General features: G+C 39.9%; 3 protein-coding genes and 2 long non-coding RNA genes across 10 annotated transcripts in view; 1 reads left to right on the top strand and 4 right to left on the bottom strand.

Annotated features, from left to right (window-relative positions):
- LOC114149017 (uncharacterized) overlaps positions 1-2,763 on the top strand; it is a 15,563-nt gene extending 12,800 nt beyond the window's left edge. The window contains exon 3 of the long non-coding RNA XR_003596414.1: positions 364-2,763. This is a non-coding gene — a long non-coding RNA (uncharacterized LOC114149017). The remainder of the gene's footprint in view (positions 1-363) is intronic.
- tcf4 (transcription factor 4) overlaps positions 1-45,043 on the bottom strand; it is a 176,311-nt gene extending 131,268 nt beyond the window's left edge. For 2 of the 6 annotated variants that reach the window (XM_028024561.1, XM_028024557.1), the window contains exons 1-5: positions 44,633-45,043; positions 44,378-44,416; positions 40,352-40,424; positions 4,857-4,912; positions 4,019-4,094 (exon numbers count right to left, since the gene is read on the bottom strand). In XM_028024561.1, the coding sequence (XP_027880362.1) occupies positions 4,019-4,094; positions 4,857-4,912; positions 40,352-40,424; positions 44,378-44,416; positions 44,633-44,731 (343 nt within the window). In that variant the 5' untranslated portion in view covers positions 44,732-45,043. The remainder of the gene's footprint in view (positions 1-4,018; positions 4,095-4,856; positions 4,913-40,351; positions 40,425-44,377; positions 44,417-44,632) is intronic. The other 4 variants (XM_028024558.1, XM_028024563.1, XM_028024560.1 and 1 more) reach the window with 4 other exon arrangements.
- Positions 45,044-61,632: 16,589 nt separating this feature from the next.
- Positions 61,633-88,335, bottom strand: LOC114149369 (uncharacterized). Its single transcript, XR_003596490.1, has 3 exons — positions 88,230-88,335; positions 85,885-85,932; positions 61,633-62,215 (listed from the first exon to the last, which is right to left on the bottom strand). It is a non-coding gene; the product is annotated as an uncharacterized LOC114149369 (long non-coding RNA).
- Positions 88,336-92,588: 4,253 nt separating this feature from the next.
- On the bottom strand, positions 92,589-94,229 carry LOC114149368 (nuclear factor 7, ovary-like). Its single transcript, XM_028025171.1, has 2 exons — positions 94,091-94,229; positions 92,589-94,019 (listed from the first exon to the last, which is right to left on the bottom strand). The coding sequence occupies exon 2, from the start codon at positions 94,000-94,002 to the stop codon at positions 92,614-92,616; it is 1,389 nt and encodes a 462-aa protein (XP_027880972.1). The 5' UTR covers positions 94,003-94,019; positions 94,091-94,229; the 3' UTR covers positions 92,589-92,613.
- A 1,332-nt stretch (positions 94,230-95,561) lies between these two features.
- On the bottom strand, positions 95,562-123,261 carry atp8b1 (ATPase phospholipid transporting 8B1). The gene is made up of 30 exons (XM_028025170.1): positions 123,108-123,261; positions 110,722-110,922; positions 110,237-110,334; positions 109,208-109,321; positions 109,036-109,134; positions 108,851-108,912; positions 108,703-108,775; positions 108,384-108,454; positions 107,878-107,960; positions 106,799-106,957; positions 106,619-106,707; positions 106,019-106,209; positions 105,809-105,893; positions 105,582-105,705; positions 105,115-105,158; positions 104,678-104,834; positions 104,381-104,569; positions 103,785-103,897; positions 103,545-103,709; positions 103,356-103,467; positions 103,186-103,261; positions 102,642-102,777; positions 102,240-102,362; positions 101,978-102,134; positions 101,688-101,911; positions 100,895-100,978; positions 99,444-99,689; positions 98,628-98,766; positions 98,412-98,542; positions 95,562-97,344 (listed from the first exon to the last, which is right to left on the bottom strand). The coding sequence occupies exons 2-30, from the start codon at positions 110,900-110,902 to the stop codon at positions 97,117-97,119; spliced, it is 3,753 nt and encodes a 1,250-aa protein (XP_027880971.1). The 5' UTR covers positions 110,903-110,922; positions 123,108-123,261; the 3' UTR covers positions 95,562-97,116.
- Positions 123,262-144,179: the final 20,918 nt, after the last annotated feature.

Here is a 144,179-nt window from a genome sequence, read left to right as displayed (position 1 = left end):
ATGAAAATAAATCTGTTTAATGGAAATGCCAATTTAATAAAAAACACATTTTGATAGGTCAAAGTTAGTATATTTTGAAAAACTGCAATGGAAACACTTCTTCCCATCACACGAGTCACATGATCAACAACTGGATGTTACTACTGGCGGAAATGACAACGAAGACAAACAGGAAGTAGTAGAAAGATGGTTTTAACAACCTATCGCATAACCAAACTTATTTTAATTGAATTTCTTATTTATTGGATACACCGCAATTGGGAAATTGTGTTATTTGGACATTAGTGGAATATCAACAAGTTTTGCGTACTTTTGTTCATGTTTTTGGTTCAGGTTATTTATTGTCTTTGTTTAAACATTCAGAGCAGAAGCAGCTGAAAGCAGCACATTGAGACAGCGTGGTGCCAAAGGGGAAAACCGAGGCACGACACCCAGCCGCGGTGATGAGCTACTGGGATGGAGAAGGACACCGAGAGGAGGATACGGAAATCAGAAGAGGACAGAAACACTCAACGTTAACGACTCAAAAACACAAGAAATGGAGGAAAGTGACGACTCAGGTTGGAAATGAAGAAAACAAGATGGAAGAGAAAAACAGAAATGTTTCAGAGTAAGAGCGATGAAAAGAGAGACAGATATATGTAGCTCTAAATAAAGTGTCCAGATGTGACCTCCTCAGAGGGGGTCCGGCCTCATGGCTCAACACTCATTAATAAGGTCGCACAGAGGTCAGACAGACGGCGTTTCAGCACCAACAGCAGGAGGAGAGCCACATCGTCAGGTACATACGCAGCTTCTCCTTTTGTTTCCTGCCTTCGCTTTCTACTTTAAAATATGAAATAAGAGTCAGAACAAATGAGAACGTAGGTTTCAATCAGCCTGTAGCCAGCAAAAGAAACAAAGCTGGAATTACGGAACATCATTGATATCAACAATCCACAAACTATTTTATTGACCAATTTTTTCTCAACAAAAATTGATGACAAACTGTGTAACGCTCTGACTGTTGGACGAACAAATCAGATTTCTTCTGAAACCAAACAGAGTCAAACTAGCAGCTTTTCAGACTAAAGCTAACAGGAAAACTAACAAGCTTTAAGGATGACTCAAAGTCCACCTTAAATCTGCACAGTCAAGCTAGCAGCTTCCTGACTCAAACTAACAATATCTGAGAGCTAAGCTAACAGCTACCATGACCTTAAACAGTAGCTCATTATGCTAAAACCCATAGACAACTAAGCTAACATCCACTTGAAATGGGTAACAACTACTGAGAGTTACGCTAACAATAATCGTTAGTTGTTAAAGACAGCCAACCATTAAACACACGCTAACAGCTACTCAGAATAATTTAACAGCTAACACCTACTGTGAGCTAAGCTATAAACGATTCAGAATCATGCTAACAGCTAATCAGAATCAAGCTAATAGCTTATTAGAGTAAAAAATACAGAGAAACAAGACAAGTTGAGCAAACATTTGATATATTTAACCATTATTTTGTGAGCTGAAACCACTGAACCTCTGTTTTGTTTTGTGACAGTTAGTGTGCGTGTTGGTGTTTATATGGGGTCATGGTCATGATGCTGGCGTTAAACACCCTAAAGTATAAGAAATGTCAACCACTTCACTGAAAACTGACAGATTTAAACCACAGAGACACCGCTGACTCAATGCCCGGCGTGGCTGAACAGAAACATCACTTCACTCACACACATCCTCTCATTGCTAGATCACCGAACGTGTGTGTGTAGCTGCAGATTAATCTAGTGGGGTCGCTCAGATGACACTAATCCCTCCGCTGATTATCTAGAGCATAACATCACTCTAATCTGCACGGGGGGTCGGTTTAAAGACGACACACAAGGTTACAAAGGAGGGAGGGGGCAGAAAGACAGCTTCACACTTAACATGTTCAGGTTGGGTTTATTTAACTCTGAACTGTGGCTTCCTTTTAGGGTTTACTCTGCGTATAATCCAAACAGACAACTGTCATTTACAACTAAATGAAAGGGATTATTAAAGGCAATAGTTCAAACACAGAAATAACTCCAGAGCGATGTTCACAATAGACGATAAAACTGCAAAACCCTTGGTTTAGTTTTACCAGAGAGCTTTCAGAGCTGTGGAACAAATCATTCATTTTATCCGCCGCAAAATTCACCAAACGATAAACTGTAAATGAGGTCAGAAATGTGTGAAATAAAAAATCAAAAACACAAACATAAATTGACCCCAATGGACTTAGGGATAATTTGTTTAGCTTTCTTAGTATTTATAGCGATTTTTAGCTAGTTTACAGTAGTTCTTTACATTTAGCATGCTACAAACAACATGTCTGTTAAGCCAGGGCTCCTAATCCAGGTTATTTGGTAGCAAAACAATAACTAACTTACAGTATTTCTTTTTTTATTATTATCTTAGTGTTTATATTGACCGGCTTCTCTCTGCCTGTGACTTTCAAGTCGCTCTTCTCGTTCACGTGAGGCGCTAAAAACAAACCCAACAAGCTAGCAAAATGAGTAAAAACAAAGTTTTTCTTTACAATAGAGAAGGAGACAGAAGAGCAGCACATTTAACAGACAAAACAAGGAGGTAACCATAGCAACCAGAGAGCGTTCGAGGGCAGAGTGGACAATACTCATGTTGCATTGCTAGCATAATGCTACAGGATGATGCTAATAAGGTTGATAATCACTATGGGTTGGCATTTATGTATCGTTTTATCTTGTTTTAATATTAATAAAGGAAAGTCTGTGGAAATATTGTCTCATTTTGAACCTTTACGTTGGGAATCGCTGCATTAAGCGGGCTAGCAATGAGCGCTAACATTTTCTACATATACAGTAGTTTCCATAGCAACAGGAAGTGGTATTACCATCATTTAGTGATCTGGTTGTGTGAACCCAAACATCCAGAGGTAGAAGGTGAAAATGTTTCTGTGTGCCGCATTTCGCCGGCTGCCTCCGTCTCTTAGCGTTAGCATCATAAAAGTAAATTTGCGGCTCCTCGGCTGCAGATGAAGAATCTGATATTTCCCTTTCTGAGTCACAAACCGTAATCACAACGCTGTCACAACACATCCAGCTCACAATGGATCACTCCTGCTGCTCCACCAGCAGCCTTTACTGGATTAGGATTAAATTTCACAAAATAAACTAAAGAAAATATCATCTACTGTTCTCTTTGTTTAGCCAATTTACTTACAAACATTTAAATATTCACCAATTTATAGTCACAAAGGCAATTATATACCTAGAAATAGGTATGAATGACCCTGAGACCAGGTTGTTTTTAACAACTACTTTAGTTTATCATGATCATGAAAGCAGATATTGGTACTTTTGGCAGCGTTTGCAGGCTTCACATCTTGCTGGAGAATAAAAATAAGAATAAAACACAAAGTGGAACAACAGCAGCAGATGACATAGTGCCCTGAGTCACCTCAACCAAACTCTTCTTCCACTAAACTTTCCATTAAAGTGCTTAGATACAGCAGAACTTAACAGAAATAAGTCCTCAAAATGTGACTTCTTAGTGGATCTATATTTGGTTTCACTTTCTGTATTGAAAATAATTATTTATAGATAACACAATTAAGATCAACAATATTCATCAATTCAATAATTAATAAAATTCCAAATAAGCATGTGAATTTTTTCCCGCAACACACTTTTTCCTTCCACTAAACTTTCCATCAGAACATGTAAAATAAAAATGTTTGTTTGTTCGATATGAATCAAAGCAGCGAAAAGCAGAAAGGCGGCAGGTAGAGTCAGAGAGAGTCTTCCATATTTGATGCATCCAGTCAAAGGTAATTAGGCTCTGCTGTGTGTGAGGCAGATTATCTGTGTCAGTGGCCATTTGCTCACAACTGGCGCCAGAGGCAGAGAGCATCATGGGTAAACGAGCAGACGCCGGCTGGCGTTTCTCCACTCGCAGACACAAGCAGCCAAAACAAAGCAGCCGTTCCGCAGCTGTCGGACGACAAACCAAGAGACGAAGGAAGTTAGCCGACCTGTTAGCCTGGAGTTTGAGTACGGAGGCGAGAGGCTGTCATGTGACGCCATGAACTGCGATCCGTCGGCGTAACTCTGCAGAAAGAACAGGAAGTTAGCTGATCGGGACATTAGCTGAACAGGAAGTTAGCTGAACAGGAAGTTAGCTGAATGGGAGTATTTAGCTCCAAGCTAATAATTTTATTAAACTACATGTTTAGTTTATGTACAAACAAAATACTTTGTTAGCAACATAAATATTTAGTTTGAACTAACTAATTAATAAGCCAACTAATCACCTAGCTTCAAACTAAGTGTTTAGGTTTTAACTAAATATTTAGTTTGTTAGCTCTGAACTTGCTCCAAACTGGTTAGTTAGCCAGCTAAATAATTAGCTTCAAACTTAATATTTTGCTCCAAGCTAACCATTCATTAGAAAACTAAATGTTAGCAAGATCAATATTTAACTATTTGTTAGCTAACTGATTACCTAGTTACCAAACTAAATATATAGTTAGTTAAATATTTAATTAAATGTTTAGCTAAATAATTAGCTTCAAACTAATTATTAAGTTTGTAGCCATATTTACTACATATAACTACATATGTAGTTTCAAACTATGACATTTATAAATGTATAACATGGTCAAAATATAACACTGAAAAATGGATCCCTGATCTTTCTGTTATGAAATAAACCAAAATATTCCTGTTAATTTTTGACAGTGTAACTTTACAAACACACCCAATCATTTCTACATGAAAACAGTTGTTTTGTTATTAAAACCAAATCAAATGCTTCTGATTAAAAGTATTTCTGATTGATAATAAAACTGGAAGAAAAGCAACAAAACAAACCTTAGAGGAGCGACTTCCACTCGCCCATGAAGCTGCATTTGTTCTTTCCTCCATACCTGGACGGAAACAAGAAAAACGTTAGCTCAAAATACAGTTCAGTACAGGAAATTATTTAATTCCTACTGAATACAGAAACCATCGGGTCTGGGAAGCTGCAACTGGAACTGATCTCTGGAAAACCAGAAACTTGATGGTCCAGATGTTCCCATCCATCCAGGCTCAGTATATCTGATATTATTCATTTATCATATCTGCAAACCCTCCTATTATTCCCGGCTGCATGTGTTCAGTAACCATGGAAACGCCATGGACGCTCCCGTTTCCCCACAGACTCCAGTTTTTACGTCCAGATGTTTTATTAAACATCTGAACCTGCAGCAGAATCGACTCTCTAACATCAACCCAAACGTCTCCAGTCCGGCTGCAGAAACGTTTTCACAAAACAAAACAGAAGTTTGACAAGTTTTGAAGACATCAGGAGAGAACGAGCAGCAATTATAAAAAAGCATCGCTGGGTAATAAAAAGTGAGGATTGGGGGATGGATGAGAGGAAAATGAGAGAGAAGTCCAAGTTGGAGTTAAAGGATGGGAGGAGGAGGAGAGAAGGAGGCGTCCATGTGTCCTGCACCTGATAAGGCGTCCAATTGAGGGCTATAAATTACACTAGAGACCCACAAACAGGGAGGCACAGTCCGAAAACCACACACACACACTCTGCAGGTTATCTATCATCAGTTAATGAACTTAGACTGACAGACAGCCCCATGTCTCTCACAATGATCCTATTAAGATCTGCCTGACACAAAACAGACTCCTATTAATACAGTTAGCCCATGTGTGCATGTGTGGGGATCAGAGTGGACAAAAACACCAGTGTCCAAAAACTACCACTCACACACCCAGCCTGTTGTCTGAAAATCTGCATGTATCATACATTCATGTCATAAAGTAGCTTAAATTAAAGTCATGTTTTTCTATGGCGATGTTATGGAAAAATATCAACTTATAGATAAAATATTCAGTTCTAAAATAAATCAGTTCTTCTTATATTCAACAAGTCAGTTCTACACCCTGAGCTGTTTGTGTCATAAAGGTAACATCCTGTATGGAGAACTGAAACTGACAAAATTAGGGAATATTTACATAACTAATCAGTTATCAGCGGTGAGCGAAGCTAACTAAAAGGTTACCTGCTAATCCTACAGCAAAAATAATAAAAAAAAGTTCTGCTAATGCTAAAGCAATAGACCAATATAGTATTTAGCAGAAGCTAATGCTAGAGCCCTAATCAAAAACAGCTGTGCTGGGGCGTGCTGTGGTGGCGCAGGGGTTAGCACGCCCCACGTTTGGAGGTTCGCGGGTTCGACTCCCGGTCCCGACGACCTTTGCCGTATGTCTTCCCCCTCTCCTCACCCTCCTTCCTGTCTGCCTACTGTAGAAAAAAATACGAGCCACTAGCGCCGCAAAAACTCTTCGGAGAAAAAAATGGAAAAAAAACCCCAAAAAACAGCTGTGCTACATTTAAGCGCTATAAAAACATGGTATTTACTGGACGCTAATGCTAAACCGCTAATCATAAACATTAGTTCCTCCATTGCTAAAGTGCTACAAAAACATGATATTCAGTGGAGGCTAATGCTAAGCTGCTTATCATTAGCAACGGAAATGCTAATTTGCTAGGCTAACATAATATTTGACGAAAGCTAATGCTAAAGTGCTAATCATAAACAGTTCTGCTAAACTTAGGCACTATACCAACACAGTATTTAGTGGAAGCTAATATAAACCGCTAATCATTAACATTACTTCTACTAAGACCAACATGTTTACCATAATCTAAAGCGCTAAATTCAACCATGTTGGTACACATATGTTCTATACCATTAGATTTATTTTTTTATTTTGTTCCTACATGTTTGTTTTAAATAAAGTTATTAGGGAAGGAGAGGAAACAGTAAACGGCCTCACCACTTCACAATAAGAGCATGAATGTAAATGGTTACCTACTACTAAACCAAAACTTCAACAGACTGTGAACTTTGTCTAACTGAAAGTTTACACAAAACCCAAGAAAATAAGAGTTTTGCAATTTATTCAAACAAACTGAGTTAAGGGAAGTTAAATTTTCATTCCTCTGTACTTTTATATACATATTTTCTTTAGTAACAGCCCGAAAAAAGTGATGATCACACTAAACCGTATAAAAAAAAGAAAGTGTAAATTCAAACTGATGTTTGAATGTTTGTAAAAACAGTTTTAGACGTTAAAACCTCAAATGAACCTGAATTCTTGTAGGTCATTAATGAAACAAACCTGTTTTAGTGATTACTGTTTTATTATTTGACATATTTTTCTGGACTCATGAATCCACGATGTGTCCGTTTGACCCACTAACCCAGAGAATCAAACTTTCCAACCTGCCGTGTCCAAACGGTGTCAGTGGGTTGGAAAGCCGCAGCCGGGGAACGCGTGATGTAAACATGGTGACGTTTGTAATAAAAGGTTTCTGACAGACAGAAATGAGGCCAGCGGTGACGATGTGGGCCAGCAATGCTGCACCTGTTTGGAGCTCCGTAGGAACAATTAAACTGACACATGTCAGTTTGTTTAATTTAATCCTGAAACCTCTGAGATCATCACATCACCTCGACACAAACCAAAGAAACAAAACCCATCAGACTTCAAAAACAGAGAAATTAAACTACAGCAAAAGCTAAATATTTTGTTTAACTAAATAATTAGTATATTTAGCTTAGTAATAGACTAGGAGCTAATAGGGAATCAACTAAATATTTACTTTATTCCCTAAATATTTATCATCTTAATTAAATATTTAAAACCAAACTGCCAATGTAAGTAAGACAAAACTCGTCTTTGGTTTCTGACATAGATTTGGATGATTTTTCTCAGTAAACCTTTTCATCTATAAACAGTATTATGTTTTTATTTGTGTCGTTTTTGGCAAATATTTAAACTGGTTTGATATTCTGAAACACTGAAGTGAGACACAAAATAAAACATGTCCCGAATGTCGTGCATGAGGCTCAAAGCTCAAACTGCAGGAACTTTAAGGGGTTAATATTTTAGAGCAGAAAAATAAATAAAGAAACAAAGAAATGAGAAGAGAAGCTGATGGACGTTAAACCAGACGGAGAAACAAACATTTAATTCAGCCGTCTTATTTAAGGCGGAGGAGGAAAAGCTTCTTGTACCTTTACTGAACTACAATCATGTTTAATCCAGAACACACACACACACACACGCCCACCCCACACACACACACACGCCCACACGCTGAAATAAGACAGTAAGAATTAAGAATCAGATTACATCTCTATTAAAGCTGCTTAAAATGTCTAAAACCTACAATCCCTCAGTGTGAGTGGCTGAGCAAGCAGGAAGTGATGTCATCATCCAGTACAGGAAGTCCACCTCCTTTAGTTTTATTTCCTCTTTTCTCTCTTCATTTATCTTCCTTTTCGCTTATTCTTCACTTAAATTACTGCTAATTTGTTGCTAAAAGAAAAAAAATAAAAATAAAAATCAAAAATAGATTTAAAAATAAAATTTTAACTAGTTCCACACTAAAACTATTTTTAGTTTGGAGCTAAATATTTTATTTACAAACAAAATATTAAGCCCCAAAATAAATAAAGCATTTAGCTTCAAACTAACTAGCTATCAAACTGAAAACATAGATATTTAATGTATAAACTAAAAGTTCATTTAGAAAACTAAATGTTTAACCAGGTTCAATATTTAGTTTAACTATTCACAGTATTTTTAAACTAACATTGAATGAATAATATTGTGAAAATATGACTTTGAAAAACGAACCCCCGTGTTTTTCTGTTATGACAGTCTAAACAACCCAAATTATTGCTGTTAATTTTTACAATTTCACAAACCGCGCCCCACAGATTATGGGCACTAATCCTCTTCCGTACAAATTGTATCGCTCTGCTAAAGTCGCTTTTTTTAGTGTTGCTTGTGTCTTCACCTCCAAACATTTTCTCCAAGAGACAAACAGATTTCAGCCAAACGGACCAGAACCACGCCCAGATTCCCGAGCCGCGCCTCTAACAGCTGGAGGAACGAAAATAGAGCGCTTCGAATGTTTTCCTCCCCCAGCCCTCCGTATCCAGCAGGACAACATCGAAAACGGAAATCCGATTTCCAGCCTTGAGGTGGAGCTCGACGGTTTCATTCATGTTTCTGTGCTGAAACACCTCGCCCGGCGTTTCCTGTCATTAAGCAGCAGAGCCGTTCTATAATTAGAACATCTGGACTCTAATAGGTTTCTGCGGCGGCATCCACAGCAAACCGCCGCGCTGCATGGCACACAGACACTAAAACCGAGCACGCTTCATGTTTCAGGCCCTTTCTCTCTGCCGTTTTGTTCATAGAGGAACATTAAAGCGGGAAAACAAACAACAGCTTGGAGAGCTAATGGCAAGTTGAATGAAGAGGGAGAATAGTTTGTGTAGACAGAGAGAGAGGGAAAACATTAGCAAGTTCAAACATGGCTTTCTTGAATGCGCCGTTTTTAAAAGCCTACAGATGCCTTTCCAAAAAGAGAGATTAATATTGATAATAAGAAGGCCGATCCTTTTTGTTTTGTGTTTTTTCGTCTTCGTCGCTGTGATGGAGGAAGAATAAGCGGAGCGGCAATTCCTTTGACAACCCCCCCCACGCCGGCCCATGTGAAGCCCAGCCAACTGTGGCTTAGATCTCTGCACACCATCACAACCAGGAGAACAAAAGCAAAAAAACACCGGCGGAAAAAAGGAAACCAAAACAAAGATCTGGGAGCAAACTGGTCACAAGCTAGAAAGTTAGCTCAACTTTTCTGAAGCGCAAACTGGGATGGAGGCTAAATTAATGACTGAAAAATGGAAATAAATCAGATTTTTGAGGCATGAAAACTGCTTCAGAAACTCTTCATACATCCACCACTAAGCTAGTCTGTCAATATAACCTAAAATGAGTCAAATTTATTTAATTTTTCCATAAACCTAGCTTACCACTACAACGCTAGTAGGGCTAGCTCAGGCTAATAGCCTCCAACTTGTTTTTTGCCCAAATATTTCAACAAACATGGGTAGTTTGTAAATATTTAAGTACTTTTTGGGATTATTTACTTTTTAAGCAATCTAAGTGCTTAAGGCAGAACTAGCTTAGCATAGCTCAAACAGGTTCAGTCATATTATTAAGCTGAACGATCTAAAACTCTGAAGTTGAATTCATAAATAAAAACATCTCAATACAGTTTTCATATGACATAATTGTTTTGAGATTGTTTTTGCTGCTAGCAGAAACTATGAAGTCAGTAAAGCTAGCTGAGACTTAAAGCGCTACTATTTATTTTTTGTTGTTGTGCCAAATATTAACATAAAGCTTTGTGATGGATAATAACAGTGAACTGCAACTATCCTAACATCCATCCAAAAATGTGCCATATTTTCTGTAATTTTACCAGATATTCTATGGCCTTCATAAACCTAGCTAAGATGTAACATTAGAGCTAGCTAACCTGGGCTAATAGTTTATAGAATAGAATAGAAGTACTTTATTCATCCCAGCAGGGAAATTATTTCGCAGTTACAGCATAGAGACAAGAGACACAACAACCACCACTGAGTAGCAATTGTAGACAAGATAAAATAAAAATAAATAAATAAAATAAAATAATATGAGCGAAATATCTGAATAAATATGGACATTTTGTAAATGTTACAATAAATGTGGGTAGTTTATAAATATTAACTATGAACCACTTTTTAATTTTTTTTTCTTGCAAACTGTGTTTAGAACAGAACTAGATATGAAGTAGTTTAGCCTAGCCTAGCTAAACAACAGGTGCAGCTATTTCATTAACCAAATAAAAAATGAAATGAAAAATAAGAAACTAAATCTGAAAGATAAACATTTAGGATTCATAAATGAAAACACGTCAACACAGCTTCATCTTCTCATTTCATTATGTTAGCTTTTTTTAGCAGCAAAAAACAACAAGAATCTGAAGTTACTGAAGCTACATGGGACTTCAAGGTCTAATAGTTTGTTATGCCAACGAATATTAACATACAAGGCTTTGTGATTAATAATTACAACAAGCTGCAAAAACTAATTACTTTGTATTAGTTCAACAATCCATCAATTTGTTCATCTATCCATCCAAAAATGTGTCAGTTTCTGTAATATCACCGGATTTATGGCACTCAGACTCAAAGCTATAATGTTAGCAGGAATACCTCGGGCTAAATGCCTCTGACTACCGTTTACATGTCAAATATTGAAATAAATATGGACAGTTCATAAATATGCTTTTTTATTGGTTGGTTGTAAATGTTTATATAACTACGGAAAGATTTTGACCGTTTATAAGCAAATTGTTTAGAACAAAACTAGGTTACGTTAGCTCCGCTTAGCCTAGGCTAACTGAGCAACAGGTTCCGCCATTTCATTAACCTTCAAACAATTTTAAAACTCTAAAGCTGAATACTTCACATCTTAGATTCATAAATAAACACATATCAATACATCTTCATCTTAGTATTTAATCTATATGTTATTATTTTATGCTAAAACAAAGCTAACTCTGAATTCTGTAAAGCTAGCTAGCTAGCTAGCCGGACTTACAGTTCTAGAAGTTTCCTCTGAGCGCCGCTGCGGCCTTAAGGTGAGTCAAGATCCCCGGGACTTTAAAGGTAAACTGAAATACCTGCCTGTCCGTATCACTGCAGCCGCTCTAATCCATCCAATAACTGCTCAGTTAGAGAAAACTTGCTCACAGTGAAGCAACAACACTTATTTTAATCTGAAGTCGATAAATTACCCAAAAACTGTACTCAAGTAAAAGTAAAAAGTTGTCACGCAAAAAAATACTCAAGTAAGAAAGTACGTAATTTTTAAAAAGGCGACTGAATTACTGAGCAACTAATCAAAACATCATAAATTACATCATCAGATGGAAAATTTTGGGTTTTATGAAACAAAGTAAAAATAATTCATGTAAATAACAATTGCAGGCAAAAGAAAAATAATTCCAGATCAGTCTTTCAAAATAAACTTTAACCAGAATTGCAGATGTGTATCTGGTGAATTTGTGGTTAAAACATATTTGTTGTTCATTCAATCGAGTTACTCACAGTAGGTAAAGGAGCAATTTTACTCAAATAAGAGTAGTACTTACTAAAGTAAAAGTAAAAAGTACAGCGTAGTAACTAGTTCCAGTATGGAGAATTAAAATATAGATATTATCTAGAAGCATTTTGGTTTCAGAAATCAGCATTAAAAATCAAACTTCCTTCAATTTGATGTTGGCATCCAAATCTTTCAGAAACATCCGTCTTTCATCTGCTTGATTCCTTATTTCCATTAAGTGTCACCTGGATTTCCCAGACTTAATGAACAGAACCGGAGCCCAGCAGAAAGGCAGACAGGTTGGCGCACAATGAAGCAGTGAGACGCTGTGATATTGAAACAGACAAGGTTTGTTTTGGATGAGTTTTTGTCAGACCGAGTCTCTGGGTAGATCCGTGTTTGACAATTCAATTAAGCCTCCTTCCTCTCAGCGGAGGTTTTTGTGTTTGGCTTTGTAAAACTCTATCATATAGACACCTGCCAGCTTACAGCTCACGCAATCACAGATATGAGTGAGTTTAATCACACAGGAAGAGGGGAGCGGAGAGCTTTCTGAAAGCTGGAGAAAGTCCAGTGGGCTGGATGAGGAGGAGCCGCGTGGTTTCTCAACAAGTGGAAAGATGGCCGACAGTAAATCAGGAAACAGCGGTGCTGTGTTAAACATGCTCAGAGAATTGTGCCGGGACATCTGTGTTTAATTAGCAGAGAAAATAAAAAACAGCTTTCGCTTTTTCTCCATTTTCCCCTTTTTAAATCAACAGTAGCGAAGTAGTTATTCCTGCACCAGAAAGCCGCTCCGGAGCCACAAAAGCAGGTGGATAATTCAGGTTTCTTGGCTCATGTTTTGGAAAGCCGCCTGCGGAGGAGAAACGCTTAAACTTTCAGATGTTGAGGAATATTTCTTTCAAATTTGCCCTGCTGGAAGAATACTGTGGAAAATTGAAGCTTAATTCAAGTAAATAAAGATGCAGTATGTGCGTTAGCCTACCCTAGCTTAGCCTAACAACAACTTTACCTTCAAAAATTAAAAATATGAAATACTTTATTCTAGCATTTACAGATTATCATTTTATATCAAATGAGTCACAATTTCCATAATTTTACCTGATATTAGCTTAGCGCTTTAAAGTTTGTACAGCTATCTCAGGCTAATATCCTCCGACTTGTTTAAGTGGCAAATATTTCAATAAATATGGTCAGTTTGTAAAATGAAAACAGGTACTTTATAAATATTTTAACAACTATGAGCTATTTTGGGCCTTTTTTAAATTTTTTTTTTTAACAAACTAGATATGGAGTAGCGTAGCTTAGCATAACCTAGCTCATCAACTGATTCAGCCATCTAATTAAAGTGAAAAATCCCATAAAAATCTAATTAAAGTCTTAGATTCATAAATAAAAACATGTCAAATATTTCACCTTGTCATGATTTTTGTTGTTGCCGTTGCTCACAAAACAAAACAAATTATTTACATTTTTTAGCCTAGCTTAGCTTGACCAAAGAGTTTTGGAAATTTCAAAAGTACAATAATAATGAGATTTATTTAACAAGTTTCATTAGAAATCCACTTTCAGTTCTCCACTCTGATGCTGATATGAAGAAACAAAACTATTTTAGCATATTGAAACAAGCTAGGCTAGCTGTGGCTAGACGCCTTCAAACGTGTGTTAGCTAAGTAAAAATACTGGTTTGCACTTGAGTTCTTCTGAAGTATGTTTTTGTCCTTGCATACAATAAATATGTGATATTTACTTAATGTATAAATAAAATGAATAACATAGCAGCATTAGCTCCACAGAGGGCGCTACACACTGAACCAGGTGAGTTTCTCATTCAAGTTCAAACCTTCAAATGAAGCTAACGGCTAACTCTGCTCTAAATGAGAGGCTTGGAGAAAACAAAAATCCACTGTTTGTGTTGTTTCAGCCGTTTAGGCCCAAAGAAAGCGTTGATCTGCTAGCCTCTCAGCAGAGCTGAAGTGCAGACATGAACCTCCAGGCAGGGGGTTTACCCACACAGACATGCGTCGCTGCACACCTTGCAGTCAACCGTGTTGCATCATTCACGCTCTCTGTGGAGATTACTGGAAACTTGCGCTCAAGTCTGCAGTCTTTACCTCCCACTTTGAGCTATCGTATGTAATGCTAACAGCCAAACACGCATCAATTACTCCAGGTTAACTCTGGTAGAAATACCAAACATTTCAGTTTTTAAAGATCCATATTCAGCCTTCATGTTTGTTGCTGTTATAAACATATAAAAACGGAGGCTAGCCTCTATTGATTAGGACAAATCTACCAATAATCACCTTATTATAGCTGCATTTCTTGACGTTTTAGTTTAGACGCCTTCATAAATCAAAATGATGTAAACTGTGATTTTCTGATTTTGTTTTTAATAAATTCCCAAATTTAAACTGTAGCATTTAGCTTAAAAAGGTCACAGCTGCAGTTTCCACCCAACATTACACCTTTATCTGACTTTCTTACCACTAGAAACAACCTTTCCCTCCTTTTTCCTCTTCTTTCCTTTCTTCTCCTCACCCTCCTGCCTCCTCCCTTCATCTCTCCCTCCCTCTCTACTTCCTTTCTTCTTCCCTTTTATCTCGCGCCTCTCCTCGCTCTTTCATGGCGTCCTGTCGTCAAGTGTAAACATGGCTGAGCGCCAAGCCGGAGGGGTTCGAATCCTATCAGCTCTTCCTCTGCTCGTGTCCTCCAGTCACGCTCTTCCCGCTGATTCCTGTGAGGAAGCGACCAGGTTTTCCTACAGAATCAGAACTCGGCTGCTGGGAAATGTGACAAACATCTTTATGAACCAAACTGGGGAAATGAGGAACAAGGGAAATTTAGAAACATAAAACAGCAATTTTGAGTTTTGAAAAGAAAATCTTAGGAATCAAAATCAGCAACAAGCTGCAGGAAATGTTGCTAAAAATAATCAAAAGTCGTGGATAAATGTTGGCTAAAGTTCAGTCAGTTAGCAAGATAAATATCAGTAGTGAGCACGCTAAAATGCTAGCTGCGCTAACCCTACAGCGCTGCTCATACACATTAGTTCTGCTAATGCTAAAGTGCTACACCAACATGGTGTTTACTGAAAGCTAATGCTAAAGCACTTATCAATATTATTTTTAGTGGGAGCTAGTGCTAAATCTAGACACTCGCGTGGCGTTTAGCAGAAGCTAATGCTAAGGCACTATAATAACAGAATGCTTAGCAGAAGCTAATTTTAATGCACTATACCAACATTGTAATTAGCAGAAGCTAATGCTATTACGGTATACCAACTTTGTATAAGCTAATGCTAAAGCACTGTACCAACACAATATTTAGCAGAAATTAATGCTAACGTGTTATAATAACAGAAGGCTTAGCAGAAGCTAATTCTATTGCACTGTACCAACATGGTGCTTAGCAGAAGTTAATACTAAAGAGCTATACAACATTATTATTAGAGTAAGCTAATGCTAAAGCTCTAAACCACCAACCCAATATTTAGCTAACATTAATGCTAAGCCACTATAATAACATAGTAATTAGCAAAAGCTAATGCTAATTCAGTACACCAACATTATTCCTAGCGATAGAGCGCTAAACCAACATGGTGTTTGGTAGAAGTTATGGCTAAAGTTCCATATTAGCTGAAAACAATCAAAAACTGCAGAGTTTCACTTTCTGGGGGTTTTTCTCTGTCAGAAACGCAAACATTTGTTGATTATAATTGATTTGCAACATCCAAAGGGTGAATAAATGTTTAAGTATCACAATAATCGTCTCATATGTTTTATAGTTCAGGTAACAGTTCTTGAAGTAAAACCATTAAATCTGTGGTATGTTTTTAATCTGAAGCTTTATGACCAGTAGATGAGAGAAACTTGATTCCTTTGCGATAGTCACATCTAAATTTATGCGTCCTGCGTCTCTGCGGTCGGAACGGCGTATAAATAAAAGCTGCAGACTCACAGGCCGACCAGCTGCACCTGCACAGGAAAAGCCCTGCACATCTCTTATGAGCGAGTCGGCTTGCAGCGCTGCTGGGGAAGTGAAAATGGGGCTCAGGTGAATTGTGCCGGCGCCGGTCCAAAGTGCTAATAATAGCTGACCACTGAAACCATTTACTGGGAAAATCAGTGGCACTCACAGAGCCGACGAAACGACCTCAAACCTCCAGCCTGACAGCGGCTGATTTTAAACGTTTTCTCCGATTCAGTTCACCAAAAATACCAGCTGAGTCAGAATATCCAGCATCAGAGTTTATTTAGTTCATATTCAGGTGAACTCAAATTTAAAATTTAATACTCAAAAGGTTTTTAAACATCGCTAATGGTTTAAAATCACTTTCTGACTTTATTAAATGGCAAAAGCTGCAGATATGTTCAGTTTTCTAAACCAGCATAATTTTTAATTTCTTACAAGTGAATCAAATGTTAAAGTTTCCAACAAGAAAAGTCATTTTTATTTATGATTTTAAAAGAATCTAATAATTAATTTCCATTTTATGACGGCGTGTTAGGGCCACTAAGAAAATAAAATTCTGAGAATAAAATCAAAATGAATTAAGAATAAAGTCGTAGTTTTAGTAAAATTAAAACTTTATTTTTGTATTCCTTCGACTATTTTGTACGAGTTTATTCTCGTAAAATTCTCCTAATTAATCCCTTTATTTTATGTTTTATTTTTCTTAGCCACCCATACAGAGTTCAATATTAATTTAAAATGACTAAAATATAAGTAGAGATGCTAACATGCTAATATTTAGCAGAATAGCATGCTAATCATTAAAATACGTATTGGACCAAAAACAAGGAATAATATTACTATATAGTCATACTGAATACATTATAATATTATTGAAAGGTTGATTTATTTCAGTAATTTAATAAAACATAATGTATAATATAATATACAGATCAGTTCTACTCAGGCCGATAGTTTCATTTTTATGATTTTCTGCTTCCAAACATTTAAAACCTTTAACGTTACAATATTACATGAGACAAAAAACAAAATAATTTCCAAAGCAGAAATCTTTGCTACTAGTAATTTTTATAGAACAATTGTTCATTGTACAGTCGCTCCCATTTGTTTTTTTTTACTTTTGTGTTCAGGCGTTTTATTTTTGGACATTTTTTCCCTCCGGTTCTGGATGATGAGCAGCTACATCAGTTTTAGCTCCTATTGTTTAACCTTCATGCGATTGTTATGTGTTACCGTGGCAACAAGGTGTTACTGCTGGGAGAGGCTAATTAGCATCTTAAGGAAGCTCTGCTAACACCTGACAGGAGAGAAGGAGGAAGTTCAAACGTCTCTTCCATTCATTTCATAAAAAAAACACAGGAAGGAAGGCGGCAAAAGCAAAGGAAGTGGATTAGCATGGCTAGCTAGCAGCTGATGATGTCATCCAGGACATTTTACTGTGAAATATCGTCTCTGGTGCCCAGATACTGGGCTGTTAGCATGTTAGCATGAAACCGTCATTCTTCAGTCAGAGGCTTCTACATATTGGCTGCGATACTGACTGCTACAGGAGATCCTTCCTGCCCACAGCGCCACCTTCCACAATGACTCTGAACACACTTCAGTGATTTGATATTTAAATGAAGGAAAACTTGTTTGTTTGTTTTTACCTGACAAATAAACTTCATTAAGAGACATTCTGATTTATTAAAATGAATATTGGTGGATAATAAACCGGAAATGAGCACAGATACAGAATCTGGACCATCTAAAATAAGTAAATAGTTTTATTTTTAATGATAAAATGAGAGTTTTTCTTAATAATTGATGATGAAAGTGACAAGTGTCAGTGATCTGAGCTCAGAAAGGAAAACTTTCGGTCTGGTTAATTTACAAACGTTTCACACAGGCTGAGTGATTATAAGCGAGAGTGAAACTAATGTGTTTGTTTCTCTTTCCCAGTAATTATTTAACAGAGAGGAAGGAACCGTCACTTCGTCTGGTCTTCTCTCCTCTCAGATCCAAATCAAAAGATAATTAATGTGACGACATTAAACATTGATTTTAACTCATAACTTTCAGTTATTGTTCTGCAGTCTGAGCATCGACATGAACAAAAACCGGAATATGAGGGAGAAAGAATGCTTCAAATAAAGAGCTAAACATTTATTTAACCAACTAAAACAGCTAAAACTTTCTGAACATCAGTCAGAACCTCTGATTAAAGGCTGGAGCAAATTTTACAACAGTTTTCATTAAGATGAAGGATGCAGTACCACAAAACTCCACAGAGCATAGGGGGCGCTGTTCGCAAAGTTAGTCAAAAATAATTAGCATTATTCAGCCTGTCACAAGAGAAAAAAAGGAATATTTAGTTAGAATCTGAATATTTAGCTTCAAATTAAATATTTAATTAAACTAAACTAATTTAACTAAACGTTTAGTTAGCAAGCTAATATTTATTTTGAAGCTAAATATTTAGCTTGTTAAAAAATCTTTAGTTGTTACAAAATTTATACCTAAGTAAATATTTAGTTTAGAGCAAAATACTTAAAGAAAACTGTCTGCTAGTAAAAATAAATATTTGGCGCTAAATATTTTAGTTATCAAGCTAAATATTTAGTTCCCTTTTCTCTTCCAATCAGTTGGTTCTCGGGTTTAGTTTCCTGGTTGCTTCCAGAAAAGGATCATCAGTTAAATAGTTTCAGATAATATCACATTTAGTCACATTTGCTACAGAAATAATTTCATGTTTATGGTTTCCTCCTTATGTTTGTTATTTATATTTTTCATGTGTTTCCTAAAATTGGAACGGAGGTTTTTGTGCTTTAAATAATTTGTGTATTTTTTTAAAATTAAAATTTAGGAAAACACTTAAACTGCTGCAGGTTTGAATTTAAAATTAGGCCACAGAAAAACATCAATTGGAAAATGTCAACAAAGTCGTCAGAATTTAGGCCATTAGCTCGAAGCGAATCAATATTTCATAATAAAATGCGACTAAGACGGTAAGCTCTGAGAGCTATTTGTGGCCTGAAGACTCCCTGCTGTGTCTCTTTTCTCATGACGAGGTTGTTACCAACGGCGACCGTAAACGGCGACCGGGGAGAGGTGGATCGTGAGCTGCCACCTGGATGCCACCTCCCTTTCTGGAAACAAGGAGTGAGAAGCTGCTAACAAGTTAGCATGTCTGCATGGGTGCAAAGCTGCAGGGACACACACGTAGAAAACCAACACACACACACACAGAGAGAGAGAGAGTGTGTGTGCAGACAGTCTCTCTTTCTCTCTTAGCACTTGTTGTCGAGCGTTTGATGAGATCAGAAGGACGATGCGTTCAGAAACTGTCCGTCTGATTCGGTTTGTGTGTTGAAAAGTAAAAATGTTGGTTTTTGTGGAGTTCAGCTGCTGGGAGCTTCAGGATTCAGGTCCTGACAGGCTCAACAAGAACCGGGGCGAGCCTCCGCCTGTTACACGCTGTTCCTAAACACACCGCCCCGCGCAGCCATCAGCCAGTCCAAAGCATTTCTGACATTTTTTCACCCATCTCTGGTTCTGAAGGACTCTGTTCAGCCTGGAGACGAGACATTTTGATTAAAATGTTTGCTGAACTTTTTAAAATCACTTCTGATCTGATGCTTCAAATCAAATCATTGAGTCTTTCTTGTAATCTGTCAATTCTTCAGACTTTGAGTTTCTAAAGCTAAAGATTTTCACTTTCTTGTTTAGTAACTTATTTCTGACTCATAAATCATTCAGGAATTTAAAAAATCATCTTATCACAAGCATTATGTCTAAACACAACAAATTACTTCATATCAAGATAAAAACAAACATCAAAGCAGCGGACGGTAAACTTCTGCTTATCCGCTAATACGCTAACAGCGGAGCTAATTCTTTGTTTAGCAGTCTTGCTAACTTAGCTTCGCCTAACTAGTTTTTACAGATCAATTCTAAAACGCTACTCTAGTTGTTCCTCCCTTGCCATCAGTGTTTGTCTCTCTCTTTAGCATAAACCTCCAAGTTTATGTTTTATGTTAGTTGAAATGTTTCCAAGTCCAATATGTCTCGTACACGACTTGGACTTGCAGCTTTTAGCTTTCCAGCTCCCAGACTGTGGCCTTTCTAACAGCTAATGTTCATCTGAAAGTCCCCTGACCTAAAAAAAGAAAAACACCATACAGTTCTCTCCAGGAATGTGGTAAATTTATCATATTTATTTAACGACCTGCTCAGCAGGTGGTCGTTATTTTCCCAAAGCGACATCTTGCAGCTTTCATTTAAAATAGGCCACATAATGGGAGAAAAAAACTAAACATAAGTTATTTCTGTTGGTAAGTGAGGCTTTATTTCAGAGCAGCACGTTTAAAAGTAACCTGTGAAAAATTATATTGGCTTGGTGTTAAAAAATCTCTCTCACATTCTTCATTTGTCCTTCCAAACCTCCCACTCACCTCAACCTCCCCTCGTTCCTCGTCAAGGTCTCCCCCCCCGAACGCCGGACCACGACGACAGAACTGGAGAAAAACCCGTCAGTAAGACCGAACTGCACGCGTTTCTGCATTACAGAGCAATTACAGCTTAATGGCTGCAAAGATTCATTATGAACATTCATCCAACCTTTAAATATTTTAGGAGAATACCACTTTAATGAGGAAGCACTTTTCATGTTTCATTCCCACCTGAAAGCCTCATAATATCTCAGTTCCTCTTTTCTCTCTGGGATCTGCCTCCCTTTTCCTTCCTCTGTTTTTAATTCCTTCACATTGATTCTCGTTTAACTTTAACAGTTTGAAATGATCATAAAGCAGAGAGAAGAGAAACTGAAAATTAGGTGAAAATGACGAAAAATAGTCCATATCTATTCACTGTGCATAGAGAGATTTTAAATAAGAACATATTTAATATTTTCATTTGTCTGTGTTAGCTTGCAAGAGTCAAGCTAAGAGCTAACTATACTGAAACTAAGAGTTTACCTACTCAAAGATAGCTTACAGCTAATCAAAGCAAATCTGAAGCTACAGCTACTCAATGTTAGCTTGACAGCTAAACAAAGTAAAACTAACAGCTACTCAGCGTCAAACTGACAGGTAAACTAGCTTAAGTTAACAGATAATCAGATTTAACATAACGAGTCAAAGTAATGCTAACAGTTACCAAATGTTAACTTGACAGCTAGCAAAAATCAAGCTACCATCTAAACAAAGTTAGCTCAACAACTAGTGACAGCTACCCAAAGGTAAGCAGACCCAACAGCTCTGAATGGCAGGCTGGGCTACTCAAATAGCTACTGTGAGTCAGACTAAGAGCTACTCAATGCCTAGCCAACAGCTAATGTGATCCAGGCTAACTGCTATTCAGAGCTAATACAATAGCTATTCACCAATCAACCTAAGAGATGAACTAGGTCAAGCTATCCATAGTTAGATCAACAGCTATAGAGGTAACAGCTACTGTGATAAAAGGTGAAGCTAACAGCTGTACAGAGTTAGCTCAACTGCTAGCAAAAGGTAAGTAAACAACTATTCAGAGCAAAAACAAACAACAACTCAAAGCCCAGCCAGCAACTAATCATGGCTCTGTAGAACAATAACTACAGAAAGTCCAGCCACTGTTGAGAATATCAGAGTCAACCTGAGAGGTAAACTAGCTCAAGCTAACCACTGTCTGGATTTAGATCAATAACTACAGAAAGTCAAGCTAACAGCTAATCAGAGTCAAGCTAACAGCATGAAGCTAATATTCATTTAAAGCAGTGACCATAAATCTTCAACTGAATACAGTGTTGGTATAGCGCTTTAGCATTAGCTAAAGAGATTCTAACTTCCTGTAGCAGCTAGCTGTGCTCCAGTGCTAATGCTAACCTGTATTTATCTGCTTTTACTGAATTTCTAAATGTAAAATTTCAGTTTAGTTCCCCACAAACTGTATGGCAAACCTACCAACCATCCTGCATTGTTGAAATATTAGTTCATGGTGAAGTGATGCAATGTTTAGCTATTACAAAACAGAATTTATAAAACGTTGTAAACACTCTTTGGAGTTTGAGGAATGCTTGGTTCGTACAGGAAACGGCCCGATGATTTAAAGGTCGGTGTTTTTAAACAAATAATGTCACCGCGGAGCAGCAAGCAGGCTACGCTGGCTTGGTTTACAATACGTACAAGTGTATTGGCAGAGTCTGTCACACAGACAAGGAATGGTTGGTTAAATTAAACACAGACACACACACACACACACACACACACACACACACACACACACACACACACACACACACACAGGAGATTCAGGGACCAGATGTCAGGAGGGCAAAGTGTGACACTTGACTGAGAACAGGCCTCGCTGGAGTTTGTGTGTATCTCTGTGTGTGCAGCACTCCATAACTGCATTGATTTTCAGAGAGAACCTACTAACAGGCTGAAACACACACACACACACACACACACACACACACACACACAGTAAAGTGAAGTGAAGGCTTCCCCTTTGAAAACCACATAAGACATGTCTGGACACGCAGGCCGGAGAGCCCTGCAGCTCGCTCTAAACGCATTAAAGGACGCCCATGTGTGCGTCTGCGTTTGTGTTGGAGCCACAGCAGCAATCATCCAAACAAAAATGATTTAAGTTACAAACAGGCGGCTCGTTTTCATTAAGTTTCTCTTTTAAGTAAAAATAGTTTTATGGCCTTTCATGGTCCAAGTCAGTTCAGAAATGTCATAAATATGATCTGGACCAAGTTAGAAAATTACATAAATCAAATCACAAATGTCACAAACCATAATGTTTTTTTTCTTAAAACCCAAAAAGCTGTATGAAAAATAAGTACACCTTTGTTTCTTCCACAGGATTAAATATGGAAAAGATCAGCAAGAGGCAAGCTAAGAGTTTAACTAAGAGCTAATCAGAGTCAACAATTGGACTTATACAAATGGATAATCAAAGACAAGCTAACAGCTAATCAGTCAAGCTAGTAGCTAGTCAAAGACAGGCTAACAGCTACCAAAAGTGAAGCTAACAGCCTATTAGAACTATGCCTACAGCTAATCAGAGTCAACATAACCTAGTTAAAGTTATGCCATCACCTAACCAGTCTCGCTAAAAGCTATGAGGAGTAATGCTAACTGCTAATCATCCACACTAACAGCTCATCAGAGTTATGCTTCTACCTATCAAGTAGCATAATAGCTAATCACTGAAGCTAATAGTTTATAACAGTCAAATTAGCCCGTTTATAACCAGCTGCTGCTGTTCAATTGCTTTTAAATGATTCAATATAATAATAATAATAATAATAATAATAAGTTAATTTTAGCATATTAATAAGATGGAAAGACATCAGACCTTAAAACAACCAACTGGGAAAGTTAAAAATCATCTGGGTTTGTCCCAGTTCATTCTTAAATGTCCAGGAGGCATCAAATATTTTATCAAACGTAAATTTAGCCAATGGTAATGCTTCATTGAGCCACTAGAGGGCACTCCAGCACCTCAGGGGTAAAAAGTAGAAAATAATTAAATAAATAAAAAAGCTTAAAAAATGTCACCAGTTTTTTTGGTTTTATTCTCAATATTAGTAAATTAATTAGCAACTTTTAGGCGATTTATAGCAGAGAGTTTGTGATCCAGTGGTTTTATGCCTAAGGTGTGAGTTTGAGTGTGACCACAGAGTGTGTGTGTGTGTGTGTGTGTGTGTGTGTGTGTGTCTGTCGGACCTGATTACCAGACTCATTACGCCAACAGAGACCAGAACCTGCTGTTTCACATTTCACATCATTATTATTAAGAGAAAGGCCGTCTGGTGCTCACCGCCAAAACGGCAAACAGGAACCGCATTCATGCGCCGCGCTGCACCGCTGCAGCCACCGCAGAGCCTGCAGGTACATGACCTTTGACCCACACACTGATGCGAAAAATGCCCGTGACAATCCTAGAGCCAAGAGCAACTTCCTGTTTTTATCCAAGCTAATGCGGCGCGTTAATTAGAAATTAGCGAACAGAGTCAAAGCAGACCAATCCGGCGGCAGCATCCAGCGCCGACTTAAATGAAACGTTCCTATTGGACGACTTGCTGTCTGTTATGAACATATTTATGGCCAAATTAGATTTTCATTTAATGAATTTAAGACTTTTTAAGGCTGGTAACTTGACATCAAGTCAGGCTGAGGCATCAATGATGTTTAAGAAACACTGCCCCCTGCAGGTGGGAATTAGCATCACTTAAACCAAATGGTTTTCACAATTTCAGCAGAAAATATGTACTAAACTCACAAATACGCATTATTGCACAAAAAAACATGTTAAAAACATAGTCCTGCTTCCACTTCCTGTTGTCTTCTTTGCCGTTTCTGCCAGTAGCAACATTCAGTTGTTCATCACGACTTGTATGATGCAAAAAAAAAATTCCCTGTTTCCATTAAGCAAATTTATTTTCATAATTATACTTTTAACAATTTTACTGTTAATAAAAGTGCAGCTAGTATTGTTAGTAACATTCGCTCAGATGAACATTTACTAGAAAACAGAAGAATCCAACAGCTAGCTAAACTCTGAGGAAAAGCAGTCAGTGTATCAGCAGAGCAGTGGTTTAAACTCCCCATGCATCCAGTGACTGCAGTGATAACAGCAGGTCCAGTTTGTTTCTGTTTGACCCATTTATGAACAATCACACATGGATCCGTGTGAATGTGCAGGCTGCCGGCTGCAGCGAGGCGCTGGCCTGCAGAGCCGACGCCGAGCCGGGTCTGAGCGTGGGACGGATCGGAGAACAGTCACTACTTGTTTTATTGCTTCACCATGAACACCTGCAACGCCGGAGAGGGGGGGCGGCGAGGTCGAGAGCAGACAAAAGGCTTACATCTGACACACAGAGAGAGAGAGAGAGAGAGAGAGAGAGAGAGAGAGAGAGAGAGAGAGAGAGAGAGAGGTATTGTGGGAATGCCTGGGTGTGTGTGTGTGTGTGTGTGTGTGTGTGTGTAGGTCTCAGGTTACATTCTCACAGATCTGCTGCAGAATGAGACATTCAGGCACAACGTGAAGCGTGCATGTTCAAGAAAGATGCAGCAGATCGTTTTAGATCCATTTGGTTACATTTCATCAGAAAAACTGATCAAATAACGATTGATAGAACATTGATCCATTTTATTGGACCAGTTGCAGACTGGACGAAAAACAAGGTGGTTTTCAAAAATGTCTACAAATAAAAATCAGAAAAAGGTCAAAGCATGTTTCAGCAGGAAAGTTTTCACTGAAACAAACAGAAATCACATGTGGGGTTCCCCAAGGCTCGACCCTGGGAACCTTTTATTCTGCATCTAGATGCTCCCACCAGCTCAGGAAATAAGATCAGCTACCATAACTATGCAGATGATGCACAGCTCTATGTTATGATGTCACCAGGTGACCTTTGAACCCATCCAATCACTGAACAGATAAATATGTGGATGTGACAAAACTTTCACCATCTGATCAGAAACAAAACTGATGTTATTATCAGAGAGGAACGATCTAGAGTTATAGATCTAGAGTCTGCAGACAGCTTCAATTATTACAGCTGGAAACTGGAGATCAGGATGAAATCTGGGTTTGGACCTTCAGAGCCACATAAAGACGGTTACAAAATCAGCCTTCTATCAGCTGGAGAACATTAAAGATCTGCTGCTGTTGCCATAGCAACATTACAGACCTCTCAGGTCTTCTGGTTCTGCTCTGCATCCAGAACCAGAACCAAACATGAAGAAGCAGCATTCAGCTTCTATTCACCACAGATCTGGAACAAACTTCCAGAAAACTGCAAAACAGCCGAAACACTGAGTTCCTTTGAAACAAAACTAAAAGCCCAGCTGGTTAGAGCTGATTCTGATTAAAAACAACTTTAACAAATGATTCATTCTAGACTGGATTACTACTGTTTATAATTTATCCTTATTTTGCCATTTAATGTAATTTTCTTTGGTTAATTGTCATTTTAGAATTGAAAGGAAATTTAAAAAATGCTGTACAGATAAATTTAATTTGTCATCTTCTGATTGTTTCTGGCATCCTGATGCCATCCAAACACCGACTTCCTCTCAGGTCGGTCCAAGATGTCTGCCGTGAATAAAAACCAAGTTTTTCCAGTGAAGGAAACAAAATGGCTCAAAGATCAAAAATAAATCTTTGTTGAAAAGCAGCGTTCACTATGAGTCAGGATTACATCTTAAAATCTTTAAACAAATCAATAATTAAAATCTAAAAACACCACAAAGCCTCTACCAAACTTTGGGCTACAAGGCGTTTTGCGTGTTTGTTATTTACGGCTGCTTTAGATATTAAACCCAGATAATGACGGACATTAATGCAAATGTTTTTCTGCAGACGTGGATGTCGCCCACTTCCAAACGACGGTTGTTCCCCATAAAGCTCCGGTGTCGTAAATCTTCTGCCTTCCAAGAACAGCAGCAGGGTTGGAACTTCATAAAGCTGCATTATTGGATAATTGGTTCCTCAAATGGCTTCAAGCTGTCAGAGGACGGCAATCCAACAGGCAGCAAGCCGGAAAATAAGAGAGAAGTGGAAACTCTAAACAGCCATCTAATGTCCTCTTTAACATCCTCTTAACCAAAGGCTAAAACCGCTGAGCAGAGACGGGGTTTCAGCCTCAAGTTATTGCAAACACAAACCTGTCACACAAGACAGATAACAACTAATTCAAAACAGACAAACTCAACTTTTTAAATTAACATTCTGCAGCTTGGATAGCTTTCAAAAACAGCAGCAGATGTCATTCAGAGGCGGGTTTTAACCCGGACAGAGAAGCTTCAGGGCGAGACCTTCGGTTTGGGGCTAAAGCCGTCACGGGGTGAAAGGTCAAGTTGACACCAGGTGTGTTAAACGAACCCGACCCAAAAGAACCGTTCCAGAACCAACAGGCACCTCAAAGCACCTAAACCACAGTCACCCACCTGAACAGACAGTGGGAAGCACACTTATTACCTGCTAATGCGCTAATAGCATCGCTAATTAGTCATGTAGCACTTTGCTAACTTTTAAAATGCTTAACGCACTTAGTTCTTCATCAAGTGATTATTCATAATACATTTAAAAGCAACATTTTACTTAGCTGTTTGGTAAACTAATTATTGACTTCTCGTCAAGTAGCCGTTCATGTTCATGCTTTTATTTTGAAGAGAGTGAAGCAATTTAGCATTTCTGCTCCCATGAATAACTAAAATTAGTGAGACCAAGTCTTAAACACCTATAACTACTGATTTTAATATTTCAAACACTAAATATACCTTAATATGCATTAAACAAACAATGGAAACCATTTTAGCGCTACCACAGAAGCTAACATCCACGATCTTCCTCTTCTAATATCTTGATGGTTCAGCGACTCGGCGCCAAGGAAAATAAATCTGCAGTTACGTTCCAAAGAAAAACCTATGTGAAAAACACAACCTGGGGTTTCCACTGAGTTTCACAAAGTTACCAAACTAAACTGATGTGCAGCATCAAGCAGATGTTTTCAAATGTTTGTTCACAAGAAGAAACTGGAAAAGGTGACGAGATGTTTACAGACTGAACTACAACAAGTTTCTGATTCAGTTTTAATACAAAACAGAAAAAAATTCAGATTTTTGACCAAGTGCTGTTTCCACTGTAGAGGATACACACAATTTAAATTAACTGATTAAAATGAAAAGAATCTTCTTCCATGTTTGAGGAGAAGATGAAGGAGAGAGAAAAGAGGAAAAAAAGAGTAATGGAGAGATGGAGGAAGAGAGAAATGTTTGGAGTGAGGAGCTCCTGCTTTTCAGTCCTGACAGAGTGGAATGTGAGAGAGGAGATCAATGTGGTATCACACACACACACACACACACACACACACACACACACACACACACACACTGCCAGATGTTCATCAGCCAATGAGGAGCCAGCAGCCTGGTCTCCTCAGGTCAACCCGCATGATCCTCACATTCATGTGAATCCGCTCCGTCTCTTTAAATTCTCCTGATCTCTGCCAACCAAACCGAAAACGCAGCATGCTACGCTACGTCCTTTGGGGTCTTCAACACAGAGACATGAGATTTACTAAATCTGCAAACAAATTCCCCTCAGAAGGAAAACCTTTCCATCGTTGGAGCTCCATACGTCCGCCATTGTTTAAGTTTTTATCCACAAACAGGAAGTTTGCCTTTTAACTACATAACTTGGTCAATTTGACCATTTTTACATAATCACAGTCAAACTTGTCTGATTTATTAACGATGTTTGATCTACCAGGGCCGGCCCAAACTCTTTTAGGGCCCTGGGCTGGATCTAATTTGGTGGCACCGCTTCCTGTTTAGACCATCAGCACCAACACAACATTCTAAACTCAGTTACCAAAAGAAACTTTTACTCTCTAGATTTTTCTGAAAAAGAGTTATTGTGATAAATAAATTCTGTCTCAGCAAACTCTCCCCTCCACTGTGGGTCTGCGCCTTACCAGAGGCACCAAACTCGTAAAAAAGTTGAGTAATTTTCTTTTTTGCAACACTTGAAAGTTTGACTAAAACATGCATGACGGTTGGAAACAGCTAATGTCGTCGTCCGTTTTTCACGTCACAACAGCTGTGGGCTCTCTGACTCGGCTGACGTTTTACACCAACATCACTTCCATTCACTCCCACTAGGTTTCAGCTCCGTTTCCAGTAAAAACTGAGTGAATGGTCTGATTAATGTCCCATAATCAACAATAGTATTGATATGACTGTTAGTTCGAGGTTTAAATTTCTCTTACATTTCTGTTTGCTTTGAAACAGAGTAAAGTTAGCTTGATGTTAAACCCAGTGAGTTTAATAAATACAAACTTTAAAATTGTTTCTTCTGTTTCTACAACATTTTGTCCTAATAGATCTCAGAAGATTTATTTCTCATTTTGAAGTTATTTAATGCCGTCTGGTGTTTTGCTTTTAGGGAACTTTTAGCCTACTTCGTGTTGTCAGGCGGTACTCGATAAGTCGGTGTGGCTGGTAAAGTTGAACCTAAGCTGTGATTAATCCCAATTAATTCATGATTTAACAAGGAAGAACTAACTGGAATCGACCAGTTTTTTCTCCATTATTAAACAAAATCATCGTTTGAAAACCACTTCCTGTATTTAGATTTATTCAGGTATTTTCTGTTTGATGTTACAGTTTAACGAATCACAGCACTGCAACAACGAATCATAAAATTAATTCCTAAAACACACAAAACAAAAGAAATAATGAAAAATATGATGGAAATATGGAGGAAAACGTTCAGATTAGCACAAATTTCAGATCCTGCTAATCTGGGTGAATGTTTATGCATGGAGAGAAAACAGGAGAAAGGTGCATTAAATTTGTGTTTCTTATGTTTTTACTCATGCATGTAAAACACACACACACACACACACACACACACACCCTCATGTAGTTTGTCTGGCCCGTCACAGGACCAGATGGCATTAGGGGTGTTCCAGACAATTTACAGACTGTGTGTGTGTGGAAAAGAGGGGGTTGGTAGTGAATTAAATCCACCACACACACACACACACCCAAACACACACACACACCCACACACACACACACACGCACACACACACAGAGAGAGAAACTTGGCAGTGCCACTGAAGCTGCAAGCGCTGCCAAAAAACGAGCCTAAAACAAAAGCCGGGTTGAACCACCGTCCGCCTCGCCCCTCGCTCTGAGCCGGATGGTTCGACCCGCCAAACGAACGAACGAACAGTTCCAACGAGGAACGACGTCTCTGCAGAACGGGTCGGAGTGAGACGAGAGGAAGAAGAACAGGAAGTGTTGGGATGACAATGGAGGAGGAAACAGGATGTTTGGGATTCAGACTGCAGGCTTACAAAAGACTTTATTCACTGACTGATGGGCTGAACTGAAGCTTCATCTTCCTGATCTGGTCCAAATTAAGATGAGTGGAAAAGTAAATCCAACAGCAAAGAAAACAACAGTTTTACTCAAGTTAATCAAGTGGCTTGATTTGCATATTGTGTCTAATACAATTGATGCTTTGGGGGCCAAAACTTTCTCCAGGTGAACAGAAACAAAACTGAAGTTATTATCTTTGGAGGAACGATCGAGTTTCAGTTACTACAGCTGGAAACCAGAGGTCAGGCTGAAATCTGGGTTTGGACCTTCAGAACCACATAAAGATGGTTACAAAGTCGGCCTTCTGTCTCCTGAGGAACATTTACAGGATTAAAAACTCTATTTTCAAAATAAGATCCATTAATTTATCTTTAGTTGCATTGATTTCTGCAACAATGTCCGACTGAAAATAAAATATAAATGAGACAGAGCTATGCTCCACTGACCAGGAACCAACTGAAAATCTGAACACTTTGCTGATCAAACACAATATAGAAATGCATTAGATTTCATAATGTCAATGGAGAACAACACAAGATAAATGAGAAACAAGCTGAAAATAAAACCATAAAGCATTTTTCTGTTTAATAATCCATATATGAAAAAGAAAAATCTTCAGGTTCTGTAACACAGTTTGTTCCATAAAATGTGAAAATGATTAAAAGTTGTAGCTAGCTTAAAGACAAACTGTTGTCAGCATCTTTGTTGTTTCTCATGTAGAAAAGTCTTCAATAATTCCTTCAATATATATTTATATAAGAAATGTAAAAATAATGTGACAAATACAGCAGAAATGGCTGAAAAACACTTTCATTTTCAGTGTTTTTGGCTAATTAGCCACGAGCTAACACTAAATGCTGCGTAGCTGAAATCAGGCATTGGGAGGATTTCAAAGGATCTAATCAATTAAAAGTAGTTTCATAAGAAGAATTTTACTTTTATTTGATTTTTGCAATCCAAACAAAAAGAAAACTTAAATTTTGAATAAAAAATATCTGAAGCATGAATGCTAACAGTTAGCATTTAGCTTTACATTCTTTCTGCCTGGACGTCCAGGTTTAAACGCAGACAGACGATGATTCGAGTTTGAAGTGTGATTTTAGTTCATTTCTGTTGTTTGGTCTTCCTGAGATCACAGAGGAGGAACAGGAAGTGAGGAAACTCAGCAGGAAGACGCATCAAACGCTGAAGGTCAGGAGTAAAACTGGACCACAGCAGAACAACCAAACATCAGAGCAGGACAGGATGTTTGAGTGAAAATACCCCAAAGAGTAACGGCAGAAATCTCAAACCATCTGATGAAAAATCTAAATTCAGTTTCTTTGGAAAGTTGGAATAATAAAAAATAAGACAAATAAAACAGAATTTTAATCCTGAGGCATGAGGGTTTGGCCATGTAACTGCTGACTTTACAGTCAAACTGCCTCCATAAGAAGAACAATCCACACAAAAATCATCAATAAAGATGCTCACAAAGTTTATTATTGGAATGTTTAGTGGAAGGAAAAAGTGTGAACACCAAAATAAATAATGTAGTTGAAATTTTTCCAAACTCCTGAGCATATTGAAGCTGATGACCTCCATGCCACGCCGCACCGATGCAGTTATTCACACAGCTATTATCTTTTCAGTAGGTCCAGATTTCTCTTTTAAAATATATTTTATTGGTTTTATGGATAATATGTTCTCTGTAACCAGTTTACTGGGTGAATGAAGAGGTCAGGCTGTGATTTTCTGCGGTGGAGCACCTCTCCCAAACCCTAAACACACAAGTTTTGACGCTCCCAAAACAAGTTAGCATGTCACCGTCTTTCACCCACTAGCATAAACACGGGCCGCCGCCGCCTCCCAGAATAATCCTGTGCCTGTAATTGGAGTGGTGTTTGTTGCCGAGAGGTGTTGAGCGTCGCTGTAATTGCCAAGCAGGCGGTTTGACGTTCCCTGTCTCTTTATTTTTTAAGGACCGGGTAATTAGCCGCCGGAGCCACCATCACAAGCGAACAGGTGTGGGAACCAGCAGCCGCTAACGCGCGCGCTGCGGCGCCGCCGGCACCTCGCCGACGTCACGGACCGACCGCGGCGGCGGCGAGGAGAGCCGGCGGCTTCACCAAAAGGCTGGGAGCTGAAGATCAGCGCGATGCGTGGAGGTGAGGCTGAGTGCGGCGAGGAAACGAGCAGATTGTGAGGCAGCAGCGACAGAAAAGACACCTGTGAATGCAGCTAATAGCTCAACAAGAGCCGCCACCGCCGCCGCCGTGGAAACCGACATGTTTGCCTTCTTCTAATCAGCTCCAAACAGCAAAGTACAGGGTGATGTCATTAGGTTTTCAGGTATTTCAGATAATAAATCAGTTCTAATGAATGAACAGAAATGTGATTATGGAGCAGAAGAAGAATTCAGGAAATAAGTTAATCATCTGTGTTTGTCTCCTGAAATCTGTCATGAGGTGCAAAGAGAAAAACCTGCTTCAGAAAAACTTTTCTAATTACAGGTAGGATAACAAAGAAAGAAAATAAGTACACCCTCACTGCAGCAACAGCGAGGCGGGAAGGCCTCAGCAGTGACCTTAGAAACTGAGGAAACTTCACTGAAACAAGGCGACAAACGCACCAAACTTCAGATTATTATTAATTATTAGAAAATAATCATCCAACTTGAAAACAAAACTGGAACGGACTCAATGTTCTGCTCTTTACGTGTTTTTTGGTGTCCATTCCTGATACACCTGAATGAGTGATTTCCACTCTGTGGGTTAGTGGGGCTGTTGTCAGTCGGTTGCTATGGCAACAGGTGTGCTTGAACAGTAAAGTCCACAAAGTGAATGAGAAAGAAAAGCAGAATACGAGTGTCTTCATCTGTTTTTCTGTTATTTTCCCCTTTGCTGTGGCGAACCGCAGCCGCTTTCATTTCTGAAAGTTCAACAAACAACAAAAACTGGACCATTCATATCAATATAACATATATATAACAAATTATCGATCCTACAGCTGCAATTATGAACCTCCCTCACACATTAATAAAGTCTCATTCATTAATTCAATTATGTAAAATGAAATTGTCCAGTTTAAAGGAGAAAATGTGTTTTACATAGCAAAACATTGGCGATTCTCTAAGCTTTAATTTAAGCCATATTGTTTAGAAATCGGATAAGAAATAATGAAGTTACAAGCATTTTTGTGACAGACGGTCCATGACTCAGCGCCTCGCTATAGCGGCTAACAGGCTAGCCGCTAGTTAGCTGTTTGGCTAACCGTTAGCTCTAACACACAGGGCGACATTATTCACGTAAAAGTCCGACTCCACACCGATATCCGTAAACTTCTAACCTCCGTTTTCCTTGGTCTGTAACCGGAGGTTTAATTAATCCAAAAAAAAGAAAAACTTACAAAAAACAGCGTCGATGCCACCCGGAAATAAACACGCAGCCACGAACCGGAACCGGAAGTCCGTCCTGGTCCGGTATTTTTATAAACTTTATTTTCTACCAGAGAAGCGCGTGGGTTTTGGGTGATTAATTGTACAATTAATCACAATGTATGCCATAAAATAAACTTCTCATTTAGTAGTACTAATATCGCTGCTGCTTTGTTTATTTAATATATAAAAATAAATAAAACTGAAGTGATTTTATGTGGTTTTTGTTCCTCCGGCTCCCTTGTGGAAGTTAAATCGGATAAAACTTTCCCTTTTTCACGTGGAAGCAGTGATTTATGAATAAATATTTAGAAACACTTTACAGTCAGTGTTAAATTTAACTTGAGGATAAATATATTCCCTCTGCAGGTATCCATGCTAAAGTAGTGAATGCATAGGAATGAGAAACCTTACAAAACCCAAAAATGAAAAACAAAACAGATTTAAAATGTTAAATTTGACTTGATTTTAAATGACTGTTGAGCCTGAAGTGGGAACTAAAGTTAGGAATACAAAAAAACAGATTTGAAACATTAAATTTGACTTTATGAGTTTAGAGCCTGAAGTGGGAAGTGAGAACAACAACAAAGAAAAGATAAAAAAAACTAAAAACAGGTTTAAGATATTAAGTTTGACTTGATTTTGGAGCCTGAAGTGGGAAGCAAAGAGCACAAAGAACATAAAAAACTGTTAAAATAGATGTAAAATTTTAAATTTGACTTGAAGTAAAACAATTTGAAAGCCTAACTAAAGCTAGAAGCCCAGAAAACAAACATAAAAACCAAGTAAAAGACATTTAAAGTGTAAAGTTTGGCTTGTTTTGAAATGATTCTTGAGCCCAAAGTGGAGCTAAAGCTAGCAGCTCAGCACCTCTGGGCCTCATCTTGGGGGAAAACATCTGGCTGCCGACTCGGCGGCGCGCCGGCCCGGCGGAGCGCCGCTCTCCTGAGCTTAAGGAAGAAAACCGTCGGCTGCGATCAGAGCTCACAGGCGCTAACCTTGAAATCACTGCCTTTATTAGTAAAGTCATTATTAGCATTAGAAAAGCAAATGGGGCTAATAATATTTGCCATTATAGCTAAAAACGCCTATTAATCCCTAATCCAGGCACAATTAGGAGCATGGCTGGGTGTTTTTGTGAGCCGTTCTGCACCGCCATGCCGGGGAAAATGAGACAATTTAGCAGCGAGCGGCGGCGGGGGGCGAGGACTGCTCTATTCTGAACGCCGTGAGCCGCGGCGGCGTTGAGTGACGGGCGGAACGGAGCCACATTTCACCAGATAAAGACAGGAGGGCGGCGGCGGGGGCGGCGTTATCGGCCTCCGAACAAGTGCATCAAATCAAACGGAGAGGGGATGTTATTAGAGCAACCCCCTTTCTGCCCCGCTGCCAACTGTGACTTAATAAGCTATGCCAATTAGGGGAACAAAAATCAGGCACGCCATCGGGCCGCGTGCGCCCAGATTCCCCCGCTAACGCGTGACGCTCGCTGGCGGGCGACGCGTTTGTCTTTAAGGTTTCGACGAGGAAAAGAGAAATGAATGGAGTGAAATCCACTGAAAGGAGCGGATATTTATAAGCATTAATACATTCAGAGCAAATAATACAAACTCCAACACTGAGACTGACGGAGAAAGAGCATTGTTGGTGCTGTCAGGGTGGAAGCGCAGCAGTTTAATCCGCTTTACTGCAGCACGGCGACGGTCTCTGGCCTCGGTTACCGACTCCGTCAGAATGAGCTGCCACCAGTTTTACGACTAAAAACAGGAAAAGTTTCATCAGAAACAGGAATCGGTAAAAATAAACTCCACTGTGACGCATGGCGGTGGCAGTATCATGCTGCGGGACAGAGTTTACGGAAAAGGAGGAAAATCTGAAGAAAATCTGAGCTGGAGGTTCAATTCCCTGAACAGGAAGCCAGAGATATTATGGGATGGATCAAGTAAAAGCTGATTCATGGGGTAGAACGGCCTAGTCAAAGTCCAGACCTGAATCCTAAAGAGAATCAGTAGGAGACTGATGTTCTCAGATGTTCCCCAACCTGTCTGAGCTGAAGATGATCAACAGAAATAGGAGAAACCAGTGAAAACCTGCAGAGGAAGAATGAGACAGAGGCACTCCGCACTAAACAGATTCACATAGAAAACTATGAAGAAGCAACTTCAACATTCTGGTGGACGGATGGACGGTGGTTCTGATCCGGTCCATCCCCATCAGAACTTTCTCTCGTCTCTTTCGTTTCTTCTCTTCCATAAACCAGTGGATCGTTTACTTCTGTTTCCATGGTTTCCGCTCCGCTTGGTTTGACCTCTGACCTCTGCAGCTCTTCCTGACCTGGACTCCCAGCAGATCTAGAACATTCTGCAGTGTCCCGGTGAAACCAGGAAGGACGAGAGGCGGCGGTTCTGATGGACGGCGTGAAGCCAAACGGCTTCATCCAGGAGATTACACACACGCACACACACGCACACACACGCACACACACACACACACACACACACACACACACACACACACATAAAGAAACACTCTGTGTCTTTATCTTTCCAGGGATGATCCCAAAATAAACAACAACGCTGAAATCTCTCAATAATTAAAGCTCCTAATCCACTTCCTGGTTGGCGGTGAACGTGGGCGCCGCCGCCGTGGGCCGCACCGCTCGCTCGCCCCTCGCTCGCCCGTGTTTGGAGGCCTTTGTGCGGCGGGGAGTTTCTGGCCCGGAATGAAGGCGTTAATTCAGAGGGAAGCTGTCATTTGGGAATCCAATCTCATCAGGAAACAAGTCGCTCTTTGTGGTTTATTCATTAGCCTGGGCCTGATTTAGCTTAGCATCCGACATGTTTTCACCTCCGCTTCACGGCTTTCATTTAAACGCTTCAGCAACAATGTGCAGATTTTCAGACAGAAATGACAGCAGAGGAAATGAAAGGAGGAATGAAGGCTGTGAACGTTTGTGGCTAAAACTGGAATAAAATGATAAATTAACAGAAAACGTCAGAAATTAATTATATTTTCTCCTTTAGTCGAACAAATCAGAGTAAAACCTCCATACACATTTACTAGAAATGATTTTTAGCTGCAAAAACAGAAACTGGAGCATTTTTTAAAGTGCAAAAGCCAAAATATTAATAAAGAGCTTAATTTAAAAAAAGAAGAAAAACATCCTGCTCTGGAAAAATAGAAATGCATAATAAATACATATTTCCATCCATCCATCCATTTTCCGTTCACCCTTGTCCCTAATGGGGTCGGGAGGGTTGCTGGTGCCCATCTCCAGCTACATTCCGGGCGAGAGGCGGGGTACACCCTGGACAGGTCGCCAGTCTGTCGCATAAATACATATTTTAAAAATGTAAATAAAAAAAAAATCTTTAAAAAATGCCACTTTGGACCACAAACTCAAGTTAACTATGCTAAGGTGGAAAGATAAGTAAATAAAAACTATAAAAATATTTTTGCAATTATATTTATACAAAATATCAATTAATAAAAAAAATAAAAGGTAAATACATTTTAAAATTCCCACTTTGCGTCAAACAGACGTGTTAACAACGTCAGGGTGGAAAAACATCAGCAAGAACCCCGGAGCTGCAGCCGCCCATCAACCTGGGAAGGGTCAAAGGTCATCTCCAGGTTACCTGCAGTTCATCATTCCCCAGAGGAAAACATCTCAGACCCCATGCTGTTCTTTCATTATTTTAATGAAATATTTTGACTTGCTGTACGACATATTCTTGTATTATTATGACTATTTTTCCTTCCACTCAACTTTCCACCACCTACACTTGGCTACATCACCCTGCAGTTTGTCAATAACTGATCATTTTCATTGATCTAATTAATCAGAGAAACTGACTTGGATTACTCAAATAAATTCCCTTTTTGCTCCAAGAAAGATATTTCTCAAATTAAGTGAAAATCGTAACCAAGGCAGATTTTTAATTCAGATGTTTCTTCATGCGTTTAACTACGGATAAAAAGCCAAAGTCATGTCTGAAAGGTGTGAAGGACCCCGATTGTTCTGGGCCTGTCCCAGCCTCTGGCCGCGCCCCGGCGGTTGGGAACCCCAGCCTGGTGGTTGTGTGAGCCTACAGGGCTCTAATTAGCTGCATTCACTAACAGCAGCCGGCTCATCAAAATGCCGAGGCCTGCAGAAAGCCACAGCGGGGGTGGCAGGCCGCGCGTGTGTGTGTGTGTGTGTGTGTGTGTGTGAGAACCAGGGCGTGATTTGTCCAAGGAGAGCGGTGCACGTATGTTTGTCTTATACAACCATGTGAATCAAAATTAAAGGAACATTCCGGTTATGAGTTAGAGAACCTCGGGCCCAACAGAACCGAGCGAGAGAGAGAGAAAAAGAGAGAGAGAGAGAGAGAGAGAGAGGGCGAGCGAGCTGCCAGATCCGTAAATTTGTCGTCTTCCCTCCGATCTGCATTCACGGCATGGGAGCAGACAACCTCTCCGAAAACAACAACCAGGCACATCGGCGCGGTAAACAAAGGCGACACCTCGCCGTCCCTCTGCTTCCCAGCCAAGAAACAAAATGGCTTCCGAGCTTCGCTTGGAGGCAGAGCGCCAACAAGACGACCCGATTCGCTGCTGATGGGACGTTAGAACAGGAAGTGTGGAGTTGGACCAACGGGCGGCAGAGGAAGACTTTAATGATTTCTGATCACAGAGAAATCCAGTTATTATTAATTCTGTAGCCATGACGGAATATTTCAGATTTAATGCTAACATGTTGCAGCAAAAATTACAAATATTTCACTGTAAAGCTCGGTGGTGGAGCGGCGATGATACGGGCTGTGTTCATCTGTAATCTATGTTCAACAGGCAAAACAAAACAAACATCAAACACAGCTAACACCTTAGCTAATGCTAACTCCATTAGCTACAGACCTCATCTGAACCCATTAGCTTAGCCTCACGCCAACTGATGCTAAACCTCAACCATTTCCTATATCATCTGATGAGTTTTACTTTTCAGTAAAACTTTAAAGATATCTGTTTATCTCTGCTCCTCTAGCTGTTAGCTACATTAGCTAGAGCTAACGATTAGCCAAAGCTATGTTCTTTAGCTGGAATAGAGTCTGACTCCATGAACAAAGTTTCTAATAAATGAATGTCGAGTGTAAAGGTTGGGGTGTTTGGATTGAGTTTAAAATACTTTAGATTTTATTAATGGCTAAAAAATAAATTAACTTTATGTCTGAGCTGAGAATGAGTTAGCTAGTGAGCGCTAATATGTGGAAAAACTGTTTTGGTAACAGAAACAAGCTTTAAATCTAATCACACTTTGTTTAACACATGAAGGGAACATAAAATTATTTAAAGGTTTTTAAAGGAAAATAAATTCTGATTAAATAAGAAAACCAGCAAACAGAAGGTTATAAATATGACAATTTTTATAAAGATTGGTAAACACTGGAAGCAAGGATGGAGCCAAATCATTTCCTTTCACTTAAAACAACTTAATTACTAAATTAGGTTTATGGTAACTTCTACTGGTTCTACTGGTAGGATTTACCAAACACGTCCCATAACTGCAAACCAGTTAGACACCATGTAGATCTGATCTTGGTTCCCAACAGGTACTAAAGAAATTCATTTAAGTTAGAAAAACATGTTTAAGATCCATATGGGTCCCATTTTTACCCACAGTTCTGTATCAAACCAGTTGCCTACAGACTGACCCAACATCTCATCTGGGTCCCAGTTCCTACCAGTATGGGGTTCAAATCTGCAGAAAGTTTGGCAACTTTTCTCATCCACGTTAAAAATATTGGCCATTTCAGATCAATAATTCTCAGAATGGAAGCCATTTTGTTCTCCCAGTATTTTCTACCCATATGGGTCCCATATATAATGGTTCCCACAGCAGATCTTGGTAATAAACTCCGATTGTTTTCTGCTACTAATGAAATGCGACTACAGATTTCTGTGTGAACGGTTTACGACCCCAAAGCTTCCCGCTGACGTCACGCAGCAGCGCTCCGTTTTTACCGAGTCATCATGGCCGCCGCCGCCTACCGATCCATTTCTAACTCATTCAGAGACAAAAAAACAACACAAAACTTTCAATCTTTAAAAATCATCATTTACGATTCAGTTCCACATGTGGAACTGGTTCAAATTAGATGTTTTGGGGAGTGAAAAGATCAGAACCGAGCCGTGAAAAAGTCGTATTTGGGTCACATTAGGCTGTTGTTTTCACCTAAATGCTGCCTGGATGCCGTCCCACAAATACAGCAGGCTGGCATAGTGTGGATTTTATAAATCAGCAAACAATTTATCTTCAAACTGCATGAATATAATCGTAAAAGTTCAGGTTTTTGATTCCTTAACGCCATCAGCTCCTGCTGCTGTCAACAGTCTGAACAACAACAAACTGCGTTTCATGGCTTCTTCTGTCACATTTTCCAGCTTTAGACCTTAAAAGCATCAACACACAAACATTCACAAAAAAACAAACGGCACCAACCACCATCAAAAACAGCAGAAAGTGGCAACAGAAGAATAAAATGAGTGAAAAAGCTGCGATATGAGAAACTTTACACTGCATGTTGAAAATCCACAGCTTGTTTCTTTGCTTTTGAACCCAAACAATGAATGTAATCACCAGAGTTATGTTCCGATCTCAGCAACACACAGCGGCAGGAAAGGATAAGAGCAGCAAATCAGAAAAACAGGAAATCTCCATGAGGAGCGAACATGAGCAACAGCGTTTACGCATCACAGCAAAATTAAAGACAATACGTATAAACACCTTGGGGTTTTGGTCAGCCTTGGACGTAACACTGAAAATGTGCTGCAAACACAGTCTGAGCAAAAACAACACAAACCTCCAGTCAAAAACTAACCAACAAGTTCTAATAGTTACTCTGTACATCTACTCTAAAGACTTCTTCAGCATAAAGAAGCAGCTCATTTCTCAGCAATGCCTACAAGACGCTCCAGTAGAAAACCCAAACATTGCAGGAATATTCAAACAGCCATCAGCGAGCAGGTGTAGGGAAGGAGAGAGGATGGAGGAAAAGGAAAGGATTAGGAGGAAGTAGAAGAAGAGAGGAAGGGGGGTGATGGTGACGTACTTGAGCCGGAGAAATGTCCGCTCCCCAGGGAGGTGGGTCCGTTCTTTCCACTGCTAACAGGAGGGGAAAACATCTACAAGACAAACAGAGAACAGATTACCTCTGAGAGCACTGAAACACTGCAAACAGCAAGAAACATCTCTACAGTCACATCACTGCACTGTGGCATGAAACGCTTCACTCCAAAACATCCCAACTGCAGCTGGACGTCAGCACATCTGCTGCCTTTTCTCAGGTCATCTTCATGTTTTAAATAGTTTTGTCTTCATATAATGACTTGGACTGGCTTTGATCATCAGGCAGCGTCACTTAATGTCCTAATTAATGCATGATTGGGGTTAGTTTTATAAACCTTAGTCTTCATGTCACAGGGATGTTTCACATCAAGTCAAAAAGGCTCAGTTAAAGTCTAGGATCGGCTCTCAAGTCCAATCTAACAACTCAAAAGTTATAAGTAAGTATAAGGTAGGAGATCTGACACGTTGTCAAATGTCAACTGGAAGGTCCACCACTGACTGCGAGTCAAATCTTACACCAAGAGTGTCAAAGTCTTGAACCAGGTCTTGATTCTGGCCAATTAAGTCCAAAGATACTGTGGGTATGTGAATCATGAGGAACAGTTAATGTTTAAGACGTCAGACATCTCAACTCAAGACCAACCAGTACAGTAGTTTGAGGGTCCAACAACTGTTTATGTCCATTATTCACTCAAGATTGACAACATCTGCCTCACAGCCAACATCTGGTACAATCAAGTGCCATAACAAGCAACTCCAGGGCCATGAAACTGCAGAGCAAGTCCAATATCAAGACGTTGCTTGGAGGATCCTTAGTCAAGACCAGCAACACCCAACTCTGTTGGACCCTGAAACTAAGGTTAGCTCAAGATAAGGTCGGATAAATTAAAGTCCTAAATCAATAGGAACAGGAAGGTCTATGGCACAGAAACTACAAGTCAGTCTAACAGGTACAACACCAAGAGTGATTCATCCAGAGTCAAACTATTGAGACCTCAGGTTTGGTTCAATACGTCCACAGTTACAGTTGACAAGTCCATGGTAGAGAAAGAGAAATGTCAAGACAAAGACAACATGTCCAGAGTCCAATCCTCGCTAAAGGAAGGTAGCTTCCAGGTCCAACAAGCATAAAGTTATAAGCAAGTCCAAGGTAAGTCACAGCAGCAGCCTGACAAACCAAACCAAGACTAGCATGCGAGTCTCAGGCCCTGAAACTGGATTTCCACAGCGTCACATCAAAAACCATGATCTTATCTGGAATGAAATGCTTAGTCAACATTAGCTACATCGTGGTTTGGGCTGTTTAGTCCAATATGAATATAAATACAGTGAGTGAGTCCAAGACAAGGTACAACAGTTCAACAAGTCAATGAGTTTTAAACCCAGACAAAGAATCCAGACGATTTCAAGATCTGGTTAGAAAGTCTGAAGAACACAGAGACTCACAATACGGCCAGCATTTAGTTTCTGACCTAAGACTTGGTACACATCAATGCCAGGTCATCCAGATTCAAGTCTTAAGTCAAGATGAGTAACATCCAAGTCAGGCCCCACGTAGCAAGTCCCAAATAAAGACCAACAGGTGCATCCTGAGAGCCAATCCTGCCCCAAGTCCAAGTCCTGTCCAGAGACAAACGGTATGGTGAGTAAACCCAAAGCAAAGAACAGATCATGTATAAAAATGGCAGGATCAGTCGAGTCCACCTCAAGACTAATGGATCCAGAGTCAAATCCCAACTGAGTCAGGTTCCAAGTCCAATCCAACGAGTCCAAAGTTATGGTGAAACCAAGACTCAAGATCTGAATCTCGGTCTATACAGAGTAACGCCACGACCGATTAATGCAGACACACATTCTTAATCAAGACAGTTACCTCCAAGTCAAGTCTTTAAAACTGACACCAAGTCAGAAGTAGTCAGGTTCCAGGGTACAAGTCACCTAGTCCAAGTCCAGCAGCAGCAGTACCGCCTCATTTACAGGCAAACCCGAAATGGTGACTTTATGTTTACGGAAAATGGGTCCAAAGTTCTTCATGCATCCAAAGTTCAACATCAACACTTTCTTATACAGAGGCAAATCCAAACACCAGGTCCCAGAATTATCCAGTCAGGTCCCAACTCCTAAATCTAGTCAGGTCAAAGGTCTAGTACACCAAATCAAAGACTAGATGAAACTAAAAGAGCGACCAGTAAATCCACGATGGAAAACCTCCAAACACAACATGAAGTCTGATTTATACAAGTTACGATCCCCAAGTCAGGAACATGTCAAGGCTACAATGGTTAAGACTTGTCTTATGCCTACAAGTCTCTTTATTCAGTTAAATTCAAGGTAAACAGTCAGGAAACCCGATTAGCTTTTACTACGAGACGGGTCACCTAGTCAAAGATCAAGTCCACAAAGTTCAATCAGTTCATTTTGTCTAAAGAAGCCAAAAATCTAAGAGGTTAGAAAGTTGGGATTGTCACGAGTTTGTTGGTTTGAAGCCGGAAAGTTTGGGAACAAGTCATCTCAAACTCAAGGATTTCCACATCAAGGTCGAGTCTGAATGTTTGTCTCGTCTGAAGACTTTTTAAAACAAAAACACGTGGAGCAGGTCGTCCATCCTACAACTTTGAGCCGAGTCTCTGGTCCAACAGCCGAACCAATGACCTCTGAAATAATTCACTCAGGTGTTTCAGGATGAGGACAGACTCGACTCTCTGACTCGTTTCGATCAACGCCCAGTCATCATAAAGAGACAAAAACACAGGAGGAGTAAAACTAGTTTTCAGGAGTCACTTTGGACGAACGTGCCGGTTTATTCTGGAGTGAAGCGATCCATTTCAGACTGAACGTTGCAGAAAACCATCACACCTAGTCACCACCTGCTCTAGACATGTACAGCAGAAACACGAGCCGAGTTAAAGCGGCGACACGGCTGGCGCCCTGACGGAAAACTCCACGATTTTCAGGAGAAATGTGGGAACGCGACTGTTTTAGTCGTTTTTCTGGTGGGGATGAAAAGATGATAATCTGGATTATCAGCGTCTCCATCGATAAACGGCTGTGAGGCACCATGAAGGCAGATCATCGCATAAATTAGAGAGGAGGCTGGTTTTAGCTGCTGCTGCTGCCCTCCTTTGTTTCAACGCGCTGACGAAGGATGCTGATCCAATTTAACAAAAACACAGAAAATAAAAACTACGGCACCAGAAATCCTCTAATTCACATGTTAGATATGAAGTTTGTCATTAATCTGACGGGTTTTTGTGACGCAGGAGGATGTTGCAGAAACACGAGGATAACAGGAAAAAAGTGGGAGAATTAGAGGAATAAACGGTGATGTTTAGATTACAGTGATTTTATTACTTTTATAAGCAGATTTATTGGGACCTGCTGCAGACGGAAACAAGAACATTCAGTTTTTAACTCTTTATAATTAACATGAAAAAACTCTTTCATTTCTTTACGGTTTTTAACAATTAATTAGTCAATTTGTGGTGAATTTGAAAAATGTAAAATAATTTGTGGATATTTCTCTACATATTTTCCTGCAGGCCTCGTTCTATTTTAAAGGGGTAATTTTAAACATTATTTATTAAATCTCTTAAATTGCTTTTTCTTTCCGATTTGCATCCGGACGTTTCATAATCTGAGCTTTTTCCTGCGAGCTGCGGCGCATTTCTGGGTATTTCAGTTTCTCTTTTCCCTCCTCCTCACTAAAGTTGCTCCCAGAGGGGGAGAGGCGCAAAAAAAAAAAAAAAAAAAAAAAAACATGGCAGAGAGCTGGGGGACTCTATTTCCTGTCCGTCAAGTTCAAAACACAAGCTGTTCATCACAAACAGAGAGGAAGAAATTAAAAGTTTGGAGAGATAAAATCCTGCTGGGTTGTTTTTTTTTCATGCATTTTGCAAATCCAGCATCGATCATTTCTATCCTGCTGCAGAAACTAAGTAAAAATCAGAATAAATCATCAGGCGACACATGAACAGGGAGAAAGAAAAGGACTTAAAATGAGATATACTACCATGGATGTTGGGAACATTTTCAAATCGCTGTTTGGCATCTACAAGACAACAAAATTACTGATGCAGCATCACAATTGTCTGCACACACACACACACACAGGCAAAAAATCAAATTCAAACAACAATATATGCACAGAGTTTGTTTCTGTAAGAGCAAGTTACTCCAAACAACAGAAGCATCAGAAGTTAAAGTCAGAGCTCCGCAGCGGCGCCGAGCCGCGGCAGCCGGCGGCCGGGGAGGCGCGTCTCCTTACCGCGCTGAAATCCAGCAGGTCGCTCAGCTCCTTGTCCGTCCCCAACGCGGCCATCCGCTGCTGATGATGGTGCATTTTAGCTAAATCACCTACAAACATGGACACAGCAGACGGACAGAGAGATGGAGAGGAGACAGGAGGGGGGAAGAGGAGAGGAAGAGGAAGAGGAAGAGTAGAGGGGACTCTGTGCGCACCGGGTCGCTTCTTCTGCTTTTTTTTCCCTCCACAGCGGAATAAATCCAGAAAAACGAGCGCGGAGCCGCGACCAGCGGGGCTAGTTCGGCTTCATCCTCCGAGCTGCGGCTCGCTTCAGTCCCGGTTCCTGGTTTCTGGCAGCAGGAAATAAAACAAACTGACAGGAAATAAAAAGAAGAGAAGAGGGGAGTGTTTTCGCGTGTTTCCCCCCCTCACTCCGCACTCACTCGCTCTTCTTTCCAGCCGCAAAAAAAACCCACCAGAAAAAGAAAAGAAAAAAGAAAAGAAAAGAAAAAGCTGAGTGTTTCAGAGGGAGAGTCCAGGCGGGATGCGCGCTGCTCCCAAGCCGGATGGCAGTGCGCTCCTGTCGGCTGCGGCTGCTGGAGATCCCCCGGTGCGCAGGACGGAGCCCATGCGCGGCGCTGCCTGCCTGGATGCGTGGCTGGCTGCGTGATAAATGCGGGAGTGCGGCCACCTAGCTCACAGCTGCTGCGGCTGCAGGAGCGAGCAGAAACTCTGAGCGCACAACTAAAGCTGGAAGAAGCAGAAAACAGACGAGACGCTTTGATTGACTGGCGGTTTGATGCGGTGATTGGCTGCTTTCATCCGCGATAATTAGGAAACAAACACAGGTGCGTCTCCACGAATCACCCAAACCCGCATTTATTTCATTAATTCCCATCAAAAACCCCACGCAGGCCACGCAGGGGGACATGTTTCAAGTTGCGTTAATTTGAGCGGAAAGTTTCCTCACAAAACAATAAAAATATCCAGGAAACAAGAACGTGACTGTGTTTTTAAAGAAGAAATATCCCGTTATGGGAGGGAGAGCTGCAAAAAGGTCACTACTGAAGAAACCGCTTGGATATGTTCAGTGGAAAGTTTAGTGGAAGGAAAAAATCTGTGAGAAAAATTTGCAAAACAGTGAAAAAACAACAAACGTGTCCAAAAATACTTAATTTATGTAACTGGTTTAGTCACAAAAATTAACTTAAAATAAAAAAGTGAAATAAATTCTAAAAATACTTTATTTCCTTGATACACAATTTTGATGACTGAAAATTATTGAGAATGGAAACTAAAAAATGAATCGACATCCTTCACAGGAATGTCGAACCACAAACATGTAACGGCTGAAGAAGCTGGATGGATCTATTCAGGCATATATCAGTGGAAAGTTCAGTAGAAGGAAAAAATGCAGGTGAAAAAGGTGCAAAAAAGAACAAACTTATCCACAAATAGTTCATTTATTAACGTGATTTAGTTGCAAGAAATACAAAAATTTAAAAAAGTCAATTTAATTTTATGGATTCATGAACCACAACAACTTTTTGGGGTTTGAGGTTGAACTGGCTGGACATATTAGTAGAAAGTTAAGTGGAAGGAAAAACTGTGGAAGAAAAAAAGTGCAAAACAGGGAAAACATAATTCCAATAAAGATTTCTCCACAAATAGTTCATTTATTGAAGTGATTCAGTTACAAAGTAAAAACTACATGATGATGTAGCAGGACAAGAAATGGAGCCTCATTTCTGAAGAAGCTCTCAGTTCGTAGTGGTGGAATGTTAGGTGGAAGGAAAAACTGTGGTAGAAAAATAGAAACAACTAGAATAACTGCAGCTTTCAGAGGATTATGAAAGAGTGTCTGAAGTTCTGATTTTAGTCTAAATGTCAGATCAGATTATCATCATCCGCCCCCTGGTGGAAGACCAGAGTATTGCACGTTGGCTTCACAAACCCAGAGCATTTCCTTGGAGTTTTCCTGCTGTAAATATTCCAGTTTTATGAATGTGGCTCAAAACAAATCATAAATATAACATTATTTTTTAGAACTTTAGAAATTATTCAGTAAATTACTTTAAATTCATTAAAAGTTTCTCTTAAAGCCGTTTTCTTTCATGACTTTTTCTCATTTGAGCTTTATTCTCAATTTTCTGATTTTATTGTAGCAATATTAAGACTTTTTTCTTGTACAACTTTGTTCTTGTAATATTTAAAATTTATTTCTCGTGACTTTATTTCAAATTTTATGACTTTACTCTCACATAAAGCCAATTTCATTCTCGTCCTTTTAGAACTTTAATTTCATAATTTCAAGGGCCACAAACGGCCCACGGGCCTCACTTTGGACACCCCTGATCTAAACCATTCCATAAGGTCTCTGAGTACTTCAGGGTTTTTCTCTGACCCACAGCATGATGCTGCCACCACCAGGTTCACCAGGAGGTTTGTTGGTCTGAACGCCTGAAAGTCCCAAATGTGAGCAGGAGCTAACGGGGCTAGCCAGCTAGCTGGTAGCAGCATGTGGTAATAATAAGATATACAGAAGTTATATGGAACTACACACATGGTAAAAATAAAGTAAGCAAATATTAGGTATAAGAGAATAAAATTGTAAGATTACAGATTTATCCTTAAACTATTGACTTTATTCACATTATTTCAACTTTATTCTTGTACAAGTTCATTATTAAAATATTCTAACTATTCTCATATTTTTACAACTATTTTTGTACAAATTTATAATCAAAACATTGACTTGATTCTCATAATCCTACGGCTTTATTTTGTATTATTATGAAACTATTTTCATATTATACTATTAAAGCAATATTAGCAGATAAATAGACCTAGTAAGTATTAAAGTTTACTGTTTTCTGAAAGATAATCCCATCAAAATAAATTTTTTATGCAGATTATGTTTGAATATTTCAACCAACAAAATACAAATAAAAAAAACACACAAATGACAGCTACAGTTAAAACTTCAGAAGTATTTAAAATGATCACAAAAACCTAAAAAAAAGAAACTACTGCTGATTTAAATGTGTAATTTGTTGCATTTCTTGCGTTTTTATCGGGTTTATTTTGTATTTTTTCTCTGTCTGAGCTGCAGAATAAACCGGTTTTATCAGCGTGTGAAAGGAGGGAAGAAGATTTAGAGCAACAGTTGAGTCTGAGTTTCATCCTTGAGTCGCAGCAGAACGAACAGTTACAGCCTGACGCCGTATCTCCGTCTCAGCGGGTCAAACAACAACCAGCTTCACCTGGCGTGACGTCCAGAACCGGACCGGTTCCACTCAGACGCTCCAAACTTCAACTCTGAGAAAATATCCTGAAATTAAGACCATTTGTTTCCAGCCGTATGATTTTATAAAATCAGATCAATTTTAACAGAAGTGTAGAAAAGTAGGGCTGCACAGTGGCGCAGTTGGTAGCACTGTTGCCTTGCAGCAAGAAGGTCCTGGGTTCGATTCCCGGCCGGGGTCTTTCTGCATGGAGTTTGCATGTTCTCCCTGTGCATGCGTGGGTTCTCTCCGGGTACTCCGGCTTCCTCCCACAGTCCAAAAACATGATTGTCAGGTTAATTGGTTTCTCTAAATTCTCCCTAGGTGTGAGTGTGTGTGCATGGTTGTTTGTCCTGTATGTCTCTGTGTTGCCCTGCGACAGACTGGCGACCTGTCCAGGGTGAACCCCGCCTCTCGCCCGGAACGTAGCTGGAGATAGGCACCAGCAACCCTCCCGACCCCATTAGGGACAAGGGTGCACGGAAAATGGATGGATGGATGGGTGTAGAAAAGTATTTCTCTTGTCTTTATGTTTCCACGTTTCTCTTTATGTTGTTCAGAAAGAGTAAATACAATTCCTCGTTTGTTGGTTTTAAATACTTTTTAAGCCTTAATTACATTTTTGTTTTGTTTTTGTTGTCTAAATGCAGAAAGGTTGAATTTAGCCTCTCCTGTTTCTCCTGTTTATCTCATTTTTCCAATCTGTTTTATTTCTTTGCTTCTATTATGTTTCTCAACTTCCAGGTGCGTCTCTAGGCTTTAAGGACCAGGGGGGCTTAGCCCACAGGATGTTAGCAAACGTAGCAAGAAACCACAAAATCTTTCAAACATCAACAAAATGAACAAATTCCACCTTTAAAATAGAAATAACTTCCACTGCAGAAACAGTTAATGAACAACATCACCTTCCTAAAATAAAATACGATTTAGGCAAAAAATTAAAATAAAATCATGATAAGACAAACAATGACCAGCTGAGCTAAAATATGGTTAATTTAATTAATTTCAATAAAATTATTTAAAATACAAAATAAACCTGCTAAACTAAACTTAGGCTAAGATAGTTAATATAATCTATGATTAGAGAAGCTAAGGTATATTAAAACTACTGAAGCTAACTATAAGACAAATTATAGCTAAGCTAAGGTATGCACAACTAAAGCAGAATGACCTATTTATGATTTGCTAAACTAAAATACATTTAGATAAGTTGAGGCAAACTGTGATTAGCTAAGCTAGTTTAGGTTCATGCAAAATCAAGAAAAGCTGCATATGATAAAACAAACTATGACTTAAATAGGCTAAATACAATAATGCAAACTATAACTAACTAAGCTAATTTATGCGTCACTTTAATAAAATGAGAAAATCACGATTAGCTAAATTATTTTATGAAAATGATGATATAATGAAAAGATTTCCCAGCAAACATGATTATAATTTTCTTTGACTTTCCACTTTGTGTAAAGTTTCATGTTTGTATCATTTTCTGAGTAATTCCAGTCATATTTCACAAAATCACATAGAATATTATATAAAATAAAGATAAACTGACAGATTTATAATATTTAAATTAAAAATAATAGTTTATATGATTTAAAAAAAGAACTTGAGTGTTGATGTGACATCCTAGCTGTTGTTTTTCTAGCAGTAGCATCGTGCTTTCTGCTAATGTTAGCACTGTGTGCTAACTGTTAGCTCCTTGAATATATAATCATTCTGCGTATTTTCAGTACTATTGATACATAAACAGCTTGGTATTGTTTAATAATTTTTATCTTTGGGAACAAATTAACTAAATACATTCAGAGACATTCTTGGTGCTAGCGTTAGCTAACTTGCTAACAGAGTTGAGGCTTTTTTTTACAAGACATGTTTGTTTGTGTTTTGGTAGCATTTTCTGCCTCCAACATGAAAAAAACATTTTTAATCAATTTGGGAATAAAAAGTTTAGATGATTGAAATGTGAAAAGAAAAAATGTAAAAGCAAGACAAGTCAACTTTAAGCAAAGCTAACGAGCTAATTTAAAGGTGATGAGAAGCTAGGAAAGCTAAATAACAAGACAGGCTAGTATAAGACAGTCCAGGTTAGGACAAAGCTTCTAAAGTCTCATTTTGTTTTGCTAGACGGCGCAGGAACCCGAACCACGCTGGTTTGTTTTGAAGCGTTACAAGCTTGACCACAACTGAGACGTAGCTGGAAACTCAGAACGTGTGGTGAAAGTTTTTAGCACCGATTCAGACCAGCTTTCTTCCTGCTCTGAATCAGTGCTAATAAAAACACACACATTTAAACACAAAAGCCCTGCAGGAAAGCTGTGCAAGCAAACACACACACTCACACACACACACACACACCCACACACACACACACACACACACACATTCCCTCTGGGCTCCAAACAGCGTGTTTTTGCCAAACACCTGTGTAATCGTCCAGCTGTGGGGAATGGTGGGAAGTGAGGAGGGAGAACTGGATACCACACAGCTAACAGCTAACAGCTAACGGTTATTAGCTGCATGTACACAGCAAAGCTTTTGTTGTCAATGTTTGGTTCTCAAATGTGACTTTAATGGATTAAACTGTTCATTTATTCTGCTGTTATATCAACCAACAGCAGAACGTCTTAGTGGGTTTTTATTAGCAGAAACTTGAAACAAACCAACAAAACATCAATAAAACGGTGAAGGTGCCATTTTAAGACTTCACTGTTAGTTCCAGATTTAATTTTAAAATAATAAAAACATTTAAAGCTTTAGACAAACCACAGCTAGCTAAGCTAAAATATGCTTAATTTAAATAAAATACATAATAAACTAAACTTAGATAGGCTAAGATATATGATATAAACTATGATTAGCTAAATTAAGGTATGCTAAACCTACAGAAGATATTTATGATAAGGCAAACTATAACTAGCTAAAGTAATGTATGCTTCATGTGAAGAGAATGAGCTAATTATGATTAGCTAAACTAAAATACATTTAAATAAGTTGAGACAAGCTTTGGCATGCAAGCTAACATATGCTAAATTTAAATAAAAACAAACAAGACAGATTATGATTAGCTAAACTAGGTTAGGCTCATGCTAAATCTGGAAAAGCTGTGTACAATATGACAAATGATGATTAGCTTAAGTTAAACAGCCTAAACATGATAATGCAAACTATAAGTAGCTAAGCTAAGGTTTGGTTAGCATAACTAGAATGAGCTATTAATGATTAGCTAAAGTAAACATTTAAGTAAGTTAAGACAAACTACGAATAGCTAAGCAGAAGTAATTTTAATGTACATTAAACAAGATGATGCTAACTATGACTGGCTAACTAAGCCAGCTAAGATAGCTAAGGGAAGCTAAGCTAAGATTATCTAAAGAAATGATTAGCTAACCTAAGCTAAGCTAATACATGACTATAAACTGATGTTTACCTGAAAATGTAAAGGTATGTTTATGTTTTCTCACTTTTAGACCAAATTTCTATTATATTAAAAGTTTTAAATAAACTGAAATTGTGAGTTTAAACGTTTTCTGTGGAAAATATTCTGTTTTATTGATGTAAAATTTGAAAATGATTATTTCTAATTTCTCAGTTCACATTATTTAGGCTAATTGTGAGATACATATTAGATTTGTTTCCATGATTTTGTCCTCTTTGAGGCTGATGTGTTAGCATGCAGCTAGCTGAACCTCCACCTGATGGCTCAGGTGAACGTGACGATAACTAGCAGCTAAAAACACAGAGCTTCTCTCTGCTTTAACTCGTCCTCTCTGGGCGTTTCTTGGTTTTTCCTGACAGCAGAAGCAGGCAGATGGAGGGCGGCAGCAGTTTACACAGGTGTCTCCAGTTTGTATTTACTGTAAATGTGTTCGCCAGAAGGTGACGAGTTTGAAGGAGGGAGCCGAGGTTAAGTTCAGGTCAGTTTCTGTAAAACTCTCCAAACATCTCACATTTATACAGAAACAGAAAACATTAAAGAGAAAAGCGTTTTTCTGACTACATTTTATACATTTCTACAGTAAATTCATGATTTACGTTATTAAACTATGTCGTTCTTTCTTCATAAATGTTTAATTAGGTGTCTGGCAGAACTTGGAAATAGATTCAAGAGCAAAATCGTTTTATAACGAGATGCAAATCATGTGAAAATGAGAAATTGATTAAAATGAGAAACCTCAGTTAATGAGACAAGTTTTTATCTTGTAATAAAGTTTCTTATTAAAACGAGAAAACTTTCATTTAATGTGAAAAAATAAGCTACAATGAGAACTTTCTCATTAAAATGTCTCATTATAATGAGAAACAATAAAAAACTCATAAAATAAAAGGTTTCTCATTAAAACAAGAACATTTCATGAAACTTTCTCGTTTTGTGACGAGAACGTTTCTCATTAACACGAGAAAATAACAAGAATTTTCTCTTTTTAATGAGAAACTCATTTAACTGGATGAATTTAATATCCTGCAGATGTAAAAGTTATTAAAAAATGTAAAATTACGATTGTTTAAAGACGCATAAAGCAGATCAAAATGAAGCAAATTTTTTCTCCGTTTCTTCCAGACGACGTCTAAAAAGCTGTTTTACAATTTTTCTTATTCATTTGGTTCAAATTAAAACAATTTCATTTTAACCTTTAATCTGGCACTGAAAGACTTCCGTACACCAGAAACAGGCCAGAGCCCCAAAAACTTCCTAAAAATACAAACAACAAAACAAAACATGTTTATTTTCACCAGCAGCTGATTTATGGATTCAGACGGAGATTCTGCTGACGGAGGAGCGACTGAGCGCCGCCGAGCTAACTCAATGCCACCGAGCTAACGCAACGCCGCCGAGCTAACTCAACGCCGCCGAGCTAACTCAATGCCGCCGAGCTAACGCAACGCCGCCGAGCTAACGCAACGCCGCCGAGCTAACTCAACGCCACCGAGCTAACGCAACGCCGCCGAGCTAACGCAACGCGCCGAGCTAACGCATCGCCGCCGAGCTAACGCAACGCGCCGAGCTAACGCATCGCCGCCGAGCTAACGCAACGCGCCGAGCTAACTCAACGCCGCCAAGCTAACGCAACACCGCCGAGTTAACGCAACACGGCAAGCTAATGCAACGCCGCCGAGCTAATGCAACGCCGCCGAGCTAACGCAACGCGCCGAGCTAACTCAACGCCGCCGGGCTAACTCAACGCCGCCGAGCTAACTCAACGCCGTGTGTCGAAGTGTGTGTCATCGTGTGTGTCGCCGTGTGTGTTTGGAGGCTTAAAGCAATGCTGCTGAGTCAGCAAACAGAAAGCAGGAAGACAGGTGAACGCCGCTGCAAGGCATTCTGGGAGGATAAGAAGCGGTTGATGCTGAATCCTCCTAAAATGGAGGCGGCAGTGTTTGGTTTAGTTTGGTTTCGCCGGCCTTCGTGGTTCCTGAGTGTTTATTTGGAGCTGCGGCGGCTCAGATGCCACTTAAAACGATCAGAACCACTTCAGAGGAAACGTTGAGCTGCAGCCGGGACAAAACGTCATGGCAACGCAGGTCAAAACCAAAACCTGGAACAGAATCAGGAGCCGATTTACTGAGAATCACCAGAGATTTACAAACATGAAGTTTTCATGATTTACTAATTATGATGCTTGTTTGGTATAATTCACTGGTTCAGAACATCAAATAGTAAAAATAGATTTACTTACTAAAAGCATCGACTGATGGACTAAAATAAAAAGTTATGTGGGAATTTTGGTATTTTAAGGATCAAAATGAAAATAATTTATATAAAAAATAATTCCAAATCAGTTTCTTTCAGTATAAACTAACAAAAACTACAAGTGTGTCTAAATTTGGTGAATATTTGGTTAAAATAAGTTTTTATTCATCTAAGTTACTAAGAAAATATGGAAACTTTACTCAAGAGTAAAATAGTATTTGGTAAAAAGAAATACTTAAGTACTGATGACAACATGAATTATTAAGGACAAAATGACATCATGTAAAATGTCTGACTGTAGAAAACATTTAGAAAAAGTTATTTTAGGTCAGTTCTTATTTTCTGTAAATATAAACGCGGTTTTGAACAGTTGTATTAAATTGTGGGTAAATATATTCCAGTTTTGTTTTTAGGTTTATTGTTTTCATTTTTTCCTTTTTTCTTACATTTTTTGCATCAGAGGTTTTGTTTGTTGCTCCAGTTTAACATCCAGAAACATTGTTAATACAATAAAATACTTTGTCTTGTATCTAAATATATAAATGTCTATTTTGTTTGTGAAAATTTCCATTCTTGAACTATGGACAGAGGGGCCAAACAAAATGGTCCAGAGGGCCACAAATGGCCCCCGGGCCACATGTTGGGCATCCCTGCCTTACTACATAATCAAAATGTTTAGGATAATATTTAAATTGACTGTTTTCACTTTCCTTATGATTTAAATAAATCTTGTTCTGCATGTTAACTGTAATTTGTTTACTGTTTTCTATCAACCTGCTAGAAAATTAGCTGCTAAATCTGCATATTTACCTGGTACCTGATTGATAAGCATTTTCCTCTTTATGAAAAATAAAATCTTTAAATCTGAATTTGCGTTGGAGAATCGTCTGAGGGGCGAGGAGCCTCCAGGTGAGTCGGAGGTTCTGCTCTGATGCTCTGAGTGTTTCAGGTTTTTTAAGATCCGTTGCTGAGCAGATTTATTTTTAGCTCCTTCCTCCAGTAAAAGCCCAGACTCAGAGTTTTGGCTGCTGCGCGGCGGAGCGCCATCTGCCTGTTGATATTTAAACAAAAGGTCACTCATTGTTGGAAATCTTAGCTTCCAACAACTCATCAAATCGTGTTTGTGCTTCTATATGTGTGAGCTGAAAATGAGCAGATTGCAGAGGAATCGCTGGCTGGTCTTTTTTTATTTTCCACCGAAATACTTTAGACTTTTTATTATTGTCAGTTTTATTACAATTATTGTGCACAAAAATGCTGTTTTTTATTTCAAATAATAATAATGTGGGCAAACGAGCTAGCTTGTCAAATCGCTCAACAGCTTCAGCCCAGAAATATTAAGCTTAGCGCAGAAACTACAGGGATTTTAATCAGACTGATGCAAAGCTAGCGCTACAAATCACCAGCTAGCCAGCTAGTTGGATGCTAATAGCTTTAATCTATTAGCTCACTAACTCCTCTTACAGTGAAGTAATGTTGTGATAATGTGAATTTATTTATATAGCACATGAAAACATCAGATGTGGACCAAAGTGCTGCATAATTCACTTAAATATAACAATAATAATAAGGAAAATATATTTAAAAGGTTAAAACAAAATACAAATATAATATATTGAATTGAATTGAATATATTGACAAAGCAGCCAGCTAGCTAACTTGTTGTTAAAGCTAACATAAATTAAGCTAGCGAGTATACATTTTAATTAACTTGGAAACAAAACCGTGAACTTGATAAGTTTTGAAATTATTGTTGCTAAGTTGTTGGATAACGGGCTAATCAGAACGTAAGAACAAAAAATATTTGCTAACAAATAAACAAACTATCCAACTAGTTAAAGAATAGCTAGTTAGCCCAAAAGCTTACATAACTTGCAAATAAGTTGTGTTGTTTGTGCTAGCCAGCTAATTAGCAATCCAGCTTTAGCTTACTGCCCTGCTAGTTGTGATTGCTAACTAATCATGTTGGTATTTCTCTGTCTGGTTAGCTAACTTAAATTTATTAGCTCACAGTGAACTAATGTTGGAAAGTATTTAGTTAGCAAAGACAGCAAACAAACATCTTGTGAAAGCTAACATAAATTAAGCTAGCTAGTAAAACCCAAACATTTTGATTTAGCTTGGCAACAAGACTGTAGTGATGCTGAACCTGAGAAATTTTAATATATGAGCTAGCTAGGTGAAGCTAGCTAAATCTTGTTCTGCATGTTAAAAGCAAACTTAGTTAGCGGATAAGCTAGTTAGCACAAAAGCTTTACGAATAACTTGCTAGTAAGCTACATAGTTAGCTAACTGACTGTAGTGACTGTGAACTTGTCATGTTGAGATTTAACTAAATAACTACAAAGTTATCCCTCAAATAACAGAGGGATAAAAATAACTTAATTTTTAATAAAAATATAAGCTCTTTGTTCAATTTAATTTCAAAGAAAACTTTAAAATCTGTTTGCTAGTGTTTTTTAAAGGCGATAATATCATATGTGATGTGGGCCAGTTGTTCATTGTTCTCATGTTGTAACATTCGCTCCCAGTCCAAGGACGGGAGCGAAAGCAGAGACGGTTCCAGAACCTTCTGCCGGTCAGCATGAGCCCAAACAAAGGAAGACACAACATCCATTATGCAACACGGTGAGGAAAACATGTCGCCTCAGCACCACCAGTTCAGGTCCGACAGATAAAAACTGGGTGACATTTTCACACAAGGCTACATCTGAAAATACAAAACCAGACGGTTTTCATTCCCACTCAGTAAAACAGAGGAAGTTTAGCATTTTATCTGCTGTTTGGCTGAATTATGTCAGAGAATCATTACAATCCAAACTAAAGGAAGCAGAAATAACTCACACCTGCAAGGAAAATCTCTTGGTAGATAGAAGCTAACATTGGACCAGTTCAAGGGTTTATATGAGTACTAAACATGCAGAAAACATGTGGACTCAGAATCTGTTAGCCTGGATCAGAAATGTTTCGCTACTGGCTAAAAAACATCAGACCACAAAACTCAATCTGGGTTGGGTTTGAATGTGAACGCCAAGCGGACTGGAGACCGCTCCAAAAACAGGAAGTGGACTACAGCACAGGGCATTCTGGGTAAATACAACTAAAACTAATGTTCTAGCCTAGCGCTAGCAGCAAAAATGTCTCCTGGTCTTCAGCCAAAGACTAAAGAGAAATCCTCCAACCACTAAAATCTGACGCCTCCATCTTGTTTCCATCTGGTGAAGAAGGAAGTTGCTCTCAGTGTCTTCAGAGGATTTTGTGTCGTTTCCTTCAGTGGGTCTTGGTGCAGCGCCCCCACAGGCCAGGAGGGGAACAGGTTGGTTTGACTCACATGTTGCAATTTTAGTTCCCAAAAATCGAGATCAGATATTAAACACCTCCAGGTGAATGTCTGCTTCTACAATCGGTGAGTTTATCTTCAGATAACGTGAAAAACTGGGTTTTAAATGAGCAACAAGGTGGTGACAGAAAACACCAGCGTCTCCACAGCGCTGGAAAGCAAACGGCTAATTGTTACTTTTCAAAGCTCGCCTTAAATAACAAGCTGCTTCGTCCCACATGCACACCGTGAGCAGAGCTCCTGCTTTTCATTAACCTTTTCCTTTTATAGGTTCACGTGTGCATTCCTGCTCCGCTGGCCGCGGCACACACACATCCACACACACCTACTGTACATGAGCGCAGCGCTCTGAGGCACAGAAAAAACATTGTTTCACACCAACTAATGGTTTTAATAATGTGTGTTTGTGCGAGGCAATGTGTGCGAGAGAGGCACACCAAGGCACTTTGCAAAGATTGCTGGCAGCTGCTGGGAAAATACCTACACACACACACACACACACACACCCCATACACACACACGCACGCGCACACACACACGGCGGAGCCTTTGAACAACCAGATGTGGCTTTGCAGCAGGTTGTGAGCATCAGCGCACCAAAGACGGGTGAGAGGAGGGCTGGATCCCAGCTAAACCAGTTAATGGAATACAGATTTCCTCAACCTGCTTCAGCCTGAGGGGACACACACACACACACACACACACACACACACACCCCTGCACCCCCCCACACACACTCTTTTATTGCGGGTTTATTTTCATAATTCTGTCAACATTTTGCTCGTTTAAGTCGCCATCGACACCATAAACATGAATTATAAATAAATCATAATCATCTTTTCCATCAGTTTTCAGACAGATGTGAATTTAAAAACAGAAAAACGTTTCCAGCCACGCCTGATTTAAAGAAAGGAAGTGAACACCATATATGGACTCTGGTTTGTTGTAAACAGGAAATGATGTGATTTCAGGAAAACTCCTTTAATTTGAAAACATCTAAAACCCATTAAATATCTACTAAAATATGAATAAAAATCTGCCTCTGGATTCCAGGAGTTCTTCTTAAAATTAAATCACTTCAAATCTGTTTTCACATGGATGTAATTCAGTAGAATATTGATAAAAACTGATTTGATTTGATTGATAAAATATCAATCAAATGATTTGATTGATAAAATAAGATTTAATCACAGTTAATTTCTGAAGTTCTTTTTATGTGTCCCAGTTGAGAACAGGGCCACATGCTAATCTATGGCGGGCCGGATTTGGCCCCCGGGCCTCAGGTTTGACACATGTGACCTAAGAGATTCTTACTGGAAAAAATAAACAGGTTGGTGACCTCAGCTGTTTGTGAGCATAAAGTTAACAAGAAAATACTTTCACAGTTTTTTTCTCTTTATGTTTCAGAACAAAGAGTTCTCAGATCAGTTACTGTCATTAAATCATTTAAATAATTAACTTAAAGCTTCATTTTAGAGCCAAACGTGAGAAAACTAACTGGAGATGTACCAGTCGGGCGGCCATTTTGTTAGCTTGCAGCTAAACGCTTATGAGTAAAACATGGAAGAATTATGTGGAGAAAAATGAGACCTGCACAAAAGTGTCTGAATGCCAGTGGTGGACACTGCTAACTAAAGAGTTAGCTATGCTAATGCTATTGCTAAAATGGTATGGTTTTTAAATTAGATGAATTTATTTGGTGGGAACAATGCACATTAACTAACATTTCTGCGAATGTGTCAGAATAAACATTTTCTTTATATAACGAAGTTTAAGAAAGAAAAAAACTGATTTGGATGCAGAATCTTTGGATTTTCAGTAAAAGTTTCTTCTGTTAAAACTTGGTTATAAAATCATGAATCCTTTGTGTTGTATTTTATATTTTCCTGTAAGAACATGTAATTTTTCACCCTGATTACAATTAAAAATCTCCATCTGAATCTACGGAACAAATTTAAATCATTTTTGAATTTGTGGGCCGCACAAAATCAGTTTATGGGCCGCACTTTGAACACCCCTCCTCTACAGCATTGCAACAATTTATGACTTCGTTGTTTTGATGAAAAATGAACATATTTGCATTTTCTTCCCCTCCTTTCTGATTCATCAGAACCGAACTCGAAGCCGTAAAACTTTTCATCTGGTCTGAAAATAAACGGCGCAGGCGATGAATTTCTGTGCGAAGCTCGTTATCGATTCCTGCCTGGGAAGTGAGAGCCGCAGCACACCTGAGGAAAGGTGTCAGGAAAGGTGAGAAGCTCAGAGCGGGAAACAAAGCGGCAAGGCGTGAAAAAACGGAGCTGGAATCGCAAACCGGATCGGATCCGTTTCCACCTGCTTATGTTCTGGAACATTTCTGACTTTTGGGCTCAAATAATTCAAAGATTAACTTCAAAATCTTTTAGATTATTCTTGTAAAAATTGAGATTTTTGGCGCAAATTACAACTGAAAATAATTTCTGTAAACTTTAAGAATAATATAAAAAATTTTATCTTGCAAATTTGGACTTTTTTAGGTCAAAAATGTTAAACTTTTTTCTAGATGATTTCTGAAAAAAATCTCAAAATTTCAATAAAAAATTCATGAGGTTTTCATGAGATTTTCAAGTTTTCATAGAGACTAATATCTCTTTAAATTTTCTCAGATTATTATCAAAAGTATTTTTTTGTGCCAATTTTGACTTTTTTAACTCAGAGAATTTAAAAGTTTTTTTCTAAAAATTTGTGAGATTAATCTCAAAATTGCTGCTCCTTGTTTAGTTTCTCCCTCCATCTTGGCAGCAGCAGCTTTTCATACGACAGTCATGATCATAAATGTTTCTGGACGATGAATTGTTATCGCGATAAACAATAATATTGTTATCTTTGAGATTATATCAAGTAATATAATAGCATAATAATGCAGGATCTCAAACATCAATAAACTTTAAATTATAATGAACATTTAACTCTGGAGACATTTTAAATATCGAACTTAAATAAACAACAGAAACATTTCAGAGCATCTATCAGACTGAACAGTTTCTCAACGTTTTCATTTTTCTAATCTCCTGGTCGGTTTGGTGGATCAAACATTTCAACCTGCTGGTTATTAATAGAAGATCTTCTGCTAATGCGCTAAAAGCAAAGCTAACTCTTTATTTAGCACAACTTCAGCACTTAGAAAAGACCCTCCCACTGAATTATTAAATTCAAACGTTAAATATTTGGCTGCTATGTAAACTGTCAACTGAATAAAGTAAAACATCTGTGCTGCAGTGACAGATTTGGCCCAGTGGAGGGCGATATAACACCTGGCAGGTGTCAACGTAGCTGAAATTAGAACTTTAGCGTTAGCTCCTGCTAATTACTATTAGCGCGTTAGCAGAATTCATGTTTATCATTAGCCTTTTAGCATTACATAGCTAACTTTTGATGAACAGCTGGATTTTAATCCGTTCATTAGATGATTTTTTAATTTCCTGTTTACTTTGTAGATTAACCCGTTTAGTTGTTAGTAGATCTTAGTTAAAAAAAATTCTAATTATAAAGATTAAAAGCTAATTATGTTTTTTGTAGCTGAAATGTGCATAATTAAATATAAATTATATAAATCAAAGTTTTCTTTTGAAAGTTGTTGAAAACTTCAGTTTAACCTGTGAGCCGCTAACGCTGCTAACAGGTTAAACTCTCTAAAACCCGATAACCTGGAAATATTCAGGGTTTCCACGGTTTCACTCATCTGACAGTTCAGCTTCTCCAGAGAGAGCAAATAAACCACAGACAAATTACAGGCTGAGCGTGTGTGTGTGTGAGTGTGTGTGTGTGTGTGAGTGTGTGTGTGTGTGTGAGTGTGTGTGTGTGGGTGTGTGTGTGAGTGTGTGTGTGTGGGTGTGTGTGTGTGTGTGTGTGTGTGTGCGTGTGTGTGTGTGTGTGTGTGTGTGTGTGTGTGTGTGTGTGTGTGTGTGCGTGTGTGTGTGTGCGTATGTGTGTGTGTGTGTGTGAGTGTGTGTGTGTGTGTGTGTGTGTGTGTGTGTGTGTGTGTGTGTGTGTGTGTGTGTGTGGGTGTGTGTGTGTGTGTGTGTGTAGGTGTGTGTGTGTGTGTGTGTGGGTGTGTGTGTGTGTGTGGGTGTGTGTGTGTGTGTGTGTGTGTGTGAGTGTGTGTGTGTGCTCTCTAACAGAGGGGACTGGGCCATCAAAGCGCTGTGGTTCTGCTGCGGTCGGGTTCTGACGTCAGCGCTGCTCCAGGTGATGCTGCATCTTCAACGTTTCCAGAGTAAAAACTGGAAACGGCCAAACGTTCCTCCTCCTCCTGCTGCGGTTGGTGAAGCTGAAACGACTGAACTTGTCTGATAGTTTGGTGTTTTCGTTCGGTTGCTTCGCTGCGTCTCTTTCCTCCTGCAGCTTCATGATGTATTCTGGGAAATCCTCTGGTTTTGGTTTGGAGTCGGCATGTGGAAAAGCTCAGGAACATCTGGAGCGCTGGAAGACCTGCAGCAGGGAGGGGCCACGACACCCCCCCCCCCCCCCCACACACACACCCACACGCCCACACACACACACACACTGCGCTGACCACAGGTGGCTGCTTATTTTAGACCCGGGTCTTTGCATTCAGGCAGAAACTCTGATGAGCTCAAACTGATCAGATTTAGCTTTAATAAAAATGAAAATATATTCATTTCTAAGTGGCAGCAGCTTCATCTCACTGGAAACTATGAAGAAAACTAAGAAAAAATACAGTTAAATAAATGATAGAAGTTAAAGTGGAGTATTTAAAGCTAAAGTTACCAATAAATAAAGAATTGAAAAGTCAAAAATGTTCTTTACAAGCTACAAACACTGCCAAGAAAATGTTGATCTAAAAAGTTTATTTTTCCTACAAATTTACGATTATTGTAGTTCAGAGAATTTCCAAGTTTTAAAGAAAATTCAAGAGATTAATCTCAAAATTTGTCAGATTTTCCTGCAAATTTATATTTACAGAATTGACAAGTTTTTCTAAGAAATTTCTGAAATGACTCTAAACAGTTTTTTGGTGGAACCAGGACGGGAACTTTGAGTTTTCTCTAAAATAAAAGCAAATATTTAAAAATGATGAGTTTGTTTCTCCGGTTCAACTCGTCGCTCGTTCGTCTCTCAGCGTTTTTTAGCTTCTGTCGCATTTTGAGTTTTTTGCCTGTGAAAAAGTGAAATCCAGATAATCTTCTCCTGGTTCTCCAGTTCAGTCTGTTTCTGGTTCTGGTTCCTCTGGAATCCAAACTCCTTGATGAAACGTCGAAACCTGGAGGTGAAGCTTCACAGGACGGCTGAGAAACGGAGAGAAAGAGAGAGAGAGAGAGAGAGAGGTCACATCCTGCTGAATGGGGACCAGATGGGACACACAGGGCGTGTGTGTGTGTGTGTATGTGTGTGTGTGTGTGTGTGTGTGTGTGTGGATGCCACTAGTTGGTTTGTGTGGTTGAAGGAGGAGCAGCTTTGAAAGGAAATCAGATGGGAGGAAGATGAAGATGACGGAGCGGCGTTTGGTCGGGTTAATGCTGAGTGTGTGTGTGTGTTTGTGTGTGGGCGTGTGCGGGGGTGTGTGTTTGTGTGTGCGGGGGTGTGTGTTTGTGTGTGTGGGGGTGTGTGTTTGTGTGTGTGGGGGTGTGTGCATGTGTGTGTGTGACGTCAGGTGCGGCGCAGGTGGGCAGCAGATGAAAAGGTCTGCAAAATAAACACACCTGATCTCAGAGGGAAGAAGCAGCAGAACGAAGGACGGATTATGTTAAGTCCATCCATCCATCCATCCATCCATCCATCCATCCATCATCCATCCATCCATCCATCCATCATCCATCCGTCCATCCATCCATCATCCATCATCCGTCGAGAAATTTCAGCCAATAAGTTTCCATTTTGTGTTTTTCATTGTTTAGTTTAATAAACCAGACGGTGGGACGGGTTGCCTTTTAGCCTTATAATTTGTTTTGCATATTTTTGGTTTTCGGATTTCACAAATTTCCCCCCCAAAATTTTTTCGACCAAATGTATTAAATTAATCTAAATTAATCTAAAATGTTCTGTTTTCACAGCTTAGAGAATTTCCAATTTTTTTCTAGAAAAATTTCTGAGATTAATTAAAAATATTTCTCACTAATTTCAGACTTTTGGAGGTCAGAAAATTTCAAAAAAAATTTCTAGAAATTTTCTGAGATTCTCAAAATTTCTTAATTTTTTTCTCAAAAACCAGAATGGAGTCTTAGTTTTGTTTCTGTTCAGCTGAAAAAAGTTACAACAAGAAAGACAAATCCAACAAAACATTTGAGTTACGGCTGCAGTTAAAAATTAGTTTTGTAATTTATTATTCTGATGATTAATCGGATTAAAAACAGCAAATTCTGCAGATTTTTCATTTAATCTCTTAATCCTTTTTTTACAACATCAAAAATACATTCTGTTAAAAGTCCGTCTGTTTGTTTGGCACTGCATTACCCAAGATGCATCTGTTCATTTTGTAGTTCTGATTTTACTAGATGAGCTGGTAGTTTCTCAGGTCGGTAGCATGAAGGTAGCATCAACATCAATCCTTTCATAATCCCGTGTTTATGAAACCTGTCGGCGTTTTTATGATGTAACTATATTTACATTTCCATGTCCGATATTTGTTTGATATATATTGTTATTCTATTAGTATGTGAGGGAATTACTGTTCATTTCATGTGTTCTGACTGTTTTTGTCATTTGTATGTTTGTTGCATTTAACCGACGGTTCATTTGTGGTGCTGTGGCGCCCTCCGGTGGATTTCTGTGGTGCTGCAGGCCATTTTCGTCCTGTATCTACGTGTAGCTGTTTTTGCTCGCATGGCTATTAATATGTACCTTTATTGTTTTTCTGTTTCAGATAACCCCCGCCACACACACACACACACACACCAAGTACAGGCACCTCCCGGTGGAGTTCGCCTATTCCTTCTGACTGAGGAAGATTCAATTGATGAGTGATCGGAAATTAGCGCCTGTCAGACGAACACAGTCTTCTACACATTCAGATGTTTAAATGCGATTAACCAATTACTAAGGCAGCTGACGATTAGTTCATGAATTGATTCATCTTTACAGAAACCAAAACATTTCTTCTTCTTCTTCTTCTTCTTCTTCTTCTTCTTCTTCTTCTCTGCCCTTAAATAAATTCCACTGCTGGCGTCTTGTAAATTTTTATTTTTGCGGTGAGCTGCTTTTTTGGCTGCGGGCCCCATCTGTTGGCCAGCTGCTGGATGTTAGGGAGGAGACGGGTGTGTGTGTGTGTGTGTGTGTGTGTGTGATAGAAAACACACACACACATCCAGGGAGGGATTAAACACGTCGGACGTTCTCAGGTTTATGAATATGCATAACGGAGAGAAAGAGAGGAAAGGTTAGAGAGGAACGACATAGAAAGGAGGAAAAATGAGAGAAAGAAAGAAAGAATGGACGGACAGACGGATGGGTGGGTGGGTGGATGGATGGATGGATGGATGGATGAGTGGATGGATGGATGGATGGATGAGTGGATGGATGGATGGATGGATGGATGGATGGGTTTGGGTGGGTTTGGGTGTTAAAACCCAACCAGATGTTTTGTGAATCAGATTCCTGTAGATTTTGAGCCGCAGCGTTACTCTGCGTTACGTTTCACGTTTCTCTGCAGGTTCCAAACAGGAAGTGATGTCACAGGATGTTCAATGTATTTTATTAGAGGTTTATGATATGAAACTCAAAACACGATGTAAGAAGTTATGGTTTTCAGATTAATTTTTCTCTTTTTTTTAAAGAAGTGGAGGAACTTCATGCTGTAATTAATCAAAAGTAATCACAAACAAAATTTTAAATTCAAAGTCAATTTTTGTTGCTAAATTATTAAACAGACATTTGAGCTCAAAAACAAAAATGTTTCTAGTTTTTAATCTGTTCTTCAAAGATCAGATTGGAGCAAAGTTTCAGGAAGTCCTGAACTTCTTTAGAGATATGGACGCTAACATTAGCGTTAGCTGCTATATGGCTAGCATTCAGGTGCTATTTTAGGCTAGCATAACTCCACTGATTGGCTAACTCCTTTGAACACATCAATAGTCTTTTCCAGCGTCCAATCAGATCGTTTGGAAGCAGGAACTAAAACCCAACAGATTACGTTTAGCTCTGTTATTAGCGGATGTAGCTGTGCGCCAGATTTACGGTTGTACCAGAAACAAAGGTGGAACCTTCGTAAGCAAGAAAATAAAAAATAACAAACCGGTTAATTGTGTTAAGATCGATGTATTTTATTAACCAAAATGAACGAGTCAAAGTCGCCGCTCTAGCTTTTACTTCTTTTACACAAATATCTGGAAAGTGCGGTGTGCATGTCTTGATTCAGCAGAATATTCTTGTCTGGTTTTTGTCTCTACAGCTCAGGATTAGATGGAAAACATCTCAATCAGTTGAAGTCCTCACAGTCTCTAAGTTTGTTCTGGGTCTGGACTTTGACTAGGCCATTCTAATAAATGGATCAGCTTTGGTTTTAAGGATTGGTGTTGATCTCATTTTGACCAACATCATGAATGTTCTTCAGAATAAATTATTAATAAATGAATTTGATTCTCAGAGTTAAATAATAATCAGTCATAGATTTTATTATTTTTGTGATGCTAATTTAAAATTATTTGTGCTGATCAATGACATTAAATGGAACTTTTTTCTTAGCTGCCACATTAATTACAGAATATATCTTCACATTAGGCAGAGCTGAGGCAGCCGTGGAGTAAAAGTCGGTAACGCCGCCACCTGCAGGAGGGAGTTGGTATCACTCAAACCCATTTTTGCAAAAAAGTTGTAATGAACTCGCTACTTTGCACCAGCATGAAAAAATCCATGATGCAGGAATCTCCAAAAACTGATTGATGTCATTTGGTGTCTGGAATCTCGAGGGCCGAAAGAGAAGCCATGGAGGGCCACATTTGGCCCCGGGGCCTCGAGTTTGACATCTGTGCTCTAAACCATCCCATAATATCTGTCTGGATGTTGAAGGTGGTTTTCCTGAACCAGAGTTTGATTAGCGTTCACACCTCCAAACCGAACCGGACTTTTCAGAAAAACGGACCGGAGACGGACTGAAGCGGAGCGGACTGCAAAATGGCTCTTAAATTAGTGATTTGGGTTCAGTTATCAGAAGAAAAGCACAGAGTGAAGGTACAGAATAACAGGTGTGTGTGTGTGTGTGTGTGTGTGTGTGTGTGTGTGTGTGACCCAGTTTTCCCAACACTTCCCCTCTCCTGGTTGTTAAATCCAAAGGAGCAGAGCTTTGTGTTTCAGTTTGTTGAACTGTTGTTTCTGTCGACAGCAGGGGCTTCTTCTGTGTGTGCGTGTGTGTGTGTGTGTGCGTGTGTGTGTGTGTGTGTGTGTGGGTGTGTGTGTGTGTGTGCTCCTATTTCCAGGACAAAAAGTCTTCAGTGACCCAATAATGAAACTAAAATAAAAAGGCAGAATTCGGAGCGTTATGCTGCTGCTTTCACCAGCAAAACATTTCCAGTTCCAGCCTGGGACTCTGACCCGGTTTCCTGCTGCTTACACACAGAGGTTCTGTTCAAACTGGTTCTGGTTCTGTTCTGCATGGAAAGTCCAGACCTGTCATTCAGAGTCACCTAGATTCGTCCAGAAGTTTACATACACCAAAATCAGAGTTAATCTAAATGACGTGATAAAGTCCTGATGATGTCACAGCTTTGTAAGCTTCTGATTGGTTGATTCCCAACATTTGTTTAGTCAACAGATCAAACGAGGCGCTGCACCAAGAACCACTGAAGGAAACGACACAGAAACCTCTGAAGATCCTGAGAGCAACTTCCTGTTTCACCAGGTGGAAACAAGATGGAGACGTCAGATTTTAGCGGTTGAAGGATTTCTCAAAACATTTCTCCAGCTAGCGCTAGGCTAACGCTAGCATTTGTTTTGGTTGTATTTACCCAGAATGCCATGCGCTGTAGTCCACTTCCTGCTTTTGGAGCGGTCTCCGGTCCGCTTGGCGTTCACATTCAAACCGAACCAGAGTTCAGTCCAACCGAGTTTTAGGACCAGAGTTTGATTCTTTGGACTTCAGTTGTGACTTGAGAAGTTTCTAAACGATGAATCGTCGCAGCGCCGCTTCTCTCACTGCGTCTCCACACCTTCGGCTGGAATCAAGTTTTTCACAGGAAAACATGTTTTATTCACATGAGGAAATTCACGTTAAGGCACCTCTCCACTTCCTCCTGGCAGCCAGCGTGTGTGTGTGTGTGTGTGTGTGTGTGTGTGTGTAACAACATAATCTTCAAAACGCCGGTGGCAGTAGGCCGGTGTGTTTGTTCTCCATGTTTTATCAAGTTGTCCTGTTCAGATGTGTTTCCAACAGTTTTCTGGTTTCGTCTTTAGAGAGAGAGAGGGAGGTTGGTTGTTTTTTGTTTGATTGGTTGGTTGGTTGGTTTTTTGGTTGGTTGGTTGGTTGTTTTTTGTTTGATTGGTTGGTTGGTTGGTTTTTTGGTTGGTTGGTTGGTTGTTTTTTGTTTGATTGGTTGGTTGGTTGGTTTTTTGGTTGGTTGGTTGGTTGTTTTTTGGTTGGTTGGTTGGTTGGTTTTTTGGTTGGTTGGTTGGTTGGTTGGTTGGTTGGTTGTTTTTTTTGGTTGGTTGGTTGGTTGGTTTTTTGGTTGGTTGGTTGGTTTTTTGGTTGGTTGGTTGGTTGGTTGTTTTTTGGTTGGTTGGTTGGTTGGTTGGTTGGTTGGTTGGTTGGTTGTTTTTTTGGTTGGTTGGTTGGTTTTTTGGTTGGTTGGTTGGTGTTTTGGTTGGTTGGTTGGTTGGTTGGTTGTTTTTTGGTTGGTTGGTTGGTTGGTTGGTTTTTTGGTTGGTTGTTGGTTGGTTTGTTTTTTGGTTGGTTGGTTGGTTGGTTTTTTGGTTGGTTGGTTGGTTGTTTTTTGGTTGGTTGGTTGCTTGTTTTTTGGTTGGTTGGTTGTTTTTTGGTTGGTTGGTTGGTTGGTTTTTTGGTTGGTTGGTTGGTTTTTTGGTTGGTTTTTGGTTGGTTGGTTTTTTGGTTGGTTGGTTGGTTGGTTGGTTGGTTGGTTGGTTGGTTGGTTTTTTGGTTGGTTGGTTGGTTGGTTGGTTTTTTGGTTGGTTGTTTGGTTGGTTGGTTGGTTGTTTTTTGGTTGGTTGGTTGGTTGGTTGTTTTTTGGTTGGTTGGTTGGTTGGTTGGTTTTTTGGTTGGTTGGTTGGTTTTTTGGTTGGTTTTTGGTTGGTTGGTTTTTTGGTTGGTTGGTTGGTTGGTTGGTTTTTTGGTTGGTTGGTTGGTTGGTTGGTTGTTTTGACAAACGTTTCCATCCGGTTGTGACGCTTTAACTCCTGATGTTTTCTGTTTATCTCTGATTGTTTATGGGAGGCATCAGTTTTAGAAACTGGAGATTTACACAAGTTTGAGCGTCTTTTACTCAAGTAAAAGTGAAAATTACAGCATCATAAATACTCTTGAAAGTAAATTTTTAAAAAAGTTATTGAAGTAAATGTAACCAGTTACTACCCAACTTTGACTGCATGTAGTTTAAAATGTCCAGTTTCTGAACCACAGAAAACATGAACCTGAGAGCAGAGAAGGAAAAGAAAAATGAAAACTGAAATAAACGAGTTGCAGAGGATGATGAGCTGCTGATGAAGAAACGCTGACAGGTCTCGTTCAGGTGTTGCTGTGACACATTCAGGTCCCAGAGGAGCTGCAGGTGGAGACGGCTCCATCTGCGCGTCACGGCTTCACATATCACCACACACACATCTGATACGGGAGTGTGTGAGACGTTTCTGTGGATTCACACTCCGCTGCTCAGCGTTCAGCGCTGACGTTAAATCTAAATCAGGCAGACACCAGTTACACCAGTTAATCAGTTACCAACCAGTTATAACCATTAAAGTAACAGCAGACTTTATTTTATTTTTAGTGCTTGTAGAGCCAATAGTGATCCAGAACCAGTAAGGATCCAGTAAAGATCCAGTAAAGATCCAGTAAAGAACCAGTAAAGATCCAGTAAAGAACCAGTAAGGACCCAGTAAGGAACTGGAGCATCAGAGCTGCTCTGGCGTTCTGGTCAGTGACCTTGGCTGCAGTGAAGGTCGTCCTGCTCTGACATGCTAATGGCGGCGCGGCCTGCCGGCGGCTCGATGCTGATTGGCCGCCGCTGCTGTTTGCGTGTTTCATGAATCAGAATGAGATGAATCGTTAAATATGGAAATATGGCAGGCGGCCGCCTTGATGCTCCTCACCCTGACAGCAGACATCTGCTGCGGCCTGTGGAGAGACGCAGCGCACAAAACGTCTCATCTGCATTCATCTTGGCTTTTCCCCGACAGCCATGCATTACTGCTGCTGCAGCTGCTGCTGCAGCGCGGTGGAGCCGCAGCTCCTGTCAGGGTGGAAACATGGAGGAAGTCTCTGGAGGAGGGGAAGCGGCTGACGGCGAGCGGCGCCCTGGTCTGATTAAAACACAGCTAATACGTTAATGAAATATTAACACAGTTAGCTGTAATTAAATTAAAAGGCGAGCCGGCAGTGAGATTAGCGGCCATGTCAGAGCAACCGGAGGAGGATAACCTCCCCCCGCATTAGCAGCAGCTTAGCCGCTCCGCTGCTGCACCAATCAGCAGCCTCGTAATGAGCGCGCTCAGACATCATGCTAATGAACAGAGCGGACGCAAGAAGACGCTAAAGCTACAGCCTGCTCAGGGTTCACCACAAATAAGCTTTTATTATATTCAGACACTGGTTTACATCAAGTTACCTCAGCCTGGAAAGTTCTGGAAAGTTCTGGAAAGTTCTTCCTGGAAGCAGCAAAGTTAGAAATGATTGCAATAGACTTACATTGATCCCCAAAGGGACCTAAAGTTTACATACGGGGTCAGGACAGAATGGATGGCTTGTTTGTATCAACAGGTAACTTCTCAACACATGAGGTACCACAGGGTCCAATCCTGGGAACCCAGGACTTGAAGGGGCAGCATTATGTGTTTTCCAGGCACATAGTGCAATTCTATAGAATAATCAAGAAACTATGTTTACTCCAGTTGTTATAAAAAGTGATGTATATATCAAATATGACTCAAAAGAATTTTACTTTCTGATTTAATGCCTTGAATTTGGGTCTCTGTCTCTTTAAGAAGCTCCTGCTGTTTCTGAAGCTCCGCCTCCAGGAAGTCATCCCAACATGGCTCCTCTATTAACCCTTTAACAACATTTTTACCAGAGTTTCTCTGAGCAGCGGCTCCTATAATGAGCTCAACAGGTGTTTGCTAATTTCTGCTGGCTAGTCTGAAGGAGCTGAGTGGGGGAGGAGCTGCGCCTCAAAGGCGGGGCTAAGTCCACCCAGGCAATTTTCAGGGACAGATGGTTGAATGTATGGACATATAGTTGGATGTTTTGTTGGTTGGATGTCTGGTTGGACGTTTTGTTAGATGTATAGTTGCATGGTTGGATGTACATTTGGATGTAGGGTTGGACGTTTTGTTGGATGTGTTGGATGTCTGGTTGGACGTTTTGTTGGATGTCTGGTTGGATGTGTGGTTGGATGTCTGGTTGGATGTGTGGTTAGAAGTCTGTTAGATGTGTGGTTGGATATCTAGTTGGATGTCTGGTTTTAATGTCTGGTTGGATGCCTGGTTATATGTCTAGTTGGATGTCTGGTTGGATGTGTGGTTGGATGTGTGGTTGGGTGTCTGGTTGGATGTCTGGTTGGATGCCTGGTTAGATGCCTGGTTAGATGTCTGGTTGGATGTGTGGTTGGATGTGTGGTTGGGTGTCTGGTTGGATGTCTGGTTGGATGCCTGGTTAGATGTCTGGTTGGATGTCTGGTTGGATGCCTGGTTGGATGTCTGGTTTTAATGTCTGGTTGGATGCCTGGTTGGATCCATGGCAGGATGCCTGGTTGGATGCCTGGTTGGATCCCTGGTTGGATGCCTGGTTGGATCCCTGGCAGGATGCCTGGTTGGATGTCTGGTTAGATGCCTGGTTAGATGTCTGGTTGGATGTGTGGTTGGATATCTGGTTGGATGCCTGGTTGGATGTCTGGTTGGATGTGTGGTTGGATGTCTGGTTTTAATGTCTGGTTGGATGCCTGGTTGGATGTGTGGTTGGATATCTGGTTGGATGCCTGGTTTTAATTTGTGGTTGGATGCCTGGTTGGATATCTGGTTGGAAGCCTGGTTGGATGCCTGGTTGGATGTGTGGTTGGATATCTGGTTGGATGTGTGGTTGGATGCCTGGTTAGATGTCTGGTTGGATGCCTGGTTGGATGTCTGGTTTTAATGTCTGGTTGGATGCCTGGTTGGATCCATGGCAGGATGCCTGGTTGGAAGCCTGGTTGGATGCCTGGTTGGATGTGTTGTTCCTCCCAGACTGAATTCTATCTCCTCCTCCATTGGTGCGATCGTCTCGTTCCGCCCGGCGACCGGCGGTGATGGATGATGATTGGACGGCCGGATCAGGTTTCTTCGTGTATTTCCATACATCATCCGCCGCTCCCTCTTCTGCCCCCGACGATTTGCACCTGCGCCGCCTCGCTTCCCCCGAAAATACCTCTGATTAATGTCCGGATGCGGCGAGGGGAGCGGAGCGCCGATCTTCTGTGGTATTAATTAAACCGCCGCTAACATCCTCACCCGTCACACGGGGGGAGTGTGGGAAAACGAGCCGAACCGCTTGGCAGCAGCTAGAAACAAACAAAAAGAAGAAGAAACCCTGGAGGTTCTCTGGGCGGGAGGATACAGGCGGAAAGACATTAGCGAGCGTTATCAGGTCATTTCTACGGAAGGAGATTAGGGCCAAGTGAAAAAACCCCCGGAAATCTAACTTTAATTTTCTGAGATAAAAAGTCAAAACTCTGAGATTACAGTGAGAATTATGAATATAAAGTCAAAATATTCAGAAAAAAACCTGAATTCTAAGTGTGATGTCAAAATTGTGAGAAAAAAATGTCAGAATTCTGAATCTAAAGTAAAAATTCTGATATTATAGTCAGAATTCTGGGGAAAAGAAGTCCAAATTCTAAATCTAAGTTCAAAATTATGAGAAAAACAATTTGAATTTTCAGTGTAAAATCAAAATTCTGATATAAAAAACACCCTAAAGCTGTTTAAGAACATTTTCACTGACCTGCTTCTCTTCAGACCTGGCAAATAATTTACCATTAAAAAATTAAAAATATTGAAAACCACAAACAGGGATTTTTTTTTTCAAATATACATAAGAGGTCATCACTGATTGGCTGGCTGGGACAAGGCGTTGCTTCCTGCGTTGTGATTGGTCCAGAAGCATTAAGGAGGCTATTTAGTTGGTTCAAACATGAAGTAAGCTAAATTCCTAATATTTCAGAATATTTTCAAAAGTTTTCTTGTTGCTGCAACTTTATCCACCTGAAAAGAAACAAAACTAAAGTCATAACTTTTAGAACGATTCAGTTTCAGTTAGATTCAGTTATAGATTCAGGTACAGCAGATAGAAACCAGAGATCAGGCTGAAATCTGGGTTTGGACCTTCAGAGTCACATAAAGACGGTTACAAAATCAGCCTTCTATCACCTGGAGAACATTTCGATCTGCTGCTGTTGTGTGAAACCTCCAGAAAACTGCGAAACAGCTGAAACTCTGACTTCCTTCAAACGAAGATGCAGCTGATTGGAGCTGCTCTTGATTATTAATAATTGGAATATTAATTAGTTTTTTCCAGCTGTTCATCACTTTCTTTTATTTTGTTCCTTGAATGTTTCTTTACTGATTGTTGTTTTGTTTTTGTCGTGTAAAGCTTCCTGTTAAAGGTGAACTTAGTTTTCACTCCCTTCAGTTGCAGCTCCACAGAAACAGAAACAATCCAACTTTTAGAAGGACATCAATCAGATTTATTAAAACCCAGAAATGATCATTTAATTGTAAACAAAGAGAAGCTCCAACAGCTTGTTGTGTTGTGTTGTTTTTTTTTTTGCGCCTGGCAGCCAATTGAACTCCGGTTTCAGAAATGCTAATAGACGTAATTACATCCGTTTTCTTTATCAGGCGCAGGAACGTCGTTGGGGCGTCGCCGCGTCGCTCAGCCGCCGCATTTCAAAGCGTTGGCCGTCGGCCGCTCGCTGTCAGATAACAAGACTTCCAGATGTAATTACGAAACTGTTTTCTGAAAACCGCCTCCGTCGCTGCAACACACACACGCACACGTATGTAAATGCATTTATAAACACACACACACACGTTTCTTTGCATCTGCTCTAATATTAGCCCAGTTTGCACAGATAAGGATCAGTTGATGGATTTACAGAATTATGGCTGGGATTAATAAGAATTTCCTGCGTATGTGGAACCGTAAATGTGTGTGTGTGTGTGTGTGTGTGTGTGTGTGTGTGTGTGTGTGTGTGTCATCATGTTATCAAGCTAAGCTCTCACTTATAAGGTCAATTTAGAGTCAACGCCTCGTTTACTGTGTTTGTTGTTGGAGTTTTGGAGGAAGTCGCCCCAACGTGACGCCATGTTTCATCAGAGTCACTCTGGTTTCTGACAGGTTTAGTTTCTGAACGACAAAAGTAAAATTTGACTCACTTTTTAACCAAACACTTGGACTGAGAACGAAACGTTCCAAACTTATATTATATCCCAAAGGCTTGACAGCTGCCTCTGGCCTTCAGTCTAGAATTTGCAAGAAAAAACTCAAAGTTTGAGATTCATCTCAGAAATTTTCTAAAATAAGTTTTAAGCTCCAAAAGTCTAAAGTTTGCAGGAAAATAACTTCAGAAATGTTGTTGAAAAGTCAAAAAATGTTGACTTTTGAAACTCAGAAAATATTTTACATTTGAAGTTTTTCTACTTCACGATCTCAAAGTAGAATATAAAAATGTCTGAGCTCAGAAAATGTAGATTTTTGTAGAAAATGTATTTTCCTTGAAATTTCCAAGATTTTTCTAGAAACTTTCTGAGATTAATCTCAAAATGTCTGAATTTCTTTCTTGAAAATGTTATTCTGGAGTTCAGAAATTTGTAAGATTTGTTTTAGAGTACTCTCAACATTTCCGAGTTTTTTAACAGAAATTTACTCTTTTCTGTATCAATTGTGGCCCTAATAAGCTGCCATACAGATCTGAGCCTGTTTAGATGTTTTCCTGGTATCATCAGCTCAGCGGGCGGCGGCGGCGGCGGCGGACGAGGCGGCGGCGGCTAAACTCTGGTGAAGCTGAAACTCTCCAGGAAACTCGAGTTTTGTGTTCTGTCTTGTGAAGTAAAACTCAGATGTTCATCCTTGTCCATCTGCGCTCACGTCAATCTGTCACAAACAGGAACAACAAACCTTCACTTGTTCACAAGCAGCTGCATGCAGACATGCATCACACACACACACGCACACACACTCCTGCAGCGTGCAGATGTGTGTGTTGAATGCACAGGATGCTGAGCCACACATGAGTAGTTGTCATGGCGTTGCGATGACAGATGTAGTGCTGTGGACTAGGCTCTGTTCCAGACACACACACACACACACACTCCCACACACACACACACTGAAGCCACTCTTCATTTATCAATAATTGGTTTTTAATTCCGTTTGGCAGCCAGCAGCGCGAGCCGCAGAACAACAGCAGTAATGAATCCATCGGAGAGGAAAGTTTCTGACCGCCGCTTCCTTCATGGTGAGTTCAAGACAGTCAGAGAAAATGAGAGATTTTGGTTTTCTAGAGACACTCGGGTACAAATACTAAAAATAAACTCTTCACTACCTCAACATGACACCAAGAAACTCTGGTTTAGGAGTGGCCTAGTCAAAGTCTGAGATTAAATAGCAACGGTTTGGCCTGATTGTTTTCAGTTTCTTCTATAAATTGTAATTATTTCTGTTAATGAAGTAAAGCTACAAAAGTATTCACACCCCAGGCAGATTTGACTTTCTGATGTATTTCAATCTATAAATAAAAGTTTTTTATGAAAAGAAAAACGAGATAAAAAAATAACGTTTAAATTTAGAAAAACTAATTTGTCCTTTTTTATTTACATACAGAAGCAAAATTATTGACTCTCCTCTAATCTGTGAGAAAATGTTACATATCAAATCCATCTTCAGATATCTTGTAGTTGAGTCTTAATTATTATTATTTAATTATTCACAAGAGTTAAAAACCTAAAGAAGAATTTTGAATAAAAAATAAAATTTTAAAGGTTTAATTTTTTGTTTTTTTGTCAGGCAAACTCTGGCCACCTCAGCAGGGGTCCTTCTCGCAGATGTTCACGGAGAATCAGTCAGCCATCTTTGCTCCATTCAGCCAACATGCACACTCTTTAGAAGCAGGTATGAAAAATGTGACCTGATGATATGAACACACACACACACACACACACACACGCACACGCACACACAGGATGGCATTAGTCAGCCTGCAGGTGCAGCTGCTGCTGCGCTGGGGGAAGGTGTGTTCACTTCTTCCCATTTAGCGGTCGTCACGGTAACAGCTAGACCATCACTGTGTATAGAAGGAAATAAATGGAAAACACCAGGATGGAAAGACATCAGCAACGATCTAAGAGGAGCAGCTGGTGGCCACCAGGCGGCGCTAGAGGGCCTCAGAAAGTTGGAGGGAAAATGACAAAAACAGAAAAATAATTTATCCCAAAAAATCTGATCTGCTTTTCAATTATTATAAAGTAAAAGTTAAAACAGTTCACTGAAATGTTATTTGGTTTCTGAGATTCATCTAAAAAAAGTTTTTTCTCGCAAATTCAACTTTTGGCGCCAAGAAATGTCCTTGTGTTTTTTCAAATTAAAACATTTCAAAGTTTTTTCTGTAAAATTTCAAATTTTTAAATTTTTTTTAGCTCAGAAATGTCCAAAAATGTTTTTTAAATTTCTCAGATTAATCCAAATTCTTGCACATTTTGCTCATTCAGAGCTCAGAAATCTTCACGTTTCTTCCCTCTGCATGAATGTGTGTAACTGCAGAACCGACCCGAGAAGTCGGCGCTCCGTCCATTTGGACGGATCAACTCGCTTCCTGAATGAAGTCAGACGATTTAATGCCGAAATATTTCCCACAATAGTCAGAATGATGCAGTCCTGAACAGCTGCTTTAACTCTCTGTGTGTGTGTAGGGGTGTGTGTGTGTGTGTGTGTGTGTGTGTGTGTGTGTGTGTGTGTGTAGGGAGGATTGCTGTGCATATTTTCTCACCAGCTGACTGAACAGGAAATGGAAAATCCCAAAAACCTGCAGGTTTCGTTTCGCTCCATCGTCGTTTCTCACAACAGTTTCTAGTGATGTCAGGAAACCCAAAGTTTGATTCCTGTGAGTTTTGAAAGCGGGAATCCATTTTGTTTTGCGGGTTCTGCGTTGAGTCATTGGCTCATCTGTCGGTGCCGCTCGGCAGCGGCCCGGTCCGGTCTGGTTTCTGCCGACTGGCAGCGGACCATTCCTCGTCTCTGCAGACTTTCCTGTCTAACATTTGGTGCAGGATGGAAAACGTGTCTGAAGCTGCCAGGAAAAGGAACCGAAGCAAACAGATGAACAAGAACAGAACTCTGGGTGAAATCATCCGAGCTGTTAGGAACCAAAACGAGACTTTCTCCGTCAACGGACGCAAAATAAATCTGGTTCAGACGGTAAAAATACACACAATTTATTCTGGTTTTTACTGGAAAACTTCAAATTAAAATGAGTTTCTTTAGAGTTGTGCACCCCCTAGTGGTGGCTGGATAACACTGCAGCTTTAGAGAAACTGCTACAATAAATAATGGAATCGCTGCTCTGGACTAAGGAGGACTCAACCTGCCAAAATTACCACTTGATAATAATGTGAAATATTTTTCACACTTTCCAATAAATTAACATAAATTTATATTTGTTTTCAACTAAATTAATTTACCATTATTAGTATTAGTTAATTTTCCATATTTTCAGCCACATCTACAAAGAACATTAGAAAAATAAATGAATATTTCTGTAAATAAAAGGAGAAAAGACTAAACAAGGAAAAATAAAGAAAAAATATTAAAGGAGAAAAATCAACTGCAAGTAGTAAATGAAAAACATATTTTTTAAAACAACTAAAAAAATATTAAATACATAATAAGAAAAGAAATGGAAAAAAGTAAACTAATCATAAATGATATGAGTAATGTTTCATTTTTTTTAAAGTTCTTTTTTATTTATTGGATGCAATATTTGGCACATTTATGAAGCCATTTATTTCTATTTTTATTGTAAATATTGGCAGGATCCCTCCTCCATAGAATCATCTTTTTTATTAAAAATTACTGTCCTGCATCATCCATGAAACACAAAATCATTGACCCTAACCTTAAACAACGATGGGTTTGGCTCAAAGAACGGCCTAGTCGAAGTCCAGGCCTAAATCCAGAGGAGAGTCTGTGGAAACTTTCTTTCCATCCTGTTTTCCAAAAGAAGCTGCAGGAGTTTCTGCAAAGTTATGACTCAAGAATTTCCACATTTTTATATGTAAAGATGTTTTTGTTTTGTAAAAATACTAAATGTGTCATAAAATACAATAAAAGAAAATAAAGTTTGTGTTTGAAACACGACCAGAATAAAACGTTGGTTTGGGAGGATTTCATCTTTTTGCTCCGATTTCTTCATTTGTTTTGCTATTTTTCACTTTTTCCCTCTTTGCTTCCCTCCTGACAGCTGCAGATCATTAGTGTGGCAGGTAGAAACCCACAATTATCAACACACACACGCACGCACGCGCACACACACACACACACACACACCCACACACACGCACGCACACACACACACACACACACACACACACACACACACACACCCACACACACGCACGCACACACACACACACACACACACACACACACACACGGAGGACGGAGCTGCACCTGGTCTCCTACCGGCGCTGCAGCTCCGTATGACGCGGCAGAAAGCTGCGGACGGCAGAGATAAATACGAGCTTTTTTCAAAGAAGAAAATCCAAACATGGTTATTTATAACACACACACACACACACACACACACACACACACAAACACACACACACTGGAAGTCCCAAAACAGGGAAGATTAATGTTGCGACCCGCCACCAGAGACATCTGCACACACTATCTGCTGACATCTACACTTCCTATTGTGGAGTTTATGCTAAATATGCAAATCTTAATTGCATTATCTGCTATAATTGGCTGATCCGTCCTGCAGGGGGCGCCCTGCTGATTAAAATCCATTTCTAATAGTCAGTTAAATAAGATTAAAGGTTTAAATCACTTCTAAAGAGATTCCAGTGATGAGGCACGGCAGTGGCAGCCACTGTAATGATGGTTAGTTTTTACAAAATCAGTGTTGCTTTTATATCCATTTTATTTAAATCCCGCAGCATCACAGAACCTCCGCTGTGCTCAGTGGTTGGGATAAAGTTAGTTTAAAGAAATAATTTGTATTTCCTGTGAAACAGTTTATTCTGTAAGCAGAAGGTGTGAGAACAGTCAGCCATGTTCTTCCTGCTTGTCGCCATGTTGGAGCTAAAAACGTCCTGCAGAGTGAAACCGGCAGGAAGAAGTCGGACTTTTTAAGGAAATGTGACAAATTGGTTTGTGTTGATTTTGATATAAATGAGTAACAATAACATCAAGATATGGAATATTTTGGCAATCATAATAAACAAATGTGTCAGCTTTACAAATAAAATCTTTCTAAAAATTTTTTTCCTGCATTTTTCTTTTATAAAAGTAAATTGTTAAAAGTTGCTGAATAATTTGGACATTTAAGGCATATTACAGGGGCAGAATTATGTGCTTATATGTTACCTTCAGTTGTAAGAAAAATTCTACAAATATAAAATATGACTTTAAAAAATTTACTTCGTACTGTAAATTGGGCCTCTGTCTCTTTAAGAAGCTCCTGCTCTTTCTGAAGCTCCGCCTCCCAACATGGCTCCTCTATTAACATTTTTACCAGCGTTGCTCTGAGCAGCAGCTCTTATAATGAGCTCAGTAGGTGTTTGCTAATTGCTGCTGGCTAGTCTGAAGGAGCTGAGTGGGGAAGGCGGGGCTAGGTCCATCCAGGCGTTTTGCAGCTGAATGGTTGCCATGGAGACTAAAGGATTTCTCAAACATGCATGAAAGAATTAAGGCAACATTCCAGGTTTGTTTTTGATGGGGGAATAAAATGATAACAATGTAAAGCTCATAAAAGTTGATTTAACCGAATCCTGCCCCTTTAACAGATGGACTTCAGCTCAGTTTTAAAATCCACCTGATGATCCTGATCTGCTGCCAGTGGAACCTCAATAAAATCTCATTAAAGGTACAAAGACCAGGAAAGTCAAAACTCTTAAGATGACAGGAGAAAAAAACAAAAAGACATTTTTCCAGGCGGGCCCCGGCCCCCCCTGAACCCCCTCCTGGGGTCGCCACTGTTTCCTGCTAAATGCCCGACTCTCCGCAGTGTTTGGCTTTAAGTGGACCTACAGTGAGAACCTGCAGCTAATCTAGGTCAGATCTTCTGCTGTGAATGATTATTGGATGGTAGGTTGCCATGGCGACAGCCCTCCCACCCCTCAGACAGGGCCGGGGCGGTGTGGGGGGGCAGTTAAGGTGTTCCAGCTCCGCTGGCGCCGCCTGCACCTCCGGCTCCATCCCGCCGCTCCACCTTAACAGCCCGCCGTTCGAACCAGCTTTGTTTACCGACAGCTTTTGGCAGGCAGCCATTTTGTTTTTTGTTGTGTGTTTTTTCCCCCTGCACATTTACATAAACACCAAATGGTGCCCGTTTCTCTTCCCGCCTCTGGCTGCAGATGAAAATCCAGGGCAGTTAAAGCTTGGACGCCAAACAACGGAGAACAAACGAGTTCATCCTGGATGACGCAGCGGCCCGGCCAATCAGAACCAGGGCCTGATCTCTACTTCCTGTTTGCTCTCACCCCGGGCCAAACATGTGTGCCAGGCAGCGCGGCAGAAAACAAATGAACAGCGGCCTGAAACACGGGCCCCATAAATCAGCTGGACATGAACTTAAATGTGCTGTATTAATAACGGCGCTGCATGCAGAGGGAGAATTACGGCTCTTAAGTGACGAGAAGAAGAAATAATCGTCTTCGTTTAACGTTCAGTCTGACGCTGAAGGCAGATGGTCGACATCTAGACGAGGTTCAATCAGCAAAATCAGGATTTTATAGAATAGTTTTGCTATTGGTGGTTTGACATTTATCAGTTTCTTGTTGAGGTCTTACTTTTTCATAAAATAATTTCCTCTGATTCTAGATGCTGTGCAGATAATTAGCATCTCTAAAGCTCACATAATACCTGACCTTTGACCCCAAAATCAGGATTCATGGACGCAGAGAGAGCAGGAAGAAGTTCAAACTTATCCAAATCCATCATCAGGGGGAATAGAAGATCTTTGGCAAATCAAATGGATGAGCTTCAGTGGTTTTATTTTGAAATCTGTCAGTTTCCTGTTGGTTTTATGCAGATCAGGTCGTCTGTTTGGGTTTTTATAAGGTTTGTCAGGCTGCAGCCATAATTCACCTCCTGGGATTTTAATGTTCGTCTTTCTCTCTTTTTAACAAGAGAAGCAGCAGCAGCAGCCGGATCCGCTGCAAACCCGGTCCGACTGACAAAAGAACTTTTTTAAGACCAACAGGACGACTTCCTTCCTCTTAGTCTTCATCACTTCGTTTCTGCTGCGATGAAGACTCTTCAGGCTCTTCCTCGTCGTGAAGAAGGCTTACCTGGCTAAACATTGATTAGCTCACTTTATACATTATTATTATATAAAATCAGACTTTATTTATTCATTTATAGATTAAATACCTTTAAGATCAAACACCACCTGAACTTTGACCCCAAATCTTAGAGGAGCTGAAAATGAGAGAAGCATCTCATCCCCTATTCCAACATCTCTGTTACCGAACGGCCAAACAGAGACTTAGAGAGGAGCAGCAAAAGCAAAGGAGGTGGATTAGCAGAGCCAGCTAACTGATGATGTCATCCAGGAAGTGATACAGAGAAATCGGTTCGTAGGAAAAGGAATTTTATACAAAGTGTGTTTGTTTCAGTCCCACCAGATCCAGCTGCTGAGAAGTGGCATCTCCACACATACACACACACACACACACTCATCCACACACACTGCGGTGAGCCAGATGCATGGTGGGCCTGAGATTTGCTCACCCTGATTCCACTCAGGTTCTGAGAACAGAGGCGAGCCGCTGGCGCCGGATCGATCCGCTGTTTTAAAATCAATCGTTTTAAAATCAATAGTTTTAAAATCAGTCGTTTTAAAATCAGTCGTTTTAAAATCAATCGTTTTAAAATCAATCGTTTTAAAATCAATCGTTTTAAAATCAGTCGTTTTAAAATCAATCGTTTTAAAATCAATAGTTTTAAAATCAATCGTTTTAAAATCAATCGTTTTAAAATCAATCGTTTTAAAATCAATTGTTTTAAAATCGTCTGATCATCAAATAAAAGGTGGAAGAATTTTTCCAACCAACTCGGTGAATTAAATTCGGCTTTTGCTCGTTTTGGTTGAATCGTCACAGATTTTCCTGTTGATCGTCCAGAATCACAGGAAGTTTAGAGTTTCAGTCAACAAGCTGAACCGTCACTCATTTTTAAATACGGAGGCAAATAAGTGCAAAACTGCATGAATGAGGCAAACTGCAAAACACACACAAAAAACAAATGTAATGGAAAAACACTGCAGCCAGTCGACATTATGACGCCACACAGGCCTGTTGAGTACAGAAAAGTACAGAAAAAACTCTGAAATTCTGAGATTAATCTCAGAAAATTTCTTGATAAACTTGTTTCTAGTTTTTTTTACAAGAATAAAGTCTGGAGAATAATGTCAAAATAATAGAACAAAGTCCTAAAATCACAAGAAGTCATACTATGAGAATAAAGCTGTAATATTTTGAGAATAAGGCGATATTTAAAAGATAAAGTTGTACTATCACCACTTTATTCTCGTACAAGTTTACATAATTTTATAACATTATTGTTGTAATTTTATGACTTTATTCTCATAACTTCTTTTATTTCTCAGCGTGGACCGAACACTCCGTCGCACTTTAAGATCCGGTTCGGTTCTTCCAGGGACTCATCTGCTGCCAGTAAGATACTGACTGCTAATAATTACTCCACTAACCTCATCAGACTCAGTCAGACATTTCCTCCAACTTTGCACATCCAGTCAGTATGAGATATTTTTCAGAGGTTTTGTGTGTGTGTGTGTGTGTGTGTGTGTGCGCGTGTGTGTGGGTGTGTGTGTGTGTGTGTGTGTGGGAGTGGTGGGAGTAGGGAGGGGGGTCAGCGGATTCGAGTGGCAGGTGCACAGATCGTGGCGATGCCCGTGGGGCGACCGCGGGGCTCGAACGCTCGCTGCGGCGATTAATCACCCGGCAAAATGCTTCTGACATGGAAGAGAGTGAACGACAGAATCTCCATGTTTCTACATCCTTCAGTGAGCAGGAGAGAGAGAGAGAGGAGAGAGAGAGAGGAGAGAGGGAGGAAGAGAGAGAGAGAGAGAGGAGAGAGAGAGAGGAGAGAAAAAGAGGGAGAGGGGGGGAGAGAGACAGAGAGAGAGAGAGAAAAAGAGGGAAAGAGAGAGAGAGGAGAGAGACGGGGGAAGAGAGAGAGAGAGGAGAGAAAAAGAGGGAAAGAGAGAGAGAGGAGAGAAGGAGGAGAGACGGAGGAAAGAGAGAGAGAGAGGAGAGAAAAAGAGGGAAAGAGAGAGAGAGAAGGAGAGAGACGGAGGAAGAGAGAGAGAGAGAGAGGAGAGAAAAAGAGGGAAAGAGAGAGAGAGAAGGAGAGAGAGGGAGGAAGAGAGAGAGAGAGAGAGGAGAGAAAAAGAGGGAGGGAAAGAGAGAGAGAGAAGAGAGACGGAGGAAGAGAGAGAGAGAGAGAGGAGAGAAAAAGAGGGAGGGGGGAGAGAAAGAGGGAGAGAAGGAGAGAGAGGGAGGAAGAGAGAGAGAGAGAGAGGAGAGAAAAAGAGGGGGGGGGGGAGAGAAAGAGGGAGAGAAGGAGAGAGAGGGAGGAAGAGAGAGAGAGAGGAGAGAAAAAGAGGGAAAGAGAGAGAGAGAAGGAGAGAGACGGAGGAAGAGAGAGAGAGAGAGAGGAGAGAAAAAGAGGGAGGGGGGAGAGAAAGAGGGAGAGAAGGAGAGAGAGGGAGGAAGAGAGAGAGAGAGAGGAGAGAAAAAGAGGGAAAGAGAGAGAGAGAAGGAGAGAGACGGAGGAAGAGAGAGAGAGAGAGAGGAGAGAAAAAGAGGGAGGGGGGGAGAGAGAGGAAGAGGGAGGGAAAGAGGGAGGAAGAGAGACAGAGAGAGAGGAGAGAAAAAGAGGGAAAGAGAGAGAGAGAAGGAGAGAGAGAAAGAGGGAGAGAAGGAGAGACACAGAGGAGACACCATGTTGGGATGCTGCTTTACTGTTAGCTTCTGCTAAATATGTTGGTATAACACTTTAGCGTTAGCTTCTACTGAATATCACGTACAGTAGGTACAGCATGTTAGCATTAGCTTCTGCTAAATATGTTGGTATAACACTTTAGCGTTAGCTTCTACTGAATATCACGTACAGTAGGTACAGCATGTTAGCATAGCGTTTCGTGTTAGTTAATTAGCATGTCGGTAAAGCATGTTAGCATTATTAAATCAAAAGTTTATAATTACCCCCTTGAGGTTAGTGCTGCTAACTTTTTAGTTAGCTGCAGTAGCTAACCATTGCTAACGTTGTTAGCCAAAGGACCAAATGTTTAGAGATGTGGAAGCACAGATGAAGAAAACAGGCAGATATGGAAACTGATGCCAACATTCACCAATATTATCAACTTTAAGATTTTCAAATATTCTGCAGCCATTTCTACATTTTGTTAACCAAACAAGAAAAGAAAATTTCTTTAAAATTAGTTCCAGCTGCTCTTTTCCTTTAGCTGGAGTGAAACTAAATAACAGATTTAAAGGTGGGATTCATTTCAGACATGAGGAGCCGACATGTTGTTCTGGCGTCTCTGAGGTGGAAAAAAGGAGAAGCAACTAAAAAAAATAAATAAAAATAAATAAATAAATAAAAACTGGTCGTCCTCGAGGATAATGAAGTTTTATTATTTGTTTTCTTATTGTTTGGGTCTCAGCTGGCAGAGGACAATATTTTCTGTGTGAGTGTTTGCCTTACTGCGTACTCTCTCTCTTACACACACACACACCCACACACACACACTCAGTGGCCTCTGAGGTGAGAATTTACATAATGATCCTGTATCAGTTTGATTTATCAGTTCCAATAGGAGCCTCTCTCCCTGCGCTCCCTGGGGAGACGCCGTTTACCGCTCTGCTGTCCCTAATCGGATGAGCAAGGCAGCGACGCAGCCTGGGAGAGAATCCCATTCCCATTGGGGCCCAAATTAAAACGACCACTGTCCCCCAAATGGAGCGACGATATTAGAAATGCTTAAGGATAATGTAGTGGTTGTGTTTTAATGTGACAGGATGAAACAGGAAGCCCCAGGGGAGAGAGATTAAACGTGTCAAGATTAGAAGAAATAACACTTAAAAAAATAAACTTTCTCTTTTTTTACTGTAATTAAAACATTCTGTTTCTCTGAGAAACATCATTTATGACCAAAACTCAACAGACTGAGGATTAAAGCAGCAAATGAAAAGAAAACTAAACTAGGGAACAAAAGTCATGACCAACAGGTTTCCACGGCAACAATAAAACTGAGGGTTTTTTTGTTTGTTTTTTGTAATGAATAACTACAAACATTTCATGAAGCCAACAACAACAACAGAATTTCACTTCTTACATTAAAGTTCAGTAAAACATTTCGTTGCCATGGATACAGAGGCTAACCTACGGGGTGCCATTTGTAACATTAAACTCTGAGCTAGCAAAACATTTAGTCTGTAAACAAATCATTTAGTTTGTGACATTTATGAACAACATGGAGAAATTTAACTAAATTGAATTGTTGTTCATTTTTGACTAACTTTACAAACAGCTATAGCTAGCATTAGCCCTGCTGCACAAGTAGCTGCTACAGGAAGCTAGAAAAGGAGAATGTTTAAACTCTGATGAGCTACTGGTTCAGAAGTAGTAGGATTGATTATGATTCTTTATTGATTTATAATGTAGGAATTATTGAATTATTTATCTGATTCCAGGAAACTAGGATTAGCGTTAGCAGCTAGCAGCTACAGGAAGCTAGAAAAGCTGCAGGTTCAGAGCTGTGTAAGGAATTACTTCACAAAGTAAAACATTGTGCTGATCATCTTCATATCAGATTAATTAAAACATCATCCAGCCCATCGTCACGATTAAAAACTTTCAACATTTATAAAAACTAACAGAGGAAAACCAAACGACTTATTGGTTAAATTATGACTATTCTCATATTAATCTGAATTTATTCTTGTATTATTATGACTTTACAGACTACAAATGTATTTTGGTAATATGACGACTGATATGAATATTCTATTATTACCACTTTATTCACTGATTACAAATTTCTCTTGATAAAATTATGACTATTCTAGTATTATTAGGAGTTTATTCTCATTTATTCTGGCATTATTATTATTCCGGCATTATAATTAATTTCATTTTTAAGGCTTTATTCTCAGATTGAACAGATTTATTCTGGAATCATTGCAGCTTTAATCCTGGACAGTTTAGACTTTTTCCTGGCTGCCAGTGAAACTCCAGACCTGCGGCTCTGATTCAGCCGTCGGTTCGCTCAGTTGTTGAGCATTATTCCTATTTTGATGCTGATCAATTAAACATGTCTAATGTTTGGCTTTCTTCATTTCATTTGTTCATTTATTCATGATCTCTCCTGCTGTCACCACGCTGCATGCATTCATTCATGCATTCATGCTGATGTATTTTTCACGGCGAGCGTCGGCTTCAGTCAAACATCCATTTTAATTTAGCGCGTTTGATCGGCGCTTTAATTCATTCACCTGTTGATCTGAGGAGGTTCAGCCTCACCTGAAACACGGCGGCGCTGCTCTGAGGTCAGCAGGTCTCATCCTGCTGCTAGAGAAAAGGAAAGAGAAACTCAGTAAGTTTTTAGTTTGAATTATTTAGTATTTACTAAAAAAAACAACAATTAGCATTTAATAAATTAGCATTAGCCATAAAATGCTCCATTGTTCCTTTTGTCTCTGAGTTGAAGTCGTGTTTTCTAACTGGGAATCAGAGAGAGTGTTTCTCCATCACAGCCTTTCCTGTCCCCCCCCCCTGTCGTCGCTGCGTTTCCATGGCAACCTTGGCCAGCATCCAAACAGCCGGCGGGTCCCTCTGAAGGGCATCGCGCAGGCGGGATGAAAGATTCCCACCAGGCGGCTGCAGGAAGAGCGGCCTCCTCCGGCCGCAGCGATTCCACACAAAGACTCATACGTCTGACCACACTGCTGCTTTATGGAGTCAGGAAAGGTCAGAGGTCACGATGAGGGAGGGAGGGAGGGAGGGAGGGAGGGAGGAAGGAAGGAAGGAAGGAAGGAATTAAAAACGGAAGGAAGAAAAATCTAAGAATAAAGTAAAAAGAAGGAAAGAAAAACAAACAATAGAAAATAAAAGGAAGGAAAAGAAAAAACATGAAAAAAGGGAAAAAATAATAATTTGAACTTTTTCCCTTTTTATTTATTTCTTATATTTTTTGTTTTAAAGTTGGATTTTATTTTAATTTAGTCCCTTAGTGTTAATTGTGGTTGGGATGTGTTCAATGTTTTTTTTTAATTTTCTGTGTTTTATATGTGCAAAAACTTAATAACTACAAAGTCAAAAAAAAACATATGGAGTTAAAACAATATAAACAATTTGTCTAAATAAATTTTACAGCTTTCAATAAACGCTCACTGGAAATAAAAATCTACAACAATCTAATAACGACAAGAAGCACAAAGGAAATTAAAGTCACTAATATTCACGTTTATCTAAATAATAATAATAATAATAATAACAGATCGAGATATCTCTGTTTCCTCTCTGAATCTCAGATTCTGCTGGCCGGCTGATCGGAGGAGTTTAAAGCTCAGAGCAGAAATGTTTCTGTTTGTTTCCTGAAATATTCAGCAGCAGAACATCCACATGAATCTTTCAGTAAGGAAATGATTGCCGTAAACACGGAGCGCCTGAAACATTCATGCTTTTTATGTCATAAATTATGACACGGCTGTTTCTCTCCACGCTGCTCCGAGGGAGGGGGAGAGCAGCAACACTTCCTGGTTGTGACCTCATTTCCTGCCAACCTAAACTTTCTCATGCCAGAAAAAACGTTAATCTGTGGGATTAATTTAAACGGTCAGATTGGACGCTGGAAAAGACCACTGTTGTGTTCATAAGTTTATTTATTAAATAATTTAGCACAGAAAGAAGTTTTGAATAAATTATTTTGTAGATTAAAATGTGGTTAATTAGATACAGATCAGATAATTTGTCTGCATCCAGAGCCGACGCAGCAGATTTCTGCCAGTCTGAAGTTTTGATTGATTGGTCCACAAAATCATACTGAGGGCGGCAAAATGGCCCCCGGGCCACACTTTGAACACCTCTACCAGAAATCTGTTAAAGGTCCAAACAAAACCTGGAAGAAAAATAAAGTAATCGGACAGAGAACTGCTTCATACGGCAGCGTATTAAGGCACCGCTAAATGGAAAAAGATGGAGGAAATTTCCAGAAGTCAGAAATTCTCTACAAAAAAACTCAGATTGTGAAATTAATCTCCTAAATTTTCTATCAAATACTAGAATATTTCTGAGTTTCAATAGTAGGAAATATTTTTTTAGAAAAAGATTTTTTTTTTTTAAAGTAATCTCTCAGAAGTTTTCTAGAAAAAAAGTTCCAAGTTTGAAAAGTTTAACTTTTTCTAAAAAAAAAAAAAAAATAAAAGATTTTAAGGTTAATGTCTGACAATTTCGAGGTAATTTTTATTTTTAACTTTTCAAACTTATAAAATTTCCAAATGTTGACTTTTTTTTTACTGTAGAAACTCAGAAATTCTTTGTTTTTTAAAGAAAATTTCTTGGATTAATCTAAAAAAATTCTGATTTTTTTTTTGTGTCTGAAATTTACAGATCTTTTTTTTTAGTGACCCTAACAAGCCTGCAGCATTGGACTGGCCTCATTAGCTCATTAGCTAACCTGCTAGCTTCCTGTTTCTATTGTGACCTATTGAACCTTCATCACCCTCATTAAAACACCCACAATAAAACATTTCATCAACCCGGTGATCACCTGGCCTTCATGGCGACAGGTCCAGGTGTGTTTGTTTGTTTCTCTAATTAAACTGAAAAGTTTTTATTTTGTTCATTAACTTCTAAAAGCGGCTCACCTGAACACATGCTGCAGGAACCAAACCAGGAAAACATCCGAACAGAACCGAACTCTGTCTGATTAGCAACACCAAACAGCTGAGGCAGGAAATACAGGAAGCAGGACCGACCGGGAATTTCACAATAAAACAGGAAGTCAGGAATTAAAGTGTGAGCACAGAAAACAGGAGAAACTAAGTAAATGGTAACAGGACAAACATTTCACAGTAATACAAAACCCTTATATATTTATCTTTATGTAGATAGTTATATACACATACTCATTACATACATACAACAAATAATTATGCATATTTTTTATTTAATTGATTTTATGCATATGATTAAAATGTATTTAACTACACATTGTTTAATTGTACAGTTATTTATTTCATGCTATATTTACTCATAAATATATTTTTGTCCCTTTTGGCCCTCCATACCACTGTGGGGTCACATCGCTGAGATTCTGAAAATCATTTCACGTCTCTTGGTGTCTTGTGACCCTAACCGGGTCCCGTCAAAAGTGTAATACAGTAAAATTCGTACGTCTTTAAACAGTTATTTATTGATAAGGTCTGTGTCTGTAGCTGAAGTCGCTCCTGAAACGCTGCTTCCTGTGTGACGTCACGTTGCTGATCATTTTTTATTTCTCATTCCTTCTTGGATCGTTTCGCTGCTGCGTGGTTTCCGGTCCCGTCAGCCTCGGTGTGTGTTCCTCACCTCCAGGCGGCCGATCCTCTTACTGTAAAACCATTTCCTAATCTCAGAGGCGTATCGGGCGGAGCTGAGAGCTGCTCGGCGCTAATAGCTTCACACAAATGGGATCTGGTGGGAAACCTCCCAATCCTCCCGCCGTCAGTACGGGGCGCTTTATCCGCATCGGCCCGCAGGCCGTCGGAGCGGAACCGATGCAGATTCGATGGAGAGGCTGAGAGATAGCAGCCAAAACATGGGAAGATGATTTAACATCATGTTAACAGTTTCAATCTACACAGCTCCACTTTTAGAAACAAACATGGTTTAAGAACAACTGAGATGTTAGAAATTACACTATTTAATAAATATTTTCAGTATCCCAAAGGAAAACAAATATCTTCAGAATTGTTTTGGCAGCAGCAGTCGGTGTTGCATCGTATCTGAATAGGCCTCTGACTGAAAACTGTTAGCTGACATGCTAACAGCTCAACATCCAGGCAGCAGAGATGATATTCCACAGCAACACATCCTGGATGGATGTGTTAGCTCTGCTAATCCAGCTCATTTGCTTTTGCAGTTCTTATTTAAATCTGTCAAGCTGTTTGGACAGAAAGATGTTGGAGTCGGGGATCTGGTCCTGCAGCCATGTTCCACTCAATGTCATGATTAATGAATTAGTTTGTCATTTTGTTTGCCAAAGATCTTCTATTGTCCGTCATGATGGAGGGAAGAGACGGTTTGAACTTCCTCCTTCTCTCTCTGCATCTTTATCAAACCCTCTGAGATTTGGGGTCAGAGTTCAGGTGTTATGTGAGCTTTGGGGTGGAAAGCTGTAAAAACATCTTGTTGCCATGGTTGCACATCATAACAACTGTCTGAAAGTTAAAAAGTAAGAGCAACAAGAACTAACAAGTGACCTGACTGAAGATAAACCCAGGCAGGGTGTACTAACTTTTCCCTGTTAGAAAACAGACATTGTTGGAATCTATGGAGCTGTTGAGTGGTGAACAACTCTGCCCCCTGGTGGCCATTCCTGTCATTCTGCATGTGGATTTAAGTTTAATGTGTCGCTGAAAGCCAAAGGTTGTAGTTTCTGTTATTTTAAAGTTTTTATTTTATATTATTTTCTCTTTATGGCCAGAATATCTCATCCTGTTGGAGATTATTGTTTAAAAAACAACCCAAGTTTTATTTCTAATTAATGAATATTTAGATGAAAAATGTTGGCAGGTGACCCAAAATGTCCAGAATGAATCTGTTTTATACACTGCAAAGTTTTACTATGTTAAATTTGAATATGTTAAATTTACCCATAAAATGTTCAAAAGCATCACTTATACTTCTATTTCTTTATTCTTTAAGTTAAGTCCTTTTAAAAAGAAGAATCAAATTTTAGAGTTTAACTTCCTGACAGAGATGATAAAGAATTTAAAAACTTGAAGTTTTGTTTGTGAAATTATGGATTATTTAAAGCAAATCTTGTTAAAATAATTTTAATAGTTAGTAGCATTAACATTATTACCATATTTCAGTGTTTCTGATTCAAACACCAATACAAACACTTCACCGCCTTTCTAATATTTAAAACATTAAAATGTCTCATTCTCAATTTTATTTTTTATTCTATTTACATTTGTGTTTTTAGTTGTGTCATTATGAAAAGTATTTATTTATTAGATACATATTTAAGAACAGAAACCTGGGAACTGCCAGGAGAGTAAAAACCCAATCAGAACATGATGAGGCTGAAACAAATCAATCTGTTCTTCAGTTTTGGGTTTAATAAAAACCAAAACTATACAGAAGTTTTGAGAATATTAAGATCATAAACAGGATGAGAACCAACCACAGTTTGACTTTGTCTTGCTGTAGATAAATCAGGTCAACATTAATCTGCTCCATTAGACGGACAAGCAGGAAAAATGTGGCGAACAGCAAAATAAAAACCAACAATGGAGAAAGAGTGACACCAAGCGGCGACAGACAGTACTGCAGCGTTTAAACAGGAACCCAGGTTCGGTTCTATCTGATTTAGAACCTTAATTTGAAATCTGAACATTTATAAAGCTACTCTTTAAGAACCGTTTTCTACCAATTTTCCTTTATATATATATATATATATATATTATTTTTAATGACCGTTTAAAGTATTCGGTTTGAACTGGAAGTTGATTTGTTCTCTCATAGCAGATATTAAGATAATATAATGTCTTAATATAATATATTATCTTATATTAAGGTAATATAATATATTATCTTAATATAAGATAATATATTATATAATATATATATATTATATTGTTATTATATAATATGTTAATAATATAATAATAAGATAATATATTATTTTAATATTATATTAAGATAATATAGTATCTTAATATAATATATTATCTTATACATCCAGCTGCTAGTGTTTTATGGTTAAGGTTAAGGTTTAGGGTAGTTGTCGCCCCTAACGAGCTGCAGCCTGGTCTTTCATTAAACACGCCAGCATGTTTTTCACCAGGCCCCGTCTTGGCCTGAAGGTCTACCTGTACTGGGAGCAACTCTGGACCTTCTTCTGGTCCTCCGTGTCCCAGTGGCTCTGGATGGAGTAGCTGTGACCGCAGGGAATGGTGGCCGGATCCTTCATTAGGTCCAAACAGACGGAACAGCAGAGTTGATCCTGATCCAGGTGGATTTCTACACCTTGATGTTCACGGAGCCCCTGACAGCAGGAAGGAGACCATCCAGGTCTTTAAAGGGTGAAAGGTCATCCTCATATCGTCTCCTCCCCTTCAAAATAACCTACAGTTACATGTGACTGACTGAAACACTGATAAATAATCAGTATTTAGTAAGACTGGATAAGGCTGAGTTAGAACTATATTAACTCTACTTTGGGTTCCTGTCAGTCGGTTTTGCTTCCTATGATTTTAGTGTAAGTCTCAGTTGTTACGCTGCAGTGTCACCTTGTTGGTCAGTGACCTTTAAAGCTCCTCAGGTCTTCGTTTTTGTTAATCTTCCATCTGAACTTCAGGGTCTTTCTGTTTGTTTTCAGTTTTTTCTTGTTCAGGAAACAAAGTTAACAGTAAAAAGTCTTTTTCACATTAAGGTCATTTAAAGGAATAAAGGCCTTTTACTGAAGTCTGCTCATAAATAATTAGCATATATAGATTTATGGAGTGCCATTTGTAAAGTTATACAAGACAAAAAAATAACAGCAATATTTCTTTATGTTCATTTTTCAAAGTCATATTTTCACCATGTTGTTCATACATTTATAAATGTTAGAGTTCCAAACTAAACATTTAATTCAAAAGGTAAATATTTAGCTTGGACAATAAATATTTACTTTTAAAATGAAATATTTAGTTTGTAAACTAAACACATTGCTGGGATCATTTTTGCTCACATATTCAATAAAATCCACATTTTTAATGCATCAGTAGTTCCTGATAAACTAATAATTACCCAGAGATGAACAAAAAAAACAAGACCTCTCACTCTGAGTCATTTTAGAATCAGAACTGAACTCAGACTACAGAGTCAGATGTGAAAGATTAACGCTGCCCTGCTGCTTCCAGCAGCTGGTGATGAATCTGAACAGAGATGAAGAATCTCCAGATGATCAGATCATCTCCAGTTTCCTCTTTAAAACTCACAGTTTCAATCTGATCAATAAGTTTTTATTTGGACTTTGTGATCTTCATGCTGAGATCATCAGAGCTGCTGCTTGATCACTGAGATCTTCATCGGTACGATCTTTAATGTTTTATCAGTGGAGAAGAACGGAAACATCTTGTGAGTGAAGGTGTGTGTGAAGGTGTGTATGTGTGTGTTAGTATCCAGATCAGAGAAGGACAGTTTTCCTCTGTCCCAGTCCAGATTCACTCTGATCCTCTGGAGATTCTTCTGGACTGAGAGACGAGTGTAAGGAGCTGGTGGAGAAAATGCTGAGTATTTACCTGAAGACAACCGAATAACCAACAATCCAGACTTTATGTATCTCTTCCTCTGAACAGATTCTTCTAACAAACCAAGTAACCAGTATTTACTGTCTCCAACATCAACATCCCAGCTGTGGTTCCCTGAGTTAAAACCAGCAGAACTCAGAACAGAAAAGCGCCATGAATTAAATCTCTCTGGATTATCAGGAAGTTTCTGTTTCTCTCCTCTCCTCCCATTGGTCAGATCATCAGACAGATGGAGTTTTGGACCAGCCGTGTTTGGGTCCAGAACCAGAGGAGTGTAGGTCACCATGTTCTCCATGTTGCTCCAGATGTTGAAGGCCAGGTTGCCCAGATGTTTGGCCTGGTCTATCAGAGCTCCTGAGGGCAGCTGTGGATCCTCCAGCAGGGGGCAGCGCTGGACTCTTTCCACTGCAGCCTTGTAGTTGTGCAGGAATGAGACGTCTTCAGCTCTCAGCTCCTCCTCTGTGGCTCTGACTGTGTCTGAAAGAGCTGCTATCTCTCTGCTCAGAGCCTCCATCTTCTCCTTCATCATCCCTCTCTTCTGCTCCTCTTCCTCCCTCAGTGCAGCCAGCCTGGCCTCCTCTTCCTCTGCTAGAAACTGATGAAGCTGCTTAAACTGCTCCATAATCTGCCTCTCTGTGTGTCGGGCCTGGACCTTCAGGTGTTCTGCTGTCTGATCAAACTCCTCCTGAACTTTCTTCCTGAGCTCCAGCTTCTTCTTTAAAGGCTCCAGAGTTTCCTGAAGGTTCTTCTTGTGTTGCTGAGCAGCTTCATCGATGGGTTTGAATTTATGGTTTTTGTGTAAATCTGAATGACTGCAGACGAGACAAACTGGCTGCTGATGGTCCAGACAGAAGAGTTTGAGTTTCTCAGAGTGCAGAGAGCAGAGATCCTCTGAAGCTCTCTGCTCTCTCTGCTGTAAGAAAGACTCACACAGATTCTTTAGTCCCAGATTTACAGGTGGAAAATCTTTAGAAGATCTCCTTTTACAAACTGGACACTCTCTTCCTGGTTTGTCTCTCCAATATTTCTGCAGACACTCCTTACAGAAGCTGTGGCTACATGACAGAAGAACTGGATCCTTAAATATTTCCAGACAGACCGGACAGCAGAGATCATCGTCTGATCTGGAAGCCATTTTGTCTCAGAGTGAAGCTGAAATCACAGCAGACAGAAAGTCAAACCAGGAAGTCAGTTTCTCTCCTGTAGAAACTTTCTGAACTTACTTTGACTTTGATTGTCTTGTTTTTCCTCCTGCAGCAGTCTGTGTTTCAGTGTCTAGTTGCTCGGTTCTCTCTCTGTTCTCCTTGTTCAGTGTTAGTTTGATTTCAGTCGGAGACGAAGGCGGGAGTCAAAGGTCATCCTCAGGGTGTTTAGTCAGTGAGTTTTTCTCTCAACTGTTTCCTGTTTTTTCCTCAGGTGTTCCTGTTGGAATCAGTCTTTAGGCGGAGATGTGGCGCCCTCTAGAGGATATAATCTTAATCTGCAGTGTTAGAAAAACTACAGCTTTTTCTGATCCATCAGTTTGTTCCTGCTTTAAGTGAAATTATATTTTCCTCTCATAAAACTCTTCCAGGGTCTCCACTGTCTGGGAAATTCAAACGAACACATTTCATGTTGTTTCCTTCTGTTTGCTGTTTTTCTGTCACATTCAGACTCTGGAGGTGAAAATGGTGTTTGGTGTTGAGGAAAACTTTCCCTGTTTTCACTACAAATGGATCCAGAATCAGAAATGTTTGGATTCAGATTTAATCAATGCCCTGACATCTTTTCAATCTGTAGCAGAAAACAGGAATACAGTAAATACTCCAGTCTTCAGCTTTAGTATTTTAAAGTTTACATTTACTTTAAGTTCATTTTCTAACACTCTGGTCCCTGCTGGGGTCAGGAGATGCTGGTTCCTCTCCAGCCAACGTTCCAGGTGAGAGGCGGGGTCACCTGGACAGGTATTTACTTTAAATGTAAACCAAAAATAAAATCAGAAAGAAAATAAAAACTAAAGCTGTTGCAGAAAAAGAAATACCCTCTAATGATTCAGTGTCTCCTCCTCCATCCATGCTGGCAAAGAGCAACACAATCATTGCTCTCTGATTGCAAACTGAGGATTTCAGTGAAAGTTTCAAACAGGAACTTCAGTGATTTCATACTGGTCTGTTTACCTTCTGATGGTCAGAAACAGCTGATTCCTCTTTGGTTACTGGGCATAAAACAGAGACTGAACTGCTTGAATGACATGTGAGTCAAAGCAGAGAGGAAACGTTGAAACATTTACAGGAGATTCTGCTCTGCTGGGATAGAAAAGAAAAGCCAACAGATCCCAGTTTCTAGAAGCAGGTCAAACCAGTAACAAACTGGATTACATGTAAAATGTCTCACTAAGTTTAAAACCAACCAATACTGAAGTTCATCAAAACAACTATTTAATCTTTAAAGGTTACAACTTCAGACGGACCAAAATTTTAACTGATGAGGAAGCTTTGGTACGATAAAGATCAAAATGAAAATAATTCATTTAAATAAAACTATAAAATAAAATCAGGCAAAAGAAACAGTTTTCTAAATCTGTCTTTAGGCAGTGATATGAAATTAAAATCTGTAGGTGTGAATTTTTGGTTAAACGTTTGTGGTTCAGTGAAGTTACTGAGTGGGTAAAATATCCGTTACAACGTGTTAGTTTTCTTAATGATGACATTAGGAAACAGGCCAAAACATATTTAATGTGTCATCTGCTGTGAGACATGGAAGGAAAATAAATACAGTTAAACAGAGAGTTAGCATGATGGCAGAAACTAATGATGTGTGAGAATAATTTATATTGTTGACGCTCCACTTATCAAAAACATTGACCTCTGCTCTCTACTGCCCTCTGCAGTCTGAATAATTAATGTCAACAGAAATGCACTGAAAAATAATGACACTTTTATCTTCTATACAGTTGTTGCTGTTGAGCTGAAGTTTTTTTTTGAAGTTATTCAAACTAAAATGTCCCATTTTAATGAAGTTCATCAAAAGTTAAGCAGTAATTTAAAATGTAAGAAAGTAAACCTTTTGATTAATCATTGACATGTAAAGAAAATAAGTTCATGTATTTTTATTTTAACATTTTTTATCAACTACGGAGCTCCCTAAGGGACACAAATCATTCTTCTCATTGCATTCTTTTACAATAAATTTGCAAATCCACCCAGAATACGCAGTCAGGCTGCACAAACGTAAACCTTTAATGAAATCAGATTACAGCAAAAAATAAATATCTAGACCTTTTTATTATTTTGTAAGAATAATTTGAACCATAACCTGCAGCAGCTTCCTGAGTCCAAATGAAACGTCACTCAGATTGCTAAATGTGCCGCTGGCTTTTATTAACAACCAAAGGATAAAAGTGTGACATAAAGAAGCTGCTAGCAGGTCAACCCCTCCGCTCATGTCTCCATCAACATGAGGAGGATCCAGTAACAGTCGGAACCTGAAACGGCCGTTTGGCTTCAAATGTCCCAGAATCTGAGGACAAACCTGGAAAAAAGAAACATCTCAGCCAAGTAAACATGAGACAAAGAGAGAATCCACATTTCCTCCAAGTTAACAAGAATGTGATTAAAGTTAAGAAATGTTAAAAATTCTAATTTTCACCAAAGACTCTGAGAGAAGCATCAGAGTTCATTTAATAAAATCCTGAAGCTGTAAAATGAGGTAAAGAACGATAATCAGGAAGAACGGTTTAAAAGTCCCTTAAGCAGAAGGAAGTTGATTACAAAGTGCTTTAGCACTTCGTCTATTTTTACATGACAGAAACAACAACTAATGTTCACTTTCTACGAAACGCCTTACAGTCTGGCATAGTTTACATCCCTCTACTAGAATAAAACCTAATAAGATCAGATTGTCGCCGTATGTTCTGGTGAAGGACCGGTTTGGGCTCAACGGACAGAACCCAGCAGAACGCAGCTGCTGGGTTCCTCTAAGTGCTCAGTGGATGCTAGGCTACGCCGCTAACAGCTCCACGTCAGTCGGTGGCGGCCATCTTGCTAAAAATAAGTCTCTATTTAAAAATAATCCTGAGTTAAACGACATTGTGAGTCACGCGGGTGACCTCTAACCCCCGGTAGCGGCGGCCGTCTCTTCGGTGAGTGTTTTCAAGTCATCAGTTCGGAGCGAAGCCCGACCGGGAGGGATTCCTCCGTCACTTCCTGTCTGGCTCATCTGCAGAAATAAAATCCTCCGGCTGCAGCTTCGCTCCGGCTCGGGCGTCCGATCAGACGACCTCCGGCCGCCTCCTCCTCTCCTGGGCGCCGCCGTGCGCCGTCGCGCGCCGCCGGATGCTCTGGCCGCTCGAGATGAGGTTGGCGTAGCCGGGCGTGTGCGAGAAGGCGTAGGCGGAGCGGCGGGAAGGTCGGTTTCGCATGAAGGCTGAGGGCTCGCCCTTCTCCCTCCTCTTCTCCTCCGCCGCCTGCTGCAGGTACTTATTCTTGTTCCTCTGGACCTGCAGGATGGCAAACAGAGAACCGTTAAACAAATGCAACAAAATGTTAGCGGACAGTTTCCACAGGATGTAAAGAAAAGGCAAAACAAAAGCAGATTGGCGTTTCCATGAAAGAAGAAACGCAGTTAAAATCACTTGAATAAATTTGTTCAGTTATTAAAAACAATAATGCTGCGCCGTCACGCTCCGTCCACTTCCTGTTTGTCGTCTTTGTTGTTTCTGCCAGTAGTAACATCCGGTCACATGGTTTCCATTACAGTTTTTAAAAACTTTACAATGGTGCATTACAGACAATGTAGATAGAAAAAAAATGTTTTAGATTAATATCAGAAATTATACAGAAAAAATATGAAAATTTCTCTTTGGAAAGTAGAAAATTTTTAACAAAAGCCAGAAATTTCCATGCTTTTTCTAGAAATTTTAATCTGAAAATTTTAATCTGAAAATAGAACTAAAATTATTATTGTTTATTTTATTCATATTTACAAAAACAAGTTAATTTCTGAGGCCCAAAAGTCAAAAATCTGCGAGAAAAACCAGGCAATAAATATTAATCTCAGAAATTTTCTAGTGAAAACATGGAAATTTCTGAGATTAATCTCAAAATGTGAGTTTTTTTCTCACACATTTTTAACTACTTGAAATCAGAAATTTCCAAATTTTTCTAGAAAATTTCTGAGATAAATCTGAAAGTTTTCATTTTTTGGACAATTTTTTATCAGTCTACAATGTCTGAATAGTTCATTGTAAAATAAACTAACTTTGATAAAACCACCTCATCTTAGCACAAACATTTTAATAAAATTGAGTTTTTTGAAATTGATGAAGGAAATATATTTTTGTCATTCCAATTTGCACAATTAGAAAACAGACGCAGCAGAGCTGAATTACAAATGGCTCTAAAATGACATTAATGCAGAAAACACATTGGAAAGATTAAAATCCATATTTTCAGAATCTGTAAATAACTTTGACTTGTTTGTGGTTTTGTGGTGTCACATTTATAAAACAGCTCCACTCTTCTGTTTTCATTCAGGTTGTGTGTTACAGCGTGGTGAGTGTTTCACCTTGTCGCTGACAGACGGCCAGATGGTTTTATGGAGGAACTGGATGCAGATGACGGGCAGCAGGCTGATCCCCACCGTCAGGATGATGGTCAGCCACAGGTACGGCTGCCGCAGAGCGTTCGACGCCGCGCCTGCAGGCACACACACTCCGGTTAGCAGGTTCCTCTGCTACACACACACACACACACACACACACACTCGGCTCAGAGAGCCGACCTGTGAAGGTGAACACGGAGGGGAAGATGACGTGGATCCCGGCGCTGTGGATGTCAAACATGATGCCGAAGTAGATGGCGATGCTGCCCAGAACGGCGAAGCAGCTGACAAAGGTCCAGTACAACGTGTCCAGAGAGATCTGGAGGCAGACGGGTCGACGGGTCAGAACATCTGATATTCAGGAACTTGAACTGAAACTCATTTAACACAAAAAGGTTCAAACTGTGGAGGTTTAGAGTCGACCCAAAGATTTTAATCAAGTCAGAGTAAAACTACTTTAACAGGTTTTTACTCAAGGAAAAGTATTTGGTAAAAAGTGACTCAAGTTCTGATCAACTGATCAAATTATCAATCATTTAAGCTCCAGTAAATGTAACTAGTTACTATGTAACTGAGTATCAGAGCTGAATCTCAACCTGAGCCTGCTGGCTTCCTGAAATAAATCAATAGATCTTTTTTGGCTGTTTTGGTTGATATTATGAGAATAAATCATAACATTAGCAGAAAAAATATAGATAATTTTGGAACATTACCAGAAGAAAATCATAAAATTACAAGAAATAAAAGTGGTTTTAATGAGAGAAAGTTCTAATAATTTATCTAGATCTAACATGAGCAGAATAAAACATCGGCCCGTGGTTCATCCTTCAAAATAAACTGAAGTTTTATTATTTTTTTTGTAGGAGTTCTAATATTACAAATTTATTCTGTTTTTTTTATGATTTTGTTCAGATGTTATGACTATTCAGGTACTGAGCCTGTTGCTGTACGACTTTATTCTCTAATTCATACGACTCGTTACTTTGCTGTTCTGACCTGCAGGTTGACGACGAAGATGAGCGACGAGGCGGTAACCACGGCGAAGGACTGGTAGTCGGAGGGCGCCTCGCCGTCCTGACCCATGGTCTGCAGGAACGCTCCGTACGGGATGAAGAAGATGATGAGCGACACGAAGATGCCGTGGAACAAGCTGATGAAGAAGTTCTTGTAGTTGAACAGCGACCCCTGCTGGCCGGGTAGATACAGCGTTGGAACCTTCAGGCTGAGATCGTCGTTCACGTCCTGCAGGAACAAAACGCCGGGAAACAAATTTCACTTTATTATTAAATAAAGTCAACAAAACGTCTCAAACTGATTTATACTGATATCTACTGAGACCTTCATGATCTGGATGAGGCTTTTAATTCTGTTCATTTGGAAAAAATAAATAAATTTAGGGAGAACAGAAAGTGCAGCAGCGCCGCCTGGTGGACAGTAGGAGGCATGCCTGTGCATTTTAATAGTTTTGGGTTTTTCATTGTAGTTTAGTTTCATTTCGTTGTGATTTTGTTCGTTCTAATTAGTTTCCAGAGTCTGTCTGCTACTTTTATTACTTATTGTTTAAATATTGTTTAGTATTAGTTTAGATTTTGTTTTCAAACTGATGTAAAAGTATTTTTTCCCCCACAAAAGCAGTTTACATTAACTGTCTGCAGATTATGTTACTCTATTATCCTCCTTGTGGCTATGCTACGCTACGCTATACTATGCTACGCTACGCTACGCTATGCTACACTATGCTACGCTATGATATGCTACGCTACACTATGCTACGCTATGATATGCTACACTACGCTATGTTACGCTATGCTACACTATGCTACGCTAAGCTACATTATGCTATGCTATGCTACACTATTCCACAAAATAGTGACAGATAAAAGTTGTCAGAAACATCAGAATCAGTTTGTTGTTCAACAATAATTCAAAATGGCAGCTTTTGTTGAGTATTACCAAATCCATGTATATATACATATATGTGTATATACAGTATATATACTGTATATATACAGGACATATATATATGTACATATATATATGTATATATATACTGTATATATATAATACTTTGAGTTCTGCACCTAAAAATTAACTAAAGTATTAAACTAAAAAACTACACTATAGCTAATAAAAAAATATTTAACTGATAAATAAAAACTAGCAAACACACTTTAAAAACTAATTCAAATTAACTGAATTATATAAAAAAAAGTCACAACAAAATAAAACTAAACTGTAATGAAAAACCAAAAACACTCAGCAGTTTCTCCAAATTTTAAAGTTTCTGATTCACAGAAGAAAAATCAAACATTTCAAGCCAACAATCAACCTCCATATTTCCTGTATTTCTCATCAGCTGACGTGTTTGGCCTCAGGGACTCTGGAAGCTACAGCTGGACTGGAAACCAGTGAAATAAAAGCTCAGATCCAGAGAAACGAGTTTTTACCTGATCGAGGAGTCCGACCAGAAGAACCGGCAGGCTGCTGTAGGCCAGATTATAGAGCGTGATGAACCAGTCTTCATAGGCCGTCTGCAGGAGAGACGGTACGTTAATTCATCCTCACTGCGCTCAGCAGCCAGAGACAAAATGGAGGCCAAAAACAATCTGTGTTTCTAAAGGACAAAGCGCTGAATGAGTTCAAGGTTTCTCCTGAAAGCCCACAGAAAAACTTTTAAACAAGCTGGAAGAGCCTGAGAATAACTCAGTACGCTTGAAATGAGACGAAACTAACTTACAAAAAACTTTAACAAGAAACAGGAGCTTTCTTGTTTTAAATCAATAATTTCTTAGTATTAATGAAAAATTACTAGTTTCACTGACGGATTATTTCACTTCGTCTTTAGTTACCATAGCGACGCAGTGAACGTAGCACCAGTAAACTGGGTTCAGTTGGGGACCAAAGTTGCTTCATTTTCATCTGGTGTTAAACTTTCACAATGTGTCAAATGATCCAAACTAATTAGAAAACTTGTTCCCCTCCTCGCCTGTAGGGGCGCTGCGCCAAGAACTACTGAAGAAAATTACATGAAAACCTCTGAAGACACTGAGAGCAACTTCCTTCTGCATAAGATGCAGATTTTTTTATTTGATTAGCATCCCACCTCACCAAATGAACCAGACTTTCTAGACAAACTACAGTTTGATTAAAGTGGACTAAACAGGGCTGGTGTGAATGCAGCCTTAGAGACCTAAAGGTCGACATGGAGCGCATCGACGTGGACCGGGCAGTGCTGCTGACCTGAGAGGAGTATCCGTTGAAAAAGGAGTACCAGAAATGGACCAGAGTGAAGGCGAAGTTCTTGAAGAAGAAGAAACGGAGAAACTTGCACATCCTGATGTAGGACCAGCGGCCGTGCACCAGCAGGAGGCGCTGCAGGTAACAGAACTGGGCGAAGGCGTAGTCGCTGGACATGACGGCCTGCATCCCCTCCTGACCGCTGATGCCCACACCGATGTCGGCAGCTGGAGGGACAGAGGACGATCAGTCAGGACAGGTTTAAAGGGCCAGCAGGTCATCTGCTTCCTTACTTTTGATCATGTTGACGTCATTCGCTCCGTCTCCGATGGACAGCGTCACGGCCTTCTTGTACTTCTTCACCAGACTCACAACGTTAGCCTTTTGCTTCGGCGTGACGCGGCAGCAGATCACCGCTTCACACTCACAGGCCATGTTCACAAAGTCGACCTGCGGGACAAAAAGATCCAACACGCTTTACCAACACGAAGGAGGCGGCGGCTCTCAGGCTGCGGCACATCAGCTCCCTCTAGTGGTTCTGGATGTTGGTCTTACTTGTCTCATTTCCTTTTCCTGTTCGTTCATCGGATCCTGAGGGTTGCTCGGCGTTTGTCTCCTTCCTAAACGGCGAAGACGCAGCCTGCGGCGTTTCTTCTTTTTCTCATAAAGAATCTCGTTCTAAGAAAACCAACATTAGAATCAGTTCTGAAACAGACTTTCTGGAAGGTAAAAGGTTTCTTCCAGAACTTGCAGGATATTTTAGAAACCAACGGCTGTATTTATTTTAAAACTGGGACTTTCCCAAAACATAAAGGAAACTTTAACTTCTCCCAACTTTCAAGGTATTTTCCAGAAAGCAACAGATTGTCTTAAGGACTGACAGCAGAATTTAAAGAGAAACTTTGATAATTCAGTCCAGGATAATTTTCTAACGTTACTGTAAGTGACTGAATTTACCAGCCATCCTCCAGTGATGATGAGAGCGTTGTTGTTGGTTCCAGGGAAGAAAGGTTCAGTCGGTTTCTTTTTGCCAAGTCGATGCGATGATGGACCGTCATTTCTTCTGGCGGCTTGACGGGCCAGCAGCTTACCACTGAAAATATTTTTAAAAATGCAGCATTAAAGTGTTGCGTCTTAGATTAATCGGACAAAATGTTGAATGTCTCATAGATATTCTGGTGAATCTTAGATTTGCTCTCAGATTTCTGGGCCTTGGATCCTTTGTTAGCATTTATCTGCCTGTATTAGCATGATGCTACCAAGTGGTAGCCACACTTCTGCTAATCGGATGGTAGCTAAACTAATTTTTTGCTCAGCACTTTAGCATTAGCTTCTGCTAATTACTATATAGCGGGTTTAGCTCTTTAGCGTTAGCAGAACTAATGTTTATGATTAGTACTTTAGGGTTACGCAGTTTGTTTAGCTAGCAGCTAGCTAGCTCTGCTGGTGACAGCACTGAGCGTCTCTCGTATTCTGATCGGTAGAACCTGTTTGGACTCACTTAACATCCTCTCCATAGTGGATCTGCATCTTGTCCGTCAGCAGCTGACATGAATATCCGATGTTTTCTGCCGTTTCTGAAGGAAAGACAAAAACATTTAGACTCCATTCAGTGTCTAGAGGGATGTTGGCTCATATCCCATCTGCTTTACAGACTGAAGGGGAAGCTACCTTTCTTATCGCCAGTCAGGACCCAGATTTTGATGCCAGCCTTGGCCAGGTTGGCAATGGTCTCTGGAACTCCATCCTGAAGTTTATCCTCAATGGCGGTTGCTCCAATCAGCTGAAGACAACAAACTAGACCAATCAGCAAAACTGGATTTATAGATGTTGATGTTAGTTTGTGAGTTTTCCACCTACCATCAAGTCCTTCTCGATGTCCTCATAGACTCTGTCGAGGGCGGCTTCTCTGTCCACCATGTTCAGCTGGGCTTCTTTGTGTCTGCGGGACCAAGCCTCAAACTCGCTGGCGCTGATGTCCTTGTAACACAGGCAGAGCGTCCTCAAGGTCTCATTGGCAAAGATCTGCAAGACAAAATCCATCAGTGTCCTTCCTGCCAGAGTTCATGCTGGTGCCTCTCAAGTGAAGCAGCGACTCACATCCAAAGCGGTCTGGGTGGTTTCCTTGTGTCTGGTGTTTGGGGACAGGCGCTCATAGATGACCGTGTCGGCTCCTTTACAGTACAGACGAATTCGTCCGTCAGGAAACTTCACTGAAACAAGACAGGAGTTAAATTCACTGCCACATCTGCTTCTAACGAATGAAAAAACTTCATGGTTAGCATTATACACGCTGCCTCAAACATAAAACACAGTGTTTGGTTAACGCTCCCTTAGCAGTCCTTTGTTTTGGCTGTATCTACCCAGAATGCCTTGCTCTGTAGTCCACTTCCTGCCTTTGGAGCAGTTATATGAATCCGAACCGCACCAGAGTTCACTTCAACTGAACCAAGACTGATGTGAACTCTGGTCCTCACAGTTCGATTCCACGTTCACACCTCCACAACCGAACCAGACTTTCTAGGCTAACGGACCAGAGAGCCTTCATCTAGTGATGGGTTGGAAAAGCAACTGAAATAGTTCATGTTGAAAGATCTTCATCCCATATTTCACAGCGTTGAGTCTGATTAGCAGTATCTAAATATTTCTGTCCCTTCTGCGCGGCTATGCTAACGTTAGCTGATGTTGGGTCTTACAGATGATCGACATGCGCTTGCGGTCAGAATTGAAGTCGAGCAGGGCCAGCATCTCGTAGGTCGCCTCCTGGCCCATTTCTGAGACGGTGATGGTGTCCTGTGTGCGCGAGAGAAACACGAAGCCGAAGTTCCTGGCTGCCGTCACGAGAGCGCCCTCATCAGGAGACGCAGCCTGATACACCAGCTCGCCTAGAAACAAGAAAAATGAAACCCGTCAGGTTGAGTTTTTCCTTTCATCTAAATCCTGTTAACTAAACATTCAGGTTTTTCACTTTTCTCCAAATCATTTATTTTTACCATCTTTGCTCTCCACCATGACCGTGTGGCACAGCGAGAGAAGCTTGAAAAACTCCAGAACGTCTTTGTCCTTCTTGGATTTGATGTTGGCGACCAGGAAGTGATCAACAAACTGGAACTTCCTGTCAGCATGGCGGTTCCAGGTCCAGTCCACCGGCTAACAGGCAGGACAGACAAAAAGGCGTTTTGGTTTATTATCCATAACTTACACACAAAACAAAAGACATTTTATGTGAGGTTTCCATCGTTTGATAAATAATATGGTGGAATCTGCATGTTTCAGACAGACAGACAGATTTATATCATGTCAAACCTGGTAAAAGTCAGATAATTTATCATTAAACCCAAACCTGACAATGTGGTTGCATCAGATAAACCTTCATGTATTTTTTCCAATAGCAAAACGAACCAACATAGTTTAAAGTGTCGACTTGCACCTTTATTTTGTCCAGAGAAACTCCTTCAGAAGTGGTTGGGCCACCTGGCAGGGAAAGACAGAAACACGTTTTAGTTCTTGTGTTTTTAGTTTTCTTTTTACTTCAAGTTTAATATTCAATTTAATTGACATAAATAAAAATGTCTCTTAGTTTCAGGTTTACCAAGAGGTACTCGTCACTGCATTAGCCTCAAGTTTAGCTACATACGTAGTAGCGTTAGCCTCAAGTTTAGCTACATACGTAGCAGCCTTAGCCTCAAGTTTAGCTACATACGTAGCAGCGTTAGCCTCAAGTTTAGCTACATACGTAGCAGCGTTAGCCTCAAGTTTAGCTACATACGTAGCAGCATTAGCCTCAAGTTTAGCGACATACGTAGCAGCATTAGCCTCAAGTTTAGCCATGATAGCTCTTATTTATGGAGAGTGTTTCTGAAATCCCAGCATTTTTTCTGCGTTGCTCAGACTCACCGTAACTCCGCCCGGCGATGGTACACTTCTTGAACTGCATGATGTTCTGCGTCAAAGTTCCTGTTTTGTCGGAGAAGATGTACTGGATCTGGCCAAGCTGCTCATTCAGGGTCGTCGTTCGGGACTGAGCAGAAAAATACAGGAAGGAGCAGAGATGGAAAAAAAGTTCTGAATTTCTTTCATTTGACCCATTGACTGGTTTCCTCTTCCTCTGAGTTGTTCCGTACCTTAGCTGGTGTGTCTTTCTCTGAATAATACATCTGCAGGTCCCAGTTGATGAATTTACTCTGACCCAGACGAATCACCTCCACACTGTAAACAAAAACATAACGCCGTTACTTTAACTAGCAGAGGATCTAAACAGAAACAACAGCTGTCTGACCCACAGTAAGCTACTACTGCTAATGTGATGTCAAAACTCTGCAGCTTTTCCTGACCTGACGTAGAGCGAAATGGGCACCATGGTGTTGAGGACGATGATGTAGCCCCAGAAGCTGAGGAAGCCTCTGTAGGCGGTGGTGTGGCTTTTGCCGTCGTTCAGGTACCAGGCGTTGGCTCCGATGTCGTTGTACCAGAAGGAGTGACCGATGGCCAGCCCGGCCGACACCAGGATGAGCAGAGCGAAGATCTGCACAGAGGAAGCACAACGCCTTCAGCAGCTGCTGCCTACAGGGGGCGCCACAGCATCCTGCTCCTGCCATAAACCTCCATCACACCGTCTGGGTGTCAACTACGGAGCAACATCAGGGCCAATAATAAAAAACAATTTACTTTTTTTTCTAAGAAATTTTATTCTGTCGAGTCAAAATCCAAATAAATAACCAAACATTATGTTAAACAAAATGTTTAAAAAAAATTCAAAATTCTGAGAAAAAGTCAAAATTTTGAGAAAATAAAATCAGAACTGAGAAAAAAGAAAATGTCAGAAGTAAACAATAACTCATCTTATTTACTGTGTTTATACTGAAACATGAAATTGTAACAAAAACCCTGCAGAGCCTGAAAAATAAACTGAATAAAGTCGACGTCTGCCTCACCGTGTAAACCATGTAGTTCATCAGCTCGTCGATTTTGGTTCTCTTGAACCTCGTTTTGCCGCCGTTCCTCATGATCTTGGTATCGGCTCCTACAACGACAACCATCAACAACCACGTCTCAAAAATACTTTATGAGTGAATGTTGTTTTATTTTAAACTAAATTTCAAACGGTGAACGACCTGCGAAGATGACCAGGCCGTGGCAGACGTCGGTGTTTCGGATTTTGCATCCTCGGAGCAACATGTTGTCCAGCTCCAGAGGGTAACGGTCGCCGTCCCACAACATCGTCCCCGTAAACTTGTCCAGACGGTTGTTTGGTTCCTCGCATTCAATCAGAGCTACAATCAGATGACAGGGCAACAAAAAAAGGCAAAAAGTGACTAAAATATTATTAACATTTCATTTTATCACATTTAAATAGTTATTAAGGATCCCATTGCAAAAGAATTACATGCTCATTAGTGCGGCGTGCATTTATTTCTATCTTAAGGCTTTGACTTTGGTAACCAAAACGTTTCACTACATTAAAATCATCAGTTTAATAATGCAGAGAATCAGGAAACTCAGATTACAGTGGAAATAAAACATTAGAACTTAAAAACAACAACAAAATGACCAATTAAAATGTAAGTTTTATAATTTTCAGGGGATTATGTCACATAATCCAGGTTTAAATTTGGATCATCACAGCCAATTTATTTTAAAACTAAAAAACAAACAAAAAAAGAAAAAATATCTCAGTAAAATATTTCAAACTGAATAGAAATAATTTTGAAACAGACAAAAAAAGATCTGAAATAAATTGTAAAAATATAAAGAAAAAAAACAAACTGAAATAATTTTCTATTCTTTTTTATTTTCAAAATTTAAAAATAGTTTTTTAGTTTTAAAAAGAACTCAGACAAACTTTAAGGTCCAAATGTATATCTATGCAAATCTAAATGGTTCATCATCATCACTGAAAGCTACATTTAAAAAAACAAAATGTTTCAAAACACTTTTTTTAAAAACAAACTGTGGCCCCAATTTATCTCCATACATTTTCTCCTCATTTAATATTCCAAACTTTTTCTGAATTTCTACATAAAAAGTCTGAAGTTTTGCTCATTTTCACACAGTTTGTTTCTCCCACTGCTGCAGAACTTTGGTTTGTATTTATTAAGACTTTAAAACATTTTTGTTAAATAAAAGCCTCATTTCTCCTCTCTTGGCTGATCATTCTGTTTTACAGTGAAACCAGTAAAGCCTGAATGTTTACCGTTGAACTGCGCCAGCTCCCGTTCCTCCTGCAGCCTCTCATCCGTCACTCTCAGCCCCATCTTAAACTTCAGGTTGGTTTCTCTGCAAAATAAGAAAAATATCTGAATTATTTCACACATTTCCTGAGAAAGCAAAGCTGACTGAACCAGAGCTGCGCAAAATTTACACAGAGACTTTAAAAAAAGAATAAAGTAAAACTTCTCTGCATCTTGAAGTTTGTTTTGGTTCATTTCCTGTTTGAAACTTGGGAACACCCGTTTGTAATCTCAAGATAAACTGCAAAGTTAAACATTAAGGACTGGAGAAACTCCAGCTCTTATATTTACACTGTACCGCTGAGTGACGTGCTGACTCAGCAAGCAGGAACAAAACACCATTAAATTAAAAGTTCCCAAAAATCAGTGGTTTAAATGACCTGCTGGGAAAATAATCCGTTTTGGTTTGAATTTCTAGAACTGAATTCTATAAACTGGTTGTTTTTGTTTTAAGCTGAGCAGCTCTTACCCATCCAGCTCGGCTGTTTCTACGTAACACAAGCTGTTCGGCTCGGAGCTGGACAACAACAAGATGTCCGCCTGCAGAGAGAATCGTTACATATTCAGGTGAATTAAAAATTATTCCACACAAAAATGATCTGGTCAATTAAAAAAACATCCCATTTAAAACCCGTCTTAATCTTTCATTTGAATTCCTGTTGTGTGTTACATGTATAGCAATAGGAACAAAATATTAAAACGTTGTTGTTCAAATTAAAGAGACAAAATGCTGAATTTAAAGAATAATTTTTAAAAGAGAAGCTGTCCTCTAATAAAAATATTCATACCGGGATAAAGTCGTTTTTCTTGATGCGAACTACGTCTCCAACCTGGATGTCCATCCACCTGGACTCCTTAAACCTGCAGCAAACAGAATATTCAGCTTTTCATGCAACAAAAAAAATGAATTTGTAATAAACAGGAATCTGATCCGACCTTCCATCCAGCAAAACTTCACACTTCCTGTTGTTGACTTCCTTGTCCATCCTGTGACGCGCCTGAAGGGAAACAGAGACGCCACTGAAGTCCATCATAACCCAACCAACATTTTGCTTCATTCATTCGGTTCAAATGCGTCATAAAGCAGCTAAAACCTGCAGGAAGCAACATGGACGCCTCACCAGATCGTCAACCAGGTCTTTGATTGCAGTGATTCCCAAAACGATGACCAGAGGAATCAGAGTGGTGTACCAGGGGAGCGTGGAAATGTCTGGGATGATCTGAGAACAATCGAAAGCACCAGTTATTATTTCTGTTTTACAGAAAAAAACAAAACCATAAAGCGAAGCCAACCTGTAAGATGAGCAGAGCCAGGAAGTAGATGTTGGCCACCCTCTTAAACTGCTCATACAGGTTCAGGGGAAGGAAGGTGATGACGTTGTATTTGTACGTCTTGATGGCGTTTCCCTGGAGACGAGAAAAATCACCGACGTAGTTAAATTAATGAGCAGAGGACCTGTCCGTTGTCCTGTCCGTTGTCCTGTCCTTGGACAGCTTGGGTCATGCGCTGCAGGGGCCACAGGGGCCACAGGGGCCAGTGATCTGTTGGCTCCCATTAAAGGTTAATTAGAGGCTGGCCGGGTTCGGTCAGAGGTCCAGAAACGGTTTCAGATTGAACTGAGATACCAGAACAGCTCAGATTCATTCTCACTGCTCCAAACCACAACAAGGCAGCAGAGAGACGGAGATCAACATGTGGAGGTTTAAAGGTGCAGCAGATCTGAAGAAAACTCTCGTCCAGATCTCATTTCTTCTCTCAAACTTTTCAATTCATTTCAGTCCAAAATCCCCCAGGAACCACAAAAACCCGACTGGACTTTCTGGACTTCACCACAACCTTAGAACTGAATGTTCTGAAGACCTTGCTATATTATGCTATGCTATGCTACACTTCAAATATGAATCTCAATAATAGCATTTATTAAAAAAACTATTGCTACTCTTTTAAGTATAATTTCTATGGTTATGACAATAAAACCACAAAACATTTTAACACAATTTAACGTTTTTATCGCCGAATCTTATTTCTCACACTTGGAAAACTAAAGTAAATGATGTCTATCCTGAAGGTTTGAACCGTCGGTTTCATTTAGTTCTAGATGAGAAGAGAAAAACCAGGAAATGGATCAATTTTCCCAGCAGCCTGGGACTGAAACGTCTCCAGCTCCGCCGCCTCCCGCTGAGTCTAAAGTGTCCAACGGTCGGCTGATCTGGACGATCCGGTTTCAGCCTCAGACAGGAAAAGACATCAGAGCTGCTGAACCGGAGCAGATTGTGATTAAAATATTAAAAACATAAACCCAGGAGGTCCTGCAGGCTCACAGAGTATCGGCTCTTCTTGATGCACAGGAAAACTTTCTTCTTGAACTCGGGCAGCTGGTGGTACGCTCGGTCGTTGGCTTTCACCTTCCAGCCGATTTCTGAAAAACATACAGAAATAAAGTTTGTTCAAAGTTTAATATTAGGACTGCAGTAAAAATATAAAACAATAAAAAAGGTGCAATATTAAAAGTTTTTATGAGGAGTTGTAATATTACAACTTTATTCTCAATTATTTTAGCAAAATTATACTTTTATTCTAGGATTTATTTTATAATCCTTCACCTTCATTTTCACATTTCTTCATTCTTGCCAATAATTGTGGAATATTAAACATTTATTGTAAAACATTTTTGTAATATTAAGCCTTTATTCTGATAACATTCTGTTCATCTGGCTCTGATACTTTGTTGAAACTTAAAGAGTTTTATTTTGAATCAGATTTGCTGTTGATTCATTTGGTTTCATTTCTGATTGGTTTCGCTCACCGGGGGTCCTCGCCGCCGCCGCCGCCTGCTGCTCTGCGGGTCGATCTGCTTCCTGCGGCTCGTCTGCTTCGCTCTCGGATCCTTCGTCCAGCTCGTCGTCCAGCTCGTCGTCCGTCTCGTCGTCGCTGTACGGCATCTCCTCATCGTTCGGCGCCGCCGCAATCGCTCGCGGCCGACTCATCTTGGCGCCTCACGCGTTTCCTGAGAAACAAGATGGATGAATTCAGGAAACATCTGCATGAATTAAACAACTGGCAGAAATATTTCATGAACCAAATAACGTAGAGCTGCAGCTAACGATTAGTTTAATAATCGATTATTGGCACATTCTGATGATTTTTCATTTAAAACATTTGAGTTCATTTTGTACAATATTGGAAAACAAAAAAAAGTAAAACAATTCAATTCCTTCTAAAAAGAAAAACATTTTAGAGCTCAAATGTGATTTTAGAAATCTGGAGATTTTTTATTAAACCACTTAAATGTTAAAAGATGCAAATAAAACTATTTATTTTAAATTAACATTTTATTGCTTAAATGCAAACGCTGCATTCCTTTTTTGGATTAACAGATAAACAATTAAATTTTTTTATCTTAAATGCAAAATGTTTTTTTTACAAAAAGAATCTTTATACTTCAGTCAACGATTAATCGATTACTAAATTAGTGGACGATGATTTGAATAATCGATACATCATGATTAATCTGATTAATCATTTCCTTTAGTGACTTTTGATCGTTTGTAGCAAAGGATGAATTTGCAGCTGAAAAATTCTTCTCAGGTCAATAAATTTATTATTGATTATCAACAGGACAGAAAACCTTTTCATACATGCAACATTCCTGAGAAACCAAACGATTGAACGACGAGTTTTAAGATTTTTCATAAGGAAATCCGACGTCAGCCGACCATCTGCTCTGAACTCGTTTTTCTGGAGGATCTAAAAACATCGTCCAACATCGGAGCGCAGAGAGACGGACGTCCCCAACCGAGCCGGACGTCCCCAACCGATCCGCACGTCCCCAACCGATCCGCACGTCCCCAACCGAGCCGCACGTCCCCAACCGAGCCGCACGTCCCCAACCGAGCCGCACGTCCCCAACCGAGCCGGACGTCCCCAACCGATCCGCACGTCCCCAACCGATCCGCACGTCCCCAACCGAGCCGCACGTCCCCAACCGAGCCGCACGTCCCCAACCGAGCCGGACGTCCCCAACCGATCCGGACGTCCCCAACCGATCCGCACGTCCCCAACCGAGCCGCACGTCCCCAACCGAGCCGCACGTCCCCAACCGAGCCGGACGTCCCCAACCGAGCCGGACGTCCCCAACCGATCCGGACGTCCCCAACCGATCCGGACGTCCCCAACCGATCCGCACGTCCCCAACCGATCCGGACGTCCCCAACCGAGCCGCACGTCCCCAACCGAGCCGCACGTCCCCAACCGAGCCGCACGTCCCCAACCGAGCCGGACGTCCCCAACCGATCCGCACGTCCCCAACCGATCCGGACGTCCCCAACCGATCCGCACGTCCCCAACCGAGCCGCACGTCCCCAACCGAGCCGCACGTCCCCAACCGAGCCGGACGTCCCCAACCGATCCGGACGTCCCCAACCGATCCGGACGTCCCCAACCGATCCGGACGTCCCCAACCGAGCCGGACGTCCCCAACCGATCCGGACGTCCCCAACCGATCCGCACGTCCCCAACCGAGCCGCACGTCCCCAACCGAGCCGCACGTCCCCAACCGAGCCGGACGTCCCCAACCGATCCGGACGTCCCCAACCGATCCGGACGTCCCCAACCGATCCGGACGTCCCCAACCGATCCGCACGTCCCCAACCGATCCGGACGTCCCCAACCGAGCCGGACGTCCCCAACCGATCCGCACGTCCCCAACCGATCCGGACGTCCCCAACCGAGCCGGACGTCCCCAACGGAGCCGGACGTCCCCAACCGAGCCGGACGTCCCCAACGGAGTCGGACGTCCCCAACGGAGCCGGACGTCCCCAACCGATCCGGACGTCCCCAACCGATCCGGACGTCCCCAACCGATCCGGACGTCCCCAACCGATCCGGACGTCCCCAACCGAGCCGGACGTCCCCAACCGATCCGGATGTCCCCAACCGAGCCGGACGTCCCCAACCGATCCGGATGTCCCCAACCGAGCCGGACGTCCCCAACCGAGCCGGACGTCCCCAACCGAGCCGGACGTCCCCAACCGAGCCGGACGTCCCCAACGGAGCCGGAATGCTACAGAATGTGAAGAGCGTAAAACCGGTTTGGTTACAATCCGAGTTAAAAGGCTTAAACTGGATTTATGAGATTCTTCTAACTACTGATCGTTTCCTCACAGAAAGCAGAGCTGCAGAACCCGACATAACCAGACGTTTCCATGTGACGCAACAGAGAAATGAGGGAATCCAAACTGGTTAATATGGGAGGAATGTGACATTCCTGATTCAGGAACCAGAACCCAAACTGGTGAGAACCAAACAGAAACAACATTTTTAGCTGTTCAGTCAGGAAGTCGATTATCTTGTCGGTTTAAAAAAAAAGGCTGGAGCTGCTTTTCCCAGAGGAGCTGAAAATCCCAGACACACCCAGGTTTACACACACACACACACACACACACCCAGGATTACACACACACACACACACACGTGTGTGTTCAGATCCTCACGTTTCCAGTATTCCCAGCCTGTCAGCACACGCCCGACATACTACATGTGTCACACCAGCAAAGTGATAAAAACACCTGAACATGAAACACGTTCCAGAATCCAGAACTATTTTTATTAGAGAAGTTACAATCCTTAAACAACATTTTAAACATTTATGACATTTACAGTCAATAAATGACCAAAAATCAAACAGAATATTTACAATAAATAAATAAACGTTTAATCAACATAAATATTAAGCCTGTTGGGATAGAAAATTCATTAATCATGATAACCTTTTGAGCATTTATTTATTTTATTAATGTCATTTTGTTGTAATTTATACCTTCAAAAATATTTTAAAAAATAATCTAAACTGAGGGAAACAATTTCCATTCTGCTCATCAATAATTTGACTTCTAAATCTATTAATTTCTGATTTTTATTTCTATTTTGTTTATTATTTTGGATACAAAGTTAAAGTTTATTAGCATTTAAAAGGGCAAAATGGTATCAAAACATTTAAATCATCATAATAATTAAATTAGTGGAACAATTTAACATTAAAAAATAGTAAAATATTAATTGTTACAATTTCATGTGTGCTCTTGTTTCTGTAGCCGATTTAAAACATGATTCTTTTGATTTTTAAGTTTCTAATCTCTAGAGATTATTAAAAATCAAACCAACTGCTTTCATTTGTTCTGTTCAAATGAATTATTCTGTAATTTCTGGAATAATCTGGTTCCATGTCGACATTCTGGTCCTTTCTAAATAGATTCTGATGTTTTCCAGAAAACGTCTCTAATCTAAAGCTGGGTTCGTTTCCACAAACTGAAATGTTTTCAGACAGAAGGAGCTGCTGGAGGTGAATGAATGAATGAATGAATGAATGAATGAATGTCTGCAGGTCTGAACATGAAACCACAGGAGAAAAATCTGAAAATGTTCGACTGGATGAACGAAACGAAGCTGCAGAGGTTTGGCGACCAGCGTCCAGACCAACCCGTTTAAAGGCCAAACGTCGTCATCCACTAAACAAAGCAAACAGCCGAACACAAAGCCCTGGGGCGCACCTCCACAAGACAAATATGCTTTCAGAGACCTGAAGGCACGAAGGCCGTTCCTCTTCCAGCAGCCGACGATCGGATCTGATTACAAACCAGGAAGTGAAAACCTTCAGGTAGCACAAACACCTGGATGCCTGCAGCCGTTTCTGAGCAAACCAGGAAATGTTCCAGTCGGAAAGTTTTTATCGCTCCTGCAAATCAGAGGGACAAACCAAACCTGCAGTTTCATTCAACCTGAATGGACTGAAGGCACAGAAACAGGAAAACAGGAACCTTCATGAGAAACTGATCGTTTACTGGAGCAAAACATCGTCTGACTTGTTCTCCAATCAGAGGATTTAAGGTCCAGATCAGCTGCATCTCTAATAAGAATATATAGAAAAAGTTCATTTATTTCAGTAACTATTTATCTACTAAGAGAAACAGAGATTAATTCCACACGGACTGAAGTTTTCAGGATTTATTTCTGGTCATTATGATGATTTTCTATAAACAGCCAATGAGAACAAGACATTTAAGATCAAAATATTAAACCAGAACAGCTAAAAATAAAACTTACATACAGAAATGTGAGCTGGAACCGATTGGCCCCGCCCCTAACAGTTTGGAAAAGTGGGCGGAGCCAAGACACGGTGAGGGGCGGGGCTAAGAGACCGTGAGGGGCGGGGCCAATCTTGTTTTCAACTTTCTCTCTATAATTAGCAACTTTTTAGATCCAGTGATTAATCTGGTGACCTTTTCTGCTGTTTTTGAAACTTTAAAAAATAAAAATTAAAAAATACGACTGCAGGAATCTGCAGCACTGACAGTTTTTCCAACTATTTAGTCTTAGATGTCACAATTTGAACCATTTAAGAGAAAATTAGACAATTTATCTGCAAAACATAAAATAATTTAATTTAGTTACTCTTGATGAAATGTTTAATGTCTGCCTAAAAGTCATTTTAAAAGGATTAATCTGAGAAATTAGCCTAATCCTAATATATAATGTGTTTGTGGAGATGCCTGAACATTTAAATACAAAAACAAGTGAAAATAAATTTCTGTTGTTCATCAGTAGCAGAGGCTCATAAATATCACAGTTTGGTTTGTCTTCGCACTTAAATCAAGAAAAATAACTTAAAATAAACATATTTTGTTTTTTTAATACATTTTTGAATTTACTGGAAGTTTGGTCAAATTATTAATGAATATAAAAGCAGGAAGAGCAAAAACTCTGGAAAAATGTGTGAATTTATTTTGAATTTGAATTTGTTTGTAAAGGAATCTATTTCTTCATCTCTGGGTCAAAATCTAAAATACTTTATTCAAACATAAACTGGACGAATCTAAAAAACTGTTTCTAATCAGTTAATTAAAACTTTAAAGCTCCAAGCCAACGCCGAGCCGAGCATCCAAGATGGCCGACACTTCAGGTACAAACCAACCAAACCCACCTGACACTCCGTCATTAAACTAGAGGCACAAACTGCAGCGAAACGTCGTCATGAACTTCATCACAAAAGGAAACCGCTTGGAAATCAAAACAGGTTTGTATCTTATTGAACAAATAATTTGATCCCGGTGAGTTGAGCGATATCAAAATCTTTCCTCGAATGCAAAGAAAATCTTTGTAGAGACCAGAAAGAAAATGTTTCATCCTCAAACGGAGTAAAAGCAAAATGATTCAGACGGGAGGCGAGGATCTGAAGGCGGCGCGTTTAAAGATAAAAATAAAACGTCAACTAAAAACAAACTGATTTAGCTGCTCAGAACCAGAACCAGCAGCCAGAACAGCCGGTCCCAGAACAGGTTCAGGTGTCTGGCTCGGGGCGTCGCCGTGGCAACAGGCGTCAGCAGCGAGGGAGGGGCGGAGCGACGCATACCTGCGTGACGACAGTGAAACCTGAGCGGACGCTGCCGGGCGGCTCAGGTGAGCAGAAAGAAGAAAACAGGCGAGGCGTTTTCCTCCTGCAGCGACTCGAACGCAGAGCTGAGGACAAATACGGAAACACAACAGAGGAAAAGTCTCTCCTGATCTCTTCTGTCTGTAATCCGGTTCTGGTTGCATTCATGTAAAATTAGAGGAGAAAACCTGAAATGACCTTCAAGTGAAAATAAAAACCAAAACATTTACAACAAAAAAACAGATAAAGGTCAGAAAGAGTCGACCTGTTACAGTAAATGTGGCTACACGATAAATAATCCCAGATGTTTCTGTGATAAATGATAATTCTGCTGCTTTCAGAACATTTTCAAGCAATTTAATAAAGCAAGTTTAATTTCTAATTAACATTCAAAATGTAAAAGATTTTAAATATTCAAAATAAATAAAAAAGACTGAAGACTTTTCCTCATCCAGTCTTAAAAACTTTAAATTAAAATTATATGGATCGTTTTCATTTATGATGCGATTTATTAATTTATTGTGACAGGATAATAATAAAGAAACATTTTTAAAAATCAGATCCAAAGAAAACCTCAGAAGGACGAAGAGGAAACCTGGAGTTTTTCTCCAAACTGGATCTGAAGAACATGAATGAATTTAATCTGTTTTCTTTTAACATGAAGAGTAAAAACCAAAACTTCAAACTCATTTCATCTCTTTCATAAAACGACATCAGTAATTTGTCCTCATGGAAAAGCAGAAATTTTACTTCAAAATTCATTTCACGGTTATTTTTTACTTTTCCAAACACAAGTAAAAAATAAAACATTACTTTAAAAAACGAGACAGAAAGAGAAACAAAGTTTAATTTCCTGTCAATGGAAAAAATACTAAATCTTTCTTGTATATTTTCCTAAAACATAAAATGAATTTCCAGCTGATCAAACTTTATAATATTTATTTAGCAAATTACTTTTATACATTTTCAGAGTAAAAAATAAAATTTTAACTCTTCAGAACTAATATTCCACACCTGAATCCCTACAACTGAAATACATTAAATATTTGTCCTGAACTGTTTTATTAAAAAAAGAATTCATTAAAAATAAAAGAGGAATCACATCAGCCTTCTTTCAACCAGCTGATAAGCAGTGTGCAGCAGCAGATTGGATTCTCTTTTTAAACTCCAACAAAACAAGCTGCAAGTTTACAATTAATTGGAGATAATTATTGCGACTCAGGTTATTTTACCGCGTTTTAAAACGTTGAGAGGAAAAACGAGGCGTCAGAAACCCGGTCAGCGTTTCGGTTTCAGTGAAGAGAAACTGAAAAGAGACGACCCAAACGCCACGACCCAAACGAGACGTCCGAAACGCCACGACCCAAACGAGACGTCCGAAACGCCACGACCCAAACGAGACGTCCAAAACGTGACGACCCAAACGAGACGTCCAAAACGTGACGACCCAAATGAGACGTCCAAAACGTGACGACCCAAATGAGACGTCCGAAACGTGACGACCCAAATGAGACGACTGAAACGAGACGACCCAAATGAGACGTCTGAAACGTGACGACCGAAACGTGACGACCGAAACGAGACGACCCAAACGAGACGACCCAAACGAGACGACCCAAACGCGACGACCCAAACGAGACGTCCGAAACGAGACGACCCAAACGAGACGACCCAAACGAGACGACCCAAACGTCACGACCCAAACGAGACGACCCAAACGTCACGACCCAAACGTCACGACCCAAACGCGACGACCCAAACGTCACGACCCAAACGAGACGACCCAAACGTCACGACCCAAACGTCACGACCCAAACGCGACGACCCAAACGTCACGACCCAAACGCGACGACCCAAACGAGACGTCCGAAACGAGACGACCCAAACGAGACGACCCAAACGAGACGTCCGAAACGAGATGACCCAAACGAGACGACCCAAACGAGACGTCCGAAACGAGATGACCCAAACGCGACGTCCGAAACAAGACGACCCAAACGTCACGACCCAAACGAGACGACCCAAACGCGACGTCCGAAACAAGATGACCCAAACGCGACGTCCGAAACAAGACGACCCAAACGAGACGACCCAAACGTCACGACCCAAACGAGACGACCCAAACGTCACGACCCAAACGTCACGACCCAAACGAGACGACCCAAACGTCACGACCGAAACGAGACGTCCGAAACGAGACGACCCAAACGTCACGACCCAAACGAGACGACCCAAACGTCACGACCCAAACGAGACGTCCGAAACGAGACGTCCGAAACGAGACGTCCGAAACGTCACGACCCAAACGAGACGACCCAAACGTCACGACCCAAACGAGACGACCCAAACGTCACGACCCAAACGAGACGACCCAAACGAGACGACCCAAACGTCACGACCCAAACGCGACGACCCAAACGCGACGTCCGAAACGAGACGACCCAAACGAGACGACCCAAACGTCACGACCCAAACGTCACGACCCAAACGAGACGACCCAAACGCGACGTCCGAAACGAGACGACCCAAACGAGACGACCCAAACGTCACGACCCAAACGAGACGACCCAAACGTCACGACCCAAACGTCACGACCCAAACGAAACGACCCAAACGTCACGACCCAAACGAGACGTCCGAAACGAGACGTCCGAAACGAGACGTCCGAAACGAGACGTCCGAAACGTCACGACCCAAACGAGACGACCCAAACGAGACGACCCAAACGTCACGACCCAAACGAGACGACCCAAACGTCACGACCCAAACGTCACGACCCAAACGAGACGACCCAAACGTCACGACCCAAACGAGACGACCCAAACGAGACAACCCAAACGAGACGACCCAAATGAGACGTCCGAAACGAGACGACCCAAACGAGACGACCGAAACCAGCTTCAGATTCAGATTCAGAGTCTAAATCAAAGTTTTACTCACAGCCGGAGTCCAGAGAATGAACCCAGAGCAAGGCAGCGAGCGTCGGTTAAATCACAAACAGAACCAGAACAGAACCGCCAGCAGCTCAGGGCCCGGCTGCTGCAAACTGGATTTGAATGTTTATTTACATGTGTTGCCCGGCGCCATATGTAAAGAGCAAATTGCAAATACAAAAAGTAAATAAAATGACTGACTTTAATTTTACTTCCTTATGCAACCAACGTGTTGCTGCATTTGTTTGTCAATAAAAAAATATTCCCCAAAAAATATTTCCCATTAATAACAAGGAAATGTAATTGTATTCTAATTTTGGTTCCAACAACTTTTTGCCTCAAATAAATATTTTTTTACAGTGTTGACCAGCAGGTCTTCTGGTTTCCGTGTCACGCCGGGTTCCTGCTTTGTTTATGTGAAAACATCTCTCAGGTGAAAGCGAGTAGAAATTTGTTTCTGTAAAGTAAAACTGGAAAAGGGGCGGAGCTTCAGATCTTTCTCAGGTTTTTTTTTCCTCCGACCTCTTGACCTCCAACCAGTCGCTCCATTTGCCTCTCAGCTCCTGATTTAAATTCTACGTCTTGGAGTTTTCCATAAAGATGGAAAACATTTCACTAAACAAAATCTGCTGCAGAGGAGGCTTGTTTATGGAGCAACATCGCTGTCGAACGGAGGCGCGAGGTTCAACAGGCAGGTCAGCTTTAAGGTGAAAAAATGACCCTGAAACCGTAAAACCAACCAAGTATTTTAGTTTCCATGGAGACGAAGAGGATAACTAGGAACAAACTGGCAAAATACTTAAAAAAAATAATCCAGCTCAGATTTGTTGAAGTGGGGTTCTGTTGTGATGTCATACGGAGTCAATATCTTACAACGTTCTGTTGGTTTTCAGAAAATCTTTCTAAGCAAACAGATTTTAACGTTAAACAAAAAAAGCCAACAGAAACAGAAAACTCTGATTTTTTATTAAAGACTTCAACATGCCAGATTTCTGATTAGATATTTTTGTTTATTTTCCTTAAATTCAAAGTTAATTCTTGTACAAATTGATAAAAAAGGAGGTAAAAATAATGTAGTTCAGTCATTTAAGAAGCAGAAATTTGTTTGATACGTCAAAAGTTTTGCATTTTGTGCAGAATAACAACATCCTGTTTCAAGGCCAAAATCCATTAAAACGACTCTGAGCCTGAGAGGAAAAGTAATCACACCCCTTTAAGAACAAAGACTTACCGCCGATAAACCACTTTATTTTTAAAGTTGGGATTTACTTCACTTCCACTCTAAACCAGCTTCAGTGCTAAACTGGTAGCAGTAATTATTCAACACCAGTTCTTTGTTTTTCCAGTGAAGAAAAGTCTTCACCCCCTAAAAAAACGAGTAAAAACTCGGCACCAATCTTCTGCCGTACCAGAGGAAAGAACCAGCTGCAGCCAATCAGGAAGCAGCTCCACGTTTTAAACAGGGTTCAAAAACTGAAAACATTGTTTAAATGGGTCAGCGTGTCGCTTTGAGCAGAACCCCGTCCAGAGAAACCGGTTCTGACCCGGTTCTTCAACATGGCGATGGCAAATCTTGATCTAAAAAACGTTTCATGCTGAAATCAGCAGAAAACATGAAGGAAAAAACCCCAGCATCAGTTTGTGAGCTGAAGCTCACCTGGAGGTTTGTGACCTTTGACCTTAAAATGGACTCCTCCTCAGTGACGTCTAAGACTCTTTAGCAGTTAGCATCTGGTGCCAAAAGAACCAGTTACTATTACTGTGTGATTACTTTTTCCACAGTCAGGCTGCTTTAGGAAGATTTATTTTATTTTATTTTATTTTTGTTGCCTTAATCTCATAAAGTTTGACAAAAACTAAAAGTAGAAGAAAGGAGAAAATAGTTTTTCACAGATCTGTAACTCATTGAAAATGATTTTAGTTTGTTTGGTCTTGGATCTTTTTAGATTCTCTGTTGAGAATTAATTCCTGTTTTCAAACCTGAAAATGTCTAAAGTTACCAGCTGCCAGTAGGATATTTACTACTAACAACCTTCTCACAGAACCCCACTTTCAAAACAAACCAAAACTAAACATTTATATGCTAGATATGTTTTTGGTCAACTTGTTCAGATTAACCAGTAGCTCAGATTAGAGCTAATGGATCTAAACTGAATCCGATTAGAGAGTTTATTGGTAAGATATTGATTACTTATAAACTCTCTACCAAAGCCAACTAAAAAAAGGCTTGACTGAAGGTCCAGAACAAATCTGAAGTTATTTAGATGAAAACCTGTAAATATTTAAATGCAATCATGTGTTCACTGCATTTCTTTCTTAGAAATAAACACAACAAATGTTTTCCTTCCAATTAATTTTCCACACGTGTTAAAATACAAAACAAATACCAGACATCTTGTCATTTGTGGTCAGTATTTTTCCCTGAGTCATCGTTGTTTAACAAATATTTCTATAATAGAAAACAATAGAAAATCATCTACAGAAAATTTAACATGAGTCGTTTTCTGATAAACTAAAAAATTAAAAATGATTTAAATCAACCTTTCAGAAACCTGCAGAGTAACAAACATACGAACATTTTTCTCAAATAAATACAACATATAGAGTTTTTTAAGGGTGGAAAATCTCAAAGCAATTCAGAGAAAATAAAATTACAATGTTAGGAAAACTGTCCAGAATTTAGTTTTAAAAACAAGAAAGGAGGAAAAACTCAGAAAGATCATGTTGGATTAGATTATGTTTCATCTTCAATCTGGTTCCTTCAGCAAGAATTAATTCCTGTTTTCAAACCAGAAGATGTTTACAGCTACAAACTGCCAGTAGGATATTTACTACCTACGACCGACCCGCAGAACCCCGAGTACAGAACTAATTTTATTATTATTTATTATTTTACAGAACAAATAAAAAGGATTGTGTTGAATATGTTTTGGTGTTTCAGCTCAGATGAAAACTAATGTCTCCAAACTGAAGATGATTATTGAATTTACAGTTAAAATATTGAAACTTTTTGTTTTATGACATCATCAGTGCTGCTGATGTTTGCAGTAAAAGTTGCTGTTTGATCGTCTGTTGATTTTGTGAATTATTTGCTCTTCATAACACCTGGCTAAATAAAAACTTCAACTCTCCACCATGTCCCGATGTTGAGTTTATTCAACATATATTCAATCATTTTAAAATAGTTCAACGTTTTTCCTTCCAATTAATTTTCCAGACGTGTAACCAAATAAAAGAACAAATACCGATTATCTTGATTATTGTTTAACAAATATTACTGCCAAAAATAGAAAATCATCTACAGCTACTGTAAACTAACATCATTCATTTTAAAGAACGATTCGCTTTCTGACATCTGAGATTAGATTTAAAAATAAAAATCTCAAAGATATAAAAATATATTTAGATCTTAAAGGAACAAAAAAACATTTTCCACCAATAAATAACTGAAAGTTATGAAGATGGATGAAAATGCAGGAAAACATCTGAACTCAAAATCCATCAGGATCAGAACCGGAACAAACCCAGTTTAACCAACTGGTTCTACTGGAACACAAATCTTTTATTCTGACCTTTAGGGTCCAGAACCATGACCCCATCCCAGAACCGAACCGGACCAGAACGTCCAGGCTTCATCGAGTTCGGTTTCTAAAGTTATTAAATGTGTAACTATGAAGCTAAAATAAGAACCGTCCATCAGAACCGAGTCGAACCAGAGTTCCTACAGGTGAAGCGCCGAACTTTCCCGCGTTCTGGGTTTTTATTTTTTTATTTTTAACTTTAAGCTTCAACAAAACATCGAAACATGAAGGGAAACACAGAGACTCTCACCCAGAGATGAGTAGAAGTTCTGGTGAAGCTCGCAAGGCGGTTCTGCTCGGTGTTTGGTTCCGCTGTGTCACCGAACCATGTTCGTTCCGATCCGCGGCTCCTCTTCCTGCTCCGGAGCCTCTTCGTGGCTCCCCGCCCCGATTCACGCCGCCCTCCCCCTGCTGCGTCCCGCACAAACCTGCCGGACCGGTCCGACGCCTCCGGGCCAGAAACAACAGGCGGCCTGTGAGCGGAACCGCGGCGGAAACACCGCGGTCACGTGACACGCAGGTGAAAGGCGGTAATTGGATTCTTAATTAGACCAGGTGTTGGGCTGTGGGCGGAGTCAGAAAAGATTCATGTTTTCTTCTTTTGGCAGAAATTATTGTTAGAAAAGCGCATTATAAATATTAAAAACGAATTAATTTCTGACAAATAACTCAGAAATGTTCTAGAAATAAAAAATCTGGGTTTAAAAAGTGAAAAAAATCCTAGAAAGATCAAAAATGTTGAAATTAATCTCAGAATTTTAAAAACGAGGAAGTTTCAGATCAGCTGGAACTACTAGAAAAACCAGAAGTTTTAACATTTTCTCAAAAAGTTTTCTAAAATAAAAAAAGCTCTGAGTTTCAAAAGTAAACATTTGATAGAAAACGTTGCTAGAGAACGAAGGACATTTTCAAATTAACCTAAAATGTTTTCTAGAAAAAAAAAACAAGGAAATTTGAGTTTGAAAGTTTTTAAAATCAAAATTTTTAAACATTTTTGGTAGATACGTTTTTTTCTATCATTTTCTTTTTTTTACTTTTGTAGCTCAAAACAATATTTTCTTTGGAGGAAGTCTACTAAAGTATTATTTGTTGTCTTCTATAGATCCAGTCAAATATATGGATCAATATATTGGAGTGGAATTAATTCCTATATCTGACATTGATTTTTGTCTTTAAGAAACTGAGATCTAATCTAACATTAGTTGAGATTTAATCTTTAATAATCTCCATTAAACGTTAAACACGTTAAACACTCTACTGGTTTTAATGGTTCAGGAAGTTCTGCAGTTTGAACTGGACCCACCAGGTCTGTGCTGTGATGGATCCAAAAAGATCCAGGAATTTATCAGGAATTAACTTGATCTCTATAAAAACAGGAAGTGAACATAAATACTGGAAACAAAGAACCAGAAAAACAGACAATATATTCATTTTATTAACAGTTTGGTTTCTGTTATCTTAAAGTTTTTATTCTTGATCACTTCGCTTCTTCTTCTTGATTTTTATTGGTGGTTGTGAATCCATGCAGACCCGGTTCTCTTCCATCCCAGTTGAAATGGTTTGGACCTAATGGTTAGACTGGAGTTTTTACCTTTGGCTGAGATTGTTGAGATAATCAAATCATCTGGCCAAGTTCAGCTTGAAGAACTCAGATAGTTTCAATAAATGGGAAGAACCGTGTAGGTTCTGCAAATTTATTGGAGCAAAAAATTTCAAGATGGAATCTGAAACTAAAGATTCAATCCGATACCAAATTAGTATTGATATTGATATTTTGGATCGATCCTCCCGTCTCTAGCAACAATATAATATAATAGAATATAATAGAATAGAATATAATTACTTTATTCATCCCAGCAGGGAAATTACTTCGCAGTTACAGCATAGAGACAAGACACAATAACAACCACCACTGAGTAGCAATTGTAGACAAAATAAAAAAAATATATAAAATGCTATAAATTGTAAAAATATGAAATGCTGTTAATATAAAAGGCAACTTAAGAGCAGTCCTTGCAAAGACTTAAAAAAAATGCAGATATGTACAGCTCAGTCCAAAAGCCCGGACCCCCCCCCCCCACCGAATCCAATGAGAAGTGTGTCCAAACTCCTGGTCTGCACTGTATATGTAAATATACTGTATGTACAGCAGTGTGCCACAGTGCAGTTGTGCAAAATCGGACTGATTAGTGCAGAACAATGATTTAGCTTTTATTGTACAGTGAGATGGCATGTGGCAGGAAGGATTTCCTGTATCTGTCCCTACGACAGCGGAGCTGGAGCAGCCTATGTGAGAAGGTGCTCCGCTGTCTGTCCACTATGTGGTGGAGAGGCTGCTGTTTATTGTCCATAATAGACAGAACCTTCTTCAGTGTCCTCCTCTCCACCACAGTTTCCAGGGACTCCAGCCTTAGTCCCAGTACAGAGCCAGCTTTCCTGATGATTTTGTCTAGTCTATTAGAGTCGCTGGCTCTGATGCTGCTTCCCCAACACACAGCAGCAAAGAAGATGGCGCCGGCAACAACACTGTGATAAAAGGTCTCCAGCATCTTGCTGCACACATTGAAGGATCTCAGCTTCCTTAAAAAATAGAGTCTGCTCATCCCCTTCCTGCACACAGCGTCAGTGTTAGATGCCCAGTCCAGTCTGTTGCCGATTACAACTCCCAGGTATTTGTAATCCTCCACCACCACTTCCCCTTTGACCTTTAGTGGCCGTGAAGGTATCTTCTTCCTTCTGAAGTCAGTCACCATCTCTCTGGTCTTACTAATGTTGAGCCTCAGGTGATTCTGGTCAGACCACTCCACAAAGCTGTCCACCAGTGTCCTGTACTCCCCCTCCCCTCCATCCCCTATACACCCGACAACCGCTGAGTCATCAGAAAACTTCTGTAGGCGACATGACTCAGAGTTGTACAGGAAATCAGTGGTGTACAAGGTGAAGAGAAAGGGAGAAAGCAGAATGCAGTATTAATCGTAAACTGTAAATAAAGTTAATTTTCTACATGTTACAGAATATTGTGAGGGCCTGTGGATCAATAAGCTTCAATTTCTCTTTACTTTTAATAGAAATAGTAATTAAAAATCACATCCAAACTTCCAATATAGTAAAATAGGCTGAAATGTAGCTTCACACAATGACCACCAGAGGGCAGCAGCACACAACAAAACCCAGCAACATTCCAACAGAGACACCTTCCTGGTTGCTACTGGATCCAAACGCTTCCAGATTCAGACACTCAGTTTTCAGTCAAAGGAACCGAGACGCTTCATAACGAAAGGAAAAAATAAATTCTGTCTTTCTTGGTTCAAAACGAAGCCCGGAGCCTGAGGGCAGAGCGAGGAAATGCATCAGACTGGTGAGTCAGACATGTGACTGCTGGCACTGAATGTGTTCAGGTTGATGTGAGGAAAAACAAAAGTGAGTTTCTCATTAATTCACCATCATGTAGTTACAGAAGGACGTTAATAAACACTGAACTGTTCAAGTTTACTCATATTTTCCCTCAGAGCTGCTCTCGATGTCTCATGGTGGATTTTTCTCCAGAAGCTTCTGAAGGTATTTTAACGTTTTCTGTTCATCCTTGGCTGTTTTATTAAAATACCATCTTCAGCAGATCAACAGCAGGTCCAGTAAAACTCTGACAATGATTCTGAAAATGATTAGAGGCGGGACTGAAAAGTCCTGAGGAAACTTTCTGAAGACTTAAGAAGCAGGATGGGTTGAAAATATTACAAGAAAGACTGTTTGAAAAAAAAGCTAAGAAAATTTTACGTTGTTTTCCCTCCTGATAGTCCGGTAAACTCGGTTCTATTGGGACCAAAACGGCAACATCTGCTCCACCTCCAGCTGCTGTGGAGTCAACCTGTTCCCCTCCTGGCCTGTGGGGGCGCTGCACCAAGAACCACTGAAGGAAACGACACAAAAACCACTGAAGACACTGAGAGCAACTTCCTTCTTCACCAGATGGAAACAAGATGGAGGCGTCAGATTTTAGAAGCTGTACGATTAGTCCTGCCATTTCTTACACCATCGCTAGACTAGCATGTTTGTTTTGGTTGAATTTACCCAGAATCCCCTGCATTGTAGTCCACTTCCTGCTTTTGGAGCGGTCTCTGGCCCGCTTGGCGTTCACATATGCATTCAAATCGCACCAGAGTTTGAAACGTGTTTAGCTTTAAGCTACAGCAGGTTCTTCTCCTCCAGCCCAGCAATGAGGCCCAGAGTCGCTGTTCAGCTGGGTCCAAATGGTTCCTATCGGACCGGTTCTGGTTCACGGTTCTGGGGTTTGATTCAAACGGGCTGAACGGGTCTGAATGCACCTTCATCTGCTACCTAAAACCCCAGAAGGTTGTTGAATTTCTAGCTTATTTATGTTGAATTTTTATTTTATTTATGTAACTTCATCCCTGGTGCCGGACTATTTGCTGCCAACACAAACTTTTACTGCACAAAGGAGGAACCAAAGGTCAAATGTGAAATCCTGAGTGGGAGGTTAGAAATCTTCCTGACTCTAATGTTGATCCTCTGAGGCTGTTCTTCCCGTCCTGCAGGAAAAACCCGGAGATTTACGGCTGCAACTGGAAAATGGAGCAGTGAGAATGTTGGCCAGCAGGGGGCAGCAGTGGTCAGTGGTTTTACTGGTTCTCCTCCATTGTTTCTCTGTTGCTCTGGGATTTTCAGGTTGAAGCTTCAGCAGCTCAGGATGCAGAACGATCAGGTTTAAACAGAGTTCAGCAGGGACCCATACTACCAACACCACCCAATACTACCAACACCACCCAATACTACCGACACCACCCGTTACTATCAACACCACCTGTTACTATCAACACCACCCAATACTACCGACACCACCCGTTACTATCAACACCACCCAATACTACCAACACCACCCAATACTACCGACACCACCCGTTACTATCAACACCACCCGTTACTACCAACACCACCCAATACTACCAACACCACCCAATACTACCGACACCACCCGTTACTATCAACACCACCCGTTACTATCAACACCACCCAATACTACCGACACCACCCGTTACTATCAACACCACCCATACTACCAACACCACCCGTTACTACCAACACCACCCGTTACTACCAACACCACCCAATACTACCGACACCACCCGTTACTATCAACACCACCCATACTACCAACACCACCCGTTACTACCAACACCACCCAATACTACCAACACCACCCGATACTATCAACACCACCCATACTACCAACACCACCCCATACTACCAACACCGCCCATTACTACCAACACCACCCGATACTACCAACACCACCCGTTACTACCAACACCACCCCATACTACCAACACCACCCCATACTACCAACACCACCCGATACTATCAACACCACCCCATACTACCAACACCACCCCATACTACCAACACCACCCAATACTACCAACACCACCCGATACTACCAACACCACCCCATACTACCAACACCACCCGATACTATCAACACCACCCCATACTACCAACACCACCCCATACTACCAACACCACCCGATACTACCAACACCACCCATTACTACCAACACCACCCGTTACTACCAACACCACCCCATACTACCAACACCACCCAATACCACCAACACCACCCGATACTGTCAACACCACCCGACACTACCAACACCACCCGATACTACCGACACCACCCCATACTATCAACACCACCCGTTACTATCAACACCACCCGATACTACCAACACCACCCCATACTACCGACACCTCCCCATACTATCGACACCACCCGATACTACCAACACCGCCCGATACTATCAACACCGCCCGATACTATCAACACCGCCCGATACTATCAACACCACCCGATACTACCAACACCACCCCATACTACCAACACAATCAACACCATCAATCGAGTGAAGCTAGCATAAAAACTTAAGGAAGTTATGTTGAATTTGATAATTTCTAATGTTGATGGAAAAGCCACTAATGACTGCAAGATGATCAGGTGCTGTGGCTACAGAACATTCCCACATCATCATCCCTCCTCTACCGTGCTTTATGCTTTATAACTGATAAAAGCTGTTTCTGATGCTGGACATCAGAGGACTTTTGTCTTGGTCTTCTGCGTATTCCTGACCCACGTTAACGCTCTCAGGAGTTTTAAACGGTTTATTTTACAGAAACTCAGGTGACTTTAATCATAACTCTGCTGCTTTTTTAGAGACAAATCAACCTCAAAGAGTTGGACAGGGAGGTTCGTCTCATCAGTTCAGGTTGTTTAATTTCCACGAGGAAAGCCGGGCTAATTGGCTGTCAGGTAGCGAGCGCCGCGCTGACGGATCCGTTCTGGACCCATTTTGAAGAAGATTAGCAAAGCGCAGCGGCAGAATGTCTGAGCTGTGATCCAGAATGACCAGCAGGAAATCACTAAAGACTGGAAGTTTAAATCTGCAGAACAGGGAACATTTAGAAAACCTGCAGAGTACTTCAACTCGCTTTTCTTTTACATAAACTCTGCAGTACAATAACTTAAAATAACCATCGGAGTCCTGCTGCAGGGAAAACACTTCTGAGCCGAGATTCCCAGGGGGAAGTTTCATCATCCCAACACAGAGAGAAAATAACCAGCAGCCATCAGAGTCATCGCAAGTTTGAACCAAATATAAAATGATGAAAAACCTAAAGAGGATTTTTCTTCTGTTTAGTTCAAACCCAGTTTGTTTTCTTGGACTGGGGCTCCGGTTTCTCCTGCAGGGAAGCAAGAACATTTGTGTTATCAAATTATCAAATAAATTTATGATTCAGTACATTTAAAAAAGAAACATTAAACTTAACTCAGCTGTTTTTCTGCATTGTATCGGCTGATATTAAACCTCAGATATCGGTATCGGAAGTAAAAAACATCAATAACTAATTCATTGTGAAAACGATTAATCAAAATTCTTATTATGATAAGAAATTGATCTCCATAAATGCCCAGCCTTAGTTTGGGATGCAGTCAAGACACCGTCGTTTTGAGTAGAAATTCATTTCACAGCCCGCCGCGCCGCGCCGCCATGCGGCTAGCAGAGCGGCGGCTAGCAGAGCGGCGCGCTGCATACTGAGCGGGACTCAGAAAAACCAAAGGTCAAAAACTCTCCACGTCTCGTTCCCTCACAACCAGGGATTCCCTGCACTCATAAAACGGCTTTTAACCTTGCCCGGGCCTGAAGGAGAGCTTCACAATTCAGTGCCGATCCATCGGGCGCGGCTGCATCCAGCCCAGACTGCATCCAGCCCAGACTGCATCCAGCCCAGACTGCATCCAGCCCAGACTGCATCCAGCCCAGACTGCATCCAGCCCAGACTGCATCCAGCCCAGAGTGCATCCAGCCCAGACTGCATCCAGCCCAGACTGCATCCAGCCCAGACTGCATCCAGCCCAGACTGCAGCCATTAATGCAGCGAGTCGCAGCAGGAAGTGGTCAGCATGCAGAGGAAGCCTGGCAGATACAGTGAAAACTGGGAGGAAGCTGATATAATTCACTTGTCAGGATCCATTAAGGCTAGACTGGTGCCACACACACACACACACACACACACACACACACACACCCCTACATACACACACACACGCACACCCCTACCCTCCCCCCCACCACACACACACACACACCCCGACACGCACAGACATATACACACACACACACACACATTTTTAATTCCAGAATCTCATTTCAGATCTGATTAATTACTCTCTCACGCTTGACAAAGAAAATCAGCAGCAAAACTGAAGGGATTAGCAGAGAAACACACACACATTCACACACACACACACACACACACGCACACACACATTCACACACACGCTGCATGAATTATTCATCTTGTTTAGTTTTGTTTTCAGTCTTAAATTGAAAATGCGACACAGTGTTACAAACAAAGCTCTGTCACCTGAACTCTGTGTGTCGCAGCGACTCCATCTGAGTCAAATCAGCATAAAAATCTGATTTCTGAGATGTTTCCAGTCAATATCAACTGTTAATGCAGCAGCAGATCAGGCCACAACCTGTCAGCGCCCTCTACAGGACGGAAATGATCAGCACAGGAGGATTCTGGGTAGGAACGACACGCCGACGCCGCTAGAATCAGACGTACAATCCAAAATGGAAACTCATAATTCAATGTTGTGATATAAATTTCCACTAAAACTTTCAATGATGCAAAGACCTTTCTGATCCCAAAGTCAAAAATGTGAAAGAAAAACTCAGAAATTTTGAGATTAGTATCAGAAATTTCCTAGAAAAAACTCGAAAATTTCTAAATTTGAAAAGTTGAATTTTTGCACCAAAAAAAAAAAAAAAAAATGAAAGAATAAATTTCTGAACAAAATCTGAAAATATTTTATATCGAAAAACTCGGAAATTTTCTGAGTTTTAAAAGTAAAAAACTTTCAATGTTAGTAACAGAAAATTTCCAAAAGTTTTCTACTTTTCAAAACCTTTTCTTCTTTTCTAGAACGTTTGAAAGAATAATCTAAAATATCTGAGTTTTAAAAGTAGAAAAATTCCTAGAAAAAAATAGATAATTTGATATCAGAAATTTTGAAGAAAAAACATTGAAATTTCTGACATTTTTGCTAGAAAAAAAAATAAAATTTGGGTTTAATCTCAGAAATTTTATATAAAAAATTTTCTGAGTTTCAAACTTTTATTTTATTTACTTTTGAAACTCAAATTTCAATGTTGTCGCGAGAAAAATTCTGAGATTAATGTCAACATTTTTTTGGAAGAAATTTACTCCTCCTTTTATTTTTCTATCTACAAAGGTCCTGATACATCATCATAACTTTTATCTTTACTGATTAAAGATTTTAATTATTTACCCAAGTAAATAATTCAGTAAAATTATTCCTAAAAGTATATTCTCCCAAAAAATTACTCAAGTAAATGCAACAGAGTAAATGTAGCTGTTCTGAAGATGCTTTCATCATTTCCATATAATTCACAGAAGAGAATATTTAATATAAGGTCAAATTAGAAATTCTCTTTAATGTTTTCGTTGGCTAGCCTCTCTCTGTTTCCTGATTAAAACGGTAAATCCAGAATAATCTTACCTGTATTTCCTCACACCTACCAATATCTGTCCCTCTGTTGTAAAAAAATAAAATAAATCTTTTAGTTTTTTAAAATCTGACAGTTTTAATAAAGATGAACACCGAAGAGCAGAGCAGCCTTTAACGAGTCTACTCCGACATTACTTGATGTATTTTCTGACTGTTTCCAGGTTTTTCAAAGCGTAGAAGAAGAGCACCTGCTGCCTGTTGTGTCTGTGGGGCTCAGCACCGCCCCCTATCAGTGAGGAACGGTACTTCCTGCCGCATCCTGCGCATTTTCACTGCGCCGATCAGGAAGTCTAAATATATCACACACATTATTTAGACAGACTGTGAAACGTTAACATATGTAGAAAATGCATCATTAAACAAGTATACTGGCGATATTAACAGCAACGAGGAAGCGCCAACTTCCTCCTTCATTCACTTTGTGTCACAGCGCCCCCAGAGGGGAGGCGCAGAACTGCATGACCCCGGACTCCTTTCATGGAAATAAAACGATTTTGACCATAAAAATGCTGATTAAGACATAAATTTGTAGAAAAATCAATGTTAGCATCTATTTTACTTCTTGTGTACAGTGAACAGTTCTTTGAAGGGAACTGTTCACTCCGAAAAGCCATTCAGATGATTCATTTTTGAAAATGTACCTTTTTCAAACAGCAAACCATTTTAACGTTGTATGTTTCATATTAGATGAGAGATCCTGGCATTTCTTGGTGAAATTATCAAAACAAGTTGAATCATCTGTATTTATATTTTTATTAAGAAGTGCAAAATAAAAACAATATAAAATGTCATGTAAAGCTGCATTCAGTAACACGTTGAAAAGTGAATTTGTTTTTGTAACTCAGTTTACAAACTTATGTTTTTAAGCCTTTATTTGTGGTAATTATGATGATTTTAAGTTGCAGGAATAAAAACATGACATTTAAGATTAGCATATTACATCCAAACTATAAAAAATAATTATAACGATAATAAATAAAATAAATAAATAATAAAATAAATAATCTGACAAACGACTCACTGGAATGCATATTCTAATTTATCAAATATTACTCTATACTGTAAAAAAATTAAGCATATAATATCTAAATGTTGTTTGTATTGATAACATTTTTGTATTATTTATAACATAGAACCAAAATAAAGAATTATACCATTATCCTTCATATTATTGTATTTATTCGCCTATATAATTTTAATTATATAAGTGTGTAGAGCATAAATCAGCAAAGTCATGAAAAACCAAATGAATGTTCAGTCCATCGTTCAGGGTAAAGAACTGTTCAAAAGAATCGTTTTACATCAGCCATCAAAGTTTTTAGATCATTTCAGAAACTCATTTATTTTATTATTCATCACTCAAATGAAACATTTTTTGTTCGTTCTTGTAGTTTTGATGATTACAGAGAAGAAAAACTCATTTTAAACAGAAACGTTTGTATTTTGATTCTTTCTCCGCCCCAGCAGGTTCCGTCTGTGTCTCATTAAACGGCGTCAGAATGAAGGACCGGCCATAATCCATTACCTCGCTGCCACAGCGGCTGCCACTCCATGAAAATGATTCCTGAACTGGTTTCATGGCTCATTATGAACCTGTGACCTCCAACTGAACAACTGTCCTCTGAGAAAATCATTTTACCCTGAACAGCGTGAGAAGTTCTCATCATGACGATGGATTCACCGAGTGGCTTCCAGTCAAACCTTCAGCGAGAAACAAACACAGAGCCAAAGGTTCCTGAGTCCTCACTTTATTTTATTACCTTTTTTCATCGTGATCCCAACCAGCCAGTTGATATCAAACGGCTCCAATGAATCTAATTTTTGACCCAAACTCTTGTTCAGAAATAATTCATCTATTCATTAGTAAACTGAGCAAATAAACCCAAAAACTAAATTAATTTAAACATAAAATGTGTTCAACGATGATCTGCAACAACAATAAAGCAGGTGAAACTCAGGGAATAAAAACTCAAAAGTAAAATTTCCACAGTTGTTGATCTGAGATCATTTATAAAAATCAGTTTCTATCTGCAGATTTACATCATTCAATCTATGAAGTTTATTGTGAAAATCAACAGATCCCTGCACCTTTTTGCACTAATGCATAATTGTGAATTTATTGTAAAATTTCCTCCAAAATGGTCAAACCGTTGGGTTGGAGTGATGCTAACTCCCACCTGCAGGTGGCAGCATTTCTTCTGAAAGTACTGCTGCCTCAGCGGTTCTTCATGTTAAAGTTTATCTGTGATGAACATGGAGAGAAACAAAAAGTCACATTTAATGTCACACATAAGTGCAAATATTGCTACATTTCTTGGCACCAAAAAATTTATTATTGTGAGAGCAAAAAATCACAAAATCTTTTAGAAGTTGATCAATGGGAGGAAAGGTTGTCAAATACAGACACAGCTATTCAATAATAGATTTGATCAATATGCGCTGCCACAGCCGGCCCTCTGAGGTCACTCATGATCTGGATTTTGGCCAAATAAAAATCGATTTGACTCGAGTCTCCCACTGGGACACGAGTCATCGCAGTTCTTCCTTCCAGATGATTCTCCAACAAACTCGCAGCTCCTTCTCTTTGGGCGTTCGCCAGTTCTTCCCCAGTCTGGATCGGACAGATTTGTCTGAATTTGCAGATTCTACGCGGTTCTTCCGGTTTATTGGAGCAACTTCTGAGTTTTTCAAGCGGAACATAACCAGGTGATTTGATTGGTTTGTTGATTGGTCCATAGACTGAGCAAAGGCGGTAAACATCTCCATCACCATTTTCAATCTTTAACTAGACCATTATCGAAGATCGAACCCAAAACTCCAAACCTTTTGATCAACTGTGGAGGAAGAGAACAAAGTGGGTGAACAAATACACCAAAAGATTTCAGAGAAACTGGGAAATGTTACAAAATGAACAAAGTGAAGTTAGTGGAGAGTCAGATGTGTCTGCTGAAAACCTCATGGGAAACATTTCTATTTAAATACACTCTGCAGTCCAAGTTTTACCTCGACTTGAGTTCTGAGTTCTGCATTTAGACTGAGAGGACGGATCGCTGTCAGACCCACATGGCGACTTCTTAAGTCAGAGCAGGACTGATCTCACCTCCTATTATTCAGCTGTGAGAGAATGAACTGAATCAGCCGCTGTCTGCTGCATGATTAAAATGTGATGTGAAATGTTCTGACAGCTGTAATTTCCCTGTTCCAGAACGCGAGGCCAGCGAAGTCACAATGTTCATCATGCTGCGCGTCAGCATTTCACCTGCAGAAGAACAGCTGAACTCTGTACCAACGTCAACGAAGGTCAGTCAGCAAAACAAACCTAACTAGATCTTAGACAACTAGAGTCTGAGCAGTAGAGGTGGCTGAACATCTACAGAAATATGAGAATCGCTGGGTCGTCGAAATCTGTCAAGTACAAATTTAAAACTGACAGTTTATGAAACACTGACGAAAGATTAAAATTAAAGATGAACCAGCTGTTCTAATGGATCTACTGTCTGGATCCTGCAGGTTTATGGACATTTTGCCAGATCCAGTTGACTGTAGCAGAATATTGATTAACTGCTGATTGTCCACATTAAGCAGAAACAAGAAGCTGTGACCAAGACATGCAGAGGTAGATGTAGAGGTAGGTGACTAGAGTAAGAGCAACGCCTGGGGGAGGCGCCGCTTGACGGGGAGGCGCCACTCGACGGGGAGGCGCCACTCGACGGGGAGGCGCCACTCGACGGGGAGGCACCACTCGACGGGGAGGCGCCACTCGACGGGGAGGCACCACTCGACGGGGAGGCGCCACTCGACGGGGAGGCGCCACTGGACATCAGGTTGGGCTGCAGGTAGAGTGTTTCCACTTCATTGAGCTCCAGTTGTACTAAAGTGAAACCAGATTAGTGTCAAGCTGAGATTCCTCCATCTTATTTGGTTTTCATGTTGAAGTATTTTACCTTCTTTTGCTGCAACATGGAATCCAGAGAAATTCAATCGTCTCAGAGAAACGTCGTTTCCAGACGCTGCAGAGCTGAGAGATTTTACAGAAACGAGTCCCACCAGCAGTGATTGAGTCTCTGTTGGTGTTTCTTACAGATAGAAATCAGATGTTTATGAGACAAATAGAATAATGAGCCGATCCGGCTGGGTTTACTGCGTCGCTCTGATGTCATTTCCAGGTGTTTGATTGTTGCAGCTTCATGTGAAGCAGCATGTTGGAGAGATGAACTCAGACCTGACAGCTGGAATCAGACGCATCGCCTCTCAGCTCTGAGCGTCTCCTGTCTGAAGATAAATAGACCCCTGCAGAGCATCATGGGTAAGGGCTGAACTGGGGTGACGCGCAGCGGTTCGTATCTCAGCGTGAGACTCAGACGAGAGAGAGAAGATCTTTGTTCTGGTTTTCATGAGTCTCTACTGTACGGCTTCACTAAAGGATCTTTAAAGATGGCCTGTTGTGCAAGATTCACATTTTTCTATTTCCATTTGAGTTTCTACTGCAACTATAAAAAAACATCCAGCTGCTTTTTTTTGGCAATAACTTAATTTGTTTTGGTGACTAGAAAATGAGACGTTTCAAAAACCTCCAGAATGTACAAACCAGCAGGCGCTGCCCGTTACCTAGCAACGCCAACGAAGCCCAGCCCGTTACCTAGCAACGCCAGCGAAGCCCCGCCCGTTACCTAGCAACGCCAGCGAAGCCCAGCCCGTTACCTAGCAACGCCAGCGAAGCCAGCCTGTTACCTAGCAACGCCAGCGGAGCCCAGCCCGTTACCTAGCAACCACAAGCTGAGCGCCAGCACATTTGGTCAGCTGGTGCAATGGCTCCTAGAAAAGACAAGCTTGTTGTTGCTAAAACTGATGATTCTGTTCTGAGCTGCAAAGGAAACGCAGAGAATCAACAAGATGATGACAAATAATTAAGACAAATTCAGAAATACGACGAACATGTTGGATTGTTGTAGACAGAAAAAAGGAGTGAAATAATTCAAACAACTTTTTAGATTAATCTGTAAAATTACTTAGAAAAAACAAGGAAATGTTTGAACTCCAAGAGCTGAAAATCTGCTAGAAAAAAAGTCTGAAATTTTGAAATAAATCTAAAAAATTTAGTTTCAAATTTAAAAAGTTTCATATTTTTGATTTTTGTCTCTTTTAAAGCAAATTTTCAACTTTTCAAACTCAGACATTTTGAGAATAATGTCTGAATTTTCTAGAAAAAACTGGAAATTTCAGAGTCTGATAGTGACAAGTTTTTTTTCTACAAAATATTTGAGATTGATTTCAGAATTTCAGAATTTTCCTAGTAATTTTTTAACTATTCAAACCTTCTTGCCTTTTTTTAAAGAAAATTTCTGAGATTACTCTCAGAATTTTTTCTAAAAAATTTGTTCTTTTCAAACTCAGAAATGTTGAGAATCATCTAAAAAACAATTCCAGGAAAAAAAAATTAATTTTCTCAGTTTGCTAACTCAGATTTTCCAAAGATTCCTTCTATTAAATTTTGAACTTTTCAAAAAAATTTCTTAGATTAACCACAAAATGTCTGAGTTGCTTTACTTTAGAAATTTCTTAGCAAACCCAGAAATATTCTTGGTTTTTTCCAGAAAGTTTCTAGGAATCTAAAAATGTCTCTTTTTTTCTCCAAATTGTAACTTTTCAATCTTGTTTCAATTTTCTTGTTTTTCTAGAAATTAAACTCTGCCTGAGTTTTTCTTTCATGGAAATGTAATCCTCCATTTTTGTTTTCTAGCTCCAGAACCGTCCAGCTGATCTGTTTTAGTTTTTTGCGTTGAGGTTTGAAGCCAAACTTTAAAATCTGCAGTAAATTGAATTTCCTGCTTTCAGGCCAAACTCTCCAGCTGCTGCTCGTCTCAGATAAAGACTCAGAAATCTGTTCAGCTGATTCATCTTTAATTCAGTTTTGATTTTATCCATGAAGCGCTGAAGAGACTCCTGACACAAATCTTCTCCTCGCTTTTATCAAATCAGCGGAACAATGAGCCGATCTGCGCTGCTCTTTGTTAGGAGAGAGAACCGGCGTGTTCAGCTTCCGTTCACATCGTTTAGCCGGATAATCAGATTGAATCTGACATTTTCCATTCAAAAGGTCAGCAGCCTCTGCGAAGCATCAGAGTTCCGAAAAAATCGGGACTTTCAGGCATCAGATTCCTTCGGCTCAGAGGGGAAAATTGTTTCCATATTTCACGTTTGGTCTGAGTTGGACTGAATGACACTAATCTTTGGTGCCACTTTAAAGTGCTGCTGATTTACATCCACTGCAGAGAAGCGGCGCTCTCATCATCATCATCATCATCATCATCATCATCATCATGTCTGAAGCTCCGGTTCTTTACAGCAGAGCCTCTTTTATCTGAAGCTGTTCTTTCAGCCATTTCTCCCAAAATTACCTGAATTTCTGTCTGAAAATGTTCAGGCGGAACCAAACGGAGCTGGTGAAAGATGATATTTCTTTAGTTTTACTTTATAAACTCCAACTCTAACACTTCCTCCTAACACACTCCTGCATATTTTAGACCATTTCCTGCTTCATAATAAACAAACAGTTTTATTCCTCTTTTAAAATATAAAAACACTGAGTGCATTTTATTTGTACTCAAAAATCAGTTGGAGCTGAAAACTAGCATCTGATTTAGAAACCACAGTATCAAAATCCAATATGGCCGCCACACAGAAAAATTGGCAAACAACCCAGCTATAAAATATTTAATAACCTTTTTAACAGTTTATATCTTATTAATTCATTATTTGAAACTACTGCTACAGCGTTTGAGGAAGCATTGAAATCCGTTCTTTAGCCTGCTAATAGTAGCTAGCTCAGTAGCTAGTTAGCTTACAGCTGCTCTTACAATAGGAACTAAATTTACCTGCATTTTTAACATGCAAGTTAAACACAGTGAGTCCAAATCCTTTTATTTCAAAACTTTGACTTGTGAGGGAAGCAACACGCAGCTAATGCTAATGTCAGCATGCTAATGCTAACATTCTAGCCTTACAGTGCATATTCTTTATTATCACTCCTTTAACTACCTAAAAATTTATTTTCCTTTAATATTGTGGCAGAGTTTATTTTGGTTGATCAAAGTAACAGAATAGCTTCAATATGCTAACTTTAGCAACAACCTGCTAATTTGACCATCAAGTTCAACATTAACAGCTTATAATCAATTATTTTTCCTACAGTGTAAATTGGAAATATAACATTTGATAAATGTTCCAAATATAAAGCATTTAACAGATTTTTGGACAGTAAGTTAAATAATGTATGAATAAAAGATAACTAATAAATGTTTATGTAATTATTTAGCTCAGATTTGGGGAAAAATTACTTGTTATTCAAGTAAAAGCAAAAATTCTGATATAGAAACTTCCATTTTGGTTTCTGCTGCTTCTAGAAGCAGCTAGAGTTTAATAAAATAAAAATAAATTATTCCCAACAAAAAGCCGTTTGTTGGGAATAATTTAATATTTTTTATCAGGAAAATGAGGCGTTTCAAAAACCTGCAGAATGTAACGTCACAAATAGCAGGCACTGCCCGTTACCTAGCAACCCAGCAGAGTTTGGCCCGTTACCTAGCAACCTCAGCAGAGTTCGACCTGTTACCTAGCAACCTCAGCAGAGTTCGACCTGTTACCTAGCAACCTCAGCAGAGTTCCACCCGTTACCTAGCAACCTCAGCAGAGTTAGCTGGAAAAGACAGCAAGTGTTTTTTCCTGAGGAAGAGAAAAACCAACAAGCAGCCATTTTGTTTTTGTATCAAAACTTTATTTATCAAACAAAAAGAATGAACCATTGAAATAACATTTCTATAAAAAGGACCATGGGACTGTTCTACAAAACCAGCAAATGGAAAAACAACAACATAATGGAAAGAAGCCGTACTTCATCATCATCATCATCATCATCATCATCATCATCATCATCATCGGATGTCCCGCAGTCAGACGGACTCCACGTTTCTTCCTCCTGGAAACGTTTTAGTTCAGCTCCTCTCCCTGATGAGACGAGGTGCAAATCATCTTTTCTACTTTCTCTTTCTACTCTATTATTTATGTTCTGTAAGCCGACAGTCCGTTTCACACGTCGGGCCGCTCAGAACCGGCTCCACCCAGACTGAACTTCATCTGCCTTTTTATTCCTCACAGAATCTCATTTCTATTCTGACCGGTTCCCAGCCACGAGTGGAGGAAGTTTAATTTAAAAAAGAAAGGAAGAAGGGATAAAAAGGATGAAACGCCGGTGTTTCCAGCTCAGTTCCTGTTTTTAATTATATTTTTTTCCACTCAATAAAGTCAAATAGATTCAGATTTTTCTTTTTCTTCCTTTTATATTTTCCTTCCAACCATTTAGCTTCCAGAAACCTTCAGCGTTTGCTGCTTATTAAACTCAATTCAATTCAAAAATACTTTATTTTCTGAATAGTCGCAACTGATAACCAGAAAGTCATTTTGCACGGATCTCCAGTAGCAGTCAGTCTTGCAGCACACCTGAAAAAGCCTCTGCACTGCTAATCCACCTCCTTTGCTTTTGCTGCATCTGATTATTTTAGATACAAAACAATAAATTAAATAACTTAACATTATTTCCTGGATTTCTAAATTTTGAAATTTAATCTAAAATTGTTTTGAGTTTTTTTGTTGCCCAGATATGATCGACTCGGCTTTGGGTTCTGCTGCACGGATAAACGTCTGGTAAACTAACTTCTGTCAAGATTTAATAATAAATAATATAAACAATAATAATGATAAAAATCCCAGAACTGAAACTTTTTAAGGCCATGAAGAGAAAAACAAAACGTTCCGTCCTTTTTGTCCTATTTTTACTAAACTAAATTTACATATGCAGAAATATCACATGGATATAAATAATAGCTTTCAAGAGCACTCCAAATAATAATAATATATTAAATTTGAATATAAAAAGTCAATTCTACTCTAGTGGAACTGTACACTGTAAAAAAAGGCAGCTTGCTTTAATGTAGATCTGCTGCAGCAATTCCACCTGATCCAAAAACCAAAGTTTCCTCAAGACAGAAACGTAAAATGTTCCTTTAATCCGGATGAAAGTGGGAAAATATTCCAGTTTAGCGGTTAGCGGTTAGCTTTACGATGCGACATCGTTAATTATTTCACTGCAGACGAAGCCATTGGTCGGAGAAAACTGGAGAAACGACGTCTGATAGGCTGAATTAGTCGCTTCCTGGACGTGACTGCGGAGCGGTGTGCTAACTGCTAGCACGCTGTTAGCATGACGTTAGCATGCAGTGGCTTCACCTTTTAGCAAATAACAGCTAATTTTTTACACAAAATTTATGAAAATTAATCTTAAAATTTCAGAATTTGAAAAGTAAAAAACTTAACAAAATCAGAAATTTTCAGTAAAATTTTAAAATGTTCGACTTCAGTAACAGAAATTTTCCATTTCTGTTACTGAAAGTACATTTTCTTTCTTTAATAGAAAATTTCTGAGATCAATTTCAAAATGTCAAAGTTTTGAAAGTCAAAAATTTGTGAGAAAAACTGAAATTTTGAAATTAATCTCAGAAATTTTATAGAAAAAATGAATGTAAATTTTCTGAGTTTCAAAAATAAAACAAACAGAAAATTTCCAAAAGTCCAATTTATTTTTCTTTGACGGAAACTTTCCTCCTGCTGGACGTCGAGTTTGATCCCGGTTCTTCTTGACCTTTGCACCCCGCCGCCCTGGTCGCCCTGGGACGACTGGTCGCCGCGGTAACGGCCCGCCGGGCGTGAGCCTGCATGGTAATGCTGGAAGCGTCCCAGTAATGAATTCACAGCCTCGGCGGTCGGCGCAGGAAGCGGAGCTGAATCCGAGCGGCGCCGGCGTTCCCTCAGGCTTTCATCACAGATTAACGTCTGGAAATTACAAGATGGCGGCCGGGGCAAATAAAGGGCCTGTTTTACCCCCAACGCTGATGGATGACTCGTCAGTTTACGTTCCTGCCAATTTGCACAAGTCAGAGAAAACTCGTCTTCACCAGCTGTTGGATCTGAAACCAGGCGGCGAGTCGGAGTCTTCCTCTCATGATGTGAGGAAGAGCGGCGGGAAGCGGATTGCTGCAGCAGCGACAGAAGATGGAGGAGATGTTCACCCAGAAACCATCAGCCGCTCTGCCTCTCCTTCCTGAAACCTTCACTAAACTTTCCTCTTTTACAAACTCCAACTCGTCTAATCCTAAATCTAAATCAGATCCTGTCGTCCATCTTGTCCCGGATGATTTACAAATCTAAAAACACAGATTCCCCTCCGGAAACCTTCAGCGAGTCGGAGCCACTTCAGAGGAAACAGTAAATTTACACCAGACTTCTTTTAGATAAAACACGGACATTTCTGAACTCCAAAAGTCAAACATTTGCAATAAACTCAGAATTTTTTAATCTCAGAAATTCTCTAGAAAAAAACAACAAAATTTCTGTTTGAAAAGTGGAAAATTTGCAAGAAAAAAAGTGAAATTATGAGATTAATCTCAGAATATTCCTAGTTTCAAAAGTCAAACATTTTTGATATTTCCAAAAACTAAATTTTTACTTTTGAAAGCCAGAAATATCCAAGTTTTTCTCCAGAAAATTTCTGAAGTTAATTAAATTTTGTTTTTCCAAATTTTTGACATTTGATTTCAAAAAAGTTTTTCTAAAAAATTTCAGAGGTAAATCTCAGATTAATTTTCTAGTTTAAAAAATGTTAAATTTTTGACCTTTGAAGCTGTGAAATGTTTTCCTAGAAGAGATAAATCTAAAGTGAGTCTTCCAGTGGAAGTTCACTCCTCTCCTCTCCTCCGTCTCCAATGGCTGCTGGACGCCGCCGTTTCTTTCCCCTCATCTCACTTTTTAATTTACTTCCTGTAATGAAAAGGGGAATGACTCCAGTTGTTTTCTACGAGGTAATTACTGAGTCCGATGTGTTGATTTAGTTGGAAGGCTGCATGTTATTAACTTTTCTTTGCGGTGAAGAGCCTCTCTGTGTCCCAGAATACCTGATCTCCGCCGTGACACTCAATGTAAAAATAGACTTTTTTTCAGGATTATGTTCGTCTTTTTGTAACTTTTTTGTCTTTTTCTACAAAACGAAACTAAACTAAAGTGAAGCTGGTGGGTTTTTGTTCAGTCGTGTTCGTTTGGTTCTTCAAAACAAATAAAAACAGAAAGAAATCCCACAGCGTGATCAAATTAAAGGTGCTTTTCCCAGCAAACAGACGAAAACATCAGCAGAAAACAAGCAACACAGAGCAGAGATGAAACTATGAATTAGTTCATCTGAATCTGGATCCTTAAAGCAAAGAACTGTTCACAGATCGTGAACCTGAACTGGCCTGTTATTGGTCACAATGAACAGGAAACTTTTTGGACATTAGTGAAATAATAAAGATGATATTGTTGTTGCTGGTTTATGTTCCATTCAGGGTGAATCTGCTGAGCTCCAAATGTTCCCTCACTCTCACCGGGTTCACCGGGTTCACTACCGTTTTAAATTTAATTTACTAAAAGGATTAAATAACTAAAACTCTGGAAAAGTTCTGGCTCCATTTTTAGCAGCTCGTGTTCAGCACTGTCATGGTTGCTAGGCAACAGGACGGAAAGGCGGGAAATCTGAAGGCTAACCGTTTCACAGCTGCTCACTTCAAGTCTGCAACAATGCTAACTGTTAGCATGTTATTGCTGTTGCTAAGTGTGAGCATCACTGTTAGCGGGCTAACACTAAAGTCAGTAACGGATTACTGATAGTCGACAGATCTTTAGCGTGCCAGTGCTAACAGTCTAATGCTAGTGTTAGCATTAGTGTCGCTATGGATACCACAATGTTTTCACTGTTTACTTTCGTCCCTCTCACTTTACAGGCCATGAATCAGTGAGTATAAGTAAAACACAGCCAGCAGTTTAATCTGTAAATGAGTCGAATCAGTGAAACGTCACTTCATCCAACATTTCCTAGACCCGCCAAGTTGAGGCGACACCATCAGTTACTGTCACAGAAATAATGTTGGAACTAAAATCCAGACGGTTTCTTCTTTTACTAAAACCTAAAATAATTTGATTTTGTTTTGTTTCCTTCACAATATTCTTTCTCGGCCTCTGGTCTGTTTGGCATCAAGACGGATGAGAACAAGCAGCAAAAACAAAGATATTCACTAGAAGCTTCCTAAGGTCAGAATTTGGCAGCAACACAAGCTAATATCGCTAACGGCTAAC

Source organism: Xiphophorus couchianus, chromosome 8, assembly GCF_001444195.1.
Source record: "Xiphophorus couchianus chromosome 8, X_couchianus-1.0, whole genome shotgun sequence".
NCBI classification, from domain to species: domain Eukaryota; kingdom Metazoa; phylum Chordata; class Actinopteri; order Cyprinodontiformes; family Poeciliidae; genus Xiphophorus; species Xiphophorus couchianus.
Note: the sequence above shows the minus strand (reverse complement) of the source record. Positions and strands in the feature narration are given on the sequence as shown.

Bases quoted from the DNA above. Each gene is read 5' to 3' on its own strand.
- LOC114149368 (XM_028025171.1), bottom strand. From the start codon at position 94,002: ATGGCTTCCAGATCAGACGATGATCTCTGCTGTCCGGTCTGTCTGGAA.
- atp8b1 (XM_028025170.1), bottom strand. From the start codon at position 110,902: ATGAGTCGGCCGCGAGCGATTGCGGCGGCGCCGAACGATGAGGAGATG. The intron at 109,135-109,207 runs GTTGGCTTCGCT...GATTGTTCTCAG, and splicing joins TGGCTCTGCTCATCTTACAG to ATCATCCCAGACATTTCCAC. The intron at 101,912-101,977 runs GTAAGGAAGCAG...CTGTCCCTCCAG, and splicing joins TGACGTCAACATGATCAAAA to CTGCCGACATCGGTGTGGGC.